This window comes from Triturus cristatus, chromosome 10 (assembly GCF_964204655.1).
Source record: "Triturus cristatus chromosome 10, aTriCri1.1, whole genome shotgun sequence".
Taxonomy (NCBI): Eukaryota; Metazoa; Chordata; class Amphibia; order Caudata; family Salamandridae; genus Triturus; species Triturus cristatus.
The window spans coordinates 347839693-347983871 of NC_140593.1; the positions used below are offsets into that span (position 1 = coordinate 347839693).

General features: G+C 45.1%; 1 long non-coding RNA gene across 1 annotated transcript; it reads left to right on the top strand.

Annotated features, from left to right (window-relative positions):
• The first annotated feature begins 2006 nt into the window (after window positions 1–2006).
• Window positions 2007–116859, top strand: LOC146789425 (uncharacterized). Its single transcript, XR_014969797.1, has 3 exons — window positions 2007–2072; window positions 28157–28416; window positions 116208–116859. It is a non-coding gene; the product is annotated as an uncharacterized LOC146789425 (long non-coding RNA).
• The last annotated feature ends 27320 nt before the right edge of the window (window positions 116860–144179 follow it).

The following is a 144179-nucleotide window of genomic DNA, read 5'->3' on the forward strand; positions in this document are numbered from 1 at the left end:
CTACTAGCCTCTTTACTTGCTTGTTAACCGATACGTGAACTTTTTCTTTATTGAGGCTCGACAAACGCGGCTGTATGTTTTTTAAACACACGTCAGGGTTTTGCACGCTGCGGGCAAGGTGTGTTGCAGGACAGCCTCAGCAGTGCTCCCCTGGATGGTAGAGGGGCACTGGCTCCTGTTCCTGCGTTAGACGGAGGAGGCGGGCAGGCGGCAGCATCAGCGCTTCCCCGCCGCCCGCAGAGGTATGGAGGAGGGAGCACGCAGGTTCAGGGCGGGTCACTCTGCAGGGGCAGAATCCCCACGGGGATTGATGTGTCCGACTGTTATGTTGGATTAACCTACCCCATGGTACCTGTGATCATTATAGTCAGTGCAGGCTTTGTAGGCCATACTTGGGGGGGATTTGGTATAGTGCTTTATTTCACGTGCATAATCCTGCACATCGAATCTTTACACTTCCTTGCTTGCTGTTGAGCGATTGAATCGCTGCCCCCATACACATGGCTGACCCCTTGCAGTGATAGGCAGGGATCCTGCTCAGACCCCCCGCCGGGCAGCACCCTGTCCAAAAACAGTGTCCCTGGTATGGATCCTCAGGCTTTGAGGTGTTATCTCCGGGTGTCCCGTGAATCCCAGGCTCCACCAAGACGTCCGACCTTCCAGTACCGCTTGTTTTCTTTTTGAATTAATGTTAAAGCTTTCGTTTGTGTGGCTTGTTTCACGCAGCGTTCCAACCGCAATTCAACAAACAAACACACAATGAAGACAGATTACTTGTAAATACGTCTTAACTAATAGGCTGATTTAACAAATATTTGATGAGATGCCCGATATTGACAACGTTTTGTCAGAGCGGTATTTGGGATTGCAGACTTGGGACTATTACCATTGATAAGAGGCTGTCTAGTAACCTATGTGTTAAGATGTCTCTAAAAACATTTCCACTCAAACAAGAAGGAAATATTGACTGGTCCTTCAGCATCTGGGTTGTGATTGTCCCTGTTCACTCAGCCATGTCCTCTTATAAACTATGACCCCACGTTGTTCTATGTCGACACTTATTGTGAGCCACTCACGTGCAGCTTCTCTACCTCTCGTGTTTAAGTTCCCCAACAAACTCGAAGGCAGGTGTGCGGTCAGGATAGTGACCGCCTGCCTAAACTTGTAATGTTTCCATCTAAAGTGCTACTTCCGTATTGCCATTGTAAGACATCTCCTCCAACTAAGCGTTCGTTGCAGAAATAGATGGGCGGGAAACTTGGCAGTGCCCAGGTGGACTGTTGACATGGGCCCTACCACTTTTATCCTTCCCAGGTTGGCACATTGAGTGTCGTTAAACGGTGGACTGTTGACATGGACCCTCCCACTTTCATCCTACCCAGGTTGGCACATTGAGTGTCAGTAAACGGTGGACTGTTGATGGGGCCCTCCCACTTTTATCCTTCCCAGGTTGGCACATTGAGTGGCATTAAACTATGCACCTCGCGTTTATTGTAACAACAACCATTCATGCTTTGCGTGCAAGAAAAACAAAAGATTATTTAAAAAAAAGGCCTGTGCACACAGTACAGAAGACAGAGAACAAAACAAACATCTGTACTTGGAACACTAGAAGTAAAGGGATTTTGTATGGATCGGTACATAGACAAGATGTATTGGTTTTCCTTTCCTGTCTGCCTGTGGGAAGCGCGGTGGGGCCTCACTGTAGGATGGGCGCATCTGCTTCCTTAGGCTGCCTGATTTCAGCAGTGCATTCCTTTCCTTTGAGGCTCAAATCCCTCCCCTTACAATCTGCTGGTCCATCCTACCCAGGGCACCCCCTTTCCCACAGCACAGTGTATTTCCTCTGTCCGCTCTGCGAAGCATGCTGTAATACAGTATGTAGTGGAAGCCCTGCCCACTCACTGTCCATATTCGTCATTGGCTTGTGTCATTGCCCCTCCTGAATGCTGGCTTCTGATTCGTAAGAAGGCTTGTTATTCCCTCCTTTGTGCCGATTTGTCTGCATTTGTTAACGCCTATAACGACTCGACTTTTTACCTGGCTTGTTACACGGTCTGCGTTATAAGTGGGTGAGCACTATTTTGTTTATTGACACTGGGGACAATGGTGACTGCTTTTTTTTGTATTTGCATGCTGAACGTGGTGCCCGCTTTAGGGACACCGCGCTCTGTTTATTTATTTATTTATTTACTTTAATACTCAGCGCTACGCCCGCTTCAGGGACACCGTGCTCTCTTAAAAAAACCTGTTTTTTAACTTTCATAATAAGCGCGGTGCCCGCTTCTGGGACACCACGCTGAATCAGGAACAGCTGCTGCTATCAGCATGCTTCGGTTTCTTTTGCTTTTTCGCTGCCCACCCTCAGCCAGTCCGCGCTCGCCTCCTCTATTGGGGGCAGGGCTTAGGGGCAATTTTAGCAAGTGAAAACAAGCATTTGCAATGGAATAGATCTCGCATTTTCATGCGAGTTTGAGCTATTGGCATTGTAAATAACAATACCTTTTATTTATGTTTTGGTTTTTAAAGCATAAATAAAAGGCATTATCATTTACAACGCCAATAGCTTAAACTTGCATAAATGCGAGACCTATTGCATTGCAATTGCTTGTTCAACTATGTTGCCAAATCAAAGCTGCTAATGCTAACGTTCCTGATGTAGCATCATTGGAAGCTAACATTAGAAGATTCCTGCTAGCTCAGCTAATGTAGCTAGTGCAGTCCCTTTAACCTTCAACCTGGATAAGGAATGTGGAGTGGTATTTCTCAGGCTAAATGATTTACTGGTTAGGAAACACTCAATTAAGTTTTGCCTCTCAATAAAGTTACTATTTAGACACATAATGACATAAGGCAGGATAGTTACAATAGTAAAAAAGCAAATGTCCAGAGTAAACCAAATAGAGAAGGCCGATATGTTAGATACAAAAGCGTTCCAAACTATAACAGGCTTGGACACTTTTATTTCCGTTTGCTTCTTTTATAAACCACAACTCATTGAAGGTTGTCAGTTAAACACCTGTATACTAGATCAGTAAACATTCACCTTTAAAAATGACCTTCTTTCAAGCTATGATTGCTAACAAGAGTAACTGAAGACAAATTGGCATTTGTCTATGAGAACAGGACCTCAGCATAGATATAGCGGCAAATAGTCTGTGGGTCTAATTTTGATGAAAATCATTCGCTTTGTAGAGCTTGCATTTACCATATTAGGGCGTCTAGTGATAACTGACATTGAAGAGAACAAAATTGGTAGCAAATTGTTCTCTATACACTGTGATTTTGCTAGCCTTTGCTTTCTTGTGTTTGATTATTTGAGTTTGTTAGACCAGACGGCCTTAGGGAGGTGGTCCACTAACTTTATGCCTGCCATTTTTCCGAACTAATTTTTGCTGGCTTTAGGACTCTGTGCATTTTGCCACTGCTGACCAGTGCTAAAGTGCCTGTGTTCTCCCCTAAACATGGAAATATTGGTGTAACCCCAATTGGCATATTTAATTTACTTAGGAGTCCCAAGTAGAGTGCACTACATGCGGCCAGGGCCTGTAAATTAAATACTACCAGTTGGCCTAAAGCCCTTCTTCTGCCACCCATTTAAGTAGCCCTTTAACCATGGCTCAGGCCAGCCATTGCGGAGCCTGTTTCTGCAGTTTAACTGACATTTCGTCCTGGCACTCCCTTTTTATACATAGAAGTCACACCTAACTTAGGCCCTGTCTAACCCACAGGGCAGGGTGACATGTATCTAAAAGGCAGGACATGCACCGTTAAGTTTTACATGTCCTGGTAGTGAAAAATGACCCTTTAGACTTGGCATATTTGGCATGCTTCCCTTGTCTTTTTGCTTTCTGACCTACTGGTTTTGACTCTGTTTTTGCTGGTTTAGTGTCTCTGCGCACTTTCTCACTGCTGTTCAGTGTTAAAGTGCAAGTGCTCCTATTGTAAACTGTATTATGGATTGGTATTTCCATGATTGTCATATTTGATTTTCTGGTAAGTCCCTAGTAAAGTGCACTGAGAGTGCCATGGCCTGTAAATAAAATAGTGCGAACGGGCCAGCAGCACTAATTGTGCCACCCACACAAGCAGCCTTTTCAAAGATTTCTCAGACCTGCCACTGCAGTGTCTGTGTGCAGCTTTTACTGCCATGTAGACTTGGCAGGTGTACCACTTGCCAAGCCCTAACCTTACTTTTCAGTACATGTAAGTCACCCCTAAGATAGGCCCAAGGTACACGTACGGGCTGGGTGCAGTGTATGTAAAAGGTAGGACATGTACTGGTGTGTGTAACATGTCCTGATAGTGAAATACAGTTTCATTCGTTTTTCACTATTGAAAGGCTATCTGTCCCATAGGATAGAATGGGGAATATTTTGTAAATATCTTACAAGTAAAACTTTCCTTCGGGATCAGATGGAAATTTGGAGTTTAGTGTGCCTGAACTCAGAATATAAAAATGCATCTTTTAGTAAAGACGATTTTTATATTGTGTGTTTTAAAATACCACTTTTAGGAAGTGGGTATTTTCTTGCTTAGCCATCCTGTGTGACTTTGCTGGTTTGGGAATTGACTGTCTGGTTTTGTAGTGACGGGGGCTGGGGATGTGCATTCTCTTCAGACTGCCATGGGGGGGGGGGGGGTCGAGGTATGTCCTGCCTTTCCTGGATGAGTCAGAATGGGCTAAATAGACCTGTCCTGCATTTAGAGTAGTAGGAGGATATTCCCTGCACCTAAATGGGCCTGGTCTGCCTTGGACAATGCTGTCTCCACCTCCTGCCAGGAAGCTGGGCCAAAGGGGACCAAACTGGTTTGGACTGAACACCGACTCTCTCTGCCCAAAAGAACAAAGAGAAACTGGGTATAAGTATTGGTGCCCAGACCACAGAACTTTAGATTTTGCTTGGATCAAGAAACCTGCTGAAGAGACGAGCTGGAAGAACTGCTAGGAGGAGTACTGCCCCTTTGCTGTGTTGTTGCTTTGTAGGGTTAGCCTGCTGTTTTTGCCTTGGGCAGTGAAAGGCCTGGACTGACCTTCACTTGTTGCTGAGTATCTTTTAGGGCTTGAACTAGAGCTTGCCCCCTGTTCACGAAGTCTCAGGGACAGCAAAGACTTCACTTACCTCTGGGTACCACCTCTGGAACCGTGGGTTTCAGTTGCCACAGAAGGGGAAAGCAACCAACACCGCTGCTGGCCTCATGTCCTGAAGGCATCCCCGCACTTTGCATCACAACCCTGTTCTCACCAACGACACCGCCGTCTGCCGCTGCCTCCGAGCCATTGTTTGCAAGCGACCTGTGGGTACCGCACTCCGTACCGCCTCACTTCACTCCACCACACCATGGTTTGGGAGCACTGCTCGTAAGTAACATAATGCACTGCCCCGTCCCTCACCCCAGTCTGGGCAGACTGCCGCCAGCTCCCATCAACCGGCACTGCCACTTGCACCATGACCTATCAGCACCGCCTCACGTCGCACTGCAGCCCTGGTCTCACCGACGCCGCTGGACGACCGTCAGCAAGCCGCTGCCTGCTGCACGACCTGAGGGCACTGCACGCCGCACCGCTATGTTTCACATCACAACCGCGATGGTTGCAGTGACCGGCCCGCCTCAACGCCATCGGCCTCAACCTAAGGTACTTTTTACCAGTCTGCTGAACCTAACGCCGGTCTGCACCGACCCGGTCATCCGGAACTATTGGATTCTGTTGTTTTCAGCACCGCTTTAGCCCCGTACGGAGCTACCGACTTCAAGAAACTGCATTTTAAAGTCATTCTTGCAAAGTGCATGTTCTGGAATACTGTATGTTGGCTTTTCAGGTGTCCTTTGTAGTGTTTTCACCTAATTATGTTGATTATGTGCAAATGCTTTGCACACTGTCTCTGAGATAAACATGACTGCTCATGCCAATCTACCAAGGGGGTGAGCATAGGTTGTTTCAGTAGTGTATCCCCCTGATCCTGACTAGAAGGAAGGTCCCTATTTGGACAAAGGTGCAAACTATTGGCAACTAGAGACCCCCATTTCTAACATTAGTTGTCTGAAGTGAGGAATGGACTTGCATTTGCACTTTATCTACAGTGATTGGTGTATACTACTACCATATCGCAGACCATTACGTACCACATACTGTTTTTGCTTGGTCTATTTTTGTGATCCCATCGTTTTGAACTTGAACTTTCTATTGCTTTATGCCTTACTCAAGAGCATCATCCATTGCATCCTTGGAAGTGGACTTTGAGGAGGAGAGGTTAGAAACCTACAACATGAAGGAGTTGGTCTATCTGCAATAACCTCAAAGTCCAAATCAGGGGCCTCACCAGGAAAGAGGAGCTACAAAAGGCTCTGAGGGCCTGGGTTGCAGCCAGACATGCCAGTGGGCAGTCTGGAGATTTCAGTGTGGAGGCGGAGGAGCCTATTCCTAGGGTGGTTGTGTTTTTGGGAGGAGGGAACCCTCCAGGCCAGGCAGAAGTGGCTTGTTCCCAGAGGAGCTGGAGGACAGTCAGGAGGCAGGGAAGTTTGAACCAGAAAAACTCCGGCTGGAGAATGAGAGGGATGACAAAAGAATAGCCATGGAAGAAAGGGAAATGATCTAGTATCACGAGTGTGGTGTTAAGAAGCTGGAGCTAAGAAGTAGGTCCAGCATAGATGATGGCAGCAATTCCTCAGTGCACTCAGCTAGACGTTTACGCATCCCCAAGAATGTAGGCAAGGAATTCAAGAAGAGGGACGACATACAAAGGTGGTTTCAGGGTAATGAGGCATCTATACACAAGATTGGGGTCTCTGAAAAGAACTCAGGAGCAAGATTGTGGCTCTTTGCCCGGAAGAGGGGAGGGATACTTTATTGGCTTTGGGTAAGGGACAAAGCATCACCTACACTGACATGAAGGAGTCCCTTCTCAACAGGTATGGTCTCACTCCTGACAAGTACAGGGATCAGTTTAGGTCCAGTAGGAAAACTGATGCAAACATTTGGTTGGAATGTGTGGATTCCTTTTGCAGGTCACTGGATGGTTGTGTGAAGGACATTATGTGACAGATTTTCAAGGGGGTCTACAATGTGATTGCAAGGGAGCACTTGTCTAGTCTATGCTTTGCAGAGCTGCACTAGCACTTGACTGATAGTAAGCTGACTGACCCCAGGAAGCTTGCTATGGAGGCGGACTGTAGATTGTCTACTAGGTAATGACCCTGAGTAGTCCTAGTGGAAGGATGTTCAGCTCAGGTCTCACTTGAAGATGCCTGGGTTGCCAGAGTGGGCCTTGTGACCATTCGGTCAATGGGAGCCTGTAAGGGTGATCAAATGGACCGTGAGGCTGAAACAGTGGTCCAGGTTCCTGCCGAAAGATAGGGCAGGGGGCGCGGGAAACCAGCCCCTGAGGTTCCAACGGTATGGGAGGAGGCTGACCTTGAGGGGGATGCCCTGGTACCTACAGGGAAGCAAGTAGCTGGACTGGGGGACTTATCTGACCTGACCCATTTGCAGCAAGAAGGTGGTCCCACCAGGGAATAATTCTGCAGAATTCTCTAGAAGGTTTGCAGCAGCAAGCTGCAAACCAGGCAGCTGGTGATCAGTCTGCATCACACTGGATCTACTGGGAGAATGGTCTCCTGTACAGAGAGCCTAAGGTCACTGAACCTGGGTCAGCCCATGTGCTGGTAGTACCCCAGCGCTTCAGGACCTTCCTAGTGGGACTGGCTCATGACGTGCCTTTCGGCAGGACATTTGGGGCAGGACGAGGCATTTGACAGGATTGTCACCCACTTGTTCTGGCCCCAAATGCAAAGGCAGTCAATGCACATTGAAAGTCTTGCCAAACTTATCAAGTAAGTGGTAAGAGTGGGTGTAAGTGTAAGGCTCCTCTCCAACCTTTTCCAGTTATAGGAACCCCTTTTGAAAGGGTTGGGATAGACATTGTGGGGCCACTGGATTCCAAGACAGCCATGGGCAACATGTACATCCTGGTCTTGGTGGACCATGCCACCCGGTACCCGGAGGCTATCCCTCTCAGGGCAATGACGACGCCAGTGATAGGCCGGGTGTTAATGGGGATCTTTTCCATTGTGGGCTTCCCCAGAGAGGTGATATCTGGCTGTGGGACCAATTTCATATTCAAGTATATGACATTCCTGTTGGAGGAGTGTGGAGTGACCTACAAGTTCACCACTCCTTACCACCCACAAGGTAATGGTTTAGTGGAGAGATTCATCCAAACCTTGAAAGACATAATCAAGGGCCTAACAGAACCCATGAGGCATAAGTGGAACGTCCTCCTCTTACCATGCCTTCTCTTTGCATACAGGGAGGTACCACAAAAGTCATAGGGTTGAGTCCCTTAGAGCATCTGTAAGTGCACCCTGTGAGAGGACCTCTCAGTTTGGTCAAGGAAGGCTGGGAGACAGCTCCCAGGTGAACTTCCCAGAATGTATTTACCTACATGCTGGCCTTCAGGAACCAAACTTTATGCTTCAGGAAACTCGCTCAGGAGAACCTAGAAGCAAGCCAGGAGGAGATAAAACGCTGATATGACCAGAATGCCACTCAGCCTGTCTAGAAAGTGTGGGCCATTGCCCCAGTCAAACCTTGTGCCTTCCAGGACAAGTGGAATGGGCCTTTTGAGGTGGCGGAGTGCAAAAGCAATGTCACCTACCTGAGGAATTCGCAGACTCCCAGGAACCCTTTGAGGGTCCTCCATGTGATCCGCCTCAAGCCTCACTTTGAGAGGTCTGAGGTGAGCATGCTCTTGGCGGTAGATGATGGGGTGGAAGAGGAGAGTTAACCTCTCCCTGACCTCATTTCTACCAAGGAGCACGATGGGTCAGTGGAAGGTGTGATCCTCTCCCCTACATGGACCCCAGAGCAGTGGAGTGACTCTTGACAATTGTTGGGGCAGTTCACCATGCTGTTCTCCCTGATTCCAGGTTTTAAACACTGGTGGACCCATGACGTGGACACTGGTGACAGCCCTCCTGTGAATCACAAGATTTACAGGTTGACTGACAGGGTCAGAGGCAGCATCAAAGAGGAGGTCTCTAAGATGTTAGTGTTAGGGGTGATAGAGTCCTCCAATAGTCCGTGGGCCAGCCCAGTGGTCTTTGTCTCAAAGGCTGGTGCACCCGGTGCCACTTCTGGACTGCAGTTCTACGTGGACTACTGTGGACTGATGAGGCCAAGAAGAGGTCAGCATTTTCAACCCCAGAGGGGCACTACCAGTTTCAGGTGATGCCCTTTGGGTTGTAGAGTGCCCCTGCCACCTTTCAGAGGTTGGTCAACCAGGTGTTGGCTGGGCTGGAGGATTTCAGTACTGCCTACCTGGATGACATTGCAGTGCTCAGTTCCAGCTGGGAAGAATGCTTGCAGCACCTCTGGGAAGTGTTGAAGGTTCTGCAGAGTACAGGCCTCATGATCAATGCCATGAAATGCCTGATCGGGGAGGGCTCTGTGGTGTACTTAGGGCACCAGGTAGGAACTGGCCAGGTGGCTCCCCTACAGCCTAAAGTTGACACCCTTCTGGTTTGGTAGCCCCCCAAGACCCAGGCAGAGAGCCTTTTTAGGTCTCACCGGCTACTACAGGAGATTTGTCAAGTGTTATGGCACCATTGTTGCCCAATTGACGGAGCTGACTTCTATAAAGCAGTCCAAGAAGGCGATCTGCACTGATGCCCACCAGAAAACTTTTGATGCCCTGAAGGCAGCCATGACAAACACAAGGAGATAGTGTACGGAGCACTGAAACCTTTCAGACACTCACCCCAGTCATAGATCTGGGTTTAATCCATCATCATTCTTTAGCTCCTCACTCCATCCCAGTTCAGACCCAGCCATATGCAAATCAGTCTTGACCCTGTTCCTTATGGGAACAGTCCAGCCCGAACTGCCAAGCCAGGTCTTCCCTGGACTGGAATCATGCATCCTGGGACTGTTTTCGGGGTAACATCCCTCATCAGCCAAGCTATTTTTAATCCAGTGGCAAAGTGAGCAAGGTCCCACGTCTGGGCATACCGTGCCAATTTAGGGGGAACAAAGCAAGCACAAGGAGATGATGGATGGAGCACTGAAATATTTCAGACACTCACCTCCAGTCACAGATCTGGGTTTAATCCATCCTCATTCTTTAGCTCTCTTCACCACCCCAGTTCAGACCCAGACATATGCAAATCAGTCTTGACCCTGTTCCTTATGGGAACAGTCGAGTCAGAACTGCCAAGCTAGGTCTTTCCTGGACCACAAACAAGCATCCTGGGAAAGGAAATCAAGTCACCTGATTTCTCCAAGGAATTCGTAGTGCATACTGACACTTCACAATAAATCAATCCATCAATCAAGATACTTATAAAGCCCACTAAATACCCGTGACGGTCTCAAGGCGCTGGGGGGGAGGGGGTGCTGCTACTGATTGAAGAGCCAGGTCTTGAGGAGTCTTCTGAAGGCCAGTAGGTCTTGGGTCTGCCGTGGGTTGGTGGAGAGGGTGTTCCAGGCCTTGGCGGCATGGTGGGAGAAGGATCTGCTGCCGGCGGCCGTTCTTTGGATGTGGGGGACTGTGGTGAGGGCGAAGTCGGCAGAGCGGAGCTGGCGGGTGGGGCTGTAGAAGCTGAAGCGTCTGTTGAGGTATGCTGGGCCGGTGTTGTGGAGAGCTTTGTGTGCGTGGATGGAGAGCTTGAAGGTTATCCTCTGGTTGACGGGGAGCCAGTGCAGGGCTCTAAGGTGGGGTGTGATGTGACTGCGGCGGGGTATGTCGAGGATCAGACGTGCTGAGGCGATCTGGATGCGTTGCAGTCGTCCCAGGAGCTTGGCCGACGTTCCTGCGTAGAGGGCATTTCCGTAGTCCAGTCTGCTGGTGACGAGGGCCTGGGTGACTGTTCTTCGAGTTTCAGTGGGGATCCACTTAACGATCCTGCGGAGCATTCGGAGGGTGTTGAAGCAGGATGAGGAAATGGCGTTGAGTTGTTTAGTCATGGAGAGGGTGGAGTTGAGGATGACCCCTAGGTTGTGTGCGTGGTCGGTGGGTGTTGGGGCGGTTCCCAGTGCGGTCGGCCACCAGGAGTCGTCCCAGGCCGAAGGGGTGTTTCCGAGGATGAGGACCTCCGTCTTGTCCGAGTTCAGCTTCAGTCGGCTGTTCCTCATCCCTTCGGCGACGGCCTTCATGCCTTTGTGGAGGTTGGTTTTGGTGGTGTGAGGGTCTTTGGTGAGAGAGAGGATCAGCTGAGTGTCGTCGGCGTAGGAGATGATGTTGAGGTCGTGCTGTCGGGCGACGTGGGCGAGGGGTGCCATGTAGATGTTGAACAGCGTCGGGCTGAGGGAGGAGCCCTGGGGTATGCCGCAGATGATCTTGGTGGCCCTGGAGCAGAAGGGGGGAGGCGGACGCTCTGGGTTCTGCCGAAGAGGAAGGACGTGGTCCAGTCCAGGGCCTTGTCTCGGATCCTTGCGTCGTGGAGGCACGTGCTTAGTGTGCGGTGGCAGACGGTGTCGAGGGCGGCGGAGAGGTCCAGGAGGATGAGGGCCGCCGTCTCTCCTTTGTCTAGCAGGATCCTGATGTCGTCTGTGGCGGCGATGAGGGCGGTCTCGGTGCTGTGGTTGCTGCAGAATCCTGATTGGGAGGGGTCCAGGATGCTGTTGTCTTCGAGGTGACGGGTGAGCTGGATGTTAACTATCTTCTCGATGACCTTTGCTGGGAACGGAAGCAGGGAGATGGGCCTGAAGTTCTTGAGGTCGCTCGGATCCGCCTTGGGTTTCTTCAGTAGGGCGTTGATCTCGGCGTGCTTCCAGCTCTCAGGGAAGGTAGCGGTCTCAAAGGAGAGGTTGATGATACTGCGCAGGTGGGGTGCGATTGAATTGCCGGCTTTGTTGAAGATGTGGTGTGGGAGAGGGTCAGACGGGGATCTGGAGTGGATTGTGCCCATGGTCTTGATTGTGTCCTCGGTGCTCACGTTGGCCCAGGTTGTCAGGGAGTCGCGGTCGGTGGGATGCAGTGGGTCCGGTGTGTCGAGGCCTGTAGGGGTCGTCCGGGGGTTGAAACTGTCATGGATGTCGGTGATCTTTCGGTGAAAGAAGGTGGCGAGGGAGTCGCACAGGGCTTGCGATGGCGGGATGTCATTGGCGCTGGAGCAGGGGGTTGATGTTGAAGAGCTTCTTGCTGTTGTGTGCGTTGTTGTCAAGGCGGTCTTTGAAGGAGGTCCTTTTGGTGGTCCTGATGAGGTGGTGGTGGTTGCGGATGGCGTCTTTGTGGGCAGCACGGCTGTCCGGCGCCTTGTCGCTGTGCCATTTGTTCTTCAATTTCCGGCAGGTGCGCTTTGATGCTAGGAGTTCCGGGGAGAACCAGCTGGCTCTTTTGCTGGTGTCTCTGTTGGTGGGCTGTTTCAGCTGGTCTAAGGTGTTGGCGCAGTCGTCCATCCAGCGTCTGAGGGTGCGTGCACCATCATCGGGGTTGGTGGGGTTGGTCGGTGGGTTGAGTGCGAGGTTTGTCTGTAGTTGTTCTTCGTGACTTTGCCCCAGCAGCGACGGGGGATCTGCAGGGTGCGATGGTGTGTGAGGGGTTTTCGGAAGGAGAAGTGGATGCAGTGGTGGTCTGTCCAGGTGAGTTCGGAGGTGTGGCTGAAGGCGACGTGGGGGCTTGAGGAGAAGATGGCATCAAGCGTGTGACCGGCAATGTGGGTCGGCGTCGTGACGAGCTGTTTTAGTCCGAGGTTGGCGAGGTTGGCGATCAGGGTGGAGGAGTTGTCTCCAGATGATAGTTTAGGTCTCCGAGGAGGATGTAGTCGGTGGAGGTCAGTGCGTGTGTGCTGATGAGGTCGGCGATGGAGTTGCAGAATTGTGGCAGGGGTCCTGGCGGTCTGTAGACTAGGGTGCCTCTTAGGGTGGTCTTGGGGTCCGTGTGGATCTGGAAGTGCATGTGTTCGGCGGTGCTGAGAGTGTCGTTGGTGTTTGTTAAGACCCTGATGGTGTTCTTGTGGACGATGGCGATTCCTCCTCTCTGCGGGTGATCTTGCACCCGTCGGGGATGGCTATGGCGATGTCTGGAGAGGAGGCTTCGTTCATCCAGGTCTCGGTCAGGAAGGCGACATCTGGGGATGCGGTGTCGAGTAGGTCCCAGAGCTCGACGGCGTGTTTGCGTGAGGAGCAGGTGTTGAGCAGGATGCATCTGAGATGGTTGGGTTCCGTCGTGGCGGGTGTCTCGGCACCTTCGAGGCAGGAGAAGCTGCAGTTTCGGCAGGTGAAGGGACCGTGGGTGCGCTTCGGGGTGGCCTTGCAGCAGGTGTGGGTCCTTCCTGCGTTGAGAGCGACGAGGGTGTTGGCGTCCTAGCGGAGGCGGTCTTCATGGCTGGTGCGAGGGGAGGGGGTTCTGCCACAGGGCGTGGTCCAGGCGCGGACGGGCGCAGATGGGCTTGCCTTAGGCGCGCCTCTGGTGCACAGCGGCCGTCATATATGGGGAGGTGGGAAGGGAGGAGCAGCTGGGAGGCGGGAGGCGTGTGTCAGGGGCAGCGAAAGGGCGCGGAAGGGGTGGGCTGCAGGGGAAGCAACGGCGGGGACGGGAGCAGGGAAGTGGAGCGGTCGTGGGAAGGAGACAAGGCAAGAGGGTTACAGAATCAAAAAAGGGGGCACAGAAGTAAGTAAAGGGGTACAGAATCAAAAAAGGGGGCACAGAAGTAAAGCGGCGAGCAGGGGGCAGGGGGGTACAGAAGAGGAACGGGTGTACCGAACAAGGGCAGCGGAGTACAGGAGGGAGACGGGCAGACAGAGTTACAGGCACAACAGAGAGCAGATACAAACCTAAGGCCAGCACTGGCCACCAGGGATGAGGCGCAGGTGGTAGCCTGCGGGTGGTGGAGGGCCTTGACTTCAGCGGCGGCAGCAGGCGGCAGCGGGGGTGCAGGCGGAGCTGCAGCGGGGGGAGCGACCTACCAGGCAAGGTTAAGGGTCAGTCCTTAGTACAGCTGCCAATGTTGGTCAAGTCGAATACATTTGATTACTGATCAATTTAAAATATACACAGACCGATCTATCCGGAGACAGTATGATGCCATCACAGCGCGTGTAAAGACATTATGGTCACTTTATCCTTTAACAGTGATTATGGAAGGTTTAACTGACTCAAAAAAACACTGTTATCTAAACATAAACTTCTGAAGCTCTGCAGCCTTTTTTAACCGAAGCTTTGAAAACAGAAATAAAACATGGGTACATGAGGTTCCAGTTTCTGTTGCTCCCAAGAACAGATATCAGAGCGGGATGGAACCCCGATGACAAATACACATGTAGGCGCTGTGGCCTATGTGTCTATATCGCATCTACTCTATGTGTGCGTCTGGCTAGATCAGCAATACGTTTAGTAGAAGTGCCTCCCAACACCTTTTCACTGTCTTGCACCTTATATTCCTGCAGTGAAAACAAATGCAGAGTGCAAGCTATCAGTTCTGCCTTTTACAAGAATGCAGGTAAATACTCTGCTGGATAGGAAGTAAAACGAAAGCCTGAAGGTTTCAGATGTCCGTGATGAAAACAGCAAGCTGGGCTCCTGGTCTGCAAATGTGGCAGGCAGGTTGTCTACGAATCCTGCTTACAAGAGTGGAAAATTGTAGCTGTAAATGCCGGCCTACAACTTAGAAATCAGAAGGCAGCACACTCCCTTTACAGACAGACACCTACACTCCAGGCCTCCTCATCTCAAAGTATGTGTGCCATGCACTTATTTAAATAAGAGATCAACTCTTTTGGGAGTCTAATCTCCAGCACATTTACTTGAGAAAGTCATTATATCACACCTTACATTTCACTAAAACCCATGCTGTAATTTATTTTAGATGTTTTAAGGTCTACTTCTCATTGCTACTTCTAATTACTTTATTCCAGCTTGACTTCATGTGCTAGATCAGTTAAATGTATTATTATTACTTTAATTTCTCAAATTTGCTGGAAAATGCACCATTTGTCCACTCTTTTTTCAAACTTTTTTTGGGGGAGAACCCCCTCGAACCCCCAGTAGGTTGTTTGAGCTCGCTCGCCACAGTGCAGTGTGACAATTATTTTACACCCCACTCTTTTCAAATGTCACCAGCCGCCACTGTACTGTACTGCACCCTGCCCATAGGGGTACCTTGGGCCTACCTTAGGGGTGACTTACATGTACTGAAAGGGAAGGTTTGGGCTTGGCAAGTGGGTGCACTAAAAACATACTTGGCAGTAAAACAGCTTGCAGACACTGCAGTGGCAGGTCTTAGAACTCTTTGAAAAGGCTGCTCACGTGAGTGACACAATCAGCGCTGCAGGCCCACTAGCAGCATTTGATTTACAGGCCCTGGGACTCTCCTTGCACTTTACTAGGGACTTACCAGTAAATTAAATATGCCAATCATGAAAATACCAATCCATAATTCAATTTACAATAGGAGCACTTGTACTTTAACACTGAGCAGCAGTGGGAAAGTGTGCAGAGACACTAAAGCAGCAAAAACAGAGTCAAAACCAGGAGGTCAGAAAGCAAAAAGACTGGGGAAACATGCCAAAAGATGCCCGGTCTAAAATCTGTCCCCTCCATCTGGAAGTAGGTAGAACTACCCAATCTCCTTTTAGATCTCTTCACTAAGGCGGAAGAACTTGGAAAAACCATCAGCATTGGCGTGTTCTGTGCTAGGACAGTTTTACATCCTAAGCTCCATACCCACTACTGAGATGGACACCTCAACAACTTTGGGTTCTCACCCCTCGTTTGCATTAACCATCTGAGGGGCCTATGGTCTGTCTGAATTCAGAAGTGAGTCCCAAACAGGTAGGGTCTTAGCTTCTTCAGTGCCCAGACCACAGCGAAAGTATTCTCGCTCTATGGCACTCTACCTCTGTTCCCTGGTGAGTAGTCTCCTGCCAAGGAAGACTAAATGCTGCTTTAGGCTCTCTTCCTTCACTTGTGAGGGCACTGCTCCCACACCATGCCTCCACGCTGCCAGAATCCAAGAGAAGCCTCCGAGATCATCTGCGGCGTTCCACAGGGATCCTCCCTCAGCCCGACGCTGTTCAACGTCTACATGGCACCACTCGCACGCATCGCCTGACAGCACGACCTCAACATAATCTCCTACACCGATGACATGCAGCTGATCCTCTCCCTCACCAAGGACCCCCTCACCGCTAAATCCAACCTACACCAGGGAATGAAGGCCGTCGCCGACTGGATGAAGGAAAGCTGAATTAAGCTGAACTCAGACAAGACGGAGATCCTCATCCTCGGGCCCAACCCCTCAGCATGGGATGACTGCTGGTGGCCCGCATCACTGGGGACCTCCTACCAACCACACACGCAACCTGGGAGTCATCCTCGACTCTAAACTCACCATGACCAAACAAGTCAACGCAGTCTCCTCCACCTGCTTCAACACCCTCCGTATGCTCAGCAAGATCTACAGTTGGATCCCAACAGACATGAGGAAAACAGTCACCCAGGCCCTAGTCAGCAGCAGACTCGTCTACTGAAACGCCCTCTATGCCGGAGCCTCGTCCAAGCTCATCAACAGACTGCAGAGAATCCAGAACGCCTCTGTACGCCTAATCCTCGACGTACCGCACCGCGACCACATCACCCCCCATCCCCGTCTACAGAAGAATCTCCTTCAAGCTCCTGGTCCTCGCACACAAGGCACTCCACAAAACCGGCCCAGCCTATCTCAACAGTCGACTCTCCTTCTACGTACCCAACAGGAAACTCCGCTCCGCTGACCATACCCTGGCCATGGTCCCGCACATCCGTAGAACTACATCCGGAGGCAGGTCCTTCTCCCACCGCGCCGCCAAGACCTGGAACACCCTCCCCCTCAACTACGACAAACCGAAGACCTGCTGACCTTCAGGAGACGACTCAAGACCTGGGTCTTCGACCGATTTGAAGCAGGACCCCCCCCCCCTCCCCCCTCAGCGCCTTGAAACCCTCAAGGGTAAGTAGTGCGCTTTACAAATGAACTGATTGATTGATTGATTCTTTCCATAGCATGTTCTTAAGTGAACTTTCTGGGGCACTCGCGGCCGGCAAGACCGGCGAGCAGGTGGAGTGGATGGTAATTAAAATAAAATATATAACTTACCTTGGCTTCCTCCGGATCACGCGCCGCCGCCACAGCTCCTGCTGCTCCTGGCCGTGTTCAACCTAGGCAGCCTCCCTCCCCTCCCCTAGGCCAATCACAACGGTGCAATGGCAGCGTTGTGATTGGTGCGGTGCAGTGGGCAGCCCCCCACCCGGGCCTCTTTAGGGAAGCCATTTTCTCCCCAATGTAGAGTGCGCATGACTAGTTTGGTCGGCCCCAGAGGACCAACCAAACAGTCAGGGCACAAAGCATTGAGCAAGCCACTCCCCCCTGCTCCCGAGCAGGACTGCCCACCCGCCCGCCCCCAACCAGGCACTTCTGCTTTCTCGCAATGCGAGAAGCAAAAACATAAAATGGTAGTTTTACCATTTTATGTTTCTGCTTCTTGCACTGAGAGAAAGCAGTGGGGCGATGCCCCCACGCCCAAATGGAGGAGCTGCCGCTGGTGCAGTGTATGTGAAAGATAGGACATGTACTGGTGTGTGTAACCTGACCTGACAGTGAAATACAGTATAATTTGTTTTTCACTATTGAAAGGCAATCTGTCCCATAGGATAGAATGGGGAATGCTTTGTAAACATCTTACAGGTATATCTTCCCATGGGGACCAGATAGAAAGTGGAGTTTAGTATGCTTAAACTCAGAATACAAAATGCATCTTCTGGATTTTGTGTGTTTTAGAAAGTGGGTATTTTCTTGCTTAGCCATTCTGTATGCCTCTGCTGGTTTGGGGATTGACTGTCTGGCTTTGGAATGACAGAGGCTGGGGATGTGCATTCTCTTCAGACAGCACTGAGGGGGTCGAGGTGTGGCCTGCATTTCCTGGATTAGTCAGGGCTGAGCTGAATAGAATTGGCCTGCATTTAGATTAGTGGGATAAGATTTGCTTGCTATGGAATGGGCCTGGTCTGCCTTGGACACTGCTGTCTCCACTTCCTGCCAGGGAGCTGGGCCAGAAAGGACCAAACTGGTTTCAACTGAGCACACACACTCTCTGCCCAAAAGAACAAAGAGAAACTGAGTATAAATATTAGGGCCTAGACTCCAGAACTTTAGAACTTGCTTGGATCAAGGAACCTGCAGATGAGGAGAGCTGGAAGAACTGCCAGGAGGCATACAACCCTTTTGCTGTGTTGTTGCTTTGCTGGGTTGGCCTGCAGTTGCTGCTGTCCCTGGGGAAGCTACTTCCCCCCACGCAGCCCCAGGGACCGCCATCTTTCCGGGGCTATTTTCAAAATAATGTGTGGGGGGGGGCTCAGCCCTCCCACTCAGCCCCAGGGACCACCGCCTCCCTGGGGCAACTTACAAATGAGAGGGGGGTGCAGCCCCCCTGGAGTCGTAAATGGCCCTGGGGACCACCACCCCCCGGCCGGCTCCAGTAATGTCCCGGGGTGCCCACCCCCGGTACATTGCAGTTTGCTATGGGATGACGGGATCAGTGCTCCCACCATCCCATAGCAAACAGTGTGCTCGCTTTGAACAAGTGAGAACACTTTGCTCTTGCTTTTTCAGAAAGGGCACACTTTGCTCTTTTCCCCAGGGAGCTGCATGTCAGCAGCTACCTGGGGGCAAAAAGCCAGGCCGTCTCCCGCAGGAGACGGGAGCCAGCCAAGACTCCAGGGGGGCTTCAGTCTCCCCCGTGGCCCCACAACCAGCTGGCTATGCCCCAGGGGATGGGGTCCCCAAAGCCGCAATAGGCCTGGGGAGGGGGGCAGCGCAGCACCCTACCTTAAAAAATAATCAAAATAAAAACAAAATGGCCTGGACCTGAGGGATGGGGTTCCAGAAGCTGAAATCGGCCTGGGGAGGGGGGCCACACGTCCCCCTCCCCATTTCTAATTTGAAAAAAAGGAAAGGCCTAACACCGGGGATGGCTTTCCCGGAGCCTCAATCTGCCTCAGGAGGGGGGGGGGGGAGGGGCACATGGGCCCTTTCCTTTTTTATTTGTAAATACAAAAAATAGGGTCAGGCCACGGGGAATGGGGTCCCCGGGGCCCAAAATCATCAAGGAAAGGGGGGGCCACACAGCCTTCCTTCCTAAAATTAAAAAACAAAATCAAAAGCCTGCAACTCGTCGGAGGCCTGCCCCCTTTTACCACTACTCTGCAAACGTACCTCCTGGCACGTTCTTGGTTGGGGGAAGAAGTCCTCTTCGCTCTTGAGGGTCCTTTCAGGCCAACTAGCCCACCTGTTACCACTAGCAAGCCCCACATAGACGATATATGTGTTTCTGAGTTTGCCTTCTACAGGACCATGAATACCCTCATGGTAATTGCATGGTAATTGGACTGGTGAGTTTACCGCTAGTGTCTGCCTTTTAAGGTAAGGCTGCTGTGGCACAGCTAGGTTAAGGTCTACTGGGCAGGTTGCCGGTGAACATGTGTGTGTATGTGTATATGCATGCGTGTGGACTGCACGAGACAGAATACAGCTGTGCGCAGCCTGGTAGCTTCAAACTGAGGCAGTTTTAAACTGCAAATTCAACCTGTCAAAGTAAGCCCATTTTACTAGTCACCACTAGGTAGGCCTGATTGCCCATCAAGGTTGGGTGCACGATATTTGAAAATAGGACATGTAGAATCTGATGTTGAATATGCCCTAAGAGTGAAATATACCCAAAATGTATTGTCACTGTAGTTAGGCCGGCAGCTCCCATAGGAAATCATAGGGGTACGTTGTTACATTTATTAAATGCTAAATACAGATTGGTAGCAGGTAGAGAAATATTTCAAGGACTTATCTTAAAATCCAATTTAATGGTGAAGCAAATTTTTGTTTCAATATTGAGCAAAAGACACTTTAAAAAATGCAATTATTTTGTTAAAAGCATGTAAGCTTTCAACAGTCACCCGGCAGCTGGATGGCTTCCCTTTGATGATATGTATAAAGCTCACAGAGCCTGGACAAAGGGATTGGGGTTGCACAGGTACTGGCCTTCACTTGACAGGTTGGCCTGGGGGCTGTACTCCAATACTAGCTTTGCTTTAAAGAAGCCTTTACTATCACAAGCAGGTGAATACAACACCAGGCCTCCCCTCCTAATTTGTGCCTCTAGCCAACCCGGCTCCAAACCCGGGGGGGAGGGGAGGCTGTTCCACAAGGGTGATTTTGCCCATTATCATAGCCACACCTCTGGGTGGGCACAGGAGTTCTGACCATGAGAAGAAGGGATCTTCCATATTGGGTTGTCCCAGAATGCTATGCAGGAGGGCTGGGACAGGGTTGGAGAGATTATAGAATCATAGGTGTGACCATGGGTGCTTGGCATCTAGAACTTTCCACTCACACTTATAAATAATACCTGCACAAGGGAGAGACAGAGAACAAGACCCTGTGCCTGGGCTGCAACAACATCAGAATAATTGCCAGTTCTAAGGACAAGCCATCTAATGCCCCTGATGGACTACAGTTTTTCCCTACAGTGGATCCCCAGGAATAGATGGGTCTCTCCTTATGATCCATGAGGACCATTTGGGTGAATACTTGGACTCCCCTGCTCCCTAGTTGCCCTGCAAGACGGCCAGGATGCCATTGGGCCCGTGGTGGGCAAAGCAGAGAAGAAGACTGGCATAGGGAGAAACGGAAAACAGCTCCCTGCATGTTGTACCCCTTTTGAGGCCAGAAGGCCTGCTGAAATGGCTCTTGGTAGCTCTTGGTAGCTAGAGTTTGCCACCACAATGAGCTCAATATTGAGGAAATTGGCCTGAGTTATTTACATCTGAAGATTTGGCAATTTTAAAAAGCTTATCACCGAAAACAACAAATCTTCACAAAACTTTCTAGAAAAGAAGTTTGTCTACCTCAGGTTCTTTCTGGAAAATGTCAGTTATCTCTCAAGTAGGTGCCGAAAAAAGGAGGGGCCGAAAAGCAGCTTCCCCAGTTAATTTCCTTATGGATTTTTAAACAGCAATATAGAGAAAACAGCTGAAGAGAATTACACCAAATTTGCCAGAAAGCTAAAAATGTACTCGGAAAGCTGTGGATTTGCTGTAAATCTGTTAAGCCGTTTTAGGGAATCAAGGTAAAACATAGAGATATTTGTGCTGTGGGACTCTTGAGGAAGTCCCACGGGGCAAAATGGCAATTGAGCATTCTAATTGGCTGTACCTCTGGGACGGAGACCAGTCCAGTGGGAAAGAGGGCCGTGATTCACTGCCTTAGCATGAAGACAAATGTTACAGCTGCCATTACAGGACTCAAGTCTCTGTCTCTGAGTTTACCTAAAAACAAGGTAGAAGGGGGCAAGGTAGTCCTTGTGGGTTGGTACTAGAGGGATTCTCCAGGAGGACAACATTTAAAAATAAAAACATTTTTGGGTCATCCCAATTCTGTGGGACTCGCTCTGGATGCAACACAATACTTATTCAATATATCATGACATCTAATACTCACTGCTTAACATAACATGTGTATTTGTAAAGCGCACATTCACCCTGAAGGGCTTCCTGGCACTGAATATCAGACATTTATTGTTACCCAACTCCATGGTACTCATGTTTTCAACCTCAGAAGGATGAAAGGCTGAGTGGGCCCACCGGGATTTGAACCTGAGGTCAAACACAGGCTTTTATACTGGACACATTAGCCCACTAAGCCCCCAGACCCAGCCTACTTAGTTGTAGAGGTGTCAAATTACTCAATGTAGTCCTGGCTGAGAGAATATTTAAGTCTCCAAAGGTGGGGTTTTAGTGTCTATCATAGAATGCAAAGATTGCCTTGAGTTCGGCTCTGAGGGTATTTGACTACTCCTAATCGAGTTATTTGATACATTGAATATATATTATTATTTATGTTGTAACTGTATCGGTTTGAATGTTTTTGTCATGTTTATTCTCGTGCAATTTTCCACATACAAGCCTCACACCCTGAGAATAAGTTTGATGGAAAGTATTACGAATAATTAATTTTTCCAAATATTTCTAGCAAAACGATATGATGAATAAAGTCTGTATGTCACATATCTAAGAGTGATCACATATTCTATGGTTATTTAAGGTGCATATATTTGGAGAAAATCTAGATAGCAAGCGCCTCCACTCTGACACTCAGGTCTGGAATCCAAGGCATTGGTGTCGTTTTCTTGTGAACAAATTGTGCTGCTATGCCCCTAAACACCACACTATTTTCTTCAGATGCTGAGTGACTCGAGCTGGAAAGGAAAGACTCAATTTTCGTGATACTGTACATTGGCACAGTTCCTCTGTCTATTGCCTTGACCACGGCACTAGCAGGAGAGTCACCCTTTCCTCTGGTCACTCCATGCCATAAAATATGTGGAATTCCTTTAACAAGCACTCTCACAGTTAACTCGCTGTCCTCCTCAAACCCGGTCTGGTCTCATGGTCTCACGAGGGTTCTTGATTGACAAGCAGCACATGTCCCTCTAACAATGCAGCTGGCTCATGAGTGACTTATGAGACCAGAACACGTAATACTTGAATTCAAATGGATCTGTGTGCAACTGTGAGAGAACCCTAACACCAGCTGGGCATACAGGACCCTCAAAAGGTGGAGACTAACCACCGTAATTGAGAAAACATTATGCACATTAGCACTTCTCCTAACAACACCGTCACTGTTAAATGTATTACTGCTTAATGCTCCATGACTCATTTCCCAGTTACACTTATTGTAAAGGAGATTCCATGCCTTTCCCACTGACTCCACAGCACTATTTACATAACACCACATCTGTAATGCTTTCTTCCCTGCAATGTCCTTATACTTAGGTCTGCATGCTGGAGCACATCACCTCAGAATGTCACTCCCCTCAGCTCCTTCTACTTGCAAAACATTGCCCATACTCCTCAATGGGCTCTTCATGCCCAGCAGTCTGAGGTGACACAACTTGATAGTGCATTTGAGGGTGGTTGGGCCCAAACTAATCCTCCATGGTCACAGGCAATCTTACGTCCCATGACAAAACTCCCCCTCTGCAAGAGCAAGAAATGGCTTGCAACTATTGCCACAATCTTGCTGCATATTCATGGGGGTCCTTAATAATGTAATAGTTTCACGCAGGTGGGCTTCATCCTGGGCCACTCCTCTAGGAGCCATCTCCGCACCCTCATCCATACCCTATGGGCAGCCTAAGACATGTCGGGCGAAGCGGTGGCCCTCTCCCTAAATCCTGAAAAAGCGTTTGACTGCATCAAATGGGGTTACCTCTTCGCAACTATGAAAAGGTTTGACATGGGGGACCAATTCATAGCCAAGGTGCGACTGCTGTATGACTGCCAAAAGGCCCAGGTCAACTGTGGGGGTTTTCTTTCTGACTCCTTCCAGATCCAGAGTGTCCCTCCTGGCCATGTCCCAAGCATCCACCATACTTCATTCACACCACATCACAGGCATGCCCCTCACTGGCGGGCTCTCCAAAGTCTACCTATATGCGGACAATGTCCTGCTCACCCTTACGAACCTATGCCGCTCCTTACCAGCTCTACAGTCATAGACAGCTTCCCAGCCCTGTGTGGTTACAAAGTAAACTAGGATAGGACTGATGGCCTGCCTCTCTCAACCTGTACCATGAAAGCAGCAATCCATGGATTTCCTTTTCACTGGAAGTCCTCATGCCTTAAATAGCTGGGGATCCTAGTCAATAGCAAAATGGAGAGGATGGTCGCGGACAATTTAGACCCCCTGATTGCCCAGATGAAACTAGACTAGGGTTCTCTATTTGGGGCAGGGTACAAGCAATGAGGATGGTCATGCTACCGCACTTCACATATGCGCTAGGCATGCTCCCCGTAATGGTGCCTTTGGTCACTTTATGCCTCACAGACTCCCAGGTCCAGCCCTTCATGTGGGGCTCCTCGCGGCCAAACTCATGGTACGGTGCTCATGTGGGGGCCTACTATCTGTAAAACATTATGCCCTAGCCCTCCATCTCGCACAACTAGCATACCTGCTCCCTGGTACTCTGGAACCACAGCAGTGGGTCCACAGAGAACTCCTACTGCTTTATGGCAGCCAGGGACTCGTCCTTCATTACGGGGGCGACTCTCTTCAGCCACTCCCTGTGCTACAGTCCACCCAAAATGCTTGGCAATGTGCACACCGCATATTTGAGGTGGACCCGTGCCTCCATGATAAGGCGCCATTATGGAACAAAGACAGCTTACGCATTGATGGTTGAGTCCCCTACTGGACCCTGTGGATAGAGGTGGGCATATGCAATCCGGACCATGTCCTGGATGATGGGGACCTGAAACCTTTCGACCACCTGAGGGAGGAATTTGGTCTTCACCCACAACAAGCATGGCACCATTTGCAGTTGCAACTCTGCTTGAGAAGCTGGCTAGTCCCACCCACATGGTCCCTACAGACTTCGCGAGTGGTGTCTTACCTCACCACGTGGGGTCATCATAAGGGAGAGTTGTTTTGAATTTATAGTACACTCACACATCACCTCTTCTCCCAACCTCTCCTACACAGCCCTCACACAAATGGCAGACCCACCTACTGATAACAGTTGAGGAGGATGATTGGGTTGACACCATGGAAGCCCTGGACTAGGGAACCCAGGAAGCCTGCTTGAAATTCTGCCTCTTCAAGACACTTCACGAATAGCACTAGACCCCGTTGAGATTGAACAGAGTGGGACTCCTACCTCATGCCAATTGTTGGAGATGCCCGGCCACCCACTGTGACCTTCCTCACATCCTATGCAAATGCTCCTCGGTGCTGCCCTTCTAGACAGCCGTCAGGAATACCCTGGAGACATCCACGCCACAATTCCTCCCCCCCACCCCTGTCATCCTCCTGCATGATGTCGGGGGTACCCCAGACCTCTCCTGTCCACACTTCTGCCTCCTCCACATGACATTAGCCATGGCCAAGATATGTATACTCTGCCAGTGGAGGTAACCCACGCCTCCATCGCAGGGGGACTGGACGGTAGAAATAATACAGACAGAGAAACCCCAACATGTTATATACAACATGCAGGACCAGGCAGAGGTGTTCATGCAAACATGGGCACCCTTCCTACGAGAAGATCTCTGAGATTTGTTACCGCCACATCCCCCACTCCCCAAGTGCTGAGACTCGCTTGCCAGCGGACACTGTTAGAACTCCTTGTCATGAAATTAGGAGGCTCTGTGCCGGACCAGCCCCACCACCCACACTATGCATCTCCCCCTCCATCTCCTCTATCCTCCCCACCCTTCCCCCTCAACGTGACACCCCGTCTTGTTTCCTTCCTCACCTCCTCCCCCTTACCTTGACTCCACTCGCCTCATCCTCTCACCCTCTCCTTTTTACCATCCCTGCCCCACACCCCTCCCCCCCTCCCCCTCGGCCATGTATGTGTGTGGACCCCCTCTGCCCTGCAGTATCCCCTTGCCACCTCCACTCCACTTAATCGGTTGAGATAGGGAACACGCCCACCCCACTGGAACGCATTAGCCCGATGGAACGGAGCCCCTTTCAACTGCTCGCGCTCGATCCCTCTCCCATTTCCGTTGTCTATGTCACCCCAACGCCAGGGTCATGCCTTCCCCTACCTTCTTCTTGCAGCCGACTGACAGGGCCCTCATCTCCACCCCCTCCGTCCCCGGGAGCACTGGCTGAATGGCTCACTGACATCTGACACCTGAAGGGACATGAAGCACAGGGAACATCAGCATTGTGTGTGCCATGTGATCTCTCCCCTTGACTCCCCGCCTTTTTCCCCTCATTCCTCTCCACTCCTCTCCATTAAAATGTACTGCATATAGTATTCTGTTACAACCTGTGTACATGTTATGTGATCTCGTTCTCAATAAAATATTACAACACAAAAAAAATGCCATAGTTTGAGGGCAGGGTCTTCATACAAGAGTCTCTAGCCCCTCAAGCAGCAGCAGCTGCTGATGCTAGGCGCAAGGGTTTCGCCCTCCTAATATTTTGAGTAATGGGGATGGTAATTTCAAAGAGCAATTACCATTAACATTTCGTTTGAAACAATCATGACTGTAATACCCTTACTACCAGTCACAAGTCAGTCAGCTTTAGGAGACATAGGTGCTATTGCGCATGTGCTGCCTGATCGTTGGTGAATCTAGCATACGAGGGGCTGGCATGGCACCAGCCCTGGCCTGCAATACACGGGGGTCCTCAGGGACCTCCCCAGAGGCGTTTCATGGCATGGGCAAAGTGGGCTCTAGCCCAGGGTCCCAGCCTTTCTGGGGGGCTCTGATAGAGCCAGCTATGTTCTGTAGAGCGTCTTGCTCTGATGACCTTAAATAGTTCTTAAACAGATGGTTTTAAATACCGTTTTCCTTCAATTTATTTTGAATGTGATTGAAGTGTGAGAGTCTATTATAGTCATTTTGCAGAGAAATGTTGCTTTTATGTTTCATGCAACATCCATAAAACAATTCTTTAGATCAAAACAGGACATCACAGATGAGAAATTGGAGGGGATCTCAGAGATATTTGCAGTAATATTAGGGAGCTGCTGCTGTTAGAATATGGAAAACACACCTCACTATCCCTGAATTTTAGATTTAAAAACATTTAGAATTTGGACCAGTGTGCCGGTGCACTGTCAGACCAAAAAGGGCATGAAAGAGGTGACATTTGATCCTAAATTCTAAGCGTTCCAAACAGGGTCCCCCAAAATATATTTGGCCCAGGGCCCCCAAAATCCTTAAGATGTCCCTGGACCACCCACTGATGACGTGAAGCAGCGCCATATTATAAAGCAACCCCAGGCGTGTATGGCATCAGCCTTGTACTTCAGGGGCTGCTTGTCAATCTCTTGATGCTACTGAGCATGTGACCTCACATCACAGAGTCCCGAGACTCACAACTCATGATTCTGTGACATCAGGTCACGTGGATCTGCAGCATGCTGTGAAAAGATACACAGCTTATGCTTTTGTGTGCCTCGTGTGTCTTTTATTGTGTTTAGAGAATGTTAGAGCACTTCGGGACTGCAGTCCTCCAGCGCATGTGCCACACATGCTGCTTAAAGAGTGACAGCAGACCAAGGGCACAGGTAAGTAACAGGGGCCTGGGGCTGTCTAAAATAGTTCGCATTTTTTGGAGAGAAGGTTGTGGTATGCCGTGTTACAGCCAGAGTGGCTCTCCTCTTCAAAATAAAAAACCTGCTCGGGTCCAGAGCTGATAACTTTGGAACGAGTAACCAGGATCAAGGACTGGCATTGGCACAACATCCTGTGATCACTCCGGGCATGGCACAGCAACAAAAAACATGTGTGTGAAGTAGGAGGTACGTTTCTTATTTCATGTTTGACCCATAGGTTGCAGCAACTGCAGGTAGGTCTTGTCAGGGCTCCATCCCCCCTTTATCCGTATCAATGTCCTAACTTCCATTGCAGACCACACACCAACAACATTCTATTACTTAATTCACTCTCAGCATTTCAGACACCAGATCAGTTTTGGGGATTGGAAGTTGGTGTTGTTTAATGAATCTGCATGAAATTAGGTCGGCACTTAACAAATTAACCCTGACTCACAAATATCAGGGTCCAATAAGATCAGACATGTGGGGCTAAAATTAAAGAGGAAGGTCAAAAAAGCTAGGGACCCCTGCCAACCCTCACTGTGCATGGATGAAAGCCTTTTGCAGCAGGGATTGACTGTCTGTGGGCTTTGAGGACATGGACTGGCCTTAGTCCAAGATCTATGGCCATCTCCTGCTGCATACAGCTCTACGATGTTTGTGGCAGGGTTTGTCTGGCATGTGACTACCCCCTGCTGTGTTTGGCCCTAGGCTGTGTGTACCTTTGTTGTACCACAATGTTTAATGTGTTTGTACATGTTCTCACGTGCAGTGAGTGGACACGCGTGAGTGCTGTTCTTCTCCCTTCCTGCTCACGTGCTCTGCACACCACGCGCGCTAGAACAGCATTGTCTTTTACATTCTGTTTATCCTTGAAATGTGCATCAGTGCACAGATGCCTTTGGTCTGCGCGCAGATGCATGTTTCTTTTCAGGTATCACAGTGCATTATTTATACTTGTATTGTAGACAGTTGTGACAGTTTCTTCTTGGATGTTATGCTGTTCAGACCTGCTGCTGTGGGATCCCTAATCCTGGAACCTAATTAAATACTTTTTATGGATTTCAGCTTCTGGTTTCCTCTTCACTTCATTCCTGTGTTGGTACAAGTCTGTCTGGATCTCTGTAACACATTTTGGCGACGATTATGGAATGAAAACCCGCGTTGGGGAGCCCACAGTCCTGCTTTCCTGCCCTTTCTCTTTTGAAAGTTCTACATTTGAAAGTTTTACTTTTTATTGGCACTGCTGAAATAAAGCACTAGGAGCTTTACAGTTTGGTCACATGATCTCCTACTCTTATGGATTAATGTGGATTTAACTATTCAAGGTAAGGAACCCCTGTTAACAGATTCAAGCTGGTGATCTCCATTACTTCATCTTTAAGAGTTTTCTTCATCAAGGTACCATTTGATGCGTTTACAGAGGTGTGCTTGGGAGCCTTTTCATGATCTCAGCTTTGCTCTGGTTATTCAGCGGCGCTTTTGGCCTGTCTTCAACTATGACAGGCACACCTTGTAAGTATTCTATTTGATTTTATCTAATTAGCTTAACTGTTGAGTAGCCATGGCCGCTGCTAACCCTGCACCCAATTCTTTGGCTCATTTGCTTTATTTCTGGAGCGTCCTGGTAAGCCTCCTGTGAAATGGATGCTGTGGATCAGAGCGTTTCAGAACTATTTAATTGCTGTTGGTGCTGATGAATACGTGGCAAAACGCAAAGCTGCTATTCTCTTTAGTCATTTGGGTCGTAAAGGGCAACAGGTATTTGGCAATTTGGCCACAATACCAGCACCCACTGATGAGGAGGATGAATGGGATGTATTTCTGGAAGCGAAAGCTCGTCTGCAAAAGAAGTTCAGTGATGAGCCAAGTATTCTTCTGGAACGTTTTAATTTTGCGAAAAGAAAACAAACCTCTGATTTGTCCATGGAGGATTATTTATCTGTCTTGAGACATTTAGCTACCAACTGCAACTTTGGTGCTTCATTGTATGTATACTTGCAAGACCAGTTTGTTTATGGCTGTTCATCAAAGAAGATACAAGAGAAGTTGCTATGTTTCAGAGATCCATCGCTCAATGAAGTTCTAACAGTTGCTAAAGGCATTGAACGTTCTATTGATGCATCTTTGGACAGTGAGACTCTTGACTTGTCAAGTTTAGTACTTAACCTTGATGTTCTCCACATTTCAGACAAAGAAATTAAGGATCCCATTTGTCAAGTTACCATAGCAGGGATGCTCACCCTGGACATGATGTGTGACTCTGGTGTTCCAATCGCCATTTTTTCTGATGTATTATTCTATTCTAAGTGGGGTGTTGGAGCAAATGTGCATCTTTCTGATGTACATCCCAAAGCAGATGGTGAACAAGAAATTGATATAGTAAGCGTTTTCATTGATTTTATCACTTACTTAGGTAGGACGCTGCAAACTAAGATGTATGTTGCCAACAAGGGTAAAGCTATTGTTGGGTGGAAGGATCTTGCAAAATTAGGAATTTATTTAGTTCTGGGTGGTGATCCCCCTTGTCAGGATTCATGATTACCTCATTACCCCGGTTTGCTCTGTTGAGGAGTCTGACATGGCTTTATAGAAAAAAAAAATCCAGCTATGTTTAGTGACTCTTCAGGTTGTGTTACAAACTACTTACATAACATTGTGTTAAAAAACATTCTACACCAGTTACCCACAAAGTTCACCCTGTTCCGTTAAATGTCAGGGGTGAACTTAAATCTTTGCTTGACAAAATGTCCTTTGAAGGTGTGATTGTTAAGGCAGAGGCATCTGAATGGGTCAGCCCCATAGTTGTCGTTCGCAAAAAAGATAAGAGTATTAGATTATATGCAGACTTGCGCAGTATCAACAAATGCTTTGGCGTTGAGAGTCACCCATTACCCAGAATTCAGGAGTTGTTGGCTAAAATAGGTGGTTTGCGGTACTTTTCACTTCTAGATTTGAAATCGCCGTACCATCAAATTTCTCTTCATCCTGACTCTCAGATGTTCACCACATTTATTACACCTTTTGGTGCCTACAAGTTCACTAGACTTCCTATTGGACTGGCGTCTGCTGCCAGTGTTTTTCAGTGATTGATGGACACCATCTTGGAGGGCAGTACTGGTGTGCAGGCCTACCAGGATGATGTGCTCATCTATGCTGGAACCATGGCTGAGCATGACAATATACTAAACGAAGTTCTTGGTAAATTTACTTAATGTGGAATTACCCTGAGGTTGGACAAATGCCAGTTTAATGTTCAATAATTTGATCCTGTGGGTCATTCTATTAGTTCTAAAGGTATTTCACCAAAACTTTCATTGATAAAAGCTATTCAGGATGCACCAATTCCCAGAGATAAGGATTCTCTACGCTCATTTTTGGGTTTGAGTGAGTAGTATTCACAGCTTGTGTACAGGTATTCATTTCTAGTACAGCCTTTGAGAGAGCTGCTAAAGAAGGGTGTGAAATGTATCTGGAATGATGACACACAGGCTACTTTTGAGGCTGTGAAACAGTTAATTATTTCAGGGCCTGCACTTTCTCCTTTTCAACCTGATAAAGAGTATATCCTTACCGTGGATTCAAATCAGATTGGGTTGGGTGCGGTTTTATCACAGAGCATTCAAGGTAAAGATCGCACAGTTGCTTTTGCATCACGCTGTCTATCTACTGCGGAGGCACGTTACAGCACCATAGAGCGTGAGGTCATAGCTTGTTCATGGGCTGTCGAAAAGTTCAAATTTTTTTTATGTGAACAGGATTTCCTCATGTTCACTGATCACAGACCATTGTTACATTTGTTGAATGGGAATAGATCTGGAAAAGCATCTTCTAGTTTGGTAAGGATTTTGTCCAAGTTACAAGAGCACAATTTCACTTTAAAATACATACCAGGTGGAAAAAATGTCAGAGCTGGCTGTCTCTCCAGACTACCAGTTCAGGATGATGTTAAAGAGGATGTCAGTTCTGAGGAGTGTGTTGTTGCACTATTTGATGAAATTGTATCGAATTCTGCATCAGTTTCACATGAAGAGTAGCTGAAGGCCTTTTCATTGTATCCTGTTTTAGTCACTGTGGCTGATTTGTTGAAGAAGGGTTGGCCTATGGTGAGAAGTATGGAATCTTCTTTATGACCTTTTTTACAAGTTTCAGAAGAATTGCCCTTAGTGGAAGGAGTGTTAGTGAGAGGAGATCGGTGTGTTCCACCTGTTTCCCTAAGATTGTCACTCATCAAGGAAGCTCATGTTGGTCACTTAGGGGTTTCAAGCACATGCAAAGCGTTGAAACAATTTTTTGGGTGGCCGTCCTTGGAGGCACAAGTTGAAAGGTTTGTTGAGGATTGTCCGATCTGTTTAGTGTCTGATAAGCATTGGAAAAGACATGAAACACCCCTAATGCCTATTCCTCTGCCTGAGGAAGCTTGGAGTAAAATTGAGCTGGATTTTGCAGGACCCTTTGAGTTATTGCCCTCAGATCAACGCTTCCTCATGGTGGTTGTTGATTATTTCAGCAAGTGAATCTATTTCAAATTCACATCGCATCCTGACATTGACTCAGTTATTAGATGTTTGAGCAGAATATTTTTCATTGAAGGTGTACCCAAAGAATTGGTTTCTGATAACGACACACTTTGTATCAAGAAAGATGTGTGCATTTTTGGATGAACATTCTATCAGACATTTAACCACAGCTTTTTACTCTCCCTCTGTCAATGGACTTGTGGAGCGAATGAATCGCTTTCTCGAAGAAGGTGTCCAGACAGCTTCAATAATGGGGTGGGATGTCAAAGAGTTTTTAGTGAAAAAAGTGTTGTCATATTTACTTGCACCCCACAGCTTCACCGGTGTTTCTCCTTTTCTTTTATTGCAAAAAACGTTACCTAGGTGTTCTTTTTGCCCAGACTGGGTTAGGAACATGAACAAACAAGGATCTCATCAATGGTTGGAGGGTGTAGCTGCTAGAGTTGAAACAAAACAACAACAGAGTAAAACACCTATTGATCGCAGACATAGGGGCAGATTTATGTTGCACTTGCGCCACTTTTGCGCCGCCGTTGCGTCACTTTTGTGACGCAGCAGCGGCGCAAATCCTGCGCCATGGTGCGGGGTATTTACAACGTGACGCATCTGGGAGATGCGTCACGTTGTAAAGCCCTGCGCCACATGTAGGCGTTCCAGGGCAGGTGGGGGCGTTCCGGCGCAGGAACGCCTCCTAAAAGTGGCTGAGTGAAATCTACAAGATTTCACTCAGTCACTTTTAGGCCCATGCTGCGTCAAAACCCTGTGCCTGCTTGAAGCAGGCGTAAGGATTGACGCAGCATTGTACAGATAGGGCCCCCCAGAGCATTGCTAGAGCTGCGTCGCGCTTGCGACGCAACTCCAGCAATGCGCCACTTTTACAGCACAGATGCGTCACGCATCTGTGCCGTTTTTGCCCCATGGTGCGCCGCATTATAAATGCGGCGCATCCATGGTTGCGCAGCTGTGGCGCATAATAACTGGCGCATCCCTGCTGATATGCAGGGATGCACCAGTTATTATAAATCTGCCCCATAGAGTTCAGGTTAGTAAGTTGAAATTTGGTGATCTTGTTTTGGTAAAAATTCCCAAAAGAGTAAAGAAAGGAGAGTCCAAATGGTCTCTTCCGGTGATAGTTGAGAGAGTATCCAAGGGATCTGCATTTTTAAAAGGAAAAGGATGGTGGAATAAAAGAGACTAGGTACAAGTTTCTAAAGAGCAAGCAAGAAAGAAGGAAGATTCAGATTTTTTGGATTTTTCAGGATCTGACTTGGTGGGCCCAAGTTCAAGCAATTCTGGTTCTGTATCTAACGAGGTTAATGTCAGTCTGGATGTGTCAACCTCTATAACTTCTCAAGGGGATAAATTAGAAGAGGGATCTTCATCTGTGGTTCCACAAAGGTTTGCACAAAATGTGGGTATGCCTGCAAAGTTTAAGGACTTTTATGTCGATTAGTTCTTTGTAAAGTTTATTAGCTCATGCTTTTGGGTTTTTTTATAAGGGGGAAGGTGCTGTACCATAATGTTTAATGTCTTTGTAGACGTTCTCTCGTGCAGTCAGTGCATGAGCGTGAGTGCTGTTCTTCTCCCTTCCTGCTCACGCGTTCAGCACACCATGCGTGCCAGAACAGCATTGTCTTTGACATTCTGTTCATTCTTGAAATGTGCATCACGGGCAGATGCCTTTGGTCTGCGCACGGATGCATGTTTCTTTTCAAGTATCACAGTGCTTTATTTATACTTGTATTTTAGACAGTTTCTTCTTGGATGTTATGCTGTTCAGACCTGCTGCTGTGGGATCCTGTATCCTGGAACTTAATTAAATACTTTTTATGGATTTAAGCTTATGGTTTCCTCATCTGGTTTCTTCTTCACTTCATTTTTGTGTTGATACAATTCTGCCTGGTTCTCTGTATTCTGGAAAGGATATAAGCCAGGTTAATATGATATATCATTAACCTGAAAATTCACCGAAAAACACATTTAAAGGCTAGGTATGGATCAGAGAATGCTATACTGGAAAAAAACTAAATTCACCCGGTTATGGCATACAAAGCAGGAAGCACTCATAACTCACACCACCTGCCATGCTCAGTACATCTTCACTTTGTTTGTGACACGGAACACAAAATGAAGGCAGACCGAAAGAAAAACATGGTGGGTGCAAGTGTTAGGGTAGCATTGTGCATTACATACCATATCTGCTGGATTTCATGGCCTTTTCTTTTTATGTATAGATATATATATATTTAAACATGTATTTATAAAAATATATATATTTACATTTATTCAATATTTAAAGAAATGAAACAAAGTTTACACTGAATGCAGAAATATACAGAAATATATAATAGAAACAAAACATAACTGTAATGTGATGACTCTTACAATGTAAATAAACTCCTGATGGAATAGTTACTCCTAAAGGTCCGATTCGGTGACGCCTGATGTAGTTAGTGACTGCTATTGTGTCACCAGTCTTCCTGCACCTCCATTTGGTCTCCAAATGTCTTGGCCAAGTTCATGGCTGATGATGGCGGCCTGGTCTATCTCCCACCCGTAGACCTAGAGAAGGTTGTGAAATGAGAGTAATGCCGTCACTTGTAATGACAACAGCCTTTCCACGGTCGACCTTTGGTATGAGTAGCCTCAGACCCTTGGCTGACATGAGAACTCCAAAACCTGATGTCATGAATGCATATTCTGTGCTCTCTAAGTAGAGCACAGAGTATGGTATTCAGGAGACGGCTGGTCCACAGAACGTGGAGTCGAGTATAGGAGGATAGCAGGAGAGGATGCCTAGTCATGCCAGGCTTTTAAATTTAAGAAAATATTTTGAAGGTTGAGATGGAGATTCCACCTGTGGCGTGTCGCTGTTATCTGTGCAATCAATCCAGGGGTTCTTTGGTTCTACGTAAACTTTACACCACTTGGGGAGGGTTCCATAAAATGTCATATTCCTCTTCAAGTTTAGGCAATGTGAGGCATCACTCCTCCTCAAAGCTACTCAGCATGGCTCTGTGAGAGGAACACTCAGGGTTCATCAGGACCAGTGCCTTAACAAGGGTGCCATGAGCTTTAAAGCAAGCAAAGAAAATGGGCCTCTTACCCACAATTAAGAAGAGAAAAAAAGCCATAAAGGAGGTCCAGAGGGCCCCTCACACCATTGGGCTCTGGTGCCAATGTACCTTCTGCGCTATTGATAGCTATGCCCTGCCATGCCTAAGTCCACCTCTTCTCGACCATGTTCCAGCAGCAGGGTGGGATTGGGACAGAGAAAAGGCCTGGACACAAAAATATGCCTCCCCATTAGTGAATCAGAAAACTAGAAAAGGGGTACCCATTCTGCAAATTTGAGCTCTTTTGAACTTTTAAAGACACGATGTGTAGGTATTTTGCGACCTAAAGGAGAATATATACCTTTGAGATTGTTGCTGTCAATATTTGTGGTAATATCAGGGGACACTAACACAATAGGAGCCACAGGGGGAAAAAACAAACGAGCACGGCCGCCCCCCACTCAATACATTATAACAACCAATGGCCTGCCCTACGATACACCTACTTATATGATGCCAACATTCAACAGGGTTTTCAATCTTTTCTAATTCCCTAGCGTGTGTTTCCTATCACTACTCATAGGTCGTGGTGTATCAATTTAAAAGTGTCAAAGAAACCATCATAGCACCATTCCTACCCAAAGTTGACTAGAAAAAAGGTGAAGGAAGAGAAAGAGCACCTCACGGTAGTAACACCAAGGGGGGTTGCTGGTTGGTACTCACCAGCATACCCACTTATCATCATAGGTTGCTCTTACTCCATGTGAAAAACAAAAATTGTAATGTACTGATACAAAATCTCTGTACGGTGAGGTGGTGAAAAAAATAACAGTGCCAAGTACTTTTATGCGTGCCCAATGAACCCCAGTGAGAACATGAAAATCGAATTCTCACCATTAAAACGGTAGTGCTTACTAGCTTGTCGTAACTTTATTAAATGCTGTAAGCTCCCACGATTAAAAATGGTTTCAGTCAAACCATAACCAATTCTATAATGCCAACATGTTTCGTTGCCGAACCATCACGCAACTTCTTCAGGGCTATGGGGTTCCAAATCAACTTCACATATGGTTCACCTAAAACCTCTGATGGTGTGATCAAAAGACACAAGGAATGGCAGTTAAAAAGGCCGTCTGACTATCAAGACGAACTCATAGACTCAACAATTTTAATCTGAAAAAATATACTTAATTCCATCTTTACCAGGAGGTTGCAAAGTCTTCTTGTACCAGCAACCGTCTTTAGGATGGAACACGTGTCCTCTGATCACGTGCCCCTGGGGTGACTACCAAATGCCTCGTCCCCTATAAATGTGTAAAACAAGGGAACCTCATTTCATCTTTACTGCTGTTATGATTTTCTTACAAACCATAATCCATTCAGAACGTTATTCTCACACATAAAGAACAAAGCTTCTCCATACATAGGCAGGAAAGATCGCATCAAGCCCACTACTTGTCAGTAAATAGTGCAACCATGTTAATGCATGGATCTACCTATATTTAAGTCACGCCACACCACGATCTTAGATTGGCTTTCGCTCTATTGGTGAACCTCAACCGATCTCTTAAACTCACGGCATCACCAATCACCAGCGACTCAGCAGTAAACTATTCCCCCATGTATTGCAACGTTTCACTTCAAAAGTTCCGAAATCAATAGCATACTGAAACCAAGGGTGATGTTTCAAAACATCCCGCCATTCCCTCAATCATGCATCTCACCCGTGGCGTGTCCCACCTACGTGTGTGCAGTTTCCTCATTGAGCTCACACCATGCACGGCTACGAAACGTGACAGACCACACCCCACTTCCGGCGCGTGATCCAAATAAGGATATATATCCATGCTATCCCAATTTGGTGGCCATCTTAGAGTGGAGGAAGTACCGGAACAACATCCATATCCGTGTACACCTCCACGAACCTCCTACTCAACTAAGTCCATTGCCATCACATATTATACGGATATTTTACCAAACAATCATATGGAACGAAATACCCACACGTGAATTACCGCCAGACCTTATGAAATCTATACTCTTCGATACATTTAGAACTGGTAGCCATCTTGGAATGGGGACGACACCAGGACCTGAAGCAAGCCTGTGGGAATTTTTCAGAATAAATTTATAAAATGTATAGAGATCAAGATCAAACTCAAAGCTTTTTAAGAGTAGATGTGTAAACTCAAAAAGCTTAAGTCCAATTAAACAGCCATGCCTTAATCATCCCTTTATATTTATAACACTGTGCCTCCCATGCTGCCCCTGATGATAGTCAGAACAACAACCACACAATGTTTATACCAGGCCTAACAACATCAATACAGAGGAACAGTCATGTAGACTCATGCAGAGTCAAATTATAATTTTTATACCTAGTAACTTATAGGTGAGGGGCACTGATATCTATATTCATCACGTAGGCAAGACATATTATCGTCTAATGATTTTGTTCCACTCAATTGAGTCATTCAATCCAGTCTGATCTGCCTTCTCTGAGAAAATCCATTTCGCCTCTTTTCTCGCCAAAATGGAATCAATGTTGTGTGTTTCACCCAACACTCTCTCCAGTACAGTCCATCTCAGGTCCCTCGGGTCATGATGTTTCTCATTAAAATGTTGCACCAGCCGCCTTGTTAACTTTTTGGCCCTGAGAGTACTCAAATGTTCTTGTATGAGTACTTTCACCTTCCGCGATGTCAGACCAATGTAATGCAAACCACAACTACAGGACAACCTATAGATGACATTAACTGAGTTGCAATTACTAAACTTGTTCAAAAGCCAAGTTTTACCATCTTGCAGGATTACACTTCTAGTGACCTGAGTGAGGTTGCAGACTGAACAGCCCCCACATGGGTAGTGGCCTGATGGGAGATTGACTAATTGCGTTGTCATGAGTGTACGGGTGTGGACAAGTTTATCCTTTAAATTCGGTGCTCTTTTGAATGCAAACCGTGGTGGTGGCATCATACTGAAGGACGTGTCAAGGATGGACCAGTGCTTCCTCACTATCTGCCTCATTTTTGTTGAAAGGGGATCGAACGTCATTACTACAGGAAGGCATTCATTTTTCTCTTTCTTATTCCTCTCCAGTAAGACATCATGTGGAGTGTTTAAAGCACGTTTCCTCGCTTGTTTAATGGTTTTAATAGGGTATTCCCTTTCTTTCAACTTGTTCACCAATTGGTCTGATTGTTCCACGAATTTACAAGTTGTGGAACAATTACGACAATATCGCAAAAACTGGCCCACTGGGAGATTATCCCTCAAAGCTCTAGGGTGGAAAGAACGATAGTGGAGTAAGGAGTTCCTATCTGTGGGTTTTTGGTGTACACTGGTGGCCAACCTCAGTTCAGTAGCCGTGATGTCTACATCCAAATACACCGCAGATGTATTACTGAATGCCCAGGTGAACCGTAGACATTCATCAGCCTGATTTAGCCACGTAAGAAATGCCAAGAGAAGGTCCTCTGTACCTGTCCAGATATAGAGAACATCGTCAATATAACGCCTCCAAAGGGAAATATTCCCTCTGAAGGGATTGGAGGCATGGTATACAATATTCTCCTCAAACTGGCCTACATAAATGCAGGCCAGACTAGGAGCGAATGTAGCCCCCATTGAAGTCCCAGAAACCAGGAGATATAGTTGATTTTTGTATTCAATTTTTTTTTTTGTGAGTGCTAATTCAATACACTGCAAAACGAACGATTGGGGAGTGTCATAAAGCCATTCCAGAGCCCCCAGGGCCCGTGCTGCTGCCACCAGCGTGGCGCCCTGGGGTATACTGGTATACAGTGATTCAATATCAATAGTAACCAGCAATTGACTCAAAGGGTCAAACTCCACAGTTTTAAGAATGTTCAAAATGTCTGTGGTGTCCTGCACATATGAGCGTTGTGTGATCACTGATTCCCTGAGAAAGAAATCAGCGATTTGAGACAAAGGCTCCAACAGCGACTGAATCCCCAAAACAATCGGGCGCCCTGGTGGTGGGCGTTGGGGTTTATGGATTTTAGGCAACATGTAAAATGCCGGGATCCGTGGTTTTTGGTTGATGATAAAATCCGCCTCTTTACATGTTATCCATTTTTTCTCCACCGTATCCGCCACCAGGGTTTTGATGATACTGAGGAGTTCAGATATGGGGTCTCGCATTAAGGGTTGATAATTAGTGCGGACCCCAGGAGTCTAAGGACCTCCGCTTCGTAGTCACAGGTGTTAAGTACTTCCACGGCTCCACCTTTATCTGCTTGCTTTATCGTTATAGATTTATTATCCTGTAACGATTTTATGGCAGTCCAATCATTCTCACTCATGTTATTAGTATGGACCTGATCATGGGATTGATCAAGTGCTTCAATGTCACATTCGAAGACAGCGACTTCAGGGCCCAAAGAGGAAGTGGGCGGGCAAAAACCTGAAGGGCGATATAGATTAGTTGCAAAAATCGATGGTGGAGCCCTTTCTGTTCCCACAAAAAAAAATTGAATTTTGATCTTCCTCATCATTTCGGGGACTTCAGTCCGGCAGTTGAAAGTGTCATGGCGTGGGGTGGGAACAAAACCCAGACCCTTATTCAACACTCTCATTTCATCACCTGACAAGACATGGCTGGACAGATTAACAACAATGTCATTAGTGTAACCTGGGCCTGGTTGTATGTCACCAACAGTGGTCATTGTTGACAGATTTATTTCAGTGTTGGTATTATTCATTGGTGGTTCCTGCCTCTGCTGCGTGTAATACGTGGGGAGTATGTCTGCCATGTCGGTTGAAAATTGGCCCTGCCCCTGCCTCTTCCCCTCTGGGATGGGCCCCCTCCCCCTCGTAAACCTCTTTGGGTTTGGCCTAAAAAAGACCTCAACAGAGTACCCAAGTCTTCATTTGTTCTGCTCACGGGCGCAAAACTAACCCTGTTTTGGTTTGATGTTGATGTTTGTTCAGATACCTCCTCCTCTTCACTACTGGTGTTATCAAACGTCCAATTATTGGGCATGCGCCTCTGTTGTCTCTGGCCACCCCTTTGATAATTCTGATAACGAGGTTGCTCAGTAGGTGTTTGGTAGTATTTGTCTTCAACATAGGGGAAAGCCCACTCATGTGAAAACCGATCAAGGTTTTTCTTTAATCCCTTGATTTTCTGATTGACCATGTATGTTTTATAGTCCTGCAACTCACCCTGGGTTCGCGCCAGTTGTTCCTTGGCGCCTGTGATTGCATTATCCCTTTTTAATGTCTCATCTAACTCAAGGATCTCCCTCAGTAATTCCTCACTCAATCTTTTGGCAGTATTTATAATTAAAATCAACCAGTCCCGGGTGCACTTGTTAGCTATATAGCTCCAGTCCACCCAGAACTGTTTGTCTTCCAAAAATATTTTTGGTTCTATTCTGACCAATAAACTAGGGGGGGCCGCTCCCGCACGCAAGTATTCAGTTATAAGGGCTCCATGAGGAGCCACACGGATTTGACGTTTTTTGGGTTGTAAGAAAATCATAACAGCAGTAAAGATGAAATGAGGTTCCCTTGTTTTACACATTTATAGGGGACGAGTCATTTGGTAGTCACCCCAGGGGCACGTGATCAGAGGACACGTGTTCCATCCTAAAGACAGTTGCTGGTACAAGAAGACTTTGCAACCTCCTGGTAAAGATGGAATTAAGTATATTTTTTCAGATTAAAATTGTTGAGTCTATGAGTTCGTCTTGATAGTCAGACGGCCTTTTTAACTGGCATTCCTTGTGTCTTTTGATCACACCATCAGAGGTTTTAGGTGAACCATATGTGAAGTTGATTTGGAACCCCATAGCCCTGAAGAAGTTGCGTGATGGTTCGGCAATGAAACATGTTGGCATTATAGAATTGGTTATGGTTTGACTGTAACCATTTTTAATCGTGGGAGCTTACAGCTTTTAATAAAGTTACGACAAGCTAGTAAGCACTACCGTTTTTAATGATGAGAATTAGATTTTCATGTTCTCACTGGGGTTCATTGGGCACGCATAAAAGCACTTGGCACTGTTATTTTTTTCACCACCTCACCATACAGAGATTTTGTATCAGTACATTACAATTTTTGTTTTTCACATGGAGTAAGAGCAACCTATGATGATAAGTGGGTATGCTGGTAAGTACCAACCAGCAACCCCCCTTGGTGTTACTACCGTGAGGTGCTCTTTCTCTTCCTTCACCTTTTTTCTAGTCAACTTTGGGTAGGAATGGTGCTATGATGGTTTCTTTGACACTTTTAAATTGATACACCATGACCATTGAGTAGTGATAGGAAACACACGCTAGGGAATTAGAAAAGATTGAAAACCCTGTTGAATGTTGGCATCATATAAGTAGGTGTATCGTAGGGCAGGCCATTGGTTGTTGTAATATCAGGGGAACCAACATTAAAAACCTGCCCATCAGATCATAAAACATGTCCCCAAACAGCAACTCACCAACTCTGACTTATCAGTCCAGCTCTTCTGGCACTACCAGATTGCCCTACAGGTCTGTCCATCCTGGCTAAACATACTTTCGGTGTAACTGTGACAGAGATGTGGCAGGACTTAGAGGGATAAGCATGACTTCTCTAAGACTTAAAAGGGCTCTGGGTGAGCAGCATCACGCGTGAAATTCAGTCTTCAAGTGAAAAATGCTGAGAACCTCGTTGCAACTGGGCTGGGTAATTATGTTATGTTAGAAATGGTATCTCTGGTTGGCTAAGGCTTGCTCCAAAGCCAGGCAGAGACCACCACTCTAGTCAGGGCAATGGAGTTACACGCCAAAGATAACCCCTGCTCACCCCTATGGTAGCTTGGCACGAGCAGTCAGGCTTATCCTGTAGGCCATGTGTAAAGCATTTGCGCACACACACAGCAACAACATCCCAGGCACACTACAAAAGGAACTCCACACAAGGTTATATCAAAAATAGCCTTTGTATTCTCATAACCCATTAGAATAGTAAACACATAATATACATGGTGCCACCTGGCACTGGGTCATATCTACAAGGGATTAGATACACCTGATAGGGCCCACTGGACCACTGTCAGTACCATCACAAAGTGAACTTAGTAAATGTAGAACTTATCATAAACATAGAACACAACCAGTAACTTCTGGTAATCACTGTACTTAGCATCGACCTGTAACATAAACTACATTATGCACACTATCACATCAGGCGCGTATTACATTCTGCGCCAACCTCACCAGCGTAAACACATTATGCAATTCTCTCATAAGTCTAAACACCTTAGACCCTAACCTCCTAAGCATAACTCACATTAGGGGCATAAATCACACAGAGAGACATAATCTCACTAGCATAAACCATGATATGCAAAACAACCTCATAATCATAAAAGACCACATTTAGAGGTATAACAAAGGGTGCGTAAAACATACTACATGAATTACATTTCCTAGCACCAAAATCACATTAGGGCCTGGCGCCCTATTTACCTCCCAGTCCCCCTGGCCAACTCGCCATCTCAGAAAGGGGCTCAAATGCCTTATGTCCCAAAAGTCAGGGCGCGCTGCCAAAGCAGCGAAAGTCAAGGGTGCGCAATCTGCGCAGGCCTAAACGCTGCACCTGGCACTAAGTGCTGCGCAGCTGTGAATGTCAGGGGCACAGGAGTGCAACTCACTCCTAACTCAGACTGTGCGCCTAAATGTTGCAGCTGCCCACTACTTGCTGGGCAGCTATGAATCAGATAAGGCCTGGCACCACTGTGCCTTTAGAACAAATATGCAGAGCGTTGGAGCGCACTGGCTCCTGAAATAATCATGCGCCAATTAAAAAAAGAACTTGCCCCCAACGTTGGAGCCACACAGGCTCAGGAAACAACATGGCCCCCAAAAGGAAATCAGTGCGGGCACCTCGGGCCCCAGGGGGGCACCAACTCGGCTCTTCTTGGGCTCCCTCCGACAGGGATACAAAATGCTAAGTCCCACTCTGGGACTTCGAACCATCACTGGCCCCAGCACGAACACTGCTCCCAGTGAGCACAATATATCTGCTCCCACCCCAGCCTCCACTCACCGGGATGCGCTGGGTCTCTGCTGGACTCCCTGCTCTCTTCGCAGGCGAAGTCTCCTCTCCGTCCCTTGGGACCAGCGCCACTTCTCTCATGCGGCGGGGGCAGGCACCCGCAACCTGCCTCGTGCCCCCTCCGCTTCGATCTCCATGGGCTGCTGGACGCGGGGCTCTCCCTTCGTCATGGGAGCCCCGCCGACCCACCGCAGCACTCCCTCATCCTGGCGGTACCACTCTCCTCGGGGCAAAGGTGGAAGTGGAGCCCTCGCGGCTCCAAGACGTGGGCAGGCCCCGCCCACCAACAAGCAGAAGCGCCAGGCTGCTGGGTCGCTGCGCGATCGTGGCGGCCGTCTCCCTTTCCTCCTCCTCATGGTGCCATGCGGGGTGGGCACCCGCTACGAAAACAACAGGGAAGCGGGGTGGGCACCCGTTCTCCAAGGCAAATGCAGAAGTGGAGCCCTCGGGGCTCCAAGACGTGGGCAGGCCCCGCCCACCAACAAGCAGATGCGCCGGGCTGCTGGGTCGCCGCGCGATCGTGGCGGCCGTCTCCCTTTCCTCCTCCTCGTGGTGCCATGCGAGGTGGGCACCCGCTACGAGAACAACAGGGAAGCGGGGTGGGCACCCGTTCTCCAAAACTAAGCAACCAGGAGGCGGCAAATCGCGGGGTGGGCACTCGCGCCACCAAAATAAAGGCATAGGACAATCCAAATGCAGGGGGTACCCTCTCGAGCACAAACACGCGGGGTGGGCACCCGCTCTCAAGGCATCACGGGGGAATCTCCAATCTGGGGATTCCCTCTCTCTCCCCTCAAGCAGCGCGACGCTGCGAAGCCTGCTCACTCCTCCTCTGGATGAAGAAAAGGCAAAGGAGCACAGCGCTCCCCTGTAGCAAGAAAGAGCCAGGTGCTCTCAAAAATAAAGCAAAAGAGCTCACAAGGCGCTGGGGAAGCCCAACGTCCCAGGGCCAAAAGAGACAAAGCAAAAGGTTCCAGGGCATACCTGGGCCCAGGGAGGCAGCCCTCCTGGCAAGCCCTCCTGGGCCCCAGCAGCAGCACACCCCGCACGATTCAGGAACCAAGACAGCACTGAGCATATTCATGGGGTCACAGACCCTATATTTATACAACATTTCCCTTTGTTTAAAGGTGCAGGGTTTGGGGGAACCAGATACAACTGGTTCAGGAGCACTTTGTGTACATGACTCCTTCCTTCTTTTCACTGGACAGGCCAGGGACATCAGACGCACCACAGGAGGTGGAGCCAGCATTGTGGAGGGAAGGCACAGCCCTATTCAGGTCCCAGGTGCAACTCCTCCCTCCCATCTACATGCAGATCTCTCCATTCACCACAGGGCAGACTCACCCTTGCTCCTGGAATTCCCCAGCCCTCTCATCTCCTGTCAATCACAAGCCAGACATGCACTCCACATCAGGCAGGCAGACACACAGTACACAGAAATGCCAACTTCTAGAAGTGGCACTTCTCCACCCGTCACCATAAATCTGCACCCACCATTGCGCAGCATTTATTCTCACGAGTTCGCACATACCGAACTCGACCCTGCACACCACTCACATCAGGAATTACCAGGGACACACACATCCCCCATGCATTCCTATGGGAGGGCAGGCCTGTCTCACCACGCATACACAGTGAGCGCACGCACTTTACACTGGATCCAAGTGCTAAAGTGCTCAGAGGCCTAAAATCACCAACACCAGGTTACAGAGAAAGGCTAGGAGAACGCAAAAAGTTTCGGGGTGAATCTGCCAAAAGGGCCAAGTCCAACATGTTATATGCGGTAACATGTATTTACTGAGCCCTTCTAACGAGTGCCTGATTTTTTGTACTCACCTTGTATATGTGGAAATGACACAGAAGAACTCTTTCTCTAATAACTTTGCTCTGCATTTCAACATGCTCTCATCGCAGGTGCTGCATTTTTATAAGTTCGTACTCAGAAATTAAATAACCGTACAGCAATATCTCGAGGGATCACATCAAAATATTTTAGAAATGGTAGAACAGTTTTAAAAATTGCTGAAGCTTTCGCATCATCACGGTTAGACACTTGATGCAGTTTTAAAGTGTCAAGCCCTTGCTTCAGAAAGTTCCCCGGATGACCTAATGCTGAGTTTCAAGGCAATTCTAATGTGATTGACTTTCTTTGGAAGTCACTGCGTCTTGCTGGCTTACAATGCATTTTAAATTGGATATCTTTGCAGAACAAATGGCAATCGCTTTACCAGCTGTTTAGAGGTTCAAATTAAATGTCTGCTTGACTCCACAGCCTGTCTCCTCGTTAATATCAAGATAAGGTGAGTCAAGATTGTCCTCCTGATAAAGCAATGCATCATCAGACATTCTCTTCAAGTGATATGAGGCTTCAACATTGTGTGGATTTTAATGTAGCCCGTGGCAACAGAGATTCATATAAAAGGAGCGCTCTAATGTGAACCCTGCACTTATTTCTGACATTTGTAGCACCCAACCTGTAATTTATGCTTATGAACAACGACACTCGGTTATCTCACAAAATATTACTTTTAATGGTATGTGACAAGAAATGCAAACAGAATTAAAAGATGACTGATTTGAAACTAGACTGCAAATATTGTATTTAAAGGCTGTTTAATGCGTTAGTTGTTTAATATACACCCTGCAGAGAAAGATTTGCGTGTAGGAGGAAGGGGGGAACCTTGCACCCCAGCAGGACGATTTTTATCCTTTTGCAGATGATAAAATAAGTTCTATTGATCCGGGCGATAGTAGAATACATGTAATAGAACTGGCATATGCTTATCAGCCTAAATGGTCACTAGAAGTCTGAAATGGTATGGCACTTTGGCAATGCTACAATATGCAATAAATAAATCAATCAAATGGCATTTGTACAGCGCAACACTGTCACCCCTAGGGGTATCTGGGCGCTGTGTCTGCGTCGGAGAGCCAGGTCTTGAGTTTCTTTCTGAAGTCTGCCAGCAAGGAGGCTGTATGGAGCTGGGGTGAGGGTCGTTCCAGGTCTTGGCAGTGATGTAGGAGAAGGAGCGGCCACCGATGCGTCTGCGATGGATGCAAGGGTGTGTGTGAGGGTGAGTGAGGTGAAGCACAGGTGTCAGGAGGGCTGGTGGAAGTTCATTCGCTTGTTGAGCTAGGCAGGAGGGTCATGGAGGGCTTTGTACTCGTGTGTGAGGATCTTTAGCTGGCATCTCTTCTGGATGGGGAGCCAGTGGAGGTCTCTCAGGTGGAGGGCGATGTGGGTTCGTTTGGGGAGGTCAGGAGAAGTCTGGCTGCAGCGTTCTGTATGGTTTGTAGTCTTCTGAGAAGCTATGTGCATTGTTACCACATGAACAAAAGAGTAGATTACTGTTCCTTACCTTTAGTGGCAGCAGAAGACAAAAAAGTTATTTTTGTTTTCGGTTTTATATAGAATCAGCATAGTTCACTAACGTTAACGCACTATAAAATGAGATTGATTGAACAATGCATTTCATTGTTTGATGTTCAACAGCTAATCCCTTCATTCTCGATCCAGTGCTTATACAAGGTTTGCAAAGGTACCTGAGCCTTCTCTGTTTTCATGGCTCCGGCATGGAACAGTCTTCTTCAGACACTCAGAGTCAATGTGTTCTATAAAAAAGCTTTAACAATTCATTTTCTCATCTTTTCAGATATACGCAATTCTTTATTTCTGGTTTCTACTGAAATCTCAGTGCCAGGACATCCTGCACCTGGTAAACAGCATGCCCTAGAAATGTTTAAAAGAAGGGCCATATTCATAACCCCAGTTGTGGTGTGCTTGCAAAGTGGTATATGCTCGACGCAACTGAAAAATGAGATTTGTGGTCTGTGTCTGGGATTGAATGTTTGATTTGTTCAGCATTCCGTTTATCATCTTTTCTTTTTGCTTTTGTCGCCCTCAGTGGGAGGGGTATACCCAGACGTGGGTCCCATGCTCACTATGCCACTGGATTCAAGCTAGCCTGGCTAATGAGGGATAATACCGCAAAACCGGCCCCCGGATGCTTGTTTCGAGTCCAAGGAGGACATTGCCTGGCAGTTGCAGCTAGACTGTCCCCATGGGGAGCAGGGTCAAGACTGATTGGCATTTGCCTAGGTCCAAACAGGGGTGGCATGGTTAGCAAAAAAATGATGGATTAAGCCCAAATCTGTGACTGGGGTTGAATGTTTGATTTGTTCAGCATTCTGTCCATCATCAGTTCTTTTTATTTTTAGGAAGCTGTAATTTTCTTGTTCTAACCATTTGTACTTTCTGCCAGTGTCATGGGTCACATGACTGTGACTACCCCTGCTGTTGAGGTTTGTGTATTCCTGCCAGACAGTTACGCAAAAGTGACTGACAGTTGGCCAAAATTGTCCATCCTGCTAGGATGGTTGGGGACGGAGCTGTGACGTGCCCCACTTAAATTTCAAGGAGCTTTCTCTCTTGCACACACAAAGGAATCAAATACTAGGCATTTCCTTTCTTTTTTCACCCCAGACTTCATTTTGGATTGAGAGGTGAAGGGACACTTCTGGACCATTGGACATTGCAGAAGAAGGACTGTCTTGCTCCCCAGAGCACTGCCATGCTGCTACCAGAGGGCTGTCCTGCTGCTTGAGGACAACCTTGCCCCCCAGAGGACTGCCCTGCTGCTACAAGAGGACTGCCCTGCTGCTTGAAAGAGACTACCTTGATCCCCAGAGGACTGCCCTGCTCTCTGGCAAGGAAGACCAGACCTGCTACCTTCATCCCAAGGAACCCGAGTAACTCTTAGGGTCATTTGGCAGACCTCCTGTCTGAGCTATAGGGGCACAACAAGCTCCAGAGGCCTTCCTGCAGCTGCCGAGCTGTCCTGCTAGACAGGATCTGTTTTGACCTGCAACTAGACCTGTCAAAGTCCTGCTGGCCTTTGCTGGAGTGGTTCTTGATCTCAAAGAATCCTGGATCCTTGACTGGCATCAGTTGAGCTCCTCATAGGACGAAATGTGAAGTTCTTAAAGTTTGTGGGCTCTTTGCAAATGGGCCAGTTCGCACTGCCAATCTGCCACTCGTGACAACTGCCAAAGTGAAGTTCCAGCAAACCAGACTCTTTGTGCTACAGTGACCATTAGCTACAATTGACAACGTGAGGTCTGTACTTTGCGCTACAGCAATGACATCCCTGATGAAGGCCAATGCAAAGTTCAAGTAACAACCACCTGCACGGACCGGGTCATTGGGCTATAGCAACTGCCATCCTAGATACCAGGCCTACTCTTCTCGCTAGAGAATCGACCTTCTCCACCACAAATATAATTCTTCGCGCCAGAAGCAAATTTTTTCAGCGGGACTAACCTGGTCTCTGTATCTGGACCGCTCTCCTTCATGGTTGGCCTGAACTTGTGACTTTACACCGGTCTACCAAGACCAGGTGACCACGAGAGGTTTTGTTCTTTTAGGTGCTATACCTACCTAAAACTTTAAAATTGAAAATCTCTGGTTCTACTGATTGGATTTCTGTTATTCTGGTATCATTTAATTTATTAAAATGTACACTATGTTTGCGATTTTTCTTGTGTTGTGTTTTCACTTTCTTACTGTTTGTGTGCTGCACAAATACTTTACACTTTGCATTTAAGTCTAACCTGACTGCTTTGTGCCATATTACCAGAGGGTTAAGAGCAGTTTACTTTAGTGACTTCTGTGGTTCACCCTAACAAGGATTGTGGTTGTTGCCTTGAGTGGGGCTTCCACCTCCCACAACCAATAACTCAATTTCTTGCAGTCTTTATCTCAATATACAAAGGTCTTTTGTGCATTATTTACAATTCATCCAAAATCAGACAACCAGACTAGTGGTTGCATCTCCTAAGTTAAGCTCCACTATCTCAATATGTAAAGTGCATCACTAGCTCCAAATTCAATATTGCATCATCAACCTGGTCCCATGACAAAAGCTATGGCATGTACTAGGTGATATGGGGATGCCTTCCGACATTCTATCAACAGCTGTTCAATTCCAGGAGGGAAATTATACTAAAACCTGCTGGGGTGAGCAAGGTCAGCTCACAGACCAAATCCCTGTTAATAAGGGTGTGTGCAAGTTCCTTTATTTTTTCCCCATATCTGAACGATGTAGTGCATTTCTTCCCAAACATCCTGTTGATGCCCCTTTGATTGCCAAGATATATACATCCATGCTTTTCTTTGCTGATGATACCCTATTAGTGTCTGAAACCCCAGGAGGGCTTCAACTTTTGTTGAACCACTTTGAGGAATTTTGCTGCACTTGCAGGCTGAAATGAATACAGCAAAGACCAAATATATGATTGTTTCTTTAATACAATAGTCAGTAAAATTGACCAAAATGGTGCGTGGAATCTTAGGGTTGGGCAACTGGTGTGAGGGAACTCTGTGTGCCCTTGTAATTGTCAGGTCTTCATTGTATTCGGGCATAACCTTCAGCTTAATAAGTGATTCCACCCATTCTAGTGCCTGGGATCCCTCACTCCTCTTGGGAACCCCCACTAGACGTAGGTTTGATTGTCATGAGTGATTTTCAAGTTCCTTGAGTTTGTTCTCTAAAATATTCTTGTCTTTGGTGGCTTCGTGTACTCTCATAAGCATGGAACTCATTTGGTCCTCCAACTGGGCAATACTTGATTCGGCTTTGTGAATTTTTACTGGAAAGCAGGCCACAGCTTCTTCAATTTTCCCTAGGCGCTGATGAAGAGAAGATATCTCGTTTTCTTGAGATCTCTTCATTTCTCTTATCTCTTCTAGGATCAGATTGAGCATGGTCTTAATATCCATCTGTTTAGTGAGGGCTCTATCCATTGTAGACGCCATTGATTCCGCCATGAGCAGATGTATATTCTCTGCTCTCTTCAGACCCCCCGGGGGCTAGCCCGAAGGTCCCTTATTGTTTCCGTCAGACAACTGGGGCTGGGTCTGTAGCTGTGCCTGGGCCTCTGGTCGCATTTCAGTTGACTCTTCTATAGATGTTTGATCGAGCTGGGTATGCAGTCAGGGGCATACAATTTGTAGTGGAAGGTAAAGCCTGGCCCACCAGAGTTTGGCAGGATTCTTCTTCTGTCTAATCTGCTGAGAAGGGAACCTGTCTCATCGCCTAGACCTATAATAGTGAAGATGTAGAAGAGGTCTGTCAGAGGCTGGTGTGAATATCTTCTGTCCCTTCTTCTATCAGCCGCGGTGATTGGACTATGAATTTGAGGGGAGCCAGCTGGGATACTTTTTTTTGAAAATAAAGGAAAGTCTTTCGTGCTTTTCTCCACATTTCTGTTGGACCCTGCTATAGCATCAACAACCTGATTTTTCTCCATTATTGCAGGATCATCAGTTTGCTGCTGTATCATGGGAGCCCCTGCTACCAGAAGCAACTCAGAAGGCTCTTCTTCCGAGCTCTCAAAACTTGAGTTGAGGCCAGGACGGTTGGCTGTATGGTCAGCTCAGGCCGCTGAAGATAGCGCTTTAGCCTGCGCCAAGCGAGTTTTCGCTTTCACTCCAGCCGCTGTATCAACTTTGGCTACAAGATTCACCTGTTTATGATGTTTTCCCATTTTCTCCTTCTTTTTAAATTTTTTTTAAACTCTCTCCCTCTGTGTCCTTAGATCTTTTCATTTTGGGAGAACCAAACGTCAGGTATTAAATGCCCTCTTAATCTTAAAGTAGCAGGTCTGTATCTTTAAATCCTGCTTCTGAAGGAAGGCTGGAAAGCTTCTAATACTTAAGAAAAACCTTCACATTCAGAAGTTGGGAAAAATTGAAAAGCAGGTTCTGACCCCGGATAGAGAGTGCATTCTCCCTCCTCAGTTAAATTAAATGCACCAAACAAACAATATGTCTAGGCTTCTCCGGGCAGGCTCACCTCCTTGCAAATAGCGTCTCCCCCACAAGTTGCCGGATCCAACTTCATCAAACTCAGCTCAGCTCGTAAGTTCCGCTTCACCCAGCGTTTTTGCGGGATGTCCGCGGAGAACCACACCATCGCGTAGCCACAGGTGACTGCAGCTCCTTCCCCGGCAATGGTGGATTGGCATCTCTGAGCTGCACGGAAACAGAGGTATTTGTGGGCTGGTGGCATTCGAAAGTGCTCGGTATGCTTTGCGGAGTGTTTTGGAGGCTGGGGCTCGTGCAGGGAAAAGCAGCTGCCTGGCAGGAGTCGGATTGAGGCTCACATGGCCTTGTAGGCATTCCAACAATTTAAAACACATTTTTGGAAGGAATTTCATGAAATTTTGCAAAAGAATAGTATGCTATTAGCCTCAATTTGACATTTGAGCCCATTATTAGATCTGGTTAAATGGCATTTACTTCAACAATCTATGATTTCTGCAACCTGTTTTGTCTAAGACTTTGTATCACAAACTATACAATTAAGTGTTTTTCTCTTCTTTTAACTACTAGTAATCAATGAGTGTTATGTGGTATTCCACTTATTGTTTTCAAAATGTCCCTGATTGAAAAAAAATAATTACAGAGCAATCAAATAGGGTGCAATCAATCAATTACCATACAGTTGTCCCACCAAACACAAAGGACAGCACACACATAAAATATGCCTTACTACTCAGCAACTTCCATTAGGTCCCCAAGAAAATGTTTCACAGATGTGCTTTAAGTAATTCCTGACAACTAAACTGCTTTGTGCTGCTTACATTCGAATTCCACAGAAATAGGGCATGTCATTGCAAATATAATATTGGGGTCTACCCTTTCACCAGGTGAAATTATAACTTTTCCTGCAGCACCCTACAGAACAAAAAAGATATATTTTTACAGAACAGACTTAGGGCCTGATCACAACTTTGTCTGTCTCGCAGCGGGCCGCCACACCTGTGCCCTGCTGTGAAACCACCAAATCCATAGTTTGACCACCTGCTGGATTCTGTGTGAATCCTGTGCCAGCGGTCCTGCAGCAGCAGTCCCACGGACGTGCCTTTATAAGGCTCAAAGAAGAGACATAGAAAGGCAGAGCTGTGGGAGCGCTGCAGCACGTTCCTGCACAGGGAGAGATGCACTATGTTGTGTATCTCTGAAAACATGCAGGAGGCTCAACATGTGACCACCTGTAAGGGCCCCGAAGTTGCCTCACCAGGCACCAGATAGGGTCGCAGTGAGAAAACTCATAATATGCTTGGCGGTGCCGCATTAACACCACCTTCATATTGTGGCCTCACACTTCTGTGGTACTGCAGCGGGATCCATGATCCCCAGCGGTTGCAACAGTCCTATGCTTGTCCCACTGCCGCACTCAGAATACGGCTGTGCGTGGATCGCCACCACGGGTTCCGAGGTACCATGTACCACCGAACTCGTAATCGGGCCCTTAGCACATGGACAAATGAGTACTTCAAAAGTAACAGAGAACATGAGCACAGTAAAAGGAGATTTCAATGCACAGTCTAAAAAGATGGGCATTAATGCTCTTTCAGAAAGCACCAGATTTGGGCTAATCCTGAGAAGTTGAAGTAATTGGGCCCTTATTCTTGGTGCACGACAGGAGAACGCCTGATTTAGAGTGCAGGTCTTTTTAGATTTTGGATACACAGCTTTAGGCTTAGTTTTCCTCTAGCCTCTTTCTTAGCTAGTGATGGTGTGCAATATATTTTTCAGGTATCTGGTAAGGCTGAAATGTAATGCCTTATGAATGATGAAGACAATTTTAAAGTCATTTCTGTTTCAAGAGTGAACCAATGGCGTTCTTGCAGAACTTGAATTATTCCATCCTATTTTTGAGCACCTTTTATAGGTGTGCTGCTACATGGAGAAATGCTTTGAGAGGAGCCATAGTGGATTTAGAGAGGCCTGTAAGCAAGGTGGAGCCTTTTTCAAAATGTCGGAGGACCAGGTCCAGCATCACTAATCTGAGATCAGAGTGATGTATGGTAGGTTTGGGGTTTTTATAGTAGAAACAGTTAGACTGAGGCAGTTTTCATAACTTTCAAGATATGAGGTTGCATTGTGAGATTTTAGTTGATGACATTGCAAAAGGACCATTTAGGACAAACATGCTAGTAACAGGTTAACCGGGAGCTAATGGATATTTTGTCAAATGAATATGTGAGTGATTACAGAGGAAACGTTGGCTGGTGAGATGTGAGTCAGTGTTTTTGTGGGCTAGGACGGGGATATGCTATCAAGGAGAGAGGTGATGCAGCTCAGGTGAGATCTGAACCAATGGAAATGCTGGACACTGAAGTGGACAGTATAGCCATAGAAAACGTGGATAAGCAGAGAGAAATTGTGAACTAATGAAGATGTCGGAGAAATGAGTCAGGTCCAAAACAATATGGTCTAGCTGTGATAGACAAGTTGAGGCCATGGAAGAAGTGAGTAAAGAAAAGAGGTATCTGGAGGATTAGGAGGTGAAAAGGAGGGGGCGGGGAATGCTCAGTGAGCGGAGATTGGAATTTTAGGAGGGAAGAAGTAGACAGGGAAGAGGTGGGGAAGGTTGGAGGAATTGTGTTTCAAGTGAAATTTGACAAAAGGGAGATATAATATAAATAAAAGAAAGGTGACCTAGGGGAGAAATGGCCACGGGATATAGGAATATAGGCTTCTAGAAATGTGAGCAAAGAGAGCTATGGGAATGAAGAGTGTGAGATGTGGGTAAGCCAAAGGAGATATTGGTCAGGAGAAATGTGTAGGGAAAAGCATTGCAGGACCCTGGCGAGGAGATGTCCACAGCAGAAAGGATATCTGAGCTATAAGTCAGCAAGAGTGGAGTAGAAATGTACCAGTATCAAGGCCCTTGAAGGTACAGAGTTGCCAGAGTCAGTGAAACAACAGGGGGGCCTTTTCAAAGGTTTGGGGTTCAGGGACGAGAAGCCACAAGCAAAATCGAACATTGTGGGGCCGTGGTTTTGGCACCATCTACGATGGCCGCTTAACCGGGAGGCTCCAACATGTCGGCATGTCTTCTTACCTCCCGATGTGTTTCCCGCATCGTTAACGCGATGGAAATCAGCTGCTTTGAAACCGGAACACCGCCGCACCATGGTGAGCTGCTTGGTTTAGTGAAGCGCGTCGCGCTTCTTCAGTTTTAAGCGCGGACAAGATCTCCTCAGAGCGCCCGCCATTTTGCCTCTCCTGCATTTCTCCCCTATGGATAACGAGCGGAGCAGCGTTTTGGTGCCACTTTCTCTCCTTCCTCACAATGAAGGACCTTCCTATGCCCTTACTCCTCTGAGGCACCAGTATTTCTGCATAACTGCCATAACCTTGCCTCTATGTGTTATTTTGCTTGCGTTTTTCATGGCATTTTCTCCTAATGGCATTTTCACTGCCTAACAGGCTATTTTTTATGCTTCTTTCTACCACAATTGCCACAAGTCTCTTTTGCCATAAGTTGGACTGCCTATTTAATATCTTTGCAATTCTAATGGGGTTTTCAACCTGAGAAACCCTTTCCATTCTTCAATGCCTTCATCTTTGTGAATGGAATATACCTGCTCTACTAATTAAACCTTTCCTTGTCAATTTGCTGTCATTTTATGACATGTAACCTGGCTCCGCTGATGTCTACTAATGGGTGTCTTGCACAGGTTCCTCTAATTTACTTCCAGCTTCATTGTCGTCATATCTTTTGAGGAATCTTGTTGCCACGGTTGCCCTCCTCGCTATCTTTGGTTCTCTTCACATGCAACTCACAATGCTCTAATTGTCTAGCTCATTTTCGTGGGTGGATTGCGCAAGCCACAATTTGGATTCATTCCTAAAGGACACACACCACCGACTACCACATCTCCTCTGCCAGCAACACCTCCATCCCCTGCTGGAGAAATGGCTGGAGTGTCTTCTACTCGCACTCCCTCATCACAATCTACACCCCATAAATCTTCTCCACCTACTTCAGCCTCCAAACGTCTGAAGCAAGAACCTCCCTCTGCTGACAAGGTGCAATCTCCCATCTCCATGGAAATATTGTTGGAGGAAATTCGCGCCTTGCATCCATTTGTGGAGGAAAAAAATGTAAAATGCAACTGCTGGAGGATAAATGGTCTTCAATGGAGGATAGAGTTTCTACAATGGAGCAACAACTTTCAGCTGTCCAAGGTGACTCTCAACGGCTTTCCTCTCTGGAGAAGGAGGATCGCAGACTTCAACAGCATACTGAGGATTTGGAAAACCGGAATAGGAGGAACAATTTATGTATTTATGGTCTACCTGAAGCTTTGAATGGTGACGACCCTGTCTCCTTTTTCTCCTCTTTCCTACCAAATTATTAGATATGCCTCCTTCAACGACCCTCAATATCCAGAGAGCTCACAGACTTGGTCCTCGTCTTCCGATTTCTACATCTGCATCCAGACCCAGAGGAGTCATCATCCTCTTCTTAAAATTTTACTGACTTGCTTTCAGTCCTTTCTGCAGCTAGAATTAAATGACAAGTTTCTTGGATTGGTCAGAGGGTTTTTCTATCTCAAGATGTCTCCAATATTACTGCTGCCAGACGAAAATATTTTCTTAATCTTCGACCACCACTTCGCTCTCTTGTACCTCTCCTCCCCTATTTAAACACACCTGTTCAATTTTGAAGCATTTGGTACATTCTTGCCCCATTTCTAGAGATTCCTTCTTAGAATCTCCAATCTGGCATAACTCCCTTATTCTCCTTAACAATAGACCCATCTATTGGAAAGCTTGAAGGTTGAAGGGCATAATTTGGGTCAAACATCTTTTTGATGGCTTATTCCCTGTACATTCCCCCAATTTCAAACCTATTCCAGTGTCCCCGATCTTTTTTACAGAGATTTACCACTCTCATGTCAGTCATTCTGGACACTTACTACTCTCTTCCCCCTTCGTCTCCCCCTGTTTTCCAAAATTCCCTTATTACTATGCTTCTCTCTTTGCCCAAAGCTCATTTACAAATACTTCTTAGCCCCCAATCCAGATCGTGCAAAATCCAAATTGGAAATCTTGTGGGAATCTGACTTGGAATGAGAATGGAATATCATTTTCTAGGATAAACTCTGGTCCTGATCTTTAAAAATTTCTCGCTCTGCTTCTCTCACCCAATCTATGTTTTTTCTTTACCATAGGCTTTATCTTACCCCTGCTTCTATAGCTCATTTTCCCCATTCTACTAATTCTAATTGTTGGACATGTGGCTCTTCTAATGCTAATCTTATGCAACTTCTCTTCCTTTGTCCTTCGGTTTCAATTTTCTGGGGGAAAGTCTGGTCCTATATCTCTCGCATATTTAATATTTCCATTTCTTATTCTATCCCTGTCCTTTTCTCTGGCAGTCTTTCTGATGCCTTAGATCTACCCTCCCACAGTCATGGTCTCTTTGACCTTCTGCTTGCCTTAGCTTTCCAGCACATTTCTCTCAACTGGTAATCCCTTACAAAACTTTCCATACAACACTGGTGGAATAGTCTTTGCCACTTTCATCGACTTGACATTGCTTTCACCTCCTCCTGTAAGCCACTCTTTAGCAGAGATCTTTTTTGGTTACCCCTTACTAACTATTTAAACCAACCTGTCTTAACAAGCAAATCTAGTTTAAATGCTGAAAATTTTAAACCCCCTTGAATACTTGCTTTCTCTGTTCTCTACTTTATTTATTTATTTATTATTATTTATTATTTAAACTTATAATGCGCAGCAGCTACCCAAAAAGGGTTTCCCGGCGCAGGTTACTACTTTATTACCCTTGTTGGCTTATTGTACGTAAATAATTCATTAAGAATATTTTCTCTCATTCCTTTTAATATGCATTATTCTAATATGCCAAAGTGTAAGAATTTTTCCCCTTCATCTCTCCCTTCTTCCCCCCTCCCCTTCGTTCCTCCCCTACTCCATATAAAAAATAAAAAAAATAGCTTTTGTTGTTCTTAAATAGTACTAGCCATATTTTCCTTTATGTTATCTATCTCATATTAATTCTGTATTGCTAGTCTTTTGTATATCATGTTAATTTTCAAATACAGCTTTTTACACACAAATATAAAAAAATCGAACGTTGTGTTAGACATCACTATCCTCCTTGGTTGCAGTAGGGCATCCTTTTGGGTACATGTTCGAATTCCTTTCTCTTTTCTCTCTGAAGTATGACAATAATAGGGAGCTATTTACTGCATCTAGTAAAAAATGATTCATCAGGGTGAGGGATTTACTGGGCATGGGAAATACTTGTGATTCAAATTTCCCCAAGGAAATATTAGAAATCCCAACCTAAAAGAGGTACTTCTCACAGGTGCTTCCACATGTATCAGTTTTAAACACATTTTCCTGCAATACATTTCGGCAGGTTTGAGCTGCTGAAATTTGTCAGGAGAAAATTGCAGGGTTGCTATGTTTACCGAAAAACATGGAATTCCTATCTCTACAGAAACTCTGTTTCCCCAAGGATCAGAATCCACCATTCAATACGGAATAAGGGCCGAAATGTGGGCACAATCGTGTCTTGTGTAACGCGAAGAAGGCAGCAGCGTCGAGGCTCAAACTAGTAGTGGCCCTAAGTTGTAATAAATGACTAAAAATGTACCTTTTATTAATTCAGTGTTATGCCATTCCTAAGTAAAATGTCAAAAGCTAAGGGCATAGAAGTCTCAGTGTGAGGATCTGAACAATGAATGGGGCGCCTGCAATGTGACCGATAAAACATGTATTTCAGGTGAATAGGAGGACTACAGTATCTGGTTCAGGATAAGCAGGGTGCAGAATAAGTGAATTAAAATAGCAATATTTTAATTAACTGGTTCTCTTCATTAAGAGTGAATACTTTCCAAGCAAATATCAGCAAATGGCTGCTGGTCAGAGAATATTAGAAGAAAACATATGATTGACAGCTATTTAAGGATAAATATGCTGATTTGTAGTCGCACTGCATGAACCATTCCTTTTCTAGTGGTAAAGAAACATCAGTAGCATTTGCATTCTTTGAAGTATCACTAGTTGTGCGACTTCAAATGTAGGGCATTCATTAGCTTGAGTGTTTTGACTATAAATATTTACAAGGAGTAGCATTTCTACTGCATAATGAATATAACATTTTTTCTCTTTTTTCTAGTGATGACAGGCCCAGTACGGTAGTTATAAAAAAAACATATTTAGGATTAAGCATGATATGTTTTGCTTTAGTTTATTTCAGAAACAGTTTTGTAGTCTAGACCTTTTAAACAGCAAAATAAAAAAATAGAGTTTATGTACCTTGACTTTTATTGTGGATTCGATTTGTTTCTATGAGGAAAAAGGCTTTGCTTCACACTAATGACTACATAGGATGTAGGACAGTTTCTAGCTGCCGATAAAGTTAAAAAAAAACTAAAAGAACAGCACGAATTCAGTGGTCGAAATCATTAGTGAGCATACTATATGATAGCTTGAACATTTTATTAAGTGTGAAGAAGTGGACTGCACTGCCTGGCCCTGCAAAGAAGGGGATATTTCTCATTGGACCCTGATGTCTTGAACTTTTTATTTAAATCAGTAAATAATTTATCTGCCTTTAAAAGAAAACGGTTATCCCAGATGTTTTGGCTTTTTGTATATCGAAAACATTTTCCTCTTTAGTAATGCCAGGAAGAGGCAGCACATGTTCAGCATGAGCGGATGCTTAGGTAGCAATGTATGGACTATTGTTACCCATTCTGAACGTGAATGTGGTGAGAGCCTCTTTACTACAGTATTCAAGAGGATTTCCCTCCTGGGTAGGAGCTGGTGTTGTGGGAGAAAATGGCACGTTACAACGCATGCGATACATCGCATGCCATTATAACGTGGTCGTTACAATGACCGCGTTGTTACATCGCATACCATTACAATGCAAGTCATTTCAACAACTTGCTGTAGGGGGCGCTGGATGTTGGATAGTAGAATTTACTATTCCAATGCCAGTCTGTTCAACAGTAGGGAAGATGTTGGATTTTAAATCCATCACCTTCTGCCCCCTACAGTGAGTCGTTGTAACGACTTGCGTTGTAATGGTTTGCGATGAAACAACAAGGTCATTGTAACGGCCGCATTGTAATGGCATGCGATGTATCACATGCAATGTAAAGGATGTTTCCCCATTGCAAGAGCTGTGTCAATTCCAAGGGAGAGTGCGCAGTGCATATGTGAGTGTAGGGCACTGTGCTTGGTGGAGGCACTGGGGTTTAGCAGTACATGAACTGGGGAATGATCTGGGGCAGTGGGGGTTAAGTGTATGGTCCAAATGGGGAGGTATAGGGTTTTGAAGAGGGCTTCAATGCGGTGTATGTTGGGTTGTGCACAGCAGAGTTTGGGGGGGTGGAGAGGTAGAGGGTCCAGGTCCCTGGCAAACTGCTCGGCCGGTCCCCCTGGGGAGGAGGGGGGTGCGGCTGAGCTGTTTGCTAGGGCCGGTTCCAGCCGATTTTGTTACAGGGAGCCGATACTGCTTGCACCGGTAACAAAAACGACCCCCAGGGGCCCAAAAGGGGCCCCTACCCTGGCTGCCCATTGAGGAAATGCCCGGTGCTCGCTAAGAAAGAGGCGTGGGTGGTGCACTGCATAAGCTAGGTGAAAGGTATTTTCGTTCAATAAGGTCTGGGTGCGCAATCAGGGTGGTGTTATCCGTCCTAACACCATCAATGAACAGCTGAGTAGTGTCTTGCAGAGATCTGCAAGTACATCCCCTGGGTAGGCACTCCAATGGGTAATCAAACTAAGTTGATTCATGCAAAAGTGAATCCTTTTAAGATGCGTGTTTTTAAATGCTTTTATTCAGCAAATTAGTTCAATTCGATATTGTTTGGCATATCAAATGTTCATTTGTAATCCATACTAGCAGATCTATGAATCTTGATCTCCTATGCATTTCGGGCTGGGACGCCCTTGGTCACGGAGCACTGTAGAGGAAGGGAGGGAGGGATGAGTCAGTGAGGGTATACCGCCTGGATTTACACGTGCTTAATGTGACTAAGTGCAACAATAACTAAAACGGGTGTGTTTGCTAACGTTTTAGTGACTGAGTGAAGGTACTGGGTAGTGCAATGGAAATTACTGCGTGTGTTGGTTGAATGCGCGCTGCGCAATGACATGCTGGGTTCTGTAGCGCTGTGTGAAGAACACTTACTTCATAGATACCGGTGGCAAAACGTGCCGTCAATCGCTTAGTCGAGATGCTGACCCCTCGACTAAGCGATTGACGGCACGTTTTGCCACCGGTATCTATGAAGTAAGTGTTCTTCACACAGCGCTACAGAACCCAGCATGTCATTGCGCAGCGCGCATTCAACCAACACACGCAGTAATTTCCATTGCACTACCCAGTACCTTCACTCAGTCACTAAAACGTTAGCAAACACACCCGTTTTAGTTATTGTTGCACTTAGTCACATTAAGCACGTGTAAATCCAGGCGGTATACCCTCACTGACTCATCCCTCCCTCCCTTCCTCTACAGTGCTCCGTGACCAAGGGCGTCCCAGCCCGAAATGCATAGGAGATCAAGATTCATAGATCTGCTAGTATGGATTACAAATGAACATTTGATATGCCAAACAATATCGAATTGAACTAATTTGCTGAATAAAAGCATTTAAAAACACGCATCTTAAAAGGATTCACTTTTGCATGAATCAACTTAGTTTGATTACCCATTGGAGTGCCTACCCAGGGGATGTACTTGCAGATCTCTGCAAGACACTACTCAGCGGTGCTCGCTAAGGCCATTCCGGCCCTGGTCCAGGTAGAAGGTGTGGTCCACAGTATCATCAGGGTGGGAGGGAAAATCAAAACATCTGGTAATTTAGCATTATCATATAGGTGATTACATAAATAGGTAGCTAATTATATGTAACAAATACTGAATCAATATGAGCATTGCATTACCTCACCGTATTGTAAGACACCCCTAGGCAGGAGGACTCGTTCCTTGGGCCGGCACGCGCATTCAGCACTTCTTAACTACCTACATTGCATGTACGGCTGCTATGATGAAAAGAAAAGTTCTGATTGCTTACTTACCTGTTTGTAATTTAGGTTTGAAACCTCCTGTTATATTGTACATGTTGTCTAGGCCCTCCAAAGGAACGCTTGCCACATTCTCGTTTCTTGTGTCTGTGTGCATATGGCAAGCTTATGTGATGCTACATTAAAATGAATAAAAACTGGTTAAAAAAAGCACATACATTGGTGGGTATCATCATACTTTATTCCCCATACATGAAATCATTCTGCACAGAACAATAAGATGTTTCCCTTGTTGGTGAGAAGTCAATGACTGGGTGTTACAGAGGACCTGATTCACAGGAAAAAAAGTGTGAAGGTATGTATAGAAGTACTTTTATACTTTTTTATAATTCACAAAAATTCCCAATAGTACGCAAAGACAGCTGCAGAAAGCACAGGTTTCAAAATGCACTACTGAGAAAGTCATGTGACATGTTTCCTGGAATACCATTTCCCTAATGTGTAACTCCTTCCAGGGGTGCAAGTTCACCCCCTTCCCTACCAGCCGGACAGTGCATCCTCCCCTCCTTCAAATCACTCAGGGGACAATAATTTATGGTGCATCATAGGCCGCAGTTTATTTTCCAACATGGATCATACAATTTGCAACTTGTTGGTTGGTCATTTGAAAACCCATGTTTGCTTGTTGCACATCACTCTTGTCAATCAACACATTGTCCCAGTTGATTTAACTCAATTTGTTGCTGACAGCACTAACTCTGCATGATGGCCCCTTTTGCAGGTGTCTCAGTGTTCTTCTGGTTCTAGGCTTCCCTTGCTACTGATCTTGTTGGTGGCAGTCAGGCCCAGCCTGGGCTACAAGTGCCGTTCCGCTTGCACTGGACCCTTGCTGACCATTTGCCTGCTCCCAGTGCCCCTGCCCTGTGGCATCCCAAGGTCTCTGTCCGAGCAGCTCTTCTATTCTGGCTGTCATTGTGTGCTGTCGCCTGCTCTCCCGTGTCCCTGCCGTAAGGCATCCCAAGGACACTGTTTGAGCAGCTCCTCTACCTAGGTTACTCTTTTCTCTGGGTATCTTTCGGTGCTGCCTCCACCTTGCCCTCTTCTACTGTCACTGGGGCTGCGACAACCGCAGTCTCTTGGTGTGAGATGGTGGGTTCCAAAGTGATGGTCAGCTGTGGTCAAAGGGGGGTCCGTGCCCTACCATTTGACTTCTTTCCTCTCTCCTCCCTCCTTCTCTCAGAGGGCGGTTCGAGGTTTTCAAAACGCACACCCAATGTTTGTGCGTCCTTTTGCGCTGGCTTTACTGCCTCACATTTCTGGTGTTCTGGGTGCTGGAAGGGGTTCCCTGTGGGCCCCTATCTGGTCCGTCTTCGCCTCTCCAGCTTGCATCACATTTGTGCACAGTGCACAGTTAGGCACTGGGGAAGTGTAGCCTGATGTCAAATGCACACATTTTATCCCCAGAGAAAATATTTTCCCCACTGAAATAACACCCTCTCCTACATCCCCCCCAAGTCTTGAGGTGGTCCGCTCCCTTCCTCTCCTTGCAAGAGAAGTTACTTTAGCGCTTTGTCGGAGTACGGATGGGTTAATTGAACTTAACAGAAAATCACACTTTACTTGACCCACTCACCACTCTTTATGTGGACTTAATACTGTATTTTTGCACACAGCTGTAGAAGATAATTATTCAGGTGTTGACCCATTCATGCTTGTCAGAACTCCTCCTTTGAATTCCTGACAGGCCTAGGTGAAGCCATGGTTGGCCGAAAGCATAAATTTAAAGCCAAAAAGGCCTTTGTGTGTGAGGACTAAAAAGCTGTTTTTGATCTATTTTTAATAAGTATGTCGAAAGTCCAAGGAAGTGCAATATGATCAGACCTAGTTTTCAACCTGTGAGAAAACAAAGTGCAATACATTATAGTCAGTTCTGAGTCATAGTCTATTAGAAAATAAACTAACCTAACTCTCATAATTCTACAAGCGAGGAAGGAAATATAGATGGTTAATTTCAAACCGCAAACACATAAAAGTGATGGGACGAATGCTTGCAATTTGTCTAACCACTGGACATCAGCTGGGGTAGCATTCCAACCCATCTCTCTTTTGCCCACCATGCCACCTCAGTTTGAACCCAGTCATATGATGGTGGGACAAAATGGACTTATACTGACTTGGACTCGGTGTACCTGGCACTGGCCTCCTCTCTCCCTCTAGGGTAGAGTACAGGAGTGGATTTTCATGGGGACTCTGAAAGACCAGGCTCCTTTGGTGCGACTGATTTTGTTGGCAGGAACCCTAAAGGGAGAGCCCCATACTTCACCCGGACAAACAGTTAGCCTGCAAGTTGCTCGTTCTTACTATTACTTCAACTAGTTTCATTTTACCAGTATTCAGCTTCTCACAGGGGATCCTGTGAGATCTGCAGGGGTTGCTGGACCTCGGTTTGTACACCCTTCTTCATCCCCCCCCTGCTTTGGAGATCGCGTTACACAGTGCTGCTGTCCTGACCGCCCCCATCTTCATGGAGGGATATTGAAATCAGGGAATAGCACATCGGCGCAGCTCCCTCTGAGCACAATTGCATTGGCGGCGTTTTCTTTCCTTGTAGGCACTCAATGCCGTTCTGTGGAGGTACCTTGCTCCCATCTGGTTGGGCGCCATCTTCAATGGGAGTTACTTCTGTATGTTTTTTGATTTTATGTTTTGCTTGTTCTCACTTTTATTTTAACAAATTGTATGTTACCAGTATTCAGCTTCTCACAGGGGAGCCTGTGAGAGCTGCAGGGGTTGCTGGACCTCGGTTTCCACACCCCTTATCATTTCCCCCCCCCCCTGCTTTGGAGATCGCGCTACATAGCGCCAGCATCCTGGCACGCCACCTCTTCATCGAGGGATATTTAAATCAGAAAATAGCACATCGGTGCAGCGGATACATGCAGCGGGTACACCACTGGCATGCCAAAGGTACATTCATCTACAGCTGGATTGCACCAAGCACCAGAATAGCCTATACTGGTAAGGAACTTCATGCTCTAAACCTTTCAGTCTTCCCCACTGGTTGTGCATGATTTCATTTCGCTACAATCTCCCCGAGGGCTAATTTTAGCTGCCATAGATGCAGCTTCCACACAACGGTCCCCATCTTGCTTGCTGCCCTATGCCACCTAGAGACCACCTTTCACTCCCCTCACCCAGCGCAAATAAGCAGACCTTTAAGCTATGCTATACTCTTATCAATGTGCACTCCCTTTCAAAGCACAAATTAGAAATAGCTGACTTCGTAGACAGACAGAAACTTGATTTGCTATTTCTCACAGAGACAAGGGCAGCATCCCTGGCTTCACAGTAGCAGTGGCTTCTGAATTCTAATTAAACAGGCTAGATAGACCTCTTAAAAGAGGCCCTGACCTACCACATGTGGTTCACAGACACTTTTGAATCAGTTCAATCACCAGACTGTGAAGCCTTCCTCTTTAGCCAAGATCTTAATAATAAGCGCTCATTTAAAGGCATGGCACTGTACCGCCCACCAGGCCCCAAAAGCAGCTTTGCAAAAAACATCAGCGCACTGCTGGAGGCCAGCCTATGCGCCAATGACTTCACCGTACTAACGGATTTGAATTTTCACCTAGAGGCCTCATCTGACAAGGATACAGAAGTCCTCCTTGAAACTATGGATATGCTAAGACTAGCACAAGCAACAAATGAATACACCCACACACCTAGTAAGGCACACGTTAGACGACTTGTTTACTAACAATTTCCATATCTCGATAGAGGTTGTGCTGCCATTAATCTGGTCAGACCATCATGCAATCATTTTTGGATTAAAGTACCACAAAATCCTAAAACACTCTTGAGCCCAGACTGATCCCTCCGTACTCGGTCTTGAAACAAAATTGATAAAGACACAGCAACTGATACAGACACAACCCATTATTCCTCTTGATACTGAGCAAACCTTGTTGCCATATTCTAAACTCCACCTTCTCCAAGCAACTCAGTTTAAAAACTCCTCTACAAACAGAAGTAAATCCTCTACACTATGGTTTACCGAGGCACTTAGGCAGGAAAAACAAAATTGGAGGAGACAAGAATGACGTTGGCCCTCACAATGCAACAATCATGAAAAGGATTCTTACAAACTTGCACTAAACAAATACAAATGCCTACTGATAAAAGAAAAGAGAAATTACTTTACCCAACAAACAGAGTTAGCAAAAGACTCTACTAAGGAGCTCTTCAGGTAGCGACTAAACTTACCACACTTCCGAGCAGTAAAGCATTAAAGCAGCCAGCTATAGACGATATTTCTGTGAAATACTGGCTCACCGATTCAGGGACAAAGTCAACCAAATGTATTCGAAGTTTGAGGGCTCAAGCGATTCAAACGTCAGGGTCCTATTCTGTTCAAACTTCATTCACGGATTTACTCCCGGTCACCCCAGATCTGGTGGCAAAAATGGTTATCAGTGCCAAGTCTGACTCTCCTCTAGACCCTTATCCCCCCCCCCCCCCACTAATCCCCCGGAACTTTAAAGCTGGCACCTGATGTAATAGGAAAAAATATCCCATCCATTTTGAACTCCATGTTTATCATGGGAGTCTTCACAGCTCAATGGAAAAGAGCTTCCATCCACACCCTTATAAAGAAACCCAGACTGAACCCTGCAGACGCCCACAACTATCGCCCCATGTACCGTCACTCTCTCCCTGCTAAGACAGTGGAAAGCTTGCCCAGTCCATTCATTGGTGCAAGAGGTTCGATGGCACTGGGGCTCAGAGGCCTGAAGGGCCCGCTGAATCCTGATGCATTTTATACATCAAGCAGCTGTCATGGGGCCCGATTCTTCCTTTGCACCAGGACCCATGACACACTGGCTATGTTACTGAGCAGGTGACCAAGATGTGGACACTAGGAGGGACAGTCTGCTTCCCAAAATGAGTGGACACATCAGAGTAAAAGCTCATAACCTGATTCATAGTGCTTTTGAAACTGAACACTTACTATGACTGAGATACTTCTTGCCAGTAATAATCTCACCAGGAGTTATCTGTGTGGGTCAGAAAGCAGAATGCACTGATAAGAGACTGCTTTTCCCTGCTATATTATGATGTAATTGCTGTCATTCAAGTTCATCATCTCCCGGAGACATTCACTTATCTGTAATGCATATCGTTTTCCCATGTTTTTATAGACAGTAGATTGCTTTCATCCCTGTTTCTTCACAGTAAAGTGACTGTTTTCTTTTGCTGACTGGATGGGCAGCTTTATGTTTTATCTCAAGGCATCTCCGTGAACATAACAAGCATTTACTGTTATTTAATTTCAACCTCTGAGATAACAGATTAGTTGTTTTCCTTCAAATATTGTAGAAGTTCTTAAATATAAATTCAAGTAACAGCCAGATAAAGACAGGTCGCAAATAGTGGTCATATATTTTTGATAAATTGTTGTAGGTGTGGTATATTCATGACTATTTAGTACTATTTAGTAGTGACCGTGAAGGAATGTTCTGGTTCTGAACAAGCACCTCGCGGTGCTGACCCAACGGAACTGTAGATTTATAATTATACACCCAGGTTCCTCGGGGTACAGGGTGACCCCATTGTTCTTAATGGCACTGTCTATTGACAGCCTGTCTCTAATATTGACATGCAACCTATATACTAGTAAGTCATGTTACGCCTAAGACGCTGATCACGGTCCTATGCTAAAAACACAGATATGGTGGCCCGCAATGAACAGCAGACCAGTGGCGCTCCTCCGCTAAGGCAGAGGAGTGTCACCCCACTGCTCACAGAGCAGAAGTTAAAGAAAAATGAAATGATAATAACAAATGTTGTTATCATGTTAATTTGTCCTTTCCTGGTACTGCGTGGGTGAGGCTGGACTGCCAGAGCAGGGCAGGAGAGGAGTGGTTTGCCACTCGAAGGTTCGCAATGACGCTTTGACTGGCCCTCTCGTGCCGGCCAAACCGTCATACACACTTTGCATGTTCTGCACCTAGGCTACATTACAGCCTGGGTGCAGAACATGCCCCAGGCTCCCATTCCCTTCCTGTGCGCCGATTTACGGTGCTCAGACCAATCACAGTGCTGTATTGCAAATTAATTTTAAAAAACTGTCTTTGTTGGGTTGCGTTTCAAGTTGGTGTTGGGCATTCAGATTTGGATAAGGTGCAAGAAGGGTTTGAGGCATAGGTTATGTCTTGAGCAGAGGTGACTTTCATGTAGACTTGTATGTAATTGGCATGCTAGTGAATAGTTATGCTGCTTTCAGTGAGGTGGGACCCAGGGACCCCATTTAGATGTTGACAATGTCAAGAAACGAGATGGAACATAGGAAGACCTTGCAAACCCTATGGGTCTTCCGGAACCTAGATATGCCCATGCAATAGTAGGAAATATGCATTCAAACTCCAGCCCTGAAATGTTTAGAGATGGGGTGTCCCCAGGTTTTAACTAAAATCTATTGTGGTGGATTTTGTTCCCCAGTCTATATATTATACACACAGGAAATTCTTAAATAAATGTTCATCTGCAGATATTTCAGGATTCGTTTGGACCATTCCTTTTTTTCCCGTAACCTGGGTGAACGGAGGAGTCTGCAGGTTGGTAACTCACTAGTGTGCTTGCCTTAAATGTGTGGCTTGGTTGACATAATGGTGATGTGCCTGAGCATAACTGGATATGTGTATGATGACAGGGATAGAGAGGCTTGAGATTCTCACCTAAAACTTGATCCACCTTGCTTGCTTTCAATTATATTTAACATCTCTTCTCAGTGACTCCGCTTAATCATGCAGTAGCCTACAAACCCACCATACTTTGGGATAGATGAGTTTCCAAAGACTTAAAAGCAGATAAGTGGATTCTGACTGTGTGTAGATTAGCAATTCAGTTTTTTTTGCCATGGCCAACAGATGTCATAGTCAATGTTGTCCATCTGTCAATGTTGGTCCATTTTCCTTCTTCTGCAATGTTAATAAATCTAGTTTTGCTCCTGAGAGCTGGACTATGATATTTCTTCTGCTGGAAAAAAGTGGGTAATCAGAGAAAATAGAGAAACCCACCAGCAGATAACCAGGGTTCCTGCTCAAAGCAATGTGTAACATTATTTTCACATTACTAATCACTTCTGAAAAGTTTACTTTTGGACAATCCTATAAGATATGCACACTTTTGATCTCCCCTTCTTCATTGAAATCTAAATAGCTATTCACCATCATTTTTATGCAATTTGAAAATAATCTTATGTTTACATCCCCTGACCTGCATGGTCACTTTTTACAGAAATACTCAGCTAATCTGCTTCTCCCAATTACTGGACAGATTTCACCTCTCAAGCTTTCTGAACTTTCCAGATTGGCTGGCAGTTCACTGAGATCAGACTATTATCTATTACTGACTTCAACTGTGTTGATCCCACAAAGTTCTACATTACCGTCAAAAAGGGCATAATTTATCTTGTGAATCATTTTTATTGTCAGAATCCATTCCATATTAGAGCTATTGCTATTGCAGTGTTACAATAGGAATGATAACATTCTGACTACTAACATTATGATCTCCTTTTCCTGTTTGAACATTTTACAAATTATTTATGCCACTTTATGACCACTTCACAAAAGCATTTATGAGTATGGGAAGTAGTACTAAAGGAGTACTATTGTATATTCCCCTACATGCCTTTGTGAATTGGCATGAAACGCCCAACTCTCTGTTAGCAAAAATAAAAAGAGGCCTCAGTCCTTACTATGTCTACTAATTGTGTATGAATATTCCCAGAATATTTCAATTTTATTACCTTTATTGGTGATTCTGGGCTACGCAGGAATGTAAGAGTATGTAAAAAAAAGCAACACAGGTACTACAGTAGTACTACTTATGTACTCCAAAATAGTATTGTGAATAAATTATAGTTTTAAAGAGCTGTTTTACCATAGATCGCTGTAGCTGTTTGCAAAACCTAATGTCATCAACCTGTAAATCACACACAGAGAGGAGTTTTGCATCTGTCTCCTTCATCCCTAAATTCGTTGAAGTTAGGCCCCTTTCAACCATTTCTTTGAAGAAAGGATTATGCCCATTTTGTATTCTAGAGGATTAATTGAGCCTCACAGCTAGGTGTTAACTGAAAGATGTGTAGGACCACCTGTCTAAAGACTGATTTTGATTGCTGTGAATAAATGTTAATCAAAGCATCCATGCACTGCAGTAGAAACACATATGTGCTACTAATACTGTTTACACACCTCATATTGATCCTATTTCAATGTAGATTTTGCACCGAAAAGCAATGTTGCAGCTCAATGTGATTTGTGCTCCTAAATGTTTTTTACACCATACTCTTGCTGATAATGCTCCAAAGATAAATGTATACCTTAATGAACTGTCAACCAAATGATATATGATGCTGAGGAATATGCTTCAGAGCTAATGTTAGTTAGTTAAATAGCTTTAATGTGTAGAATATACAATTATGTACAAAATAGCATTATATTACTCAAACCAGTAAAAATACATAATGTAAATTGCTAAATTGCACTGCAAAGAGAGCTTGCTATAAAGGGTGTTACATTTAATGTAGATTCACCTTTCACTTCCTGAAGAAATGAGTAAGTACTTGCTGTAAATATCACTTAGCCAGTTACAAAGATGATATGGTTCAAAGATTCCTTGCAGTAATTGCAAAGTCTGCAATTGGGGTTACTGGCTATAGAATTTCAGACACCTTCAAACTCTTTAAGGTGAATATAAAATAGACAGAATCTTAAAAAGGTTTGTTTTGCTAGTGCCACTAAATTGTAATGAATACGCTGCTCATTCGGCTGGAAAAAAGATGTTTGTATTGTGAAGCTTCTAATATAGGACTCCAGTAATCTTTCTATGATAACTCTTTTGCATTTGATACAGTCATTAGCAGAAGATCCTGTGTGGATGGTGAGATATGATCCTGAAGAAAGATATTCATTTAATCCAAAGAGAGACTCGAGCAGGACACAGAGTTCCGTGTTATCTCTTGATATATCACACCTGTTAGACCTGGCACCTTGGCGTGAGTCTCCCTTTAACTTTTTTGTCGCTGTGCCTCATGTGTTTTGCTGGTGTTAGCTGCTCAGAGCACTGTGCCGTTGCCAACCAGTGCCACAGTGCAAGTGCTCCCTATTTAAAATGTATATGTTGGTTGGATTCCATGATTGGCTTATTTGGTTTACTGTCAGACCCCAGTAAAGTGCACCAGGAGTGCCAGGGCTTGTAAACACAAATGCTGCTGGTGGGCTTGCAGCACTGGTTGTGCCACCCACAGAAGCGGCCTGGTAAAATGTATCTAAGGTCTGCCATTGCAGAACCTGCGTGCAGTCTGGTACTGTCATGCTGACTGGGCAAGTGCACACACTTGCCAGTCCCTAAACCTTCCCTTAACTTCATATTAGTCACCCCTATGGTAGGCCCAAGGGCAGGGTGCATTGTAAGCATAAGGTAGGACAAGTCCCTGAAAACACATCTCTTCCCCATATAATGCCCCATTGGTGCCTAGCCTCTAAGTTCCATGATTTATCAGCGCCGGGACGCCCCGTTGGGGCAGCTGCTGCGCTTTACAAAATACACAAATAAATAAATAAAATAAGCCCTGATGTGTGTGGCATGTCCTAATAGTGAATTACAGACATTTTCGTTTTTCACTATTGTAAGGCTACCTGTTCTCCATAGGCCAGAATGGGCTGTTAGAATTGTTACATCCTATGATCCTAACAGACCCAGGGAACATGGTAGAAATTCGAGTTTAGTATGCCTGAACTCAGAATAATAAAATACATATTTTAGTAAAGTTTATTTTAATATTCTGTGTTTGCAAATACCACTTTTAGAAAGTTGGTATTTGCTTGCTTGACCATTTCAGCCCGCCTCTGCTATGATGTGTATCTGCCTGTCTGGTTGTGTGAGTGACAGGGCTGGGGAAACCCAGAGGGGCAGGGCTAGGTAGCCTGGTGGTGAATAGGAAGATTGGCAGTCAGATGGGTGGGAGGAGTACACCTGGGCTCTGAATAGAGTTGTGCTCTGCTACCACAATGCTGGCTCCACCTCCTGCGGAGCGGCTGATGTCTCTGCCCTGCACCCTGAATAGAAAGGCAGAGTCATGTCAACAGAGTGCTCAAGAACTGGTTTGGACTGGGCAAAGGCCCCTCAACCACAGAGGAACAAAGGAATTAGGGGTATAAGTATTGGGACCCTGCTCCCAAGAAATTAGATCCTGCTGAAACAAGAAGAACCTCTGCCAGAGGAGAAGGAACTGGGAAAGCTGTAGGAGGAGTACTGTCCCTGTCCTGGGGGATTGGCCTGCAGTGATTGCCTTGCTGCTGAAGGAGAGGAGAAAGACTACTAAAGACTTTGCTTCAACTTGTGCTTGAAAAGATCTCCAAGGGCTTGAACTGAGCTTGCCCCCTGAACGAAGTCCCAGGACCAGTGGACTTCACCCCCAGCTCCCCAAAGTCTTTTGGAAGTGCCTGCTGCTGTTGTTGGGCCTTCTGAGGGACTGCGTGTCGCAAGGAGCTGGGAGTGCGACACAAGGAAGAGAAGCGTGCTGTCGCATCTCGCAGAGTGTCGCCGCTGCAGCATCGCATCGAGCGGAAGCGTCTCGCATCATTCCGGAAGTGCCTCGCAATGCTGAAGAAGCGTGTCGCCATCGCAGCCATCGTAGCTGTCGCATTGCACCGCATCGAGAGAAGAGTCTCGCATCGAGGAGGAAGCGTGTCGCCATCGCAGCCATCGTAGTTGTCGCATTGCACCGCAACCAGAAAAGCGCCGCGCATCCACAGAGAAGCGTGCCGCCTTCGGAGCCGCTGTCGTCGCATCTCACCGAAGGGGTGTCGCCGCTGCAGCATCGCATCGAGCGGAAGCGTCTCGCAAGTGTCGGAGAAGAGTGCCGCTGCCAAGGCCGCTGTCGTCGCATCTCGTCAAGGGTGACGTCGCTGTAGCTGACGCATCGAGTCGAGCCTTCTCGCAACATCGGAGAAGCGTAATGCATCTGGAAGATCCCGTCTTTATTTCTTTTGCACCAAGAATTTAAACGCATCTGCATCGCTGCAACACTTTCGTTGCCCTGCGTGTCGCTTCTAAGGTACATTGACTTAAAGTGTCACATTTAAGAACTTAAGAGAAACTAAGCAATCTTCTACCAACTAAGCAACCGTATTGTGTATTTTTATTTGTTTAATGGTCTTGGATAATCCTATATAAAGAATCCTTATTTTTAATATAAATACCTGTGTGATGTCCATTTGTAGTGTTGTCACTTGGTTACTGTATGTGTTCACAAATGCTTAACCTATAACGCTCTGAGATAAGCCTTGTCTGCTCGCGCCAAGCTACCTAGAGGGTGAGCAGGGGTTGTTTTAGTAGTGTAACCCTTTACCCTGACTAGAGGAAAGGTTCCCTGTTTGTCACAAGTACCTACCTGTGCCAACCAGAGAACCCGGATTCTAACATTGGTGGTCAGCGGTGAGGATTCTGGACTTGCATTTGCGACTCATGTACAGTGATTGGTGAACACTACTTAGTGAGTGCAGACCTTAAACGCAACCAATACTTGTTGGTAGATTTCTTTTTGGGACTGTCTATTTTTGAGCACTGCCAAGCTTTACCGTGGTGGAGAAAGCAGCATCCATAGTCTCTGTCAATACAGAATTTGAATGGGAAGAAGAGAAACTAGACAGCTACAAGTTATCACAGCTGAAATTCTTTTGCAGGGAGTTTAATGTTTCTACATCTGGATGTAAAAACAAGACACCGTTCTACAAGGTGCTGAGGGCCTGGGTAGAAGCAAGGAAGGCCACTGATGATGATAATGCAGATGAGCAGCTGGATGGGCCAGTGGGCTCAAGAGGAAGGAGAACCCCTTCCCCTGCCAGTAGCAGTGTGTCTAGTCAGAGTATATCTCCAGAGGAACTGGCAGATAGAAGAGAGAGTAGGATGCACGAAATGGAAATGGCAAAACTCAAATTGAATGGGCAGCTGGAGCTAGAGAGCAAAAAGCTGGCTCTGGAAGAGAGAAGAATACAAATGGAGCATGAAACAAAGTTGAGGGAATTAGATCTGAAAGCTAAGAGTTTAGAGTCTACTCCCTCTGGTGGCAGCACACCATCAGTGCAGACAGAATCAAGGGTGTACATACCCAAGGATGTGGTTAAGGAATTCTTCAAGAATGATGACATAGGGCAGTGGTTTAAGGCCTATGAGGTAGCCATGTCTTCCCACCGGGTCCCTGAGAAAGATTGGGGATCGGGGTTGTGGGGACGGTTCCTTAGTGAGGGGCGGGATACACTGCTGGATTTGCCTTCAGATGATTATAATTCCTATCCCCATATGAAGGCTGCTTTGATGTCTAGGTATGGGTTGACCCCTGAGTTGTATAGGCAAAGGTTCAGGGGTTGCACCAAGATTCCAAACAGTACGTATGTTGAATATGTGACTTTTTTTTGCAGAGCACTAGATGGTTGGGTGAAGGGTAGCAAAGTTAATGATTTTCAAGGGCTTCTTGATTTAATGGCATGGGAGCACTTGTCCAGTAATTGTTTTCCTGAGCTACGCCAGCACCTGATTGATAGTAGGCTGACTAACCCTAGGAAGCTTGCTGAGGAGGCGGACCGCTGGGTCAGTACCAGGGTCCACAAGGGTCAAGTGGGAGATTCTGCCAAAGGTGGGCAGGGTCCCCAGCAGAAGAGTGGGGGGGGGGACAAGGGTAAACAGAGGGAGTTCCAGAGGAGACCCCAAAGTAATCCCCAAGGGAACCAAGGGAAAGGTTCTCAGCCTCCCCCACCACAGAAACCGACCGGGGCCCCAACAGGTACACCTGTTCAGAAGGGGCCCATCAGATGTTACAAGTGTGGTAACATGGGGCATTTTGCCTCTGATGTGAAATGTCCATTGTTTGGTAAACCAGCATCCAGTGGTGCTCCATCCCGGCAGGTGACTAGTGTAGCCCTGGGGGAGGAGATGAGTGTCCAATGTGGGTGGGGTTCCACAGAGATGTCCCTTGTCTCATTAGGAGACTGTGAAGTGGTCCCCCAAACCCAGCTGCCTGAGAACACTAAAAAATACAGGCAGTGGGTGACCATAAATGGCCATAGGGTTGAAGCTCTTAGAGACACAGGAGCCAGTGTGACGGCTGTCAAGCGCCACCTGGTGTCTCCGGAGCAGGTTGTCCCTGGAGCATTCTATCCGGTTGTTGCCGCCGACAACACCGAGAGTCACTGCCCAGTGGCTCAGGTTCCCTTTCAGTGGGGGGGGGGTCTCTGGTACTCTTCAGGTAGCTGTGAGGCCCGCCATGCCTGTAGACTGTCTGTTAGGGAACGACTTGGAGAGCTCACCTTGGGCTAAGGTGGAGCGGAGTGCTCACCTGGAGATGTTGGGTATGCCGGATTGGGCGTGTGTCACCACACGGTCCATGGCAGCCAGTAGAGGTACTCAAGAGGTCCTGGAGCCTGAGAAGGAGGCCCAGGGACCGGCCTTAAAGAGAAGGAGCAGGGGGCGCGGGAAGCCGGCCCCTGAAGTTCCCACGGTCCAGGAGGGAGCAGACCTTGAGGGGGATGCCCTGGAACCTACAGGGGAACAGATAGCTGAACTGGGGGACCTGCCTGAGCTGACCCATTGGCAGCAGGAAGGAGGACCCTCCAGGGAAGAGTTCTGCAGGGAGCAGAAAGAATGCCCTTCTCTTGTGGGTATGCGGCAGCAGGCTGCAGACCAGGCCAACGGTGATCAGTCCGGAACACATTTCATTTACTGGGAGAACAACCTCCTGTGTTCTGAGCCTAAGGTTGCTGAGCCTGGGTCAGCCCGTGTGCTGGTGGTACCCCAGCGCTTCAGAGCCTTCCTACTGGGGCTGGCTCACGATGTACCCTTAGCAGGACATTTGGGGCAGGACAAGACCTTTGAAAGGCTTGTCACCCACTTCTTTTGGCTCCAAATGCGCAGTAGTTCAGATACTTACTGCAGAACATGCCAAACTTGCCAGGCAAGTGGGAAGAGTGGAAGGAAGCAGAAGGCTCCACTCCAACCATTCCCTGTGGTCGGTACCCCATTCCAGCGAGTGGGGATTGACATTGTAGGGCCACTGGACCCCAGGACCGTGATGGGCAATAGGTTCATCCTGGTCCTGGTGGACCATGCCACCCGGTACCCGGAAGCCATCACTCTGAGGACAGTGACGGCCCCCGTGGTGGGACGTGCGCTGATGGGAATTTTCTCCCGGGTGGGATTCCCTCTAGAGGTGGTGTCTGACCGAGGTACCAATTTCATATCTAAATATATGAAATACCTTTGACAAGAGTGTGGTGTAACCTACAAGTTCACCACACCTTACCACCCCCAAGGAAACGGGTTGGTTGAGAGATTCAACCGAACCCTCAAAGGCATGATAATGGGGCTGGAAGGACCCATGAGGCGTAAGTGGGATGTCCTCTTACCATGCCTCCTCTTTGCTTACAGAGAGGTGCCACAGAAGTCTCTAGGGTTCAGTCCCTTTGAGCTTCTGTACGGACACCCAGTGAGAGGACCTCTAAGTCTGGTCAAGGAAGGCTGGGAGCAATCTCCCAGGAAACCTCCCTAGAATGTATATAGCTACATGCTGGCCTTCAGGAACCAGACTAGGCGTTTCAGGGAACTTGCTGAGGCAAACCTGAAAGCCAGCCAGGAGGAGATGAAGCGGTGGTACGACCAGAATGCCAATCTGGTAGAGCTTCAGCCTGGACAGAAGGTATGGGTCTTGGCCCCCGTGGCGCCCTGTGCGCTCCAGGATAAGTGGACCGGTCCCTTTGAGGTGGTGGAGCGCAAGAGTCCGGTTACCTATTTGGTGGACCTGAAGTCTCCTAGGAACCCCTTAAGGGTCCTACATGTCAACCGCCTCAAGCCCCACTTGGAGAGGTCCCAAGTGGGCATGCTCTTAGTGACAGATGCTGGGATGGAGGAGGAGACCGAGCCTCTTCCTGACCTCCTGTCAGTCAAGGAGCAAGATGGGTCAGTGGATGGTGTCATCCTCTCTTCCACCCTGACCCCTGAGCAACAGAATAATTGTCGCCAGCTGCTGGGACAATTTTCTGACCTGTTTTCCCTGGTTCCCGGTGTCACTGATTGGTGCGTCCATGATGTGGACACTGGGAATAGTACACCTGTGAGGCACAAGGCCTACAGGGTGACTGACAGGGTAAGGGCCTGCATCAAGGAGGAGGTCTCCAAGATGTTTGCCCTTGGGGTAATTGAGTCCTCAAGCAGTCCTTGGGCCAGCCCAGTGGTCTTGGTCCCAAAGGCTGCAGCGCCTGGCGCCACACCCGAAGTACGGTTCTGTGTGGACTACAGAGGATTCAATTCGGTCACCAGGACTGACGCACACCCCATCCCCAGAGCTGATGAGCTCATAGATCGGCTAGGGGCTGCCCACTACCTCAGCACGTTTGATCTAACGTCTGGGTATTGGCAGATCGCCTTGACCGATGGGGCCAAAGAGAGGTCAGCATTTTCTACCCCTGATGGGCATTACCAGTTCCGGGTTATGCCCTTTGGGATGAAAAATGCCCCTGCCACCTTCCAGAGGTTGGTCAACCAGGTGTTGGTTAGGCTGGATTCGTTCAGTGCAGCATACCTGGATGACATCGCAGTGTTCAGCTCCACGTGGGAGGAACACCTGCGCCACCTCTGGGAAGTGTTGATGGTGCTGCGGAGGGCAGGCCTCACGATCAAGGCGAGTAAGTGCCAGATCGGGCAGAGTTCAGTGGTGTACTTGGGGCACCAAGTTGGGAGTGGCCAGGTGGCACCCCTTCAACCCAAGATAGAAACCATCCTAAATTGGGAGTCGCCCAAAACCCAGACGGAGGTGAGAGCCTTCCTAGGTCTCACCGGGTACTACAGGAGGTTTGTCAAGGGGTATGGCAACATTGTTGCCACCTTGACAGCGCTGACTTCAAGGAAGCAGCCCAGGAAGGTGATCTGGACTGACACCTGTCAGAAATCTTTTGAGGCCCTGAAAGCTGCTATGTGCACGGCGCCCGTGCTTTTGGCTCCCAACTTCTCCAAAGAGTTTATCGTTCAGACAGACGCTTCAGAGCATGGTGTGGGGGCTGTTCCTTCACAGATTAATGAAGAGGGCCTAGATCAACCTGTAGCCTTTATTAGCAGGAGGTTACTTCCACGGGAACAGAGATGGAGTGCTATTGAGCGTGAGGCATTTGCTGTGGTCTGGGCGCTGAAGAAGCTAAGACCATACCTGTTTGGGTCTCACTTCCGGGTTCAGACAGACCACAGGCCCCTCAGATGGTTGATGCATATGAGGGGTGAGAATCCAAAGCTGTTGAGGTGGTCCATTTCCCTACAGGGTATGGATTTCACGGTGGAACATCGCCCTGGTAGAGATCACGCCAATGCTGACGGTCTGTCCAGATTTTTCCGCCTTAGTAATGAGGAACTCCCTGGGGTAGGGTAGTTCTCCCCACTTTTCAGCTGGAGGGGACACATGTTAGACCTGGCACCTTGGCGTGAGTCTCCCTTCCACTTTTTTGTCGCTGTGCCTCATGTGTTTTACTGGTGTTAGCTGCTCAGAGCACTGTGCCACTGCCAACCAGTGCCACAGTGCAAGTGCTCCCTCTTTAAAATGTATCTGTTGGTTGGATTCCATGATTGGCTTATTTGGTTTACTGTCAAACCCCAGTAAAGTGCACCAGGAGTGCCAGGGCTTGTAAATACAAATGCTGCTGATGGACTTGCGGCACTGGTTGTGCCACCCACAGAAGCGGCCTGGTAAAATGTATCTAAGGTCTGCCATTGCAGAACCTGCGTGCAGTCTGGTACTGTCATGCTGACTGGGCAAGTGCACACACTTGCCAGTCCCTAAACCTTCCCTTAACTTCATATTAGTCACCCCTATGGTAGGCCCAAGGGCAGGGTGCATTGTAAGCATAAGGTAGGACAAGCCCTGATGTGTGTGGCATGTCCTAATAGTGAATTACAGCCATTTTCGTTTTTCACTATTGTAAGGCTACCTGTTCTCCATAGGCCAGAATGGGCTGTTAGAATTGTTACATCCTATGATCCTAACAGACCCAGGGAACATGGTAGAAATTCGAGTTTAGTATGCCTGAACTCAGAATAATAAAATACATCTTTTAGTAAAGTTTATTTTAATATTCTGTGTTTGCAAATACCACTTTTAGAAAGTTGGTATTTGCTTGCTTGACCATTTCCGCCCGCCTCTGCTATGATTTGTATCTGCCTGTCTGGTTGTGTGAGTGACAGGGCTGGGGAAACCCAGAGGGGCAGGGCCTGGTGGTGAATAGGAAGATTGGCAGTCAGATGGGTGGGAGGAGTACACCTGGGCTCTGAATAGGGTTGTGCTCTGCTACCACAATGCTGGCTCCACCTCCTGCGGAGCGGCTGATGTCTCTGCCCTGCACCCTGAATAGAAAGGCAGAGTCATGTCAACAGAGTGTTCAAGAACTGGTTTGGACTGGGCAAAGGCCCCTCAACCCCAGAGGAACAAAGGAATTAGGGGTATATGTATTGGGACCCTGCTCCCAAGAAATTAGATCCTGCTGAAACAAGAAGAACCTCTGCCTAAGGAGAAGGAACTGGGAAAGCTGTAGGAGGAGTACTGTCCCTGTCCTGGGGGATTGGCCTGCAGTGGTTGCCTTGCTGCTGAAGGAGAGGAGAAAGACTACTAAAGACTTTGCTTCAACTTGTGCTTGAAAAGATCTCCAAGGGCTTGAACTGAGCTTGCCCCCTGAACAAAGTCCCAGGACCAGTGGACTTCACCCCCAGCTCCCCAAAGTCTTTTGGAAGTGCCTGCTGCTGTTATTGGGCCTTCTGATGGACTGCGTGTCGCAAGGAGCTGGGAGCGCGACGCAAGGAAGAGAAGCGTGCTGCCGTCGGAGCTGTTGCCGTCGCATCTCGCAGAGAGTGTCGCCGCTGCAGCATCGCATCGAGCGGAAGCGTCTCGCATCATTCCGGAAGTGTCTCGCAACGCCGAAGAAGCGTGTCGCCATTGCAGCCATCATAGCTGTCGCATTGCACCGCATCGAGGGAAGAGTCTCGCATCGAGGAGGAAGCGTGTCGCCATCGCAGCCATCGTAGTTGTCGCATTGCACCGCAACCAGAAAAGCGCCTCGCATCCACGGAGAAGCATGCCGCCGTCGGAGCCGCTGTCGTCGCATCTCGCAGAAGGGGTGTCGCCGCTGCAGCATCGCATCGAGCGGAAGCGTCCCGCAACGTCGGAGAAGAGTGCCGCTGCCAAGGCCGCTGTCGTCGCATCTCGTCAAGGGTGACGCCGCTGTAGTTGACGCATCAAGTCGAGCCTTCTCGCAACATCGGAGAAGCGTAACGCATCTGGAAGATCCCGTCTTTATTTCTTTTGCACCAAGAACTTCAACGCATCTGCATCGCTGCAACACTTTCGTTGCCCTGCATGTTGCATCTAAGGTACATTGACTTAAAGTGTCGCATTTAAGAACTTAAGAGAAACGAAGCAATCTTCTACCAACTAAGCAACCGTATTGTGTATTTTTAATCATTTAATGGTCTTGTGATAATCCTATATAAAGAATCCTTATTTTTAATATAAATACCTGTGTGGTGTCCATTTGTAGTGTTGTCACTTGGTTACTGTATGTGTTCACAAATGCTTAACCTATAACGCTCTGAGATAAGCCTTGTCTGCTCGCGCCAAGCTACCTAGAGGGTGAGCAGGGGTTGTTTTAGTAATGTAACCCCTTACCCTGACTAGAGGAAAGGCTCCCTGTTTGTTACAAGTACCTACCTGTGCCAACCAGAGAACCCGGATTCTAACAACACCTCTCAGGGAATCTGTTTTTGCAGAGGTGCTGCAACCACGTAAGTAATTGATTTCTTGGGAGTTCACTGAGCCACCTCGATTATTTGCAGGCTTAAATCAAGTCTGGTCAGGTGTGGCGTAGATCTTAACAATTTGAATAAAAGGCAAGTGTTTTGGATAAACATTGTACTTATTTTATCACTCTTCTTTTCATCTAGTGATTTTGAAGCTTAGCTCAGAAGAGGAATTACGTTGGCCCTAAAGGCTATGATAGTTGGTCTTATTGCGCCTCTCTGTATATTTGTGAGAACCTTTTCAAGACTTTTGTACCATTGATGGCCTTTCTTTTTGCTGAATTTAAGTGATTGATGATCTGCAGTGAGCTGTATGCCCAGATGGAAATCCAGATAGACATATACATTTACTGACTCTGCCGAATTGTTGCTAAATGTCAATTTGAATTTATGTAGACCCCTCTCATACGAAATCATTTTTCTTTGGCTGATATGAGCAGATGAACCATTAATCTGGATATATCCATTAAGTGCTGTGAGCTGACATTATAATTCAATTGTGGTCTAAGGGCAGAACACAAGGTGGTCTGCGCATGCCAGATAACTGACTGGACAGTTTCCCTCATTCGGTGGCAGGAATTCTCATTTTGAATATAATTGCGCAAGTCACAAATGTATATTATGAAAAAAGAGGTGACGCAAGTAACAGCCCTGATTTAGCCCATCATTAATTGTAATTTTAGGGGAAACGTACTGCTTGGTTAACAACTTGATTTGTATTCAAGAGTTGGTGTGTAGGGCTAATAACAGGTGTAACAGGTTGGAGTCGGTCATGATGTCATTGTGATGTATATGTTCTTGGATTAGAGTGTAAGGTGGCTGGACGTTCCTGGGAAGCCAGTTGCTCTGACACTCCTTGGTGTAGACTGACGCCAGGTTGTGTCTCTATTAAACCTCATCTAGTTATACCTCGAGTTGGTGTGATGGTGTCTTCGTTCCTCGTAACATTTTGGCGATGACTAGAAGCATGTAGAAGGCAGCTGACGAAACTTGGAATGGAAGCGACACAACCTGGGTGGTCCTGGATATCCCTACTGAAGAGCATTGTTTCATCCCTAATGTTTGAATGGATCTACTAATTCGCAACTTCGAGATTGAGCGCAGGGATAAGTATTTTAAGGTGTTATGGTGAATTGCATATCTTTACCGCTGGTGGATTTCGCTCGAGCTCAGTCTCGTGTGGATTCTTGGCATCCATTGTTCACCGTGCACTTCTGCTAACGCTGATGCAGAATGTTTCAGAGTATATTTGTGGGGCTTATCGTTACCATGCAAACGGATCATAAGCCCTTGACCAAGATCTTGTCATCAAGTGGTGCGGGCAAAGGCTCTGCCAGACTGACTAGATTGGCGGCACGTCTGCAGGTCTGTCAAAAGGGTCAGTAGCCTCTGTACAGGATGCTGTGGTTAGTGGTTTTGGTGCATTTAACATTGCTCAGTGGGACAATGGAATTGGATAAGGTTCTGAAAGATGTTTTCAGTTTGATTCAACATGGAGCAAAAAGAGAGAGCACTTTATCTGTGTCTTTGCAGGAATAATTTTTAAGGTGCTGGATAAGTAATCAGCCTGTGGTCTGAGCATCATCATGAGAGGTGAACATTGTATCCCCTCCTGAAGGGTTGAGGCGTAAGTTATTTGACTTGGTTCACAAGGGCCATTTGGGGCAGGGTTTGACTAGCAGGAGACTCAATAAAGAGTTTTGGTGGCCAGGTCTTGATGATCAGTTAAGAGATGGGTGGAGTCTTGTGTTAGTTGTAAAGAGAGTGAAAAGAGATTGAGAGTGGGATGCAAGAATGAAGAGGGGCATATTACTGACCCTGGTAAACCATGGCACACCATTAGTTTGGATTTTATTGGTCCCATGGTGGAATTGTCAGAAGGGTTGTGATTTGCTGTTCTTGTGGTAGGTGTGTTTTCAAAGTGGATTGCTGTCAGGGTTTTGAGAGCTGTCACTACAAGAAGTACTATTCTACTGTTAAAAACAGAGATTTTTCAGGAAGAAGGGGTTCCTGTTGTATTGGTGAAAGATAATGGGACTCAGTTGATTTCATATGAGATGACTGCAACAGCGTGGGATTCAACACTCTAATAATTTGCTGTATAACCCTCAAGACAATGGTTTAGCGGAGAGAGTCAACATATTAGTGAAGGGCACCATACAACTGTCCCTTGCCGATAGGGAAGATGTGGAACTCATGGTTAATGATATGGTTCAAGCGTATTGCACGACTACTCATAGTGTGAAGTGGAGGATCTCCTTTCAGGACATGCTGGATCACACACCGGGATCTAAGTTAGTGCCTGGTTGGTTGAAAGAGTGAGTCCAAAATGATGGCCAATTGTAACCCAAGAAAACCGTGTGGAGCAAATAAGCAGTGGGAGATTTGATCAAGATCCAGTCCAGAAGGGCAGCTAGTGGCTTGTCAAAATTGAAGGGTCCTTTCAGCATCAGCAGACTCAGCAAGTTCTGTGTGACCTTGGAGAATGGGAAACAGTGAATTTCAGAAAAGTTGCTCTATATCGAAAGGGTGGGGATTGTGTAAGAAAAGAAGATGAAGGGTGTTCGGGAGTCATGCTGTTAAGTGATCAAGAAGTTATAAGTGGTGACATGGGTGCAGGGGAAACACCTACTGTGAGGTGTAGCACAAGGTGTTGCAGACCTCCTTCTTATCTGGATGACTATGCTATAAGATTGTAGTGATTTTGGTTTTCTTTTTATCTTGTAACTTATATTACTTCCTTTTTTTCTGCTCCTTATATTTTCTATGTTTTAAGGGAAGGGAAGGAGATGTGTTTATGATATCATTGTGATGTATATGTTCTTGGATTAGAGTGTAAGATGGATGGACATTCCAGGGGAGACAGTTGCTCCTGACTCCTTGGTGCGGACTGACACCAGGTTGTGTCTCTATTAAACCTCATCTAGTTATACATCCAGTTGGCATGACGGTGTCTTCTTTCCTGTTAACAAAGTCCATTCCCAATATTAAAAGCTTTGACCAGAGGCAGTTGCACTTGGCTCTGTCAAATGCCGAAAGATAAACCACAAAGCAAACATTAAGTGATTTTCTTATATTTAATGCCTTCTTGATGAGGAGAGTCAATGCCACTATGTCTAAGTTTGCACATCCTGCTCTGAAACCTGTTTGATAAAGTGGCAGCAAATTGTTAGATGCTATCCAGTCAGTTAAATGTGAAAGTAAGAAAAAAGACTTCATTCAGCATCTAAAAGAAGCTACATGTTGGAAATGTGTAGGGTTATTTTAGCTTCCTTTTTTAGGTCTCGCTTGAGCCCGTGCGCATGCGCTGCTCTGCAAGGAATTTAGTAAGGGCTTTTGAACTCTGAACACAAGCTTTTTTTTAATTAACACGCAATTGGCCTGTTCATGCATCTTTCTAAAAAAGACAGCACTCAATTGGTCCAAGGCGAGTGCATGTCCATTGTTCCCTGGCCTAGGGTGCTCGGGAATGAGCATCAATACCATCTTTCCAATTATCGTGTTCTCGTTAATAGGAAACAGATGGCTCTTGCGTTTTTCCTTGTTTTAAAGTACAGCTGAGGCAAGGAATGAAACCCGAGCATTTGCAGAAAACATTTCTTGTGTGCACCCACAAGGCTGGAAAGGCTGCAACTAACAAGAGGTGCCATGTTTTAACCTTCACTTTATTGGAATGGATCTGGTACGCTTTCTGATTAAAAATGCATCGGAGCGGAGAAGCTCGCAATTTAGCTACATCCATTAACTGAGGCGGAGTAACACGTTATTATTATGTCTCGCAGCCTTGTCATATTCTCCCGGGAATGTAGACTAATAAATACCGATCCACACAGGCCAAACCTGGCTAATGGAATCCGTGCCGCGTTGCCAATGCCTCAAATGTTACCAAAGCCCGGCCTCGAACCCGAGGCAGCTTAACACCTACCGAAATGTCACGCCTCGTACTGTAGTACAGTGCAACAGTACATAGAGATTGTGACGTGTAGGATAGGGCAGAGATTACGTGTAACCCTATATCAAAGAAAAGGTGTTTTCAAAATCTCTCCGTGTGAAGTGTCGGAGAGCCGTCTGGCCAAATTGAGTAAATCGACTCCAGGGCCCCCGCCGCCCGTGTGGAACCGACGATGACTCTTCCTGAGGTGACTGAAGCTGCTGTTGTTAAGCTCGCCTCTTTTAAAGAGAGGGTGTAATGTGTGACAGTGAAGCTGGTCGGGGGTTGGTGAGGGAACAAGGGGGCCTGCAGCGTGTCCCACGTTGGCCTTTGGAAATAGCTAGGATATCTGTCAAGTACCCGTCAGCAGGGCTTTTTGTCCTGTGTGAGGAATGCAGCGTCGTAAAGGAGCCCCCTCAAGCAAAGCTATCTTTAATTAGAAGAGTCAACCGTGTGCAGCGTTAACAGCCAGGATCAGAAAGCATCACTCGGCTGTATTAAACCATTTTGAAATGTCCCTCGCCTAGCATGGCCATAGGCACCCTTATGATACATACCGGCCTGTTTATGAGGGATGTTAAGTCCCACGAGGGGGGTCCGCATAAATCAGATTCCTGTGGCTTCATTTTAATGCAACTTCTAGTCTATTGATTAATCAAACCTTTCACTCATTAGCAATGACATTGGATTTTGAGACATTTATTGCTTTAAGTAATTGCTTTAAGTACTATAAGCAGATGGCAATAGATTTTGAGCCATTCATTGCTGTAAGTACTTTTAGCAATGGCATTAGATTTTGAGTCATTCATTGCTGTAAGTACTTCTAGCAATGGCATCAGTGTTTAATTTGTAAAAACACATAAGTTCCAGGGCCTAAGGTATTTCACACGGGTCCGCTGTAGCTGGCACAACCTGTGAGTGACTTCAAACTGCAGCTTTAAGCCCAAGTTTTATCATTTTTTAAACATAGATTAAATACCTAAATGCCACACGGATGAACATTGCTTCAAAATACACACACAGTGCCATTCTAATAAACAGGTGCTTACAGATAATTGTCATTGTATATTATATATATATATATATATATATATATATATATATATATATATATATGTATATACAAGATGTAAGGGCCAATACTGGAAACGTTGCATTTATTCGAGGCACAGCAGCACACAAAAGCTTCCATCACCTTACGCGTTTCAGCGTTCAATGCCGCCTTGTTCACAGGTGGAAACAGTGTCATTTGCATAGTGCGAACGTGCTTGCTTAAAAAATTTGAGTCACATGACTAGTTCGTAAAGAATACATTTCCCATAATGCAGGTAAAGTTCTTGTTAAAATACAGGTAAGGAAATCCTCATTTTATATTGCATCTGCACTATGTTGGTTTGGACAAATAATTGTAAAAATCAAAGTCAAAACAAGCTTTATTCGGTATATAAAAAATATCCATAAAAGCATTCTACATAATAAAACATTTCTTCATATTACAATTCCCCCCCCCCCCCATAAAAAGATTTATTAAAAAGGATACATATTTCATTTTTGATGTATAAACACCATATTAGTCAGTAACATTTCGTGGAGTACATAGAATTACGATGATCTTAAAAAGGTACTTGAAATAAGACCCAAACATTTGATCAACTAATCAGTCTCATAGACAAGTGATTCCAAATATGAAAGCATTTTCCTTCGCTTAATTGCTAATTGAGTGTAGGAAATTACCGCATTACACATCGTAACATGATCTAATTTACATATAAAACAAAAAGCGGTTTTATAGGAGTACAACTTATTGGAAATAAAAAGTGGGCGCAGAATTGTTATCCTAAGATCCCTGTAAAAGTTGCAAAACAGTATAAAGTGCAATGTGCTTTGGGCAGATTTACCATCGCAGGGGCACATTGGAAGGCTTGCACTCCAGTTGCCCATCTTAGGAAATGCTATCTGAAAATGCAATGTTTGTAGCATTAGTCTAGTCAAATAAAATCTGTGTTGGGTGTTCCTAATAAATACAAGCTAGGGTTGGGAGCCTAATGAAAAGGGCCCTTCACAGTATGATCTGACATTAGATTTAGTACATAGCCCTGCTTCCCTTTTTATCTTCCTAGACCCGAGGAGTCTCTTTTTAAGCTCCCCCTTACTAAAGTTCTCAATAAACATGGGTCTTTAAAAACAGTATTCACGTCACACTCAATCAGGAGATCATGGACGTATTTTAACCATGCTATCTTCTTCGAATGATCCAGACTAAGACAGTCATATATTATTTCCTTGGTAAAATGGGTTTCTTCCTTCGTCCAAATTCGATGCCATAAATTAATGGTGGATACACTAATCAAATCGCTTAAAAATGGAACATCTGTTTCTCTATGAACAATATAAGTAGCAGTGGAATTAGGGACTGATAACACACTACGCAAAAAATTATTTTCCATTATTTGCAATATAGAGGTATCTGCCATTCCTCAGAGGGCACCACCATAGCATACCCCAGATACACATTTACTCCCATAAAGTTTTAAAATCTCTCTCACAGGCTTATTACCTATTTTTTGTGAGAATCTAAAAAGAGCCTCACTTGTCCTTAAAAATTTCAATTTGCTTAGATTAATATGTGCATTCCAAGTACCTTTACAATTAAAAAGTAATCCTAAATAAGAAAAGGTTGAAGTCCTCTCAATGGGTGTACCTTTTATGAAGTGGGTACTACTTTTAGTTTTACATTTCCCACAGGTCATGACAAGGGTTTTAGATAGATTAATTGCTAGGTCTTTATCAGTCATAAACTCTGTAAAGTTATCAATCAAAAGCTGAAGACCATTTGCAGTCCTGGAAATCAGGACTGCATCATCTGCATATAATAAAATAGGTGTTACGCGTTTACCTACAATAGGGGCATCAGCTTTAAGACCCTGCAGCAAAAAAATCCACTCCATTAACATATAATGAAAATAAAAGTGGTGCGAGGACGCAACCTTGTCTAATCCCTCGGGTAACTTTAAAGTGCGTCGGGCATTCCCCTGTTGGTCCGTATCGTATCTTTGATGTTAAATGGACATAAATTTGAGACAAGAGACTAATGATATTAGTTGGAGCACCCATCCCTTCAAGCGTTTGCCATAACATAGTATGATTTACTAAGTCGAACGCGCTGGAAAGATCAACGAAGCAAAGGTGGAGAGAGCCCTCCTTTGCACGTGTGTATTTTCCTATGAGTAGCTCCAAGTTTATACATTGTTCAACCGTTCCGATTCCCTTTCTGAAGCCATATTGTTTTTCAGTTAATATGTTCCCCTCCTTCATCTAACACTCCAACCTAGCAAGGAAAATTCTGCCCTTGAGTGTGAATGTGGAGTCAAGGAGGGAAATCGGGAGATAACATTTAGCACTAGCTCTATTGCCCTTTTTAAAAATTGGGATGATCACACTTTCAACCCATGTTGCGGGCAACGCCCCATTAGTAACAGCATTTAAAAATTTTAATAAAATGGGGTACCAGAAATCAATGTTATATTTAAAAATGTCTATCGGGACCCCGTCGGGGCCTGCCGCCTTCCCACTTCCACTGTCGTGTAGGGCGGTTCTAATCTCGTCTTTATTAATTATATCATTCTTGCCAAAAGTTAGCAAGATTACGTTACCGTCCTTGTCCTTATTAGTGCAACATTTTGTGGGGTTAAACATTCCCTCAAAGTACAACAGCCAGTCCTCTGGAGACACCACAGTATCAATCCCTGCCGAATAATCATCTTTAAAAAGTGGTTGATCTATGGTTTTCCAGAAAAGAGTAGAATTTTTAGTTCCGGCCGCCTGGACCAGGTTTTCCCAAGCCATCTCTCTTATCTCTATTTTCCTGGCCTGTAAAGCTTGTTTGTAAAATTTTCTGAGGTTTCTGATCTTTTCTCCATTTCTAGGCTTAACTTTCAATTCATCCTTCAAGGCTCTATTCAATTTCGAGCATTCCTGATTAAACCATCGTGGGCAGAAATCATCATTGTTCCTTTGTTTCGTATTTATTAATCTCAATGTTTTATCTATGCCCATTGTAATATTATTAAAATCAATAACAACTTCGACATTATCAGAAGATTCATCTAAACAGATTTTAATGTCGCGGTCGCTATTTTCAATCAAGTTTTCCATAAAAAGGACGGGATTTATGCCAGATCACTTAATAGAAGTCCCATTTTCGCCTTGGGCTCTTAAATCAACTGCCAAAAGGTATTGTTTTTCCGTAGACTATAAACTCGATTTTAATGTTAACAGTATGGGGTGGTGATCGCTAAATAGGCTATGTACAATAGTACAATCATTCACAGTTGTAAAAGTTATGTACATAGCAGTTATTGCAAAGTGCTCAAATGTTTCGAGTGCCCTGAAAAATGCTCGCCTTCCAGCACGATCACAAGGGAAGTCCTCCGCTGTGAATCCCTTCCTCGCGCTCACGATGTTGGCTGAAATAACTTCTCCTTGAATAGGCACGTGAGAGCAAGTGGGTCATGCTCCCGATTAAACACCACAAAACATCCTCCGAGCAACAGGAGCCCCCGACCATACAGGGCGGCCTCACGAGCAATATATATATATATATATATATATATATTGGAGTAAACCTTTCTTTTAACAATCCTCTGTGATCTGGATCAAGAAGGGAACGGACTCCACTTAGTTGTACCAAGTATAATTTATTTTTGTGTATTCGTGCGCTCTGCCGCCATGACGCGTTTCGGGCTTTGCAGTGCCAGTGCATAGATAATTGCCCGTTGGTACATGATGTAAATGTAAAATACATTCGCAAAGATTATCTCATATCTCGTGATTTTTGAGCTGTAGGCTCACTTATCATAATGTGCAATTGTTTACGTATAAATACAATAAATAACCAGCACTTATAAAATCAGAGAAATACATATGTTAAAAACGTGTTTAAAATATAATATCTAAACATTATTAACATTTGCATAGGTGTATTTATCAGGTTTAGCAGCATGGTTTTCTGTCTGTGCAAAATTGGCAAATAAAGTGCAAAATTGTGACATAGTATAAAATCCAGTCTAGAACAAGAATGTTTGTCCTACATATCAATCTATAAATTTAATATTTATAAAATTGGGAAAAAAAGTTTAGGGGAAAGAGAAGAGAAAAGGATATTAAAAAATATATGTTCGGAGGTCATGTTGTGAGGGCCTTTGTTAGACAGGTCTGTATCGCTAATGTTGATTAAGGAGTACTGGTTCCCCAGTTAGTCATGGACTCCCTAAAGCCACGTATACAGATCTTCTGTCGTGTTCAGCCCATGTGGGCTTTTACTGTCCAATTCAAGGATGCATTTGGTCTCTAATTTCCTGAGGAGAGCCTCCCGATCCCCACCCCTTCTGAGATCAGGGATACAATCAATGACAAAATATTTAAGGAATTGTGTGTTGCTTTCATGAAATTCCCTAAAATGACGGGCCACCGGATATGATATATCCAAATTGGTGATGGCCCGTAAGTGCTGGAGAATTCTCTCGTGGACCTGCAGTTTTGTGCTTCCCACATACTGCAGTCCACAAGAGCACTCCAGCACGTAAATCGCAAATTCTGCTTTGCATGTCATATTCTTAGTGATTGTATTTGGTTTCTCCTCAAAAGGTGTTGTAAAAGATGTTTTATTTAAAGCGTGTCGACATGCCTTGCATGTAGAACATTTGGAAAAGCCCTTACGTTTTGTCAGCCAATTGGTTCCTGATTTTATTTCTGGGCTGCTGCTAACTAGGAAATCACTAGTTGATGGTGCTCTTCTGAATGTGATAGTGGGGTTGGCTGGGATAATCTCATTAAGTTGTGTGTCAAGATGTAATAAATACCAGTTGCCTTTTATGATTTTGCTAAGACTGTCCCTTTGTTTATTATATGTCAAAATCAGTCTTATCTCCTCAATCTTTGCTGGGCAATCACCACTATTGCTTAGTTTGACTTTACTATTAGATGGTTTAAACAGTAAGTCTTCTCGTCTCATAGACTTGGTTTTCTGTATAGCCGCATTGATGACTTTATTACTGTAACCCCTCTCTAAGAATCTTTTTCTGCTTTCTTGTTGAGCAACCGCTAAGTCAATGACAGTGCTGCATATTCTTTGGATCCGCAGCATCTCCCCATACGGGATGCTGTGGATCGTATGTTTCGGATGAAAGCTTGAGGAGTGCAAAGTGGTGTTACCTGATGTCGGTTTGCGATGAAGTTTAGTGTGCAACTGGTTATTTTCAACATATACCTGAACATCAAGAAAACACATTTCTTTTTTATCAATGGTACTTGTAAAATGTAAATTAAGATTATTGTCATTGATACAATCAATAAAATTCTGTGCCTCCAACTCACTACCCTGCCAAATTACAAAAAGATCGTCTATATAACGCATCCATTTCATCACATGTTTATCCATTACTGTAGCATGCTTTACTTTAAAAATTGTCTCTTCCCAAAAACCCATGTGGAGGCAGGCATAGCTTGGTGAAAAGCTAGCCCCCATAGCTACCCCCCTTAATTGCTGGTAGGTTTGTTGATTAAACAAGAAAAAATTGTTGTTTAAACAAAATTGGATGAGACTGCTCAACATTTTGTTGTGTTGGTAAAATTGGACCAGTCTAGTGGCCAAAAAATAATCTACAGCTCTGAGTCCATCTCTGTGGTTGATTGAAGTATACAGGTTGGATACATCCAATGTTATTAAAAGATAATCCTCTTTCCACCGGTAGTTATATAACTGTCTCAGAAAGTCTGATGTATCCTGGACGTATGATGGTAATCCTTTTCACGAGTTCTTGAAGGAAAGAGTCTATATAGACCGAAATATTTTCAAGTAAGCTTTGTTTGGCCGATATTATTGGCCGTCCTGGTGGATTTTTAATGTCTTTATGGATCTTCGGTATAAAATATATTACCGGCGTGATAGGATGATCTTTTTTCATGAATTTATATTCATCTTGATTTATACCAATGCTTTTCCAAGGCAGAAGTTTGGTAAACAGTTTGTTTTGTGCCTGTAATATTGCCTGTTTATTACTCAATTTGTAGCATGATCGATCATTGAGTTGGGACAATGCTTCTTCCGTGTATTGTTGCAGGGGCCATAATACAACATTTCCGCCCTTATCTGAATTGCGGATAACCACTTTATCTTGTTCTTTTAATCTTTTCATCAGTTGGTGATATTTTTGTTGTTGGTGGCTATATTTCTTTTTTATTCCCGCTAATTTTTAATTCAGTTTCTTAATTTCTGCAACCACAGTCTCATTAAATACATCGATATTGTCTCTAGGCAAAATTGGGACAAACCTGGACTTGGGTTTGAATTTAGTAGTTGGCCACTGGCTTGAGCTGAGTTGTTGTTGTGCCAGAATTGATTGAGAGGAAGGTAACGATGAACTGGGTGGCACATTTTGTTCTAGGTCTTGTAGTACCCCTAATAGATTGACATCTGATATTGCCAAATGAGTAGCCATTTCTGTTGAGCTCTCCCTTATAGAGGTATCGGGTTCTTTGTTTTGTAGTTGTGAATGGAATTTTCGTAAGTTTAATTTCCGTATGAAGTGATACACATCCGCTCTTGTTTGTACATAGTCAAAATTTGTTTCAGGACAATATGAAAGTCCTAACGCTAGGAGTTGTTGTTCTGCCTTGTCCAAGTTGACGTTTGCCAAACTGATGATGGTATTGGAGGACTGGGATTCAAAGTTTTTTATCGGCGCCAGTTCCTTTTCTGTGTTTTGTTGTACCTCCCTTTGTTTTTTCCTTCGTCGTTTCCTTCTTTCATTTCTTTTGATGTTTCGTTTTTGGTTCCTGTCGATTGTGGATTTCTCGGGCGCAAGGTTTGGCGCCGCTCGTCCCTTAAAAAATGTAATTCGTCAACTAGAGTATGTTTAGTATTAGCGCAGGTGGTACCACCTGTTGCCCCTCTGCTAGATTCTGCATCAGACTCGCTATCCATGGCTGAACTGAGATCAGAAACTGTGGACAATTCTTGCTGTGTATGACTAGGTCCCGCTGTGGCAGAGGAAGTAAAGGGCTTGCTAGTTTTGGAAGAGGCTTTTATTGCATCATATTTGCAGGCGAAGGTAAAAATCTGCCCGCAGTCATAATCTTGTTTGTCCCTTTGGAATTTAAAGCTTTTTCTTTTTATAATAATATCTTCCTCTTTTTTCAGTCTGACCATCATTTCATCTCGCCATTTGTTTGCTCCTTCCCCACTTTCTAGAGCTGCAATTTGTGCGTTTAGTTGTTCAATTTCTTTTACTAGCTCCAATCTGTCGATATGGGCATATTTGATTAATACTTTCATTAGTTCACTTGATGCTGTTAAGTTACATTCAGCCCACTCTTTTAGCATGTCTGGGTTCGGTTTTTCATAGCTGGGTGCCAAGAAGATTCGAAGCCCTCGTGGGACTCTGTTGACCTCCAAATAACTAGTGAGAGATTTGTGCTCCCACCACTTGGCTTGCTCCGCCTTCATCTTTTTTTCCAGCACTTTATATAGATCCTTGAGACTGTTCCTGCCTTTATTAATCCCTTCATTGTTGGTCGGTTTTTTAACTTGGGTGGGCGTACTTTCTACAAAGATGCCCTCCGCGATCTCCTCTCTCCCTCTTAACACGTCGGCAGACATTGTTAGCGCTTGATCTTGTGTGCGTGTATTCAATAGCTGATAATCCACATACACGTCAGGTATACCTCCCACCAGTCAATTGTGGCCGCTCGTACCTTGTAGATTGCTGCAGTCGCTCACCTCGTCCTCCGACTCGAAAGCTTTCCGCTGCTATCCACGTCTGGCTTCAGCTTCGATGCCCGTTGTGACCGGGGGTAACTCCGACTCTCTCCTCCTGGGGATACAATTAACTTCCGGGCAAAGACCCGGAAACTCAGCTTCTTGTCGATGTACCGCACTTGGGAGGGGGTCCGTTTCGAAAACCAAGAAAGCTGTTTCCTGGTAAATATTGCAGTAAACCTTTCTTTTAACAATCCTCTGTGATCCGGATCAAGAAGGGAACGGACTCCACTTAGTTGTACCAAGTATAATTTATTTTTTTGTATTCGTGCGCTCTGCCGCCATGATGCGTTTCGGGCTTTGCAGCCCTTGATCACATGACGTGCCCCCTGCGTTTATCCCGTTTATATATATATATCTATATTGCTGTATATGTACTGCAGTGCAGCTGTGGCCTGCAATACGTAGGCAGCACTGTGTTGCAGGTGCACAAACGCATTCTTCAGCACTTACGTGCCATAACAAATCAAGATAATACATATCCTGTGGCACGCCATTTTAAAGAGAAACACAACTCCGATAACACAGCCCTCAAATACTTTGTCATTGACTCAGTACCACCCAGTAGACGGGGAGGAGACAGGGTCACACAACTGAGAAAACTTGAAACAAGATATATTATACAGTTGGATTCAAAGGTACCATCAGGGTTGAATGTTACAGAAGACTTATATACATGTCTGAGTTGAATATCATCATTGATTAACAGATAATAGGCAGGTGAAGAACACAATGGCAAAACTTAGGAACTCTGTCTCAGTTCAAATCAGCGCTCTCAAAAAGATTCTTTTAGGATTGTGTATAAATGTGTGTATTTATATATTTTAAATATTTATGTATTTATATATTTATTGATATTGTATTTATATGCTAGACATGTTGGAATCTGCATATTGCATTTTGAAGCTGCTGAATTGGACAACCATTAAGAGATGTTCACTGACCTATAGATACTCCCCTTGATTAACTTTCAAATATAAGGTCATCGATTATGTATAATAAGCATTAGAGTATTTAGCTGTTGGTTTTAGAAGATTTTAGTGTCACATATACGCCCAACTCTCAATGCACTTAGCACATTGCACTTTTTGAAAAGCACATTTTGCACAGCACACTTTTGCACAACATTTTGTGGTAACACATAGTGGTCAAGATTGTTGATTATATACTGTACTAATATAGGGATTTAACCCCATAATATGCGACGATCTAATCAGGATGGTCTACGCACATCATACACTATCTGTAAAGGCGAGAAAAGTACCTGTCATTTTTTAATGCTAATTAGGCATCTACAGTTTGCACAATTTCAAGCAGAATTTTAAACATTATGTTTTAAAATATGCCGTTTACAAATGTACAAAGATGTCTTTCTTCTACATCTATGACCATGTGACGTCCCGGAAATGATGTGCATGACTTTAAATTAGACACGTAATGAGGTTACCATGTCATGTGATCAAGGCTCTACGGAGCTGAAACGCGTTATGGCGACATTGGGATAAACACCTGTAGCACCAGTTCTGGTCTGTGTCCGTCACTTTGGGAAAAAGAAAACCTACAGCAGAATTCACGTTATATATATATATATATATATATATCTCACTGAAAAGACCATAGGTTTCAGGCACGTTTGTGAGTGTCTATATAGGTGTACGAGTGCATATGATAGTCCTGTACTGAGTGACCGTAAGTATGAGTGACTGTAGTGGATGTGTGTGGAGACCTAAGAATCAGTGAGTGGGTATGTAGTTATTGGTGTTGGAGTGTCTATGACTTTGAGAATGGCAGTCTGTAATTTAGAGTGGGTGTATCAAAAGTTATATAAGGGTGAGAAAAGATGCATGAAATTATCACATGGATGATGTCATCAGTGATGTCATCAGTGATCTCATTTGAGATGTCATCAGTGATGTCATCAGTGATGTCACTGACCATGTCATGAGTGATGTAATATGTGATGTCATCAGCAGTGCATTCCGGGGTGCGAGTTATAGTTAGCTGAACTAACTATGACGGGGGAATTTCTATGGTTTTGTACGAGTGAAATGTCCAACTAACTATAACATGCCTGAAACCTATGTTTTTTTCAGCGAATATAAATATAATATTTTTTTTTCGTGTGTATGTTTTTGTCAGTTGTAAATAAATGACTTAAATATGAAGAGGCACAATTTGTAATTGAAATGCAATGTTCAAGAAATCATGGAAGTAGACATTTATGTATGGAGTGCTTCTTATAACATGTAGTGAACAGGTGTCCATAGTTTGTGGATTCATTCCTTGCTATTCTCAATTTATAATTCAGGTTGTACATTGGGCAATTAAGAGCCCTTAGAGAGAGGTGGAAGTCACAAATGTTGTTGAAGTTCTTCTGTGCATCTTATACTAGCAATGTTGTCCATTAACAGCATCCCACCTGAGGTTTACGGTGTAACTGTGACTTGCCATTCATGAGGTTTCAGTGTACCTGTGACTTGACATTGTGCCATTCAGTCATATAGTGTACTATACCTAGAGCCTCACAGATGATGGTCTGGAGAGACTCAAAAGCACAGAATCTCGGTACACATTGCATCTTTGTCTTTGGTAACATAGCGCATGTTGTGTTTTTTTGGGGTGTGGCATGAGAAGAGGGGCTGGGGGCTCATAGGTTGGGGAGTTGTTGCTGATTCTTAGTCAGTGCAAATGCAGAGTGCTGAGCTTTGCAATAAACTCCTTTTCTGGATGGCTCTTCTCCTCCTTCAGCCTTGACTGACTATTTTTACCAGTTAGAGTAGCATGTCAAGAAACGTTCACTCTTCTCAAACATAACATTCATAGTCAAGTTCTATTTTGCTTCCCTTCACATGAGCATTTGAATGCTGTATTTTTCTAATACTACGGTACTGGTAAGATACTAACGTTTCTGCAGGTGCGTAGGTATATGTGCGCTAATAGCCCAACTACCAACAACTGTGATTTTGTGATGGTTGAAATGATGCAGGTGTGTCCATTTTGTGGAAACAAATTCCCTTGAATTTTGAGTTTCCTTTTTACAATGTTCCTTTGTACATTATATTCCATGTTTGCCTATCCCCTTCATGATAAATGCCATTCTTTGCTTATCGCTGTGTCTGCTCGCCATTCTTCTTCATGAATTACTTTTTGGGTGTCTGTTTTTAGTGGCTTGATTTGCTGGAAATATTTGTTTGTGCCATTTGGATTGTTAGAGTATAAGAATCATAATGTGTCTGTGTTAATTGAAGCAAATGTGATTTGTGTGCCTTTCTGGTTGCTCACTTATAATCTTCACTTTCCTTGGTGAGTGTGGTCAAGAAATGTATTTATTTTGATGATGATCTTGTAAGCCATCATAGGTGTTGGCTTCTGACTTATTGAAGACTGTGATCAGCAAAGTCTGCCCTGTTTGCTTGATATGTTGCTCATTTTCCCAGTAGATTATTGTGGGTTTCGAAAATATATGAGTTCGGGTGATCCTGTAATCACAATTTTCGTCAATTGCAATTTGGCTTGACCTGATCCTCCATATGATGCCTATGTTTACATTTTTTTAAAACCATATTTTCCCAAGAGAATCATCGCTAAGCTCTCTACCATATTGTGCTTCTCTACATTTATGACAGTTTGGAAAGTAAGCAGTGAAATCCTGCATGTGCACTGCAGGCCTAGGCCAGAAATGGACCTTGAGGTCCAGAGCATGGCTCTGAAGTCATCAGGGTGAGCCCTTGGCTGAGCATGAGTATATTTATACAACTAACCTTGTCTCTCTACTATGTATAGTGATTGGTGGTGGCAGTGTACCAGGTATTTAGTGATTAGTAGCTGATCAGTTCTTTTTACTTGTTCAAGAATATGAGCGTGATGCATATAGGCTTGCTTGATTACATTTCAACTCTCATGCCTAGCCCATAAGTGACATCCCTGTACGAATGTCAAGTGCCTGTGCATGCATGGTTGATTGGTAACATGCCTAAATATTGTTTGAATTCTGTATGTATGCTTTTACCAGTGGTATCCATTTTGGATTACCTGTGGCCTGATACAGCACAATAAGGAAGTAGTAACACATCTCCCAGACAGTGGAAGTGTATTGCCTGTATTCCTGAGGACGGGAATGCAACTGTAGCTACAGAAGTGTAGACAGCTGGAGACAAGATACCTTTTAGAAGTTCTATGAGACCTTTTCAGCAAGGTATTGCAGGTTAGTCCTTCTGGAGCACTGCCATTTATTAATGGTGGGGAGCAAAGGGGTGATGGTGAGTCATTAGCTACAGTTACTAAAGAGTGGGTTCTGGGGATAACCCGGAGCCTTTGATTTCCTTTGAGAGGCCCATTCTGGAACTCTGATGAGAGCCAGGTGCTGAGTGTCATACTTATTGTGCTCATGTTCTTTTTGGATGTAAGTAACAGTGGTCCCAAGACCATAGATATCAAAATCAATGTACAAATGCATCAAATGATCAATATATTCAACTACAAATAAAAAACATTGAAAACTATGTGATGCCACAGTGGGTGTGTGGTTTAAAATGGAATCAGTGCTTTCATGCAAGTGATACACACGTGTGACAATACGTGTTCAAAAGTGTGTATCAAGTATGAACAACACGGTCAATTTTATTCTTATGTAGAATCAAATTGGGGCCGTAGAATTTGCCGACGATGTTTTATCCTTTTAGACAGATAGATGGATCATCATCAGGATTCTAAGAGTGCATGATTTATTTACAGACTGACATTAATTTCTGACACCTCACTTTAGATCTCCCTGGACCTTTTTCTTACTACATTGGCAATTTCTGATAACTTTTGGAGTCTATTCAATCCTGGCACAGGTAATTTTGAAACTCTTTATTTTTTCAGTTTAAAGTTTATTTGCATAAGTTAATTAAAACCATTGCATAACAATGAAAAAAACTGTAAAAGCAAACAAGGACCTTTGCTTAAATATTCAATTTCATTTTAAAGCCAGATACTCTGCAATCCATTAAAAAGAAGACAAACATTTAAACATTTTAATTGGTCCTAACATTAAGGTTTTTTTATAAGGGTAGTGCAACATGGGTTTAACAAAGAACAATGGCCGTTGCTCATCAAGTGGACATGTTACCAGTTAGTGTCCTATCAGATCCCTAATCCCATTCACTATGTGTCCATCCCACCTCCTTTTTTTTCCCGCCATTTTGGCAGGTGTCTTGTGGTTTGTTAAACTATATGTATAGCTGAATTGAGCATTCAGCAATGCTTGAGTAGTATCCACTCATTGTATACATTGGAATCCCACACTATGGCCTTTTCCACTCAAACACTATATTTCCGGTGCTCTCTTTCAGTCCTCTATCTTTCTCGGGTTCATGTATTCTTAGAGTCCTGATGATGATCCTTGTAAAGAACTAAAACGCCGTTGGCTAGTTCTATGGACCTAACTGGATTGTACATAACAATAAAACGGGCTGTGCCGTTCTTACTTTATACACACTTTTGATCATGTATTGTCACACATGTGTGTCACTTGTATGAGAGCACTGAACACATTTCTTACCACGTTTATGTTGGCTGGTGATTGTGATCTGGGGTGCATTGTAGCGGGGCTGCTGGCAGCAGGGTCAGAGCGATGCGTGGAGAGGCTGTCAGTATTTGAAGGACCCTCAGGTTGATCAAAGGCTTGCTTAATGTAAGGTTCCATGTTATGACTGCATGCACTTTTCACAGAGAGATTATCTGTTCGTCTGTTGGAGAAAAGTAATCTTTACCAAATGCAGCACTAACCCTCTGACCGGCAGCTCAGTCATGATGTAGGAAGTTGGGGTGGGCTGAACTCTAAGGAATATCGCAGAGTTTTTATGCAACTCAGAAAAATTCCACGTAGTAAAACTCTGCATTTTTCACCCACTCCTATTTATAAATTTACATGTCCTGGTAGTGAAAAGATCGCAAATTTGTTTTTTACTCTTGTGTGGCTTGCCTTTCCTATAGGATAACACTGGGTTGCATTATTACAGTTAATAAGTGATAACTTTTGATCAGGAAAGTCATGTTTGGTGTCTGTGGGATTGTAATTTAAAGACCCATTTAATGGTGAATTTGGATTTTAAGCCACAATTCTGGAAACGCAACTTTTTGAAGTTGGTATTTTCTTATCCCAACCATTTTGCACCAATAGCTTGTTTCTGGGTCACATGACTAGGTATGAGTGGCAATTGGCCTTTTTATATTACTGCCATGCAACCACACAATGGAGAGATTAGGTGTGCCAGGGTGGGCCATCTCAAGCTGGATGGGGTGGCAGGGCGGAGCCCTGCTCTCACATAAAACTTCATGCAAGCCCACTGCACTTGTAGGCAGGCTAGATTCAGGGCAGGGAGGCAGAAAATTCCAGACATTTTCGTGGGAGGAAGCCTCCAGAAGTTTTTCCTACTACAAAGAAGGCACCAGGGAAAACAAGTGAACTCTCAGAGCCAGTCTTCAGTTCACTCCTAGGAAGGACTCTCAGAGGACTGATGCTGCTGTGGCCGGCTGTGTACTTTAGAGGAACCACTTTGCTGCACTAAGAAGGAATGGTCTACTGCAGAAAGCCTGCTCTGAGTCCTAGAGGTCTGCCCTGTTTCTTGAGCCCTGTTCTTCTCCTTGAACTCAGGACTTCCAGAAGTGAATCCAAGGGCTATTTGGCTGGCCTCCTTATCAGAGCCTCAGGGACATGAAAGCCTACAACCTTTTTGAACCCGCACCTGGACCCTCCTGAGTGAGTCCCAGCCCTTCAAGTGGTGCCTGTCCAGTCCTGGACTGTTCGAAGCAGTGCAAAAGGTACCCAGTAGCCACAATTCTAAACATGTTTGGCTAAAAAGTGCTCTGAGAACTAAGAGAAGACTGGGACCTACCTGCTCTTCGATCCACATAAGGTGCATCAATAGTCAGCCTGACTTTGTGGCAGCTCCTACTATGCTCTTCTCCACAGCAGCAAATCCTACTCAGCGGCTCCTCACACAGAGGTATCCACCCTTGTGAAGCCCTCATTGGCTACAATTTGCTGCTTTGTCCCACTGGAGATTTTTAAACTTCCACAAAAGAGATTAAGTCCGAATTAAGGAGACTTTACCACAAATTCTTCCAGTGGCTCCCCAATGCCGCTTCCACCATGGACACCACCAGCTGCCTTGCCCCACTGGACTTTACCTCTGCAGACATTTTTTCTTGAAATTTCTTCCAAGTGCAAAGGTAAGCAGAGACGAGGCCAAATCCACTTTGTTTATCCGATCCGTGCTCCATCACAGTCGGCCATAACTTTAGACTTTGCCATGGTCTTGTGCAGCTCAATGTCTGCGGCTGGCGCTTTGATCTTTTAAATACTATTTTCCACTTTAAACGTTAAAAATCATAACTCCGGGAAATAGCGCGCCATTGGGGGGCAGTAGGGGTGCCATCCATACGCACATGGATACAGGAATTGGACAAATGTATGATAGCTGAAAAGGAAGTCTTCATTATTCGGGGGTGCCCTAGGAAGTGGGAAAGGAAGTGGAAAGCGTGGAATAGGTACAGAGGGTCCCTATGTACATCCCCACTTGTGGATTTGGCAATGAGACGGAAGGAACTTAAGGAAATGTTGAACCACGTCATGTAATTTATTGTATGCTATTCAGTAAAGTGTTTTATGTTGCTGCTGCTGAAGTATAACCCTGTATGTGCAACGAATAAAATCAATAAAATGTTAAAAAAAAAAAAATCATAACTCCGTTCTACTGCTTTGTTTTTTGTTGTTTAGGTGTCAAATAATTTATTAAAATGTACTTTATTTTCCTAAATTTATGCGGGATGTTTCTCGTGTTGTGTTTTTACTTTATTACTGTTTGTGTGCTGCAAAAATAATTTACACATTGCCTCCAAAGTTAAGCCTGACTGCTTTTGTGCCAAGCTCCCAGAGGGTTAAGCATAGGTTAATTTAATGATTGGGTTTGTGGCTGTTGATTCAGAAGGGCTCACACCCTCCTCAACCAACAATCCAATTTCTCACAAGGCTGATGTAAAAGACCTGGAAAAATGGACTGAATAGAAGAAGTAAGTAAACCTACCAATGTGGCCACCAAACAGTGTGTGATCTTTACAAGAAAATTGTGGATTTCTTCTTGTGACAGACTAAATTTTCTGAATTTGGTAAAGGTAAAGAAGCTAAGAATGTCTATGGCAAATCCCAAGAAAATATTTTGTGTTGAAGGAATGATATCTGATTTCTTCGTGTTTATGACAAAACCTAGATTCTGGAGAAGGGATATTGTTAGATCTAGTTGTTGTTGTTGAAGAATAAATGTGTCTTGTGACTATTTCAGAATGTCGTCTAAATAGGTAATTAAACAAAGAACCTGGGCCATATGTAGGAAAAACGTGTTTTGCGATTCTCAAATTGCGATTTTTAGGGAATCACAATTAGAGAATCGCAAAATGCAATGTAGGTAGGATTAGCAAAATATTTTGCGAATCCCACCTATTCCTTATTTGCGAATCGCAAATTGAGATTCGCAAATAAGGAATACCTTGCCATTCCTTCCTATGGGCTAGAAGGCCCATAGGAATGAATAGAAAGACATTTTCAATTTGCGATTCTCAATTAGAGAATCGCAAATTGAGAATGCAATTTCAAGGTTGCAAGGGTGTCAATAGGACACCCTTTTGCACCCCTGAAATAAACATGTGTGCACATGTGGCACACATACATGCGCTAAGGGCATGTATGTGCGCCACATGGCACTTTGAAAAATGCAAAAAAGTGAATTTTTCAAAGAAATCGCAAATTACCACCAACCTGAAGTTGGTGGTAATTTGCGATGCCTTAAGCCAAAATCGCACAACTTGGGTGCTTCCTACATTGCATTTAAGGAATCGCAATTTGGGATTCCTTAAATGCATTCTCAAAATAAGTAATCGCAAATTTTGCAATTCCTTATTTTGCGTGTGGGTTTTTGTGTGCTACATAGCACACGGCTCAAATTGCGATCGCAAACGCTGAAATTCTGCCAATTTCAGCATTTGCGATCGCAATTTGGCTTCCTACATATGGCCCCTGGACTCTTAGGAATTCTGTAATTGGTTTCAGCAACTTGGTGAATACCAAGGAGCTGATTACAGACTAAGAGGGAGAGCTAGAAATTCTTACCAAAGAAATTGAAGACATATGGGATGAGGAGGGTAAATTGGAATTGTAAGTTAAGCATCTTTTATATACCAAGTATACTAAAAAATCCCCTTCCCTCAAAAGGTCTCGTAAAAATGATTTCCTTCCATCTTCAAATGTCTGTAGAGAATCCAAGTGTTTAATTCTCTGAGATGTATCACTAAACGAGAACCTCCACCTTTTTTGTCTACAAGAAAAACATTGCTGAGAAAAGCCCTGGAATGAAGAGAGGTTTTGACTACAGCTTGTTGTAAAAGGAGAAAGGATTTCCTGATCTATGAACTTCTTTTTTTGTTCTGTGAAGAAAATCGTTGTGGGTTTTCTTTTTAATAGGATTAGAATACAATTCTAGATAAAAGCCAAAAACTATTCAAATAATCCCTGCATTGATTGTTAATAATTGCTATTTGTAAATGTAATGATGAATTCTCTCCCCTAGTTCTACAGGGAAAAAACAACTGATAGTCACCTTGACAGGAAGGATTTGATGAGCTGCCACAGACGTTTCCACTTGGAAAATGCTCTTTGTGATCTCTACTCTTTAAGGGGAAGAAAGGGATATTTCTTTGTTTTTCATACCATGAGGATTATATATAATCACTCTCCTCCTTTCATGGAGATGCACACGTCATGCATAGATAGATAGATAGATAGATAGATAGATAGATAGATAGATAGATAGATAGATAGATAGATAGATAGATAGATAGATAGACAGACAGACAGACAGACAGACAGACAGACAGACAGACAGACAGACAGACAGACAGACAGACAGACAGACAGATAGATAGATAGATAGATAGATAGATAGATAGATAGATAGATAGATAGATAGATAGATAGATAGATAGATAGATAGATAGATAGATAGATAGATAGATAGATAGATAGATAGATAGATAGATAGATAGATAGATATAGACAGTGCGCATCTCCATATGTATATATGAACACTCTCCACCTTTCACGGAGATGTGCACTCCAGTGCCAGAAAACAATGAGGCAAGAATTCAGTTCATCTATTTATTCCAGTGAGATCACCACCAAAAAACCACCCAACGCATTTTGGCACCTTGCACGCCTTGATCATGGGTGGAGTTGCACAGTGACAAGCAACAAAGAAATAGACAATAGTGGAAACATAAATGACGTGTGAGGGCTCGTACATGCATGCTAACTAAGGGACATGAGGTGGCTATATTGTTTTGCCGTTGGCCATACTGAAACACTGAATGTCACCAAACAATACAATTGCTCTTTGGAATCTAGAGTGCCCCCAATCACAAAATGACATACATCGAACAGTTCATTCACCATCTAACTTTGTATTATTAAATCTGCAGTTTCTATTATGATTTAACAATTTTTGCACATCACTTGAAACAGATTGCACATCTCTGTGACAGGTGGAGAGTGATTCTATTTGGATGGGGACTTCACCCTAACTCGGAGGATCGGAAACTTTGAAATATATATATCTATATATAACTATATAAAACTATATACCTCTATAAGACCAATTATAAATAATATCTATCTATCCGTCTATCTATCCGTCTATCTATCTATCTATCTATCTATCTATCTATCTATCTATCTATCTATCTATCTATCTATCTATCTATCTATCTATCTATCTATCTATCTATCTATCTATATATATATATATATATATATATATATATATACATATATATATATATATAACTGGCGGTCGCCAGTAGATAGTTATAGTTAGGACCGTGTTTCCATAGGGAATCTCAAAATTCTATTTTGAATAACTTTGGCGCAGGTTGACGAATCCTCGCGAAATTTTCAAAACTAATGGGGCGCTCCGCTCAGCTCCTACCCTGAAATTCTGGGGGTGATTTGTCAAGCGGGGGCTGAGAAAAAAGGGGGGTCCCAAAACGCGTTTTCCCCATGCATTTTTCCATAGGACCTTTAGTCGAAGGTACAGCCCGAACGGCTGAACAGAATTACTTGAAATTTGGCAGAGAGGTAGTCCTCAGGTCAGGGAAGTGCCTTTTGCAGGTCTGGTGTCAATCTGTTCATTAGTTGCTCAGAAAATAGCATTTAAAAGCATATACATATCTATATGCGCGCACCGTACGCGCACCGTAAGCGTACGGTGCGCGCACCCTAACGTGCGCGAGTGTAATTCTGATTGGTTGTTACATGTCTGTAAACATTCGAATCGGTCGAAATCAGGAAGTGTCGGCCGCCATTTTGTCTGTCACACTGAAATGGAAAGGTGGAGAACGTGAAAAGGGGGCAGGGAAGGGAGTTCCTGACCCTCTAGCGTTTGTCAGGGGGTCACAGTGGGAACCCGAAGGGCAAAAAAAAGATTTAAATTTTTTTAAAAAATTCGCGAGGTACGCGCACCGTTCGCGCACGGCAAAAAAAATTAAAAAAAAAAGATTTTAAAAAAAAGATTAAGTGTTTGGATGTTGGTTGGCTCTAAAAAGAGCCGTTGTGTTCATTGAGTGTTTTTTGGTACCTACAAGTAAGTACCGATGTAGAGTCTAAAGTTCAAGAGGAAGACTCTGTTCCCTTCATCATTGAAATGTACACCGTCTCCTCTATAAATGTCTTGCATGTTGTAACGCAAGTTGTTGTGGTATATAGAACCCATACCATAGTCTCTGAGGAAAGCAGAAACAGACTTATTGACGTGCTTTCTTGCTTTGTCAATCTGCGGACAATGTTGGTAGGACCAGTTCCACTTTTGCCTTTGGCATATATTAGAATATACAAAGGCAGTTTGTGGAAAAAGTGACATCAATTGCACAAAGGTGTCCTTAATAAGCATTTCTAGACCTACCCCAGTTAAAGTGCCTAGGTCATTTCCACCACAGTGCACAATAATAAGGTTAGGCTGTGGGAGATGTAGAAAGGTTTTCACCAAAGGCATTAATTGGTGCCACTTTAACCCTCTCTGACCAATCCATTTAATGTCTACATTTGGCAAAGCAAGATCTTTCACAATACCTCTTTTTTCTGCAAACTTTTCACTCCAGAAGACATAGCTGTGACCTATAATCCACACTGTGAACATCTTTCAAGGAGATCTGGATGCACTCAGAAGGTGTCTTTCAGTAGAATGGCAACATGAAAAGAAAGATAGTTGTAAAATGGAGGCTTACATACTTTTTTCAAAATAAAAAGAAATCATTGGCTGTTTCAGACCATACAACACTAAAAACTAGGTTGTATGTTTAAATTTTTAAAAACATGTTTTGTATTGGTTCAGAAAAATGTGTCCCCACAGAACATTAGTTTGGATTTGCTGTTAGGTTTGAAAAGTCAAGCACTCTTGCTCTTTGGATTTGAAACATTGTGTGCTGAACTTCTGACCTCTCTGCTCACACCAGTGTTCCATGACCTGTTGCTAAGGTAGCAGGCAGAAGTCATGTTGGGGGAAGGGATCATTTGGAAAAGGGGTGAAATTTGCAACCAATAGAAATGTGTGTTTCCATTTGAAAAAATGTGGGAAGCACTGTGATTTGAAATTAACATGTAAATGTGTGAAAAAAGAGAGGGAAACATTGCCATTTACTGGTTCTGCTGAGAGGTGTACAGTTCAGAGATTCTGGCTCTGATAATCTGCTGTGTGAGTGGCACATTTCTTTCTCAACTAACTACTTTTAAAGGTGAGTTATGAATTTGAGAGGGGATGTATGTGGTGTAGTTGGATATAAATAATAGAAATGTGAATATTCTTATAAAGTTGTGTTTTACATTTTATTTTAAGTAAGATATTTAACTGCCTTGAACATGTCAGATATTATGGAGTATGTCTTCACCATAAGTTAAGGTGTACTGGTATCAACCAAAAAAATGTTTTGTGCCTAGACTCACACCATGAGTCTGTCTGTACACAGGAATTTTTCACAGAGATTTAATTTGTGTTGCTGTTGCTCTGTTTGACTTGCACTAGCAGGAAAGGGGCAGCTTGTTTTCAAGAACTGTGATGGTTAGCATTGAGCAGAAATCACTTTCTCACAAATGAGACGCAAATGCAAATACATTTGAAAATAGCATGGTACATTTTCCTACCACTTTAAAAGTTGTGTTTTACATTATATGTAATGGAAGATATTTAACTGCCTTGAACATGTCAGATAATATGGAGTATGTCTTCACCATAAGTTAAGGTGTACTGGTTTCAACCAAAAAAACTGTTTTGTGCCTAGACTCACACCATGAGTCTGTCTGTACACAGGAATTTTTCACAGAGATTTAATTTGTGTTGCTGTTGCTCTGTTTGACTTGCACTAGCAGGAAAGGGGCAGCTTGTTTTCAAGAACTGTGATGGTTAGCATTCAGCAGAAATCACTTTCTCCCAAATGAGAGGCAAATGCAAACATATTTGAAAATAGCATGGTACATTTTCCTACCACTTTAAAAGTTGTGTTTTACATTTTATGTTAAGGAAGATATTTAACTGCGTTGAACATGTCAGATATTATGGAGTATGTCTTCACCATAAGTTAAGGTGTACTGGTATCACCCAGAAATACTGTTTTGTGCGTAGAATCACACCATGAGTCTGTCTGTACACAGGAATTTTTCACAGAGATTTAATTCGTGTTGCTCTTGCTCTGTTAGACTTGCACTCGAAGGAAAGGGGCAGCTTGTTTTCAAGAACTGTGATGGTTAGCATTCAGCAGAAATCACTTTCTCACAAATGAGAGGCAAATGCAAACACATTTGAAAATAGCATGGTACATTTTCCTACCACTTTAAAAGTTGTGTTTTACATTTTATGTTAAGGAAGATATTTAAGTGCCTTGAACTTGAAAGATATTATGGAGTATGTCTTCACCATAAGTTAAGGTGTACTGGTATCACACAGGGATACTGTTTTGTGTCTAGAATCACACCATGAGTCTGTGTGCACACAGGAATTCTTCTCAGAGATTTAATCCGTGTTGCTCTTGCTCTGTTAGACTTGCACACGCAGGAAAGGGGCAGCTTGTTTTCAAGAACTGTGATGGTTAGCATTCAGCAGAAATCACTTTCTCACAAGTGAAAGGTAAATGCAAACACATTTGAAAATAGCATGGTACATTTTCCTACCACTTTAAAAGTAGTGTTTTACATTTTATGTTAAGGAAGATATTTAAGTGCATTGAACATGTCAGATAATATGGAGTATGTCTTCACCATAAGTTAAGGTGTACTGGTATCACCCAGAAATACTGTTTTGTGCCTAGAATCACACCATGAGTCTGTCTGTACACAGGAATTTTTCACAGAGATTTAATTCGTGTTGCTCTTGCTCTGTTAGACTTGCACTCGCAGGAAAGGGGCAGCTTGTTTTCAAGAACTGTGATGGTTAGTATTCAGCAGAAATCACTTTGTCACAAATGAGAGACAAATGCTAACACATTTGAAATTAGCATGGTACATTTTCCTTCCACTCCCGCAATGGGTGAGGTAGATCCTACATGTTCAAAATTCCAATTAACCTTTACCACACATGTACTCTTACATACATCTCTGCAGTCTTCATGCAGTTCTACAAGCGTCCATGCAGATCTGTGTTGCACCTGACAATACATGGTCTCCAGAAGCACGCTCTTAGCACACAGACAGGTGCTTCTCCTGCACTCTCATGCTTACTATTCAGCTCTGTGTGGTATTTTAGATAGCAGTGTGTAATGCTAACACATTCAACATCACCAAGGCTCATTTCCTTTGCTCTACTCTAATCACTCACCCTGTAACACATGCTGATGGTCTCAAGTAGCTGTTAGGACGTGTACTCTTTTCTGCCTCTTTAAAATATAAGGAAAATGTGTCAGGCTGCCATAGTAATTATGACTTACTCTTCCACAGTAGTAAATGTGCTTTGAAATTGCCAAACTAAAATCGTTTTTTGCCTAGAATCACACCAGGAGTCTGTGTGCAATCAGGAATAGTTGTCAGAGATTTAATTTGTGTTGCTCTTGTTCTGTAAGACTTGGAGTTGTAGGAAAGGGACAGGTCATGTGATAGGATTCGAAAAACTCTGAAAAAAATGGTGATGTATTAAAATTACATAAAGGTATTTTTTTTTAGTTTCTTTCAGGTATTGCTGAACAACAGTGAAATTAATTAAAGATGCCTATAAAGTCAATAAAGAGAAAAGAACAGCAACAACATCTATATTTGAAGAAAACTGGACCAAAAAAATAGTTGAAGAACCTCATGTTGGAAAAAAGAAAAAGACTTCTGGTAAGCAGACTAAGGATTTTTAAAAAAATATCTTCAAACAAGGAAAAAATGTTAAGAAAATATGCACTGCAAATAGTGTTTGAAGTACAAAACAACAACAGAGTCGACAGAAAATACGAAAAGCCAATGTTGAATCAGAAGTAAGAAAGAGTGACTTAACACGAAAAATAGATTTTAAAAACAGTCGTAGAAAAATGTTTCAGAGAAGAGTGATGTTAAATTTGCTAAAGGATGTGAAAAAATATAAGAAGAAAACCAAATTTTATAAAAAAAAGAAATATATTGAAAAAATTGTTTCTAAGCCTTTGGAAATAAAAAGAAAACTATTCATTTTAATTTTGAACAGGATGCGTAGATTAGAAAAATTAGTAAAAGCAATGAAGTCACAAAGCAAAAGGAAAAGAGTAGTGAAAAAAAATAACTTTTTTAAAGTGTTCTTAGGAGAATGGAAGCATAGTTCAAGTACTGAGCCATTTTTTAATGAAGAGAGTTATCTTCAAAGTAATAGTTTGTTGCATGCAGTTGACACCAATGGTCGAGCTTATGAAGTTAAAGATGGTTGTGTAATGGAAAAGGAGAAAATGGTTCCAAGAAATGAGGAAGAAGTGTTAGCTGATGAGGTTATGGAGAGACGTCCTAAAGCTCCAGTGTACACTTGGAATTGTAGTAGTATTTGCACTGTGCGACAGGAATCTATTGATAAATTACGTGACTTCCTAAGAGAATATAGTAAAAAGAGTGTTAAACAGAAGATTAAGGTGCTTCAAAGACTAGACCCATGCAGAGTGAGAGAGAATACTGGTTTGCAAGGACATTCTCTTGCTTGTCTATCTAGGAAAGTTTGCCAAAGTGTTTTTCACCATTTTAGAATGCTGGCTGTTCATCATATTGAAATGAGAAAGTTTGTGAGAACATTGTATTTTGCTAAAAGTCCAGCACTAAAGTTAAATGAGTTGAATAGTGCTCTGTTCCGTGGATCTGTATCAGATGTAGTGAAGGTTACTGATGATATTCAGTTTTGTTACTTTGGTCCAGAGCAAGAAAGTGCAGGAAATGACACAGTTATTGAGGAAATGTGGAAGAGAATGTAGAACCCATTGTTAGTAAAACATTTGAAGATCAAATGACAAAATTTACTATCATCTCTAATGAAAGACCAAATATTACTTGTATTTGTTGCCGGAGAAGCCATTATAAAAATCAAACAAGGTATGTTGATCTCTATAAAAAAAGTGAAAAAGAAAATAATACTAAGTGGATGGATTTTGCTACATATTTATTTCTGGAAAATTGTTTTGATTTGGGTGAATATCACCGTATTTGTAAATACTGTTATAACAAGTTAGAAGAAAATAAAATGCCAGCAAGAGCTGTACATGATAATTTAGAATTGGTTGAAATTCCTGCAGAACTTAGTGATTTAAATACATATGAGTCTATACTCATTCAATGTGTCCATCCTTTTCAGACAATAGTTCGTATGGAGCCCAAAACAGGTAAATTACCTCCTTCGGATTTACAAAGAGGTTTAAAAGGAAGAGTTGTCTATTTGCCATTGGATTTGAAAACAAATATGGAAACAATTGATGCAGATAGATTGGAAACTGAACCATTAGTTATTCTGGTTAATGGAGTACCAAAAAAGAATAAGAAAATTTGGCAGGAGCTGGTAGATGTACGAAAAGTACAAAGAGCAAATTCATATTTGAAAAGAAATAATAAATGGTATGAAACAATTTATATGGATGAAGATGAAGAAGTTTTACTAGCAGACTCAGGAATACCAGCTGGGCAAATTGAAAAAGTGGATAAGTCAAAAGAAGAAGAAATTTATGAACATTTCAGCATACATCCTCTTCATTCTAAAGAAGTTATGGGAAACACTAGTGATCTGTTTCAGATGAAAAAAGCACAAGGAAGTCCCGTGAGTGTATGGGAGGAGAGCTTGGAAGCTCGTTGTTTTCCCCAGCTGTTTCCTACAGGAAAAGGTGGGCGATATGATGAACGTCCAGTACAGATTCCTGCTTCTGAGTATCGGACTACAAGATTATATGCAGAAGATCCAAGATTTCGTCAAAGTATTCCTTATTTGTTCCATCTTTTATTTGAAAGTGACTTGTCTGCACTATCTTATGCAGTAAATCACATTTTAAAAAGTGGAGTACATCTACATAATGTGTTTGCAAAGGATTTTATGAACAAAGTGAAACAGCGAGATGATCATTTGGAATCTCAATTGATAAATTTGATGGCTTGTCAGCGACGAACTAATGAATATTGGTACCGACGCCATGGAGAATTGAAATGTATGTTACGGAATTTAGGAACTCCTACACGGTTCCTTACCCTAAGCTTTGCATTCCCTATGAGTGGTTGCTTTTTTTTTTTTTTAGGCAGCATATTACTCTTATCAAGTGCATAATTTGAATTGAGCCACATCCAAGTGTTTATAGCGGGCACAATTAGGTTACAGCTGAAGGCAGTGCGAGTTTCAGTGGGCAAGTATGGTGTTCAGTGGGGATGTGGCACTATGGCCAGAGCTGTAGAATTTGGAACTGGGGAACCGGGTTCCGCATTCATGACCAGTCCACCACACCACTGTACTGAGGGAGCACATTCCCATGCTAGACCGTAGAAGGCCCCATTAGACCTTAGAAGGCTTGATGTCTTAGCAAAAGCAGGTGTACCCTAGTGGTGTCAATTGTGGGTTAACCTTGAAGGCCTGTCCACCACAATCCATACTGAAGTCCATCTCAAATTTCCCACCTCCCAGCATTCCCCTGGGTCTCCCGGTAAAAATGGTGCCTCACTTGTGTGGGAGGCCCAAGTACCCGCAACAGACAAGGGCCCAAAACGTAGTGAGGTGACATCAAAATTGCCTATCTCAAAACCACCTGGTTTTGCAAGGGGGGTCACCTGGGTTTTTGGCCTGGTGCTCAGCGGCCATCTAGTGAAACCTACCAAACCCATACATTTCTGAAAACTAGACACCCGGGGGCTTCCAGGGAGGTATGGCTTGCGTGGATCCCCCAACGTTTCCTTACCCAGAATCCCCTGCAAACCTCAATTTTAGCTGAAAAAATCACTTTTTTCATACATTTTTGTGTGGGAAAGTTGTGGCATCACCGGGCTCCCTCAAATTTCCCACCTCCCAGCGTTCCCCTGGGTCTCCCGGTAAAAATGGTGCCTCACTTGTGTGGGAGGCCCAAGTACCCGCGACAGGCAAGGGCCCAAAACGTAGTGAGGTGACATCAAAATTGCCTATCTCAAAACCACCTGGTTTTGCAAGGGGGGTCACCTGGGTTTTTGGCCCGGTGCTCGGAGGCCATCTAGGGAAACCTACCAAACCCATACATTTCTGAAAACTAGACACCCGGGGGCTTCCAGGGAGGTATGGCTTGCGTGGATCCCCCAAAGTTTCCTTACCCAGAATCCCCTGTAAACCTCAATTATAGCTGAAAAAAATCACTTTTTTCATACATTTTTGCGTGGGAAAGGTGTGGCATCACCGGGCTCCCTCAAATTTCCCACCTCCCAGCGTTCGCCTGGGTCTCCCGGTAAAAATGGTGCCTCACTTGTGTGGGAGGCCCAAGTACCCGCGACAGGCAAGGGCCCAAAACGTAGTGAGGTGACATCCAAATTGCCTATCTCAAAACCACCTGGTTTTGCAAGGGGGGTCACCTGGGTTTTTGGCCCGGTGCTCGGCGGCCATCTAGGGAAACCTACCAAACCCATATATTTCTGACAACTAGACACCCGGGGGCTTCCAGGGAGGTATGACTTGCGTGGATCCCCCAAAGTTTCCTTACCCAGAATCCCCTGTAAACCTCAATTATAGCTGAAAAAATCACTTTTTTCATACATTTTTGCGTGGGAAAGGTGTGGCATCACCGGGCTCCCTCAAATTTCCCACCTCCCAGCGTTCGCCTGGGTCTCCCGGTAAAAATGGTGCCTCACTTGTGTGGGAGGCCCAAGTACCCGCGACAGGCAAGGGCCCAAAACGTAGTGATGCAACATCAAAATTGCGTATCTCAAAACCACCTGGTTTTGCAAGGGGGGTCACCTGGGTTTTTGGCCCGGTGCTCGGCGGCCATCTAGAGAAACCTACCAAACCCATATATTTCTGAAAACTAGACACCCGGGGGCCTCCAGGGAGGTATGACTTGCATGGATCCCCCAACGTTTCCTTACCCAGAATCCCCTGCAAACCTCAATTTTAGCTGAAAAAATCACTTTTTTCACACATTTTTGTGTGGGAAAGTTGTGGCATCACCGGGCTCCCTCAAATTTCCCACCTCCCAGCATTCCCCTGGGTCTCCCTGTAAAAATGGTGCCTCACTTGTGTGGGAGGCCCAAGTACCCGAGACAGGCAAGGACCCAAAACGTAGTGAGGTGACATCAAAATTGCCAATCTCAGAACCACCTGGTTTTGCAAGGGGGGTCACCTGGGTTTTTGGCCCGGTGATGCCACAACTTTCCCACACAAAAATGTGTGAAAAAGGTGATTTTCTCAGCTAAATTTGAGGTTTGCAGGGCATTCTGGGTAAGGAACCATTGGGGGATCCACGCAAGCCATACCTCCCTGGAATCCCCCGGGTGTCTAGTTTTCAGAAATGTGTGGGTTTGGTAGGTTTCCCTAGGTGGCCGCCGAGCACCGGGCCAAAAACCCAAGTGACCCCCTTGCAAAACCAGGTCATTTGGAGATAGGCAATTTTCATGTCGCCTCACTACGTTTTGGGTCCTTGCCTGTCGCGGGTACTTGGGCCTCCCACACGAGTGAGGCACAGTTTCTATCGGGAGACCCGGGGGAACACTGGGTGGTAGGAAATTTGTGTCAGCCCGGTGATGCCACAACTTTCCCACACAAAAATGTATGAAAAAAGTGATTTTTTCAGCTAAAATTGAGGTTTGCAGGGGATTCTGGATAAGGAAACGTTGGGGGATCCATGCAAGCCATACCTCCCTGGAATCCCCCGGGTGTCTAGTTTTCAGAAATGTGTGGGTTTGGTAGGTTTCCCTAGGTGGCCGCCGAGCACCGGGCCAAAAACCCAAGTGACCCCCCTTGCAAAACCAGGTCGTTTTGAGATACGCAATTTTGATGTCGCATCACTACGTTTTGGGCCCTTGCCTGTCGCGGGTACTTGGGCCTCCCACACAAGTGAGGCACCATTTTTACCGGGAGTGATTTTTTTCAGCTAAAATTGAGGTTTGCAGGGGATTCTGGGTAAGGAAACGTTGGGGGATCCACGCAAGCCATACCTCCCTGGAAGCCCCCGGGTGTCTAGTTTTCAGAAATGTGTGGGTTTGGTAGGTTTCCCTAGGTGGCCGCCAAGCACCGGGCCAAAAACCCAAGTGACCCCCCTTGAAAAACCAGGTTGTTTGGAGATAGGCAATTTTGATGTCGCATCACTATGTTTTGGGTCCTTGCCTGTCGCGGGTACTTGGGCCTCCCACACAAGTGAGGCACCATTTTTATCGGGAGACCCAGGGGAATGCTGGGAGGTGGGAAATTTGAGTGAGCCCGGTGATGCCACAACTTTCCCACACAAAAATGTGTGAAAAAGGTGATTTTTTCAGCTAAATTTGAGGTTTGCAGGGCATTCTGGGTAAGGAAACGTTGGGGGATCCACGCAAGCCATACCTCCCTGGAATCCCCCGGGTGTCTAGTTTTCAGAAATGTATGGGTTTGGTAGGTTTCCCTAGATAGCCGCCAAGCCCGGGGCCAAAAACTCATGGGACCCCCTTTGCTAAACCAGGTAATTTTGATGTCTCCTCAATTGGTTTTGGCCCCTTGCCTGACACGGACACTAGGCCTACCCACGCAAGTGAGGTACCATTTTTCTCATAAGACTTTGGGGAACGCGGGGCGGGTGGAAATTTGTGGATCCACGCAGATTCCGGAATTCTGGGTAACAGACCCTGGTGGGAGGCAGTCAAGTCACCCCATCCTGGATTCCCCTGGGTGTCTAGTTTTCAAAAATGTATAGGTTTGCTAGGTTTCCCAAGGCGCCCGCAGAGCTAGGGTTCAAAAACTACAGCTAGACATTTTGCCAAAAAAGGGTCATTTTTCACTGCGAAATTGAGGTGTGACCACGTTGCGTTTTGTGCCGTTTCCTGTCGCGGGCATTGGGCCGACCCACACAAGTGAGGTACCGTTTTTCTCGTAAGACTTTGGGGAACGCGGGGTGGGTGGAAATTTGTGGATCCACGCAGATTCCGGAACTTTCCACCACAGAAATGTGTGGAAAATGTGTTTTTTGTGACACTTTTTTAGGTTTGCAAGGGATTCTGGGTAACAGACCCTGGTGGGAGGCAGTCAAGTCACCCCATCCTGGATTCCCCTGGGTGTCTAGTTTTAAAAAATGTATAGGTTTGCTAGGTTTCCCAAGGTGCCCGCAGAGCTAGGGTTCAAAAACTAGAGCTAAGCACTTTGCCAAAAAAGGGTAAATTTTCACTGCGATATTGAGTTGTGACCACGTTGCGTTTTGCGCCGTTTCCTGTCGCGGGCACTATGCCTACCCACACAAGTGAGGTACCATTTTTATCGGGAGACTTAGGGTAATTCAGATTTGTAAAGGAACTTTTATTATCTATTGACTTTCAATGCATTTCTGCCTTCCAAATGAAAGATATTGTGTAAAAAAGAAGTCATTCTAAAAAATGACTGATAATTCTCATGCTAGTATGAGTATTCCCAATTTCAGAAATGTGCAAATATCTATTGTTTCTAAACTCTATATTTTGTTCCCATTTCAGAAATACATAGGTGTCTTTAATACCGATTTTTCCATGTACACATTTTTACAGAATAATTACTATATACCCGGTACATAATAAAAAACCATTGCAAGTTGCTGCTCAGTTTTTGGCTCCGGGTTCGTCGGGTTCTTGGTGAACCTACAAGTCCTATATATCCCCACAACCAGTAATGTCCAGCGGATATAATGGTATATTGCTTTCAAAGAGCTGTCATAATTAGACGAAGTTACAGGTGAAAACGTTGACACAAAATGCTGTTTTTTTCAACTAATTTTCAATTTATCCTATATTTAACTGTTAGTTTCTATAAGAAAACCTTGATGGATCTACACAAATAACCCCTTGCTGAATTCAGAATTTTGTCTTCTTTTTGAAAATGTATAGCTTTCCAGGATCCATTATTGCTTTTATACCCATTTCTGCCATTAACTGGAAGGAGGTCAAAAGCACAAAAAATAGCAAAAATAGGCTATGTCCCAGAAAAATGCCAAAACTGTGTAAAAAATGTTGGGTTTCTGACAAAAGTCTGGTATCCCCGAAAAGCTGGGAAAATGGGGATTTCAACCCCACAAACCCTTTTTTGATAACATTTGCAGGGAAAAACCCAGATGCTTTCATTTGCAGCCCGTTTTTCCCATTTTTCCGAAAAAATCAAAATTTTGCTGTATTTTGGCTCATTTCTGTAACCCCTCTAGGAGAATCCACAAACCCTGAGTACCTTTAGAATCCCCATGATGTTGGAAGAAAAGGACGCAAATTTGGCGTGGATACCTAATGTGGTCAAAAAGTTACAGGGGCCTAAGCGGGCACTACCCCAAATAGCCAAAAAAAGGCTTGGCACAGGAGGGGGAAAAGGCCTGGCAGCGAAAGGGTTAACGAAAAACTAGGCCTGTACCCTGCCATAACATACAGAAAAGGCACTTCCATTAAAGATATGGTTGTCAAGAGTCACTTGAGCAATCTAAAACTAACATGGTTAGATAAAGTGGGAGGATTCCATCGATGCGGTAAATGTAAGGCTTGCAGCCATAGTGAAAATGTCAAAGAGGTCATCCTAGAGAGAACCAAGAGGAAATGGTATATCCGCAAAAACATACAGTGCAGCACAGACTTTGTAGTCTATGTTATCACCTGCCCTTGTGGCAAGTGGTACATAGGCTCAACTACCTTTCCAGTGAAGAAAAGAATATTGGAGCATTGGCGTTACCAATAAGGATTTTAGTTACAGCACAGCTAGACACTTCCACAATGTACATAATGGAGACTGGACGAAGGCAAAATTCTTTGCCCTTGACACCATCCCCAAAAACCCCAGAGAGGGGAATAGAATCCAGGCTTTGTGCAGAACAGAATCCAGATTCTTTCTGCAGGCTGGTAGTGTAGCTCAGTTTGGGATGAACAATGATGAAGAGATGCACGTACATCTATAGAATGATTAATTAAGTAAAATGTAGCCTTCGCCTTGCACCTTTTAGAAACTCCAGTTCTTTTTCATAGAAGTTTAGTTTTCATTTTTTATGTGTTTGTGTATTTTAAATGCATCAGTTTTGTCCGTATGGTTATGGACCTCATCCCCACAATTTATGTGATTCTTTGTATTTTTTCACGTTGATATGGCATATGTGATAGATATAAAATCTTTAATAGAGAGATGTACACCCCTTTTTTTTACTTAATCTTCAATGACCTTGAATTCAGAGACTGTTGTAGATGCGTTTTCTTGGCTTACAACCATAGAAATTGAATATTGATGTAAGATTATGAGCTATGTACCACCACTGTGAATAAATCTTTGTCCCTGTTTTCTTTCCCCATAGACTGGACGTGTGAAGCCCACGATCACCACTGCTACCGTTAAGAGATACGAGCACGGAGTTTTAGGTGTTTGTTATTACAATCACTTTCTCCTTTTTTGTATTCTTTTTGGTACTGGTTATACTTCTTTCTGTAATACATTTATGACTATATTCTTTTGATCTACCTGTGGGGATACATATAGGGATGGATATTTATTTTCATTTTTCATTTACAGTTTGTATTTGCATTGTGATGCTTTACTACAGGTGTTTGCGATGATTGAAATCTGTAAGCAGTTGGGGTACTATACCCTTAATGTTTTTGTTCCGTATCGAAAAAACAGATGATTGAGATTGTCACAATGAGTACTTTACTCTCTATTGGTTTGAACTCACTGAAATAATGTGACCATTGTCGCACTGATATAGGTCTTGATAGAAGTAGAATAAGGAACGTTAAACAATTGACATCTCTCTTAATTGCATACATTGATAAAGGTGCAATTGGTATGGATATTCCGCGTGTAGGAGATACTCCAATTCCAGTTCTCCTATACGCGGACGACGCTGTACTACTGGCCAGAACGGCGATAGGTTTACAGCGTCTCTTAGATGCATTTGGAGATTTTATGTTGTCCTTGGATTTGATTGTAAATATAGGCAAATCGCATGTTTTGTCTACAGGTCGTAGAGTTATAAAACCAAGAACTTTTTATTGTAATGGAGGTTTAGTGTCTTCTGTCCCCTCTTTTACTTATTTAGGGGTAGTTTTCGATGAAAGGAGTACCTGGGCCCCACAGCAAAAATTGAAAAAGAACGCAGTAATTAGATCAACTTCTGCTGTATTAGGTTTTGCTAAACGGTTGGGGGCAAGACCAATGGAGGCCATTATTAAAATATATACATCTAAGTGCTTGGCCATAGCAGGATACGGTTCCGCTATTTGGGGTTATAAACCCCAGTTAGAACTACAGATAGCGGAAAACAGATTTCTGAGGAATCTCCTCTCAGTACCGCAATCTACCCCTAATTTTTCTTTACATCAGGAATTGGGATTGGGTTTTCTATCTGAAACTCTGAGCTTGGCGCCGTTACTTTGCTGTCTCAGAGTGTGGCTTAATCCAGAGTTAACCCTTAACCAAGCGATACTTCGGGATTGTGTTAAGTTGGATAAAGTGACTAATATCAAGTGGTTAGTTTATGTCAAATCTATGCTCTCTAATTTGGGTCGTCAGGAGCTATATGATCACCCAGAAAATATTAGGAAGGTTGATCTGAAATGGGTGAAAAGTAATTTTTTTTAAATAATGATGGCAGAAAGGGAAGGGATTGAGTTACAAAAACCACTAGTAAGGGCTCATTCTCTAATAAAAACAACATTGACAATAGAACCCTATCTGCTAATAGTTACTAAACCGTTTCATCGTTGGCTCCTGACCAGATTTCAATTTAATTTAATACATTTGTCCTTAGGGGACTTTGCGAGCTGGTCTAAACCTGAGGATGCAGGTTTATGCTCCTGTGACAATTACTCTATCCAAGATACTCTGCATTTTTTACTGTTTTGTAAACATTACACTGCGATCCGGAAGAAGTTTTTGGTTCCCTTACTTCGTAAGAGGGGCTTTCTTCAGGCCAAACCTGCCTTACTCTATTTACAACTGTTAACCAACACGTGGGAAATTTTTAATATTGCTTCTTTTTTAGTGGCTGCAGTCAGGACGAGGGGTATAATTATAGCCAATTGAAATTTTTGTTTAACTATATAAGACAGAATATATACCGATTTTTGGTCCTCTATGTATTTTTCCAATTTGTCTTAATTTTTATTGACCAAATCTGATCAAGTTCTCATATAAGTAATTTTCAAAATTTGGTGGACTTGATGGTTCGGTACTCTTTTAGTGATCATGTTCTTGTGTGCACTTTAGCCTGAGAGTTATGGAAAAAAAATGTTTAGGAATGTTTATATGATGAGCATAATATTGTTATTTAATGTATTTGTATTTGTCTATGAATGTAAATCTTGTCTTGTACTTTTATGATTTTAATTAATCGATTAACCCCTTCCATGCGGGGCGGATTCCCCCGCTGTGCTGAGCGCTGCTTGCGCGGGCGTGGTCATGACGGAACGGTTCCGTCATGAGCACAGCTCAACCGACGCTCATGACGGAACCGTTCCGTCATGAGCGTCGAAGGGGTTAAAGTGGATTGATGATGATGATGATGGTATGAACACATATTCTTTAATAATTTGTTTTACACATAATGCGCCATATCATTAGAATTAATTTAGTTTTACTTTATGTGCACAAACTTATATAAATGTTTCATTCATTATTCACATGAGTGGGGGATGATGTGAAATTGTAAGTCTTTTGTCTATTATCATGAAATGTCTTTAAAAATACTGAACTTTGAACCTACGGTCATGTGACCAAGAGCTGGATAGCTCGAAACGCGTCTTGTTTGCCCTGTAAATAAACTACAAGTTACCAAATTGGAATTGTGCTGCTCGTGCTTGCTAAGAAATTGTGCGAGCTGTTGGTGGATATATATATATATATATTCACTTAAAAAACCATAGGTTTCACACATGTTATAGTTAGGTGGACATTTCACTCGTAAAAAAACAATGAAATTCCCCCGTTATAGTTAGTTCAGATAACTATAACTCGTGCGCCCGCAATCCACTGCTCATGACGTCACATATTACATTACTCATGACATGGTCAGTGGCATCACTCATGACATCACTGATGACATCATCCTTGTGATAGAGTGGCGGTCGCGCGAGTTATAGTTATCTGAACTAACTATAACGGGGGAATTTCATTGGCTTTTTTACGAGTGAAATGTCCACCTAACTATAACATGTGTGAAACCTATGGTTTTTTAACTGAATTTGCAAGGTTTTTTAAATGCTAATTCCTAACTATAAAGTGTGTGAAATATATGGTTTTTTAAGTGAATTTGTACGGTTTTTTAAATGCTACGTTATGTATGGGTTTTTTTGGTTTTTTTTAAGGTTTTTCACCGCGATTTAAAAAAAAAAAAAATGTTTTTTCACCCTTCGGGGTCCTTTAGGCACCCCCTGACAAAGGCTAGGGGGTCAGGAACTCTCTACCCTGCCTCCTTTTCACGTTCGCCACCTCTCTTTTTCACTCTCGCACCCACAACAAACAAAATGGCGGCTGACACTTCCTGATGTCGACCAATTCGAACGTTGAGTGACATGTAACCACCAATCAGAATTACGCTCGCGCACGTTAGGGTGTGTGCACCGTGCACGCACGGTGCCCGGCTATAGATATTTATGAGCTTTAACTGCAATTTTCTCAGGAAATACTGAACAGTTTGACTCCACACATGCAAAAGGCACACCCCTGACCTGAGGACTACCTCTCTGCCAAATTTCAAGTAATTCTGTTCAGCCGTTCGGGCTGTACCTTCGACTAAAGGTCCTATGGAAAAATGCATGGGGAAAATGCGTTTTGGGACCCCCCTTTTTTCTCGGCCCCCGCTTGACGAATCACCCCGAGACTTTCAGGGTAGGAGCTGAGCGGAGCGCCCCATTAGTTTTTCGTCAACCGGCGCCAAAGTTATTCAAAATAGAATTTTCAGATTTCCTATGGAAACACGGTCCTAACTATAACTATCTACTGGCGACCGCCAGTAGATAATATATATATATCCACAACAAAAGTTACCCACAGCAGAAGGGCCCATACAGGTGAGTATTGCCAAACACATTTAATGGAGGCTGTCTTGAGGTCCACAGAAGTACTGCCACACAATTAAAATCAAAGTCCAGCTGACGCGTTTCGTGCTTTAACTCTTCTTCCTGGGCTGATGGACTACAAGCAATGAACATGCATCGGCCGTTTAATCAGCACTTAAATACTTCATTTGAATCCCTGCCCGATGGGCGTTGCCATGGCCTCCAGGGATCTGTAGTGCCTTAGTTTTCCTCATATGAGTCACCATGCATTCAAAATCAAATTCGTACAAATGTTACCCCAGTGGGTTGTGGTGCAATCTCCGGGCTCAACACAGACTTCTTACCGCCTCCATTTGCGACTCCTGTCCCTGTTGCTGTAGTGCCGTGTGGCGTAACAACGGGTCTGCTTTTAGGGTAGCGGGGCTCCTTCAGCGGCTTGGGCCAGCCACAACACATCCACAACAAAAGTTACCCACAACAGAAGGGCCCATACAGGTGAGTATTGCCACACATTTAATGAAGGCTGTCGTGAGGTTCACAGAAGTACTGCCACACAAATAAAATCAAAGTCCAGCCGACCCTTTTGTGCTTTAACACTTCTTCCTGGGCTGATGGACTACAAGCAATGAACATGCATCGGCCGTTTAATCAGCACTTAAATACTTAATTTGAATCCCTTCCCGATGGGCGTTGCCATGGCCTCCTGGAATCTGTAGTGCCTTAGTTCTCCTCATATGAGTCGCCATGCTTTCAAAGTCAAATTCGTACGAATGTTACCCCCAGTGGGTTGTGGTGCAATCTCCGGGTTCAACACATACTTCTTACCGCCTCCATTCGCGGCTCCTATCCCTGTTGCTGTAGCGCCGCGTGGCGTCACAGCGGGTCTGCTTTTACGGCAGCGGGGCTCCTTCAGCGGCTTGGGCCAGCTGCAGCACATCCACAACGAAAGTTATCCACAACAGAAGGGCCCATACAGGTGAGTATTGCCAAACACATTTAATGGAGGCTGTCGTGAGGTCCACAGAAGTACTGCCACACAAATAAAATCAAAGTCCAGCCGACGCGTTTCGTGCTTTAACACTTCTTCCTGGGCTGATGGACTACAAGCAATGAACATGCATCGGCCGTTTAATCAGCACTTAAATACTTAATTTGAATCCCTGCCCAATGGGCGTTGCCATGGCCTCCTGCGTTCTGTAGTGCCTTAGTTTGCCTCATGTGAGTCGCCATGCATTCAAAGTCAAATTCGTACAAATGTTACCCCAGTGGGTTGTGGTGCAATCTCCGGGTTCAACACATACTTCTTACCGCCTCCATTCGCGGCTCCTATCCCTGTTGCTGTAGCGCCGCGTGGCGTCACAGCGGGTCTGCTTTTACGGCAGCGGGGCTCCTTCAGCGGCTTGGGCCAGCCGCAACACATCCACAACGAAAGTTATCCACAACAGAAGGGCCCATACAGGTGAGTATTGCCAAACACATTTAATGGAGGCTGTCGTGAGGTCCACAGAAGTACTGCCACACAAATAAAATCAAAGTCCAGCCGGCGCGTTTCGTGCTTTAACACTTCTTCCTGGGCTGATGGACTACAAGCAATGAACATGCATCGGCCGTTTAATCAGCACTTAAATACTTAATTTGAATCCCTGCCCAATGGGCGTTGCCATGGCCTCCTGGGTTCTGTAGTGTCTTAGTTTGCCTCATGTGAGTCGCCATGCATTCAAAGTCAAATTCGTACAAATGGTACCCCAGTGGGTTGTGGTGCAATCTCCGGGCTCAACACAGACTTCTTACCGCCTCCATTTGCGACTCCTGTCCCTGTTGCTGTAGCGCCGCGTGGCGTCACAACGGGTCTGCTTTTAGGGCAGCGGGGCTCCTTCAGCGGCTTGGGCCAGCCACAACACATCCACAACAAAAGTTACCCACAACAAAAGGGCCCATACAGGTGAGTATTGCCGCACACATTTAATGGAGGCTGTCGTGAGGTTCACAGAAGTACTGCCACACAAATAAAATCACAGTCCAGCCGACCCGTTTCGTGCTTTAACACTTATTCCTGGGCTGATGGACTACAAGCAATGAACATGCATCGGTCGTTTAATCAGCACTTAAATACTTCATTTGAATCCCTGCCCGATGGGCGTTGCCATGGCCTCCTGGGATCTGTAGTGCCTTAGTTTTCCTCATGTGAGTCGCCAAGCATTCAAAGTCAAATATGTACAAATGTTACCCCAGTGGGTTGTGGTGCAATCTCCGGGCTCAACACAGACTTCTTACCGCCTCCATTCGCGGCTGCTGTCCCTGTTGCTGTAGCGCCGCGTGGCGTTGATAGAGATCAGGGTGTGTATAATATTCCCACTACCACAGATAGAGTAATCTCACAGTTGCACGCACATGTATTCATCATACGCTAGGGCCCATTTCACTAACATACGCTCAAATACTCTACCAGCAGCAATAAACCTGTGGAAAGAAACTCCTAATCACCCTGCATCTATATCGAGGTCGATAAGACCTGGTTATTGTGACTGTCCATAAACATAATCTATACAACCTATACGAATAATCAAAATATAATACACAATAATTGACAAGAAATAATATCCAACACCATGTTCAAGTTATATTGCTTTATCTAAAATTAGTCAAATGAAAATCAAGCAGCATAAATCATTTTCTCATAGTTACCTATTCTAGCTAAATGTCAGAACGGGTCAGGACAAGTCTCTCAGTAAAGTCTCTCAAGATGAAGTCCCTTCAGCATCAATCCTCAGCAACACAGATTCGGTACGCGGCAAAGGTAAATGGCAAGTGGCAAGACCCTCTCTAGGCTAACAATTCTTATACTGAATCGAACAAAAGAAAGATACAAAGGAAAGTTGTAATGTCCGCTGGACCGCTGAGCAGAGCGAGAAGGAAAGGATGTAACATTGCTACATTCGAAAATCTCCGCTCAGGAAAATCATAAAATAAAGACTACGGAACAGGAACCAAGAATTACAAATGTATCTTGTTAGTTCTACTTCTCCTCAGCAATGAGACCAATGCTCAGAGTCTTTCTCTAAGGCTCCTTTGTTTTCCCAAGGCTGCCAAGGACGTTCCATTTCACTCGAAGATTACCCCGGCTGCTGATGTCCTCACGGAAAATTTCACAAGGCAAGCAAGGACTGTGGTCAGCTGACTTCAGGACCATATTCAGCAGGGCTCTCTTCCATCACAGTTTTCTTATTCTCAAATCGAGGCCAGGCTTACAAAATCGGCCATCTTTAACTAGGCCACCATAGGCCATAATAGACCATCTTAATTAAAAGAAACAAAAACAACGTTACCACAGCATAGTGATTAAACAGTGTTAACCCCACTAATACCCTTATGTGTATGCATCTATCTAGCACTTGCAACATAGAGAAGCATTAATTCGGAAAGCGTTTTGTGCTCAAAAATAAACAGCACATAGCAACGTTTAAACATGAAAACACGCACGTTATTGTTAAACAGCACATTTATGCGCACCCACGTGTAACTCTCTCTTATTAGGACTAACGGATTGATTAATATAAACACACTTGCACAAGACAAATAATTAACTGCTAGTAATTAATAAAATTAATATGACAAATAGACATGCCAGAGCTTCAAAAACCAACGAATTTTCAAACAGAAAACTCTGCTCCAGCAATCCCCCCTTTGGTGATTTTATCACCAAATAAACCCCAAAAAAAATTAGTGAAAATTTAGTCCCATTTTAGGAGAAATCGGAAATGTCTTTTTTCCCCTTACACAACATTACACACCAGTCACTCTTTCATCATCCCTTTTTGTCTCTAAGTAAACACTCTCCCTTAATTCTTCTAATTCAATTTCTTGAGGTTCTCTTTTCAACCTCTTGTTTTTCTTCTCTTTATTCAATTTCTTCCTCCCTCCCCTGTTTTTACAACACACACACACCAAGCTATTTTAGTCCATAAATTCTCAGCTTCAAGTGGTACTAATTCTTCATGCAAATCAGTAATATTTTTGATATAGACCTTCAGGTCTTTGCTTTCGTCTGGAATGTAAGTGCAACAATGTTGAACTTTCAGCATTCCACAGACTCCACCCTCCTTGGCCAATAGAATATCAAGGGCAAGTCGATTTTGCATAGACATGGCACGTACGGCACTTAATTCCGTATTCACCAAAAGAAACCTTCCAGCGGTATTTGTCGATAAGCGATCAACCACTGTGGACAATTTCCGAATTCCATAAGCATTCAAAGAAATTCCCACTGCTGGAATCAAAACTCCGAAAATATCACCCACTATTTTAGACCAAGTTTCTCTCTTAAAACGCATTAGTAAATTAATATGTTCTACATCTGTTATTTTATCTATATGAAAAATCTTTGGAAAAACCAGGCCCACATAACACGTGCCATACCAATGGTCAGGCAACTTGTAATAAGCCTTGTTCCCACAAACATAGTATACTCCTGGAAAAATTGTATCTTCTCCACCTCTGAAACCCCAACCTGTTGCAATGAAGTATGTATCATGGCACTCACTAGTCCCAACAAAATATGTATCATATTGGGATTTCCTTCTTGTAATACAAAGATTACCCTTCTGTGGTGCATCTAAAGCTAAAGTTGGACTAGCCCCATTCTTCAACTCTTTTCCCATCTCAATGTCCCAGATTGTCTCACTCACTTTATATTTTCCTGCTTTCTCCTGCATGTTCAATCTCCTTTCTTCTACCATATCCAGGAAAGCTTTCTCCTCTCCTTTCAAACTGCAAGTTAAATTATTCTTAAAAATGTAATCTAATGTTAATCCTTTTTCTTCAATAAAAATTTCACCAAAAGTGTTAGCTTCTTTAGCTGGATTCAGCTCTTTGCTCATTGGCAAGTGCCCAAAAATACTATCTCTGTTAGACATCTTATAATCTACTTTCTCTAACAAATAAAAAACACTACTTAAAATACTACAAGAAATACCATATGTAGCTGGTAAATGATGATAAGTAACACCCTCTGAAACGGATGCAGGTAATTGCATACAAACGTAGCAATCCCTTACTTCCATTGTTTTCACATATTCATATAACAATTTTGAAAAAACATTACTAGAAAAGTTATTAATTGACCTGTCTTTGTGTATGAAAGTATTACTAATTCTAATTGGAACTACTTTTTGCGAATTCTTCTCTACATTTGTCACATTCTCTGTATGCATTTCAAACTCTACTTTAAAAGTAACTAATAAAACTAAAACACCCCATAGAAGCATTAATAATCTAGTACAGCAGCAGCACATTCTACACCACCTTTTAAAGAAGGCACATCTATTTCGATTATCTTCTATGTTAGCCATTTTACTACTTTAGTTCAACCTCTACTACTCCACTACTGTTGGAACTCTTAAATTCTTCAGCAATTCTTCAGGTTTCAGTTTTTCCAAATGATCCTTTCGTTCACTTAATCCAAGTGAATCCTTCCTTTATTCAGTTTGGATACTTGTCATTCTTTACTTCAATCTCTTCAACATCAAATTGTATTAGATCTCCAACATCAAAATCCTCAGTACTCGACTCTCCTCCAATGTCAGTCAAGAGTACTTTCAGAATTTCACCAGTATCTTCCTCAACCACTTCTCTCAAGATCTCTTCCGGATTATCTCGAGTCACTGTTTCTTCTTTTCCTCCTTCAGACAGTGCCACATAAGACCATTCCGGTGATCTGTACTTTTGGTTGGGTCTTCTTACTCTTTTTATCTCTACTGGTTCTTTTGACTCCTTTGATTCTTCTCCTTCAGCTTTTGAACTTTGACTCGAAACTTCATTCACTTGTTCAGCTTTCGATGTACTTGCTCTTATTATTTTGTATCTCAGCCTCTTAACTCTGTTGTTAGGCCAACGATCTCCTTTTATCACCTTTTTCGGCTTTATTTCTTTATTACTCCTTTCTCCAATCCAAGTTCTCTTTCTCAGAACTCGACCCTCTGTTTGTTCATTCTCATCATCCAATTCTGTTTCAAGTGCCTCTTGTTTCCGTTTTCTAACAGCTTTCTTCTTTTCCACAGATTCTTTCACCACTGTTTGAGATTTCCCTACTTTTGTCCCTCCTCGAGTCTCCGACACGCAATCTTCTTGCTGTCTACTTGTCCCTTCACCTAGCTCATCAAGAATGTTCCCTACACCTCCTCGGGGGTCTTCCGCAATCTGTCCCTCTCTATCTTCTTCTGACCCTACTTCTTCAAGTATAATCTCAAGTGGTTCTTCGATCTCCTCCTCTTCTGATTCAGGAGTAGTCTCTGTGAAATTTCTCTTTTCTTTTCTTTTTCCTCCACTGCTTTTTGAAACTTCAGGCTCTCTTACAGAATCTGATCTTTTCTCTGATACTCGCAGTGGTTCATTCAAAGCTTTTCCTACTTCTTTCCCCACTGATTCTGTATCTTCATCATCACTGGAATCTGACTCTTCAAAATACTCTTTACCAGTCCCTTCTTTTGGGTTTGGAACTCTCAGAGTATGACTTGCATGTCCCCAGTGTCTCACTCCAGCACACTTTACTGCAGTCGTCGTAGTCAGAATAACTTGTCTTGGCCTTCCCCACCTTGGAACCAAGCAATTTCTTCTTCTGTGAACTTTAATCCTCACCCAGTCTCCTGGACTCAGATCATGGGCTTGCTTCTTCTCAAGTGTGGTAGCTTCTTCTCCAACCTGGTGAAACACAGAATGAACTGCGTCAGCCAGGCCTTTACAGTAATCCAAAATCATGTCATCAGTTATTGTCACCAACTTATTGACAGGCACGAATGCATGGCGCATTGCACGTCCCATTATTATTTCGTGCGGACTCAAACCAGTAGTTCTATCTGGAGTAGATCTAATAGTCATCAGCACTAGAGGTAAAACCTCTGGCCATTTCATGCCAGTGGCTAAACACATCTTTCCAATCCTGTTCTTGATTGTGCCATTAATCTGCTCAACCACACCAGAAGCCTCTGGTCGGTATGCACAATGTAGCTTCTGCTGTATTTTCAATGCTTCACAAATCAAACCCATGAGTTCATTTTGAAAATGTCCACCTCTATCAGACTCAACTGTTACTGGAAACCCGTACCTAGGGATCAACTCCCTTAACAGTAACTTTGCCACTGTTATTCCATCATTTCTTCTAGTCGGGTAAGCTTCCACCCACCTTGAAAACAAACAGACTACCACTAGAACATACCTCAGTCTGTTTACTTGGGGCATTTCAATAAAATCAATCTGCATTCTTGTAAAAGGACCTCCTTCTCTGCCTATTGTTCCCAGACTCACCACTGTCTTTTTCCCAGTGTTAAATTGCTGACAAACCAAACACCTTTGACAGATGCTTTCTGCAATTGTCCTGAACTTTGCATTGTACCAGGTCTGTTTAAATGACCTTACCATCGCATCCCTCCCCAAATGTCCCTGGCCATGATACATTCTTGCCATTGACGACAAAATGGAGTTAGGCATTACCGGTCTGCCATCTCTGTAAACCCAAACATGGTCTGTTTCTCTTGGAGCACATCCTGCCTTAATCCAATCTTTTTTCTCTTCCTCTCCTGCCTCATCTTGCAACTGTTTCACTTCATCCCAGGTTTCTAAGACATTAGTAAACATCACAGAGAGAAATGACATTTCCCCCTCTCGGTCCCGATTAATGGACTGATTTGTTTTGGCACAGTATTGCGCAACATCATTGGCGTAACGGTTTCCAACCGTGATAAAATCTTCTCCCTGTCCATGGGCAGCACATTTTACGACTGCTAACTCTTTAGGCAGCTGTATCGCCTCAAGCAACTTACCAATCATTTCAGCATTCTTTATTGGAGTTCCACTCGATGTCAAGAAACCTCTTTGTAGCCAAAGCTGGCCAAAGTCATGCACAACTCCAAATCCATACTGACTATCAGTCAACACAGTCGTCCTCAAGTCTTTCCCAATTTCACAAGCTTTTGTCAATGCTATCAATTCAGCAACTTGTGCAGACTTCACTCCTTTCAATGGTGATGCTTCCATAACCTCTGAAACTTTACACACCGCATATGCTGCACATAGCACACCATCATCATTTCTCAAGCATGATCCATCCACAAACAACACATGATCACTCTCATGTAAGGGAAGATCCCTTATGTCTGGTCTCGGTTTTGTACAGTACTCAAGCACATCCAAACAATCATGATCATCTTCCATTTTCACACCCACATTTTCAATATCCGGCAAGAGTGTCGCTGGATTCACATTTACACATCTTTCAAGAGTCACATTTGATGCTCCCAGAATCACTTTTTCATATTTAGTCAACCGACTATGTGACATGTACTGGGTTCTGCTTCTTGTCAAAAGAATTGCCACATTGTGAGGCACGAATACCCTTACAGGATATCCCATTATGATTCCCTCACTTTGTTCTAGACTCCTGCATGTTGCAGCCACAGATTTCAGACAACCTGGTAAACCCACAGCTACAGGGTCAAGTGTCGATGAGAAGTACGCAATAGGCCTTCTCAGTAATCCATGTTTCTGAATTAACACTGAAAGTGCACATCCATTTCTCTCACTGCAGTACAGCTCAAATTATTTTTCGTAGTCAGGCATACCCAAAGCTGGAGCCTCACACATTTTACTTTTGAGCTCTTCAAATGCTGCCATTTGTTCTGCATCTAGATCCAATGGATCTGTCATCTCACTTTTTGTCAGTTTAATCAGCGGCTTTGCTATCAAGGAAAAATTAATTATCCACTGACGACAATAACCCACCATACCCAGGAACATTCTCACTTCTCTCTGAGTTTTTGGGGCTTTCATTTCTCTGATTATTCAGATTCTGTCATCCGTCTCTTTTCTCAGACCCTTTTCAATATTGTGTCCAAGATAATGCACCTCTTTCTTGCAAAATTGCAATTTGGCTGGAGATACCTTTAACCCTCCATCTGCCAGATGATTCAGTAAAGCTATGGTATCTACTTCACAAGCTTCACGTGTCTTTGATGCCACAAGTAGGTCATCAATGTATTGCACTAGTACTGAGCTCTCAGGCATGATCAAACTCTCCAACGATTTCTTCAATAACTGATTGAATATCGAAGGACTCTCCGTATACCCCTGTGGGATTCGACACCATGCTAAGATATGCTGGCCAAACCTAAATGCAAAAATCGGCTGGCTATCATGATGTAATGGAATTGAAAAGAACGCATGACACAAATCAATTACTGTATACCACTCGGCATCATGTGGAATTTGATACAGGATCACTGATGGATTTGGCACGATAGGACAACATGCCACCACAATTTGATTAACTTTTCTCAAATCCTGTACGATTCTAAATTTCCCATTAGGCTTTTTCAGTCCCATTATCGGTGAATTACACGGACTACTCAGTAGTTCTCTCAGGACTCCCTGCTGAATCATTTTCTCAATTATAGGAGTTATCCCTTCAATTATTTCTGGTGTCATTTTGTATTGAGGAATGTTAGGATATGTAATCCCCTCTTTTACTGCAATTTTCACTGGATCTACATTATTCATCAATCCCACATCCTCTCCAGTAAAATCCCAAACTGCCCTTTTCACTGTGTCTCTCAGCTCTCGAGGCAAATCCTCCGGATTAAACACAGCAAATGCACCAATTAACTCACTCTCTCTATTCTCTAGAGTCACTCGGTACAAAACATCCTCATCTGGTGTCTCAAAGGCTATTCCATCCGGTGTACAAAAAATTGTGCAGTTCATCTTGCACAACAAGTCCCTACCTAACAGGTTCACTGGACTCGTGTCACAGACAATGAATCTGTGCATGTCTGAAAATTTCCCTATCTGTACTTTTACAGGTTCAGTAAGACGTGTTCTGATTTGCGTATTGGCTACACCAACTACTTGGATTGCTTCATCCGAGAGAGGAAGATTTCTAACATCTGTTGACCTGACAGTTGATCTTGTCGCACCTGTGTCTACCAAAAAAGTAACACTCTCCTCATTTATTTTCCCATCCACAAATGGTCCTGCCTGGTCTATTTCTAGAGTTGCACCAAGTATGCACTCTTCTTCCTCTCCTCGGCACCGTCAATAATCACCCTCAGATTCACTCCCTTCACTCTTCAACAAGTACTGTTGTACCTTGTTTGAACGTCTCGGTTTGTTTACCTGTTCATCATTGTAGAATCCTGAATCCTGATTATACTTTTGTAACCCTTTATTCTGTGGCAAGGGCGGTTTTGGCCCTTGACTCTGCTGTCTCACAACTTTCTGTTGTTGCTGCTGTTGATTATTTCCTTCATTCTGCACCTGTTGATTTAAGGATTTATTCTCATTACTCACTAATGGTGGATTAGGACACTCCGATCTCCAATGCCCCAATTGGCCACAGTTGTGACAAGGAAACTTTTTCTTCGCTTCCTCAAGACTTCCTTTTCCTTTCCCTGGATATCTAGGTCTATTCCCTGCATTGTTTCCTGGATTATTCGCCTGTTCCACTAACTGTGCTTCCTGTCTTTCCGCAACTTTCACTTGTGCCCACATTGCTTTCTCTTTCAGCTTTCTTTGTTTTGCTTAAATTTCATCACTGAAGTATTTCGCATGTCTCAGAATCTCATCTACTTTCTTACTCTGCCAATCCACTGTGTGCTCACGAATTCTCTCACCAATTTCAGGTCTAAGGCCATATACAAATCTGTATACAAAATGACTCAAATCTTTGTCACCCAGGTGTTCATCTCCACTGAATTGTTTAAATGCTAGTATCAGCCTCTCGTAAAAAGCATGAACTGATTCTTTCGCTTCCTGTTGTGTTCGATCTATCTTTACCCAGTCTGTCTCTTTTGCAGGAACTTTACTCTTCAGGTATACCATCACCTGATCATACTTTCTCATTACCTCTGGATCTGGGGCCCCTGTTCTTGGGTCTCTTGGATATTCCTCAGTAGGCCAACTTACAACTATTTTACACTCAGTCCACAAGTCTGCTGGAACAATTATATCAAACAGACTATTCAGGTCAACCCACAGCACTTTTGACAATTTCACAAACCTATCTACCTGCCTATACCACTCGACGGGCTTTTCTCTCAATCGAGGGAAATCATTCGTGAATGATAAAATATCCTGTCTGGTCCATGGAACATGTACATATCCTCCTCCAGGTATTTCTCTCATAGGATAATTATCCACTGGTTTCTCTTTTTCTCTCACTGGAAATGCTGAATAAGTTGTTCTATCTTCAGCTTCATCTCTTTTCTTATACCACCTATCCTTCCACTTTTCTACATCACCCCATCTTCGCAATAATGCTACCATTTCCTTAATCTGTCCTGTTCTACCAGTAGCATTCAAATTTTCAACATCCTTCTCTGTAAAATCCATCCTGTATTTTTTTTGTAAAGCTTTCACTTTATCAATGTCAACTCCCTGTTCATTCGCTATTGCTCTTAGCCTGTCATGTGTATTTCTTGCTCTCCAGGTAATGTTTTTACACATGAACATTAGTTCACCATCATGATGACTCTTCAGAATTTCTGTTGGAACTGTTCCTGTAACAAGCTCTTCTAGTTCTACACGTAACCTAGCCACATCAATTACTTGTGAATCTTTATCCTTTTTCTGTAGAACTTTCATCCAATCATTCAAATCTTCCACTGTTATTTCAGCAGTTTTTCTCACTGGAACCACTCTCTTTTGCGGTTCTAAAATTGGCATCCCTGAACAACTAGCTTCACTATCATCCAATATTTCACTACATGTGTCATGTCTTAATTGTCTCAGGTCACTTCTTTCTGCTCTTTTGCCTGAATCTCCTGAAGGACCAACTGAATTTGTCAAATTATTCCCAACATATGGAATCACCAGTCCATTCTCACCTGTCCTCTGTTTATCAAACACAGGCATAACCGGACCTATTGTTACAGGCACCGTAACAGCTTCTAGATTCTTCGTTAACTCCCTAATCTTCTCAGTCAACTCTGTTGTAGTTCTGGCTAATTGTCTGGCATTCTCATCAAGGTAATGATCACTTCTTACCTCAGGTGTCTCATTTTCTGTCTCACTAACACAAACTGGTGTACTTTTGTCTGGTTCCGGTCTATATGGAGGTGGTCTCTTGTAAATCATGTCATTCAAGACCTCATCCTCATACTCATTAACTCCATATTTTCTCATTTCTGACTCAGGAACCCTTTCTGCTCCTCCTTCAACTGTTCTCATCGGATATAATCCCTCTGACATACTAACATCTCGCCACCTTTTCATTCGATCATGATGAGTCTCACGATCATGTCTCCTCCCAAACATGTGTCTGTAGTACCCTCCAGATCTCTGTTTTTCTCTCTCATGTACTTCCTCTTCCCATTCCACTAAAGCCTCGAACTGTGTAGGTCTTGGTTTCGGGTCTAGACATAACATCTTTTCCCGTAAATTTCTCAACACGGCCAGATTAAATGAACCATGTTCTGGAAATGCTAGAACACCATCTTCTTTAGTATACCTAACCCAATTCTCCAACCATATACAAGTATGAAACCCATGTCTTGCAGCCATGAAGGATGCAGGTGTTTTCGGTGGAGGTAACAACTCACCCTCTCTCGTTTTAACATCTTTATCCTTGCTAAACCACTTTTTAATTTTACCAAAAAATGTTTTCTTCTTTTTCTCTTCTTGGTAATACATTTTAGTGTTTACCAAAAAACTCTCTACTCTTTCCGTATTATAAATATACAATACGAATTTTCAACCAATAGCAGCGCGACTCACACTAACGCACCAATCCTGGAACGTCTACGTCACTAAATAACCCTTCCAATCCCTGCGCGGCTCACACTAACGCACCAATCCTAGCGCGAGCATTATTCTGATTTATTATCCAATCAGAGCGCGGTCTTTCTGACGTCAACAGTCGCTGCAGTCGCTTGTCTCCTGTCTTCTGTCACTCGTCTACCCCTCCTTTACAAAATGTTTTCAGTAGACTTTGTGTCAAAATTTCTACAAAATCTATTAGTTACAACATAAAAACATCTCCATTGTCTACTTCGCTAACCTCAGAATAGTAAAAGAGAGTCTATTTCACAAGAAACCTCTCGTTGACACAGTAGCACTTCCCCTACTCTGCCCTTCTAACATACATTCATTAACTGTTTCCTCTAGGACTTGTCCAAAGAGTCTTACAGTCAATTAAATATACGAACATTCACGCACATTCATACAAGAAAATATAGTACATACGCACAGAATCCTGCTTCCCGAGAACAGACAATCTGCTCCACTACAGAATTATAACATACATCAACTAAACAGCTTACCTCTGTTCAGTTTCTCAAACAAGCTCAGAGAATACCTATTACTTCTCCCGCGATAAGCTTTAACGGTAATCCTTACGGATCCCTTGGACTTAAGACCAGAGTTTCACAGATAACCTTCACTATCATACACACTCCTTATATACCAGAAATATCTAATAGTAACATACGACGATGTCACTGATTCCGAACTCAGACAATGTGACGCGCAACTTCAATTGTCACACGTTATTCCTTACAATTCCGTCTTTCCCAAGAGCAGCATATACTTCCCTCTGACCTACTACGGAACTGCTACCAGCTCCCAAGTTCCAGAAGCACTACATATAACTCAACATTACGACTCCAACATATAGTATTAGTACATATACCAACATCAATCAATAATCAATAAGCTAATGTACAAGCAATCTTATCAGATCAAGACAATCATCAATAACCATCCTCTGCTACCAGGAAATTGATAGAGATCAGGGTGTGTATAATATTCCCACTACCACAGATAGAGTAATCTCACAGTTGCACGCACATGTATTCATCATACGCTAGGGCCCATTTCACTAACATACGCTCAAATACTCTACCAGCAGCAATAAACCTGTGGAAAGAAACTCCTAATCACCCTGCATCTATATCGAGGTCGATAAGACCTGGTTATTGTGACTGTCCATAAACATAATCTATACAACCTATACGAATAATCAAAATATAATACACAATAATTGACAAGAAATAATATCCAACACCATGTTCAAGTTATATTGCTTTATCTAAAATTAGTCAAATGAAAATCAAGCAGCATAAATCATTTTCTCATAGTTACCTATTCTAGCTAAATGTCAGAACGGGTCAGGACAAGTCTCTCAGTAAAGTCTCTCAAGACGAAGTCCCTTCAGCATCAATCCTCAGCAACACAGATTCGGTACGCGGCAAAGGTAAATGGCAAGTGGCAATACCCTCTCTAGGCTAACAATTCTTATACTGAATCGAACAAAAGAAAGATACAAAGGAAAGTTGTAATGTCCGCTGGACCGCTGAGCAGAGCGAGAAGGAAAGGATGTAACATTGCTACATTCGAAAATCTCCGCTCAGGAAAATCATAAAATAAAGACTACGGAACAGGAACCAAGAATTGTTAGTTCTACTTCTCCTCAGCAATGAGACCAATGCTCAGAGTCTTTCTCTAAGGCTCCTTTGTTTTCCCAAGGCTGCCAAGGACGTTCCATTTCACTCGAAGATTACCCCGGCTGCTGATGTCCTCATGGAAAATTTCACAAGGCAAGCAAGGACTGTGGTCAGCTGACTTCAGGACCATATTCAGCAGGGCTCTCTTCCATCACAGTTTTCTTATTCTCAAATCGAGGCCAGGCTTACAAAATCGGCCATCTTTAACTAGGCCACCATAGGCCATAATAGACCATCTTAATTAAAAGAAACAAAAACAACGTTACCACAGCATAGTGATTAAACAGTGTTAACCCCACTAATACCCTTATGTGTATGCATCTATCTAGCACTTGCAACATAGAGAAGCATTAATTCGGAAAGCGTTTTGTGCTCAAAAATAAACAGCACATAGCAACGTTTAAACATGAAAACACGCACGTTATTGTTAAACAGCACATTTATGCGCACCCACGTGTAACTCTCTCTTATTAGGACTAACGGATTGATTAATATAAACACACTTGCACAAGACAAATAATTAACTGCTAGTAATTAATAAAATTAATATGACAAATAGACATGCCAGAGCTTCAAAAACCAACGAATTTTCAAACAGAAAACTCTGCTCCAGCAGCGTCACAACGGGTCTGCTTTTAGGGCAGCGGGGCTCCTTCAGCGGCTTGGGCCAGCCACAACACATCCACAACAAAAGTTACCCACAACAGAAGGGCCCATACAGGTGAGTATTGCCACACACATTTAATGGAGGCTGTCGTGAGGTTCACAGAAGTACTGCCACACAAATAAAATCACAGTCCAGCCGACCTGTTTCGTGCTTTAACACTTATTCCTGGGCTGATGGACTACAAGCAATGAACATGCATCGGTCGTTTAATCAGCACTTAAATACTTCATTTGAATCCCTGCCCGATGGGCGTTGCCATGGCCTCCTGGGATCTGTAGTGCCTTAGTTTTCCTCATGTGAGTCGCCAAGCATTCAAAGTCAAATTTGTACAAATGTTACCCCAGTGGGTTGTGGTGCAATCTCCGGGCTCAACACAGACTTCTTACCGCCTCCATTCGCGGCTCCTGTCCCTGTTGCTGTAGCGCCACGTGGCATCACAGCAGGTCTGCTTTTAGGGCAGCGGGGCTCCTTCAGCGGCTTGGGCCAGCCGCAACACATCCACAACGGAAGTTACCCACAACTGAAGGGCCCATACAGGTGAGTATTGCCAAACACATTTAATGGAGGCTGTTGTGAGGTCCACATAAGTACTGCCACACAAATAAAATCAAAGTCCAGCCGACGCATTTTGTGCTTTAACACTTCTTCCTGGGCTGATGGACTACAAGCAATGAACATGCATCGGCCATTTAATCAGCACTTAAATACTTAATTTGAATCCCTGCCCGATGGGCGTTGCCATGGCCTCCTGGGATCTGTAGTGCCTTAGTTTTGCTCATGTGAGTCGCCATGCATTCAAAGTCAAATTCATACAAATGTTACCCCAGTGGGTTGTGGTGCAATCTCCGGGCTCAACACAGACTTCTTACCGCCTCCATTCGCGGCTCCTGTCCCTGTTGCTGTAGCGCCGCGTGGCATCACAATGGGTCTCCTTTTAGGGCAGCGGGGCTCCTTCAGCGGCTTGGGCCAGCCGCAACACATCCACAACAAAAGTTACCCACAACAGAAGGGCCCACACAGGTGAGTATTGCCAAACACATTTAATAGAGGCTGTCGTGAGGTTCACAGAAGTACTGCCACACAAATAAAATCAAAGTCCAGCCAACCCGTTTAGTGCTTTAACACTTCTTCCTGGGCTGATGGACTACAAGCAATGAACATGCATCGGCCGTTTAATCAGCACTTAAATACTTAATTTGAATCCCTGCCCGATGGGCGTTGCCATGACCTCCTGGGATCTGTAGTGCCTTAGTTTTCCTCATGTGAGTCGCCATGCATTCAAAGTCAAATTCATACAAATGTTACTCCAGTGGGTTGTGGTGCAATCTCCTGGCTCAACACAGACTTCTTACCGCCTCCATTCGCGGCTCCTGTCCCTGTTCCTATAGCGTCACGTGGCCTCACAGCAGGGATTCAAATCAAGTATTTAATTGCTGATTAATTCCCCAACTTAAAAAGCACCACAGGGCACCCTGCGGCCCCGCCGCCCCTGACTGGCCACTGCCCATTCGCTGATCCCGCCTCTCAGGTGCTCCTCCCTCCCACCTCCCCATATATGCATGACGCTGCATGGTGAGGAGAGCGACCCGTGACCCTCCTCGTAGGTCGCTCCCCCTCCGCACATCTACGCCTGTGTGCCCCTGCCCCAGCTGCCGCTGCTAGGATCTCGCCCGTAAGTGTGCTTCCTCCGTTTCTGTGCCCCGATTTTTGCCTTCTGTACCACTGTTTTTCCCCCTTCTGTGCCCCGATTTTTGCCTTCTTTACCACTGTTTTTCCCCCTTCTGTGCCCCGATTTTTGCCTTCTGTGCCACTGTTTTTCCCCCCTTTTGTGCCCCATTTTGCTTTCTGTGCCCGCGTCTGCCCTGCCGCTGTGCACCCAGCGGCCCCGCCCCCCCCGACTGCCCACTGCCCATTCGCTGATCCCACCTCCCGCCTCCCAGCTGCTCCTCCCTCCCACCTCCCCATATATGCCGGACGCTGAAGGCGCGCCTAAGGCAAGCCCGTCCGTGCCTGTCCGTGCCAGGACCGCACCCAATGCCAGGAACCCTGGCCCCCACACACACCACGACGCCTGCCTCCGCTACGACTCCAGCACCCTCCACGCACTCAATGCCGTGCGATCTCGCACCTGCTGCCTGGCTGTCCCAAAGCGCACCCAAGGACCCTTCTCCTGCCGGAACTGCAGCTTCACCAGCATCCGACCCGCCAACCCGCCCAACATGGAAACCAACTTCCTCAGATGTATCCTACTCAACACCCACTCCGCCCGCAAACACGCCATCATACTCTGGGACCTACTTGACTCCACCTCCCCAGACGTTGCCTTCCTGATGGAGACCTGGCTGACCCCCTCCTCGGCACCCGACATTGCCATAGCCATCCCGGAAGGCTACAAGATCACCCACAAGGACCGCACCAACGGAACAGGAGGAGGAATGGCCATCGTCCACAGGAACACTCTCAAAATCTCGACACACGCCGACGACACCCTCAGCACCGCTGAACACCTGCACTTCCAGATCCACACCGGCCCCAACACCACCCTCAGAGGCACCCTCATCTACAGACCCCCTAGACCCGACCCCAGTTCAGCGACTCCATCACCGACCTCATCAGCACACACGACCTCGCCTCCATGGACTACATCCTCCTCGGGGACCTGAACTTCCACCTCGAGAACAACAACAACCCCAACTCCTCCACCCTGATCGACAACCTCGGCAACCTCGGACTCAGACAACTCGTCACAGCACCCACACACTCCGCCGGCCACACGCTTGACCCCATCTTCTCAGCAAGCACCCAAGTCTTCTTTGACTTCACCACCGAACTACACTGGACTGACCACCGTTGCATCCACTTCACCTTCCGGAAACCCACCACACACCACCACACCAAGCAGATGCCTCGCCGCAGCTGGGGCAAGATCACCCAGGACCAGCAAACCGCCGCCCTCGCCCAGAGCCCACCCACAGACCCAACCGACCCCGACGTCACAGCCCGCAACCTCAAACAATGGATCAACGACTGCGCCAACACCCTCGCCCGCTCAAGAAACCCCCCAACACCCACACCAGCAAGAGAGCCAGCTGGTTCACCGAAGACCTCAAGGCCTCCAAGCAAACCTGCCGAAAACTAGAAAAAAACTGGACCAGCGAAGAACACCGGAAAGCTACACAGCCCACAGGAACGCCACCCGCCAACATCACCAACTCATCAGATCCACCAAAAGGTCCGCCTTCAGAGACCGCATCGACAACAATGCACACAACAGCAAAGAGCTCTTCAGCATCGTGAGGGAACTCTCCAACCCCAGCTCCAGCACCAACGACATCCCACCGTCACAAGAACTGTGCGACTCGCTGGCCACCTTCTTCCACTGTAAGATCGCAGATATTCACAACAGCTTTGACGCCGTCACCACTCCGACAACAGCCGACACTCCCGCTCCCACGACCACCACACGAACCAACAGCCTGCTCGCCTGGACCAACACCAACGACAACAACACCATCAAGATCATGAACACCATCCACTCCGGATCCCCGGAAGACCCCTGCCCACACCACAACTTCAACAAAGCCAGTAGGACCATAGCACCTCATCTTCGGAAAACCATCAACATCTCCTTCGAGACAGCGACCTTCCCGGAGAGCTGGAAGCATGCAGAGATCAATGCCTTACTAAAGAAACCCAAGGCAGACCCCAAGGACCTCAAGAACTTCCGACCCATCTCCCTGCACCCGTTCCCGGCGAAGGTCATCGAAAAGGCCGTCAACAAACAACTGACCAGCTTCCCCAAAGAGAACAACATCCTGGACCCATCCCAGTCAGGGTTCCGCAGCAACCACAGCACCGAAACTGCCCTCATCGCCGCCACCGATGACATCAGGATCATGCTCGACAACAGAGAAACCACGGCTCTGATCCTCCTGGACCTGTCAGCCGCCTTCGACACAGTCTGCCACCCCACACTAAGAGCTCGCCTCCACGACGCCGGAATCTAAGAGAAGGCCCTGGACTGGACCACCTCCTTCCTCTCCGGAAGAACCCAGAGTGTCCACCTGCCCCCCTTCTGCTCCAAAGCCACCGAGATCATCTGCGGCGTACCCCAAGGCTCATCTCTCAGCCCAACGTTATTCAACGTCTACATGGCACCACTTGCCCACGTCACCCGACTGCAGGACCTAAGCATCATCTCCTACGCCGACTACACCCAGCTGATCCTCTCTCTCACCAAGGACCCCCACACTGCCAAAACCAACCTCCACGAAGGAATGAAAGCCGTTGCTGACTGGATGAGGAGCAGCCGACTGAAGCTGAACTCGGACAAGACGAAGGTCCTCATCCTTGGCTCCACCCCCTCGGCCTGGGACGACTCTTGGTGGCCGACGGCACTAGGAGCACCCCCTACACCCACCAACCACGCACGAAACCTAGGGGTCATCCACGACTGCACACTTTCCAGGACAAAGCAGATCAACGCCGTCTCCTCCTCCTGCTTCAACACCCTCCGCATGATTCGCAGGATCTTCAAGTGGATCCCCACCGAAACTAGAAGGACGGTCACCCAGGGCCTCGTCAGCAGCAGACTGGACTACGGCAACGCACTCTACGCAGGAGCCCCGGCCAAACTCCTGAAACGACTCCAACGCATCCAGAACGCCTCCGCTCGCCTGATCCTGGACATCCCCCACCGCAGCCACATCACACCCCACCTGAAAGACCTGTACTGGCTCTCCATCAACAAGAGGATAATCTTCAAGCTCCTCACCCACGCACACAAGGCACTCCACGACACCGGACCAGCGTACCTCAACAGCCGACTCAGTCTCTACACCCCCACCCTCCAGCTCCTGTCCGCAGACCATGCCCTTCGGCAGATTATTCTCCCACCTCGCTGCCAAGACATGGAACACCCTCCCCATCTGCCTACAGCAGACCGAAGACCTTCTATCCTTCAGGAGACTCCTCAAGACCTGGCTATTCGAACAGTAGCAGCATCCCCCCCCTAGCGCCCTGAGACCCTCACGGGTATGTAGTGCACTTTACAAATGCTATGATTGATTTGCACACATGTCAACTCAGGCCCCGCCCCCTCCCTTCACCACGGTGCAAACGCGCACCATGGCGCGTTTTAAGTTGGGGGATAAAGGCCCCTTGAATCCTGAGGGTTCCTGGGGTCCAACTAGCCCACCAGGTACCTCCAGTAAGCGCCACAGAGCTGCGTTGCAGAGAGGTGTAAAAAGGGGCGTGACCGCTGAACACCTCTCTGCAACGCAGCTCCCTGGCACATACTGGTGGTACCTGGTGGGCTAGTTGGCCCCCAGGGACCCTCAGTATTCAAGGGGAATTAACTCCCCAACTTTAAACGCGCCACCGGGCGTGTTTGCACACATGTCAGTTCAGGCCCCGCCCCCTCCCTTCACCACTGTGCAAACGCACCCCGTGGCACATTTTAAGTTGGGGGATAAAGTCCTCTTGAATCTTGTGGGTCCCTGGGGTCCAACTAGCCCACCAGGTACCTACAGTAAGCCCCACAGAGCTGTGTTGCAGAGAGGTGTAAAAAGGGGCATGGCCTATGAACACCTCTCTGCAACGAAGCTCCCTGGTGCATACTGGAGATTCCTGGTGGGCTAGTTGTGCCCCAGGGACCCCCAGTATTCAAGGGGAATTAGTTCCCCATCTCACAACGCGCCAGGGGCGCGTTTGCAGAGTGCTGCAGGGAGGGGGCGGGGTCTCTGGCGCTGTGTGGCCCCCTTCCATTCCTATTTTTGGGCCCTGTAGAGCCCATCCCCCAGGACCTGACCCCTATTTTGTTAAATTTAAAAAAAAAACGGAAGGGGTACCGCGTGGCCCCCCTCCTGAGGCCATTTTCGGCCCCGGAGACACCATCCCCCGGGGCATGGCCATTGTTTTTTTTTTTAAATAATTGGAGGGGGCTGCGTGGCCCCCCTACTCAGGCCATTTATGGCCCCAGGGACCCCATCCCGCGGGGCCGGCCTTTGCGTAGTTTTAAAAAAATACATATTTTTTTTATGGGGCAGGTGGGCCCCCCTCCCGGGCCACTCATGGCCCCGGGGACCCCATCCCCCGGGGCCTGGCCTCTCATTGGAGACCGTGGGGGGTCCCCAAATCCCCCCACGGTGCCGCCGGCTCCCCGCATCCTGCGGGAGCCGGCATTGCTTTTTCACAAGGGGAGCTGCTGACATGCAGCTCCCCTTATGGAAAAGCAATTCTGCTTTGCTTCATTGAAGCGAGAGCAGGTTTCCCTGCTCTCGCTTCAATGAAGCAAAGCAGAGTTTGCAATGACAGGGCGGGAGCCGCAAGCCTCCCGCCCTGTCATTGCAAACAGCAGTGTCCCGGGGGTGGGCACCCCGGGACACTGCAGGAGCCGGCCCTGGGGGGTGGCGGTCCCCAGGGCCACGAAGTGCTCCACGAGGGGGGCCGCGCGGCCCCCCTCCCAACAATTGCACAGCCCCGGGGAGGAGGTGATCCCTGGGGCCGGGGGTCCATTACGGACCCCCAAATTTAAATACTAGTGCCCCGGGGAGGTGGAGGTCCCTGGGGCGTGTGGGGGGGCTCAAGCCCCCCCACACAGGTCTACTATACGTAGGTGTCCATCACCCTTCAGGGGCCACCAACACCCCACTAAGGAGACCCACACTGCCATGGAGACACATGCAGTTGCACATTCACAGTACAGAACCACGGGCAGAGGCGCTCAAATTCCAGTCACACACCCATGTTGGCTCTGCGTACAATGGCCCTGGGCACTCCCCTTATGAATTGAGTGGGTGACGACAAAGCTACATGTCCAAGCTCCAACCCACTTCCTGCAGTGACATGTCTGCTCCGATGTACACAGCACAATGTAATGGCGTAGGGCCCGGGCCCTCATGCATACAACAAGACCACAGGGAGACACGCAGATACCATGTTGAACTGGCTGCGGGCACATGCGCCCGGCCCCTTTATTGGCAGGGCCACATGTACAGTGACACCTGTGCTGGATGTGTGTGGGGTGAGTGGAAGCCATTCCACACGGAATGTCTGGTGCTGGCAACCTCTTGAACATTAGACACCAGTGCCTAGGAAACATAAAACACATGCATAAAAGAGTCAACTGCTGAACAACATGGAGGGAGCCGGAGAAAGTCCAGAGGACAGCCAACATGCAAACAGAAGTGTCCGTGAGTTGCAGTGCACTGGGGATGGGACACTAGAGATGAGCGTGCCCATGTGAAGAAAAAGTCTTGGATCGTGTCCCTGCAACAGACACCTGATGCAGATGCAGTGGGGTGTGTCACAGCTGCATCATCTTCCCCATCAACATCTCAGGGCCCCCACACTGTTTGAGGTGACATAGCTGCGCAACCTGTCCACAGCTCATAACTCAATCAGTAACGGACAATGGCTTGTGGTGCACTGAGTCACTGGCTGAGCAGGGTATCAGGCCAATGATGGCATCCACAACAGGTCTGAGCAACTCTGTAAGTCTGTCAGGACCACCGTTTCGACTCTGACAGATGGCTGTTAGAGGTGGTCCTTGAAGTGGTGGCGTGTGCTTCCTGCAGTGATGCCACATCCGGGCCGGTCAGGACCCCAAGGCCAATGCTTCAGGGGCCATCCAATATCTCAGAAGAAGGGGTCCCGGACCTGACCAGCACAGAGTTAGTGGCCCCGGATGCACAGCGGCCGGCAGAGGCACCCAGCCACGGGATGGTGACTTGAGGTGCAGTCAGATGGGCCATGCGACCTGAGCGGGTCACCATCAATGTCCGAGGAGTATATTGCAGAGGGTATTGGGGGACAGTGGAAGGTGTCCTCCAGGGCATGACGCCGAAAGGTTTGATTTTATCCGGAAGCAGCAAATGGAGGAGTGGAATGCGACAGCCTCGTTGCCACCACCAATTAGGTATCAGCTACATGAGGATTTAAACTGCCCCCTAGTCCATAGGCTCAGACGCCACCAAAGTTCGACCAGAGAGTGTCCATGATTGTCGGGGAACAGACTTAGTGGCACCGGGGCTGAGAGGGGATGCTGTCTGCGTTGATGCCGGTTCGCTGATATGAACTCAGCCATTGCAAAATGAAGAGTCTGTGACCTATTGGACCGCAGTGTAGGCCAAAGGCAGCGGTCACCAGTGGCCCACAGCCACGTCTAGTTGGCTGGCGAGGCACAGAGTTAGTGACACAAGGGCAGTTGTCGGTGGTGTCCAATCACCTCCGTAACGATGATCTTGTTCCCTCCGGACTGCAACTCGTCATCCTCTTACGCTTCTCCGTGCATGCGATGACATGTTTTTTGCCTTTTGAATGACCGATGTTCAGTTCCAAATCAGTGACCCATTAGTGCGCAGTGTAGGCCGAGGGCAGTAGTCCGCGTTATGCCACAGACACGTGTGGGTGTGATGCCATGCACAGACTTGTTGGCACCACATCGATGTGAGTATAGTGACTTGTCCTATGCCTTAAATAGTGTTCACAGCCATGGTGTAATCAAGACTCAGCTCCAAATGTGTGACCTACCTGACCGTGGTGTAGGCCTGTGGCAGCGGTCAGCACGGCCCATTCACCGAGTGTCGCCGGCATAGGTTGGATGGCCCCACCGGCCTGTGTAGTTCAGGTTCAGTGTCACCACATGTTGGAACACATCCGTTTATGTGACCCGGGTTTCGTCCGGACTGAGCCGCATCTTCCTCTTACTCCTATCCATGCGACCACTGGTGTAGACTCTGCCATTCGTGATTTGCGCCTAGGTGCTGGATGTGGGACCTACTGGTCCGCAGGGTAGTCCTGGTCCCTCATCCATGTATCGCCGGCTGGCGTTGAACAGGGTTAGTGGCACCACGTGTCGCCAGCTGGCCTTGAACAGGGTTAGTGGCACCACGTGTCGCCGGCTGGCGTTGAACAGGGTTAGTGGCACCATGTATCGCCGGCTGGCATTGAACAGGGTTAGTGGCACCACGTGTCGCCGGCTGGCATTGAACAGGGTTAGTGGCACCACGTGTCATTGGCTGGCATTGAACAGGGTTAGTGGCACCATGTGTCGCAAGAAGCCCATCTGGAACTATGCCTCACTGATCGATGGGAGTCTGGTGCTGTTGCCGGTGCCC